General features: G+C 40.3%; 2 protein-coding genes across 6 annotated transcripts; one reads left to right on the top strand and one right to left on the bottom strand.

Annotated features, from left to right (window-relative positions):
- Positions 1–27,531: 27,531 nt before the first annotated feature.
- On the bottom strand, positions 27,532–88,797 carry OPA1 (OPA1 mitochondrial dynamin like GTPase). Of its 5 annotated transcripts, XR_012043266.1 has the most exons (32): positions 88,605–88,797; positions 84,917–85,235; positions 84,510–84,606; positions 83,217–83,324; positions 81,924–81,977; positions 81,174–81,241; positions 75,937–76,047; positions 71,186–71,239; positions 68,342–68,446; positions 67,259–67,345; positions 66,229–66,342; positions 65,818–65,898; positions 65,327–65,401; positions 64,927–64,998; positions 64,689–64,788; positions 64,044–64,174; positions 63,431–63,503; positions 63,247–63,319; positions 62,390–62,505; positions 61,737–61,801; positions 61,028–61,104; positions 58,019–58,184; positions 57,336–57,488; positions 56,600–56,708; positions 55,886–55,965; positions 54,567–54,707; positions 53,083–53,199; positions 51,664–51,757; positions 50,240–50,350; positions 32,103–32,180; positions 31,300–31,567; positions 27,532–27,596 (listed from the first exon to the last, which is right to left on the bottom strand). XR_012043266.1 is itself a non-coding variant. In XM_072866611.1 (31 exons), the coding sequence occupies exons 1-30, from the start codon at positions 88,631–88,633 to the stop codon at positions 32,116–32,118; spliced, it is 3,045 nt and encodes a 1,014-aa protein (XP_072722712.1). In that variant the 5' UTR covers positions 88,634–88,797; the 3' UTR covers positions 29,493–31,567; positions 32,103–32,115. The 5 variants fall into 5 exon arrangements, 1 of the variants encoding a protein (XP_072722712.1); XR_012043267.1 differs by lacking the exon at positions 81,924–81,977; XR_012043268.1 differs by lacking the exon at positions 75,937–76,047.
- Positions 88,798–92,464: 3,667 nt separating this feature from the next.
- LOC140654112 (probable cation-transporting ATPase 13A4) lies at positions 92,465–136,888 on the top strand. Its single transcript, XM_072867130.1, has 30 exons — positions 92,465–92,527; positions 100,351–100,524; positions 105,011–105,148; positions 107,435–107,505; positions 107,598–107,678; positions 108,552–108,621; positions 109,455–109,589; positions 110,012–110,084; positions 110,735–110,866; positions 112,080–112,250; positions 112,688–112,845; positions 116,104–116,292; positions 116,614–116,675; positions 117,376–117,526; positions 118,923–119,009; positions 119,705–119,858; positions 120,455–120,566; positions 122,446–122,570; positions 123,575–123,738; positions 124,825–124,947; positions 125,596–125,675; positions 127,013–127,055; positions 127,974–128,083; positions 128,898–128,994; positions 129,729–129,801; positions 131,050–131,224; positions 131,665–131,879; positions 133,795–133,883; positions 136,032–136,112; positions 136,574–136,888. The coding sequence occupies exons 1-30, from the start codon at positions 92,465–92,467 to the stop codon at positions 136,793–136,795; spliced, it is 3,618 nt and encodes a 1,205-aa protein (XP_072723231.1). The 3' UTR covers positions 136,796–136,888.
- Positions 136,889–144,179: the final 7,291 nt, after the last annotated feature.

Consider the following 144,179-nt stretch of genomic DNA (forward strand, 5'->3'; position numbering starts at 1 on the left):
TGAGAACAGGGTTCAGCCCCTGCTGCCCAGCTCAGTGAAAAGCTGCCAATTCACACATCGCTTTCCACAATGCAAAACACCAGCATGTTCCAGCACCGGCTGCTCTGAGCATTTCCCTGGGCTGGGCCCAGGATCATACTGAGTACTTGCAGGGGCTGTAAGTGCTGCTAGCAGGGAACCTCACCCACAGTCCTGGGTGCTACTCTGTCCCCTCCCACTATAGAGACAGGCAGCACTTTCCTGGCTGGCTGTGGCATTTCAGAGTGCCTTCCTGGTCACCCACATCTCAGTGCACTTGTTCACCATCAGCTGAAGCTGGTCCACCATCTGCTGGGTGAGGCTGCAGCAGGGAGAGAGAGAGACTGGCAGGCAAATCAGGTTTGAGGTGATGGGGCCAAGTCTGAGCCAGCTACTCAAAAAGCAGAGCCTCTTTTTGTCAAAGGAACTGAAATCTCCAACACAGGTGGCTACAAGGGGGAGAATGTGCCTAGAAAACCTCATCCTAAATACGTGGCTTGTGATTTTCTTACGGTCCTGGTCCAGAGACCCACAGTTTGGGCTCTGCAGCCTGTGGCCCCAAAATACATGTCTGACAATCCCGCTTACAGCACAACTTCCCTCCATCCTCTCGAGTGGCAGCATGCCTCGCACCAGTCTCCAAGCAACAGCAGAGCCCTGGGCATCGCTCAAGCACAAGGTTTTGGGCTCCATGAAGCTGGGTTGCCAGCCTCCCACCCCATTCCCAGGTAGAGCATGGAGCTTGCATTCCTTCCTCACTAACAGGGGCCCAGCCCTGCTGAACAGACATCCATGTGTCTTGGAGGGTCCTCAGGCTCAGACGCATTTCAAGGCTTGCAGATATGATGATACAGCCATCACCTTAAAAATTAATATATGAAAACACAGTCTTAACTGGAGTAGACAGATTTGACTCTGTTCAGAGCAGAACAGACATCAGTAAGCATTGGCTGGTTTCCGCCTCCACAGCAATGGTCAGCTGTAATTTGTGTGCACATCACAAGGCAGCACTAGTTAATTACTAATTTAATACTAATTTATTTAGCACCTATCACAAAAAACCTCCTTATAGTCTATAAATGTTTGTGTAATTAAGTCTTAACATCAATTGTTATTGGTGATGAAAGAAAAAATGCTGCTTGGTCAACTCAGTATAAATGTTACTCTTTGTGAATTATCTCTGGAGAGATGCAATTTCTCCATATTTGTTATTAAAAATATCTGCAACAATTGCAACCTTTGATTGCTTGTTAACTTCTTGCTAACAATGCATCTCAGGATTTTCAGATGTAGCAATTATGTGCTGTATTTCTGCAGTTTGGGAATGGTATTAACGACATACAGGAAATCTCTCCTAAAAATTGCATTGCTTCCTTCAAACCCCACAAACACTCCTGCCTCCAAAGACCTCATCCTGAATATCTGGGGGAATTCAGGCTAAGGAGCGACAGGCACAGCTGGGGCAACTCACCAAACCCTGAGAACGAGTATCAATCAGATGCTGGGCAGTGCTGTGCCTTGAGCACAGATGACCCTCCCTAGAAGTCAGAGTCTTATCTGAGAGGGCAACAGGACTCAGTTTTTCACCAAAGGCAAGTTTTTCACACAGGTTGCCTTGAATTCTGCATCATTGCTCGAGCATTCAGTCACACAGCAGAAATGCAAGCTAATACAGCGATCTGGCCTGTTCTCTGGGTTCTCACCAGAATAACAGAGAGCAGACCTTACCCTTGTCATGCCAGCTGCTAGACTGGACCCCAGCCCTGCAAGGTGCTCCCTGCAGACAGAGCCTCTCCGTGCGGGCGGCACTGCTTGCGGCGGAGGCGAGCACCATCAGCCTGCACAGCCTGCCTTGGGAACTCCTAGATCAGCACAGTCTATTTTATTTAACAATCCCATTTCCTTTTCCTGAATTTCTGGAAAGAGCCTGGCATGGCTCCAGGTTTTTCTCTCTGAAGCGCAGCCTACACATGGAAATAAAAACATTTAGAAAGGGATTGGCCATGCTAATTGGCTGAACACCTCCAGCAGTGCCGAGACGCTCAAGGAACAGAAAGAAGTGTGGAGCTTCACACCTTCTCCTGTAACCGCAAAGACAGTCTGTTTCCAGTGCGAGGTATGTTTGCTTGCGTGCTGTCTCACCCAGATGCCTCTATCAGTCTGTATCGATCCCCTGCGGGGCTGCGGGCAGGGGCTGCACACATGCAGAGGGATAACGAGGTTTAGGAAGGATCGGTTTCATGACAAACCCCATGTAGGAGCACAGCACGCGCAGTGCTCTGCCTGCCGTAGACCACACAGGTATGCAGAACTCCTTGCAGTGGACCCAATATCATTTAGACCAAGTAAATGCTAATATAATAAATAACAAGTAGTTTAATTGCAGTGTGGAAATAGAGGGTCTGATCTTGTAACAAAATCCTCGTGGACACCCCATGCATCTGCGTAAACCAGGTAGGACCAGGCAAACTGCTACAAGGACCCTGTTGTGGTGTTACAATAACATCTTCAGGATGTTTTTGGCTCCGTCTGGATCCACATCCCTGAAAGTGCATTGGAAATGTCCCCTCCAAAGGGCTCATCCATTGCAGTCATTTACAGAGGGGAGATGACAGAGGAGAGCAAAACCCTGGCTAGAACAGTGCAAAGAAGGACCCAAAGTTGCTCTTTCATGGTCAAGGTTGCTCTCTGTGGTTCGTTTGAACTTTCAGGGTCTGAGGGAGCTGGGACTGTTCAGCCTGGGAAAGAGAAGGCTCAGGGAGATCTTATCAATGTGTATAAATATCTGCTGTGAGGCTGTAAAGAAGATGGAGTCAGGCTCTTCTTAGTGATGCCCAGTAAAATGACAAGAGGCAGTTGCACAAATTGAAACACAGGTTCCACTTAAACATAAGAAAATACGTTTTTCAATGTATATTTCAAATACATATTCAAAACTCAACTGGACACAATACTGGGCAACCTGCCCTAGCTGACCATGCTTTGAGCAGGGGGTTGGAATAGACAATCTCCAGGAGTACCTCCAACCTCGACCATCCTGTGATTCTATAAGTAAAGGTTAAAATTAGACTTAATAGAAAACAAAAATATCACAAACAATTGGAAGTAGCTGTTGAATGAGGCATGCCACAGGTACTTCAATGGATGCTTAAGTGAAATGTTCTTGGCTTACAGATGTTACAAGATAACTGTGCTGTGCTTTTCTGTGTCCCAAAAGCCAAACAGGGACCAAAAGGAAGCCAGGAAAAGGAAGCTGGTAGTCATCTAGTCAGCAGAGTGCTTTCACCTCTCAGGCTGCTTTCCTTCTGAATGGGGCAGTCAGGCCAAGCCATTGCTAAACATACATTTTGAGGATGATGATCTTGAAAATTGTATTTTTCAAAATAAAATTTCATTTTGCCTGGAATATTTATCGTGTGCTTCTTTCAAAGTAATATGGTAAATATAGCTTTTGGCCAGTGTAGTTTATTATGTTTGACCCTGTATTTCGCCTGGAAAGCAGGGTTTATACACAACCTCAACATTTTCGTGGGCTTTTAGATTCACAGGTTAAACACACAGTAAAACCAGATATCTCCCTGTTGCAGCTAGAGAAAAGCACAGAATTCTTGGCATTTTAATAACCCCATGAAGATCAATGGATGATTTTATGCTTTTTTGTGGAGAAGGACAGACAGGGGAAAAAAAATCACATATATTGATTCCCAGGCATCAGTGAAATGAATAATAGGGTGAAAAGTCCTACGTAAGTTCTTTGCAGGTCTTGTGAAAGCTGCCTGCCAAGGAAATGTAGCTGTGCATGTAGGTTGTGATTATGCTAAAGAGGCACTAAATTAGTACATTACATGCCCCATTTAGCACTACTGTGCAAAATCTGAGAGTGCTAATACATTTTGTTTCTAGGGTCAAGAATCATTAAAGAATGGATTCATGGTCATTCATTAGCCAGGAAATTAAAGTTTGACAGCTGCTTTTCAGTTCTGATTTCTCTTAAATGGCAGTATTATATGAGAAGGCTTTTTTTTTTTTTTTTAAACCTTCCAGGCTGTAGAATGGCGAGTGTCATCCCGAAAGCATAGTATCCCCAAGTCATCCAGCCAGACTTACTTTGTAAGAGTGCTGTATGGCTTTAGGGATTATTTACAGGGGCTGAAAATGTTGCTATGTGCTATTGAGAGTGGTTTCTTGCTTAGCTACATGGTTGTAAATGATCTAGGTTTGGAGTTGTAACTCTGCTTCTGCCAGGTTTGTATTACAAAGGAATCATACATTGTGCAAGAAGAAACAAGTCCCTGCGGTCCTCTGTGGGCCACCAGTCCCAGGAGAGCAAATAGAAGTTATGCATGTGTATTTAGAGAGAATGAACCCTTTCATTAAAACAAAAGGAGCAAGTAAACCAACGGTCCTCTCAACTCTCAGCAGGGGTCAAGGTAGGAGAAACCCTGCTTGCCCACTAAGGTAGGCACGTAACATGAGGCTCAGGGAAAGTCCTTAGTAACCCTGTCAAAATTCCTTGGATTAGGGTCTCCATTCTGCAAAAGCCTCTGCACGTGAGAAGCCTCCCTGAGCTCAGTGGTACAACTCACGTGAATACACGCCACGTCGCAGACACAAGTGTTTGTCGAACTGCCGTCCAGCTGACAAAACACATAGTTCAAGGGAGAGATTAGCTGACACTCGAGATGGCTTTGTTCCCCACTCTGCATCAGCAGCCACTGCAAATATATAAGCAGAGACATTCCCCTTTTCTGTTTTCCAGTTTGCTCCTACTAAATTTATATCAACAATAGGAAGGGTCTTGCTTGCCCCACACAACAGCCATCCTACTGAGAGCCATGTTTTACACCTTCATAGCAATGTTCTTTCTGACATGCCTCAAAGCATTTTGTACCCTACAGCCAACATTTGAGCATCCTAACTGTCCTACAGAGCTAACCCTGATTTCCTGTGTGAATACAGCTAGTTACGTGCTCATCTCTCTGAAGAACTGGTACCTCTCTCTGTAAAAAAGCAGCACTGAAATGGCAGCTTTGCATGGGAGAAAAGCTTAAGGAGGGAGGGGGAAAAAAAGATACTCTCAGGGAAAAAAAAAAAAAAAAAGAAAAAAGAGAAAACCCAGCAGCGTGGAGCCTTCTATTGATCAGAGTCCATGGGCTGCCTTTGAGTAATAATCTCTACATCAATACCACAACTGATGTAATACTCAAATATGTTTCATTAAAAATGCCAACATCCAATTGGATTGATCTGGTTATTTGTACTACAAGAGACACTCAGTCCCGGTCAGAAGAATAGTGATATCACTGACTGTATTGCTAAATAGGAATACTTAGAAAAAAGTTATTTCACATTCCACTCGCCACAAAACACTGTCCCTCGCAGACAGGCTAACAAATAACCCCCAAAACTTGCAAAGTACATCTGAAAAACTAGGACACTTACAGAGAAACAGACTAAATCCAATAATTTATTCATTAGAAATTATTTCCTCTCTTATAAATTGGTAGAATTGAAAGGCCATATTTTATATTGATAAAGCATTGCTCAGTTCTAAAGATCCTGTGCTCTCTGATAAATTTATGCTGAATGCATTTCCCTTTTGCTGAAATGTTGCTGTCTCCAGAGAGCAGAGCAGCAGACATGGAGCACTACCAGCCTGACTTCGGGTTTAAGTGCTTTACCCAGTCCTGTCTTGGAGGCCTTCTGTACAAGAACAACCTGCCTCTACCCTTGAGGATTATTCAGCGGCCCTAATACACATTGCTGTTACTGTGCTCCCAGCCCCAAGGGTGACAAGATGCAGAAGCTGGGCCTCAAGGATGGTCTGGTTAGAAGGAGCTCAGTGGGGATCCTGCCTTTGCATGATGTGATCCCAGGGTACCTTCAGTGGGCACCTCAGAGCCTTCATGGTGTGCAATGTTTCTTGGACTCCATGGATATATTTCCACAAAATGCAGCTGATGGTCTGTCATAACCAAGTGACTCCAGAAGCTGCAGCCCTCCTGAGGACACATGTGTACCCAGAAAATGCACAAATATCCAGATCCTCAAATAAAACCACAGAGAGCTGCTGACATGCAGCTTTGCTGCTGGCAGCCCGGACACTGCTTTTTCAGTCCCTGCTCAACTCCCAGTTGTATTTGTGGTACAGTCACAGCTGAGCAGAGATGGGGACCCAGACAGCCCTGCTGGGCTGAGACCAGCCCGCACAGCCCCATGGTTGGGTAAGGGGATGTTGTGCCCTTTCCGTTGCTGCTTTCTGCTGCCAGCCCCAGCACAGCCATCCCACTCTGACAGCATCTCTGGGCCATGTCTCACAATGCTGGCAATTATTCTCTTGCCAAGCTGTGAAAAACCAACTCTAATTAATGTCTTCTGGAGAAATCCCCTCCCTGCCACCCTAGAAAAGATGCTGCAGGAGGCAGATGTGCAAGCCCAAGGTGGCGGGGCTGAGAGGAGGGTGCTTGAAAAATGCTCGATGAGTCTCCTGGGCCGAGAGTTATCTCCCATTTCCTTTGAGAGCCCACAAGAGACGGCCTTCCCAAAGCAACCTCTGAGGTGGCCCGTTCGGCTTTTGTCTCCCTCAGCAAAAAAATTTCTGCCCCAGCAGCTCCGAACAAGGCTTCCATTAACTCCGTCCCCGCGAGGGCAGCACGTGGGACAAAAAGCCCAACACTGCGTCCCGGCCCTCAGACAAGCCTGGAAACAAATGTTGCAGGAATTTGTCAGAATAAAATCACCCGCTCGGTGTCACCGCATACATTTACCTACCTCAGCGCCTATTCAGGGCCCTTCCAAAAGGGCAATATTAACAGAGAGAGATCGGACACCATCTCTATAGCAACACCACCCCAGAAAAATTACGGTTGCCCCAGCAAAGGGAATCCCTGTTTTAGGAGCCCCACCAAGTCTAGGGGTTAGTCCTGATTTTAAAAACAATTCCCCTTCGACTTGCTTTTGTTCCTTGCAATAAAAACATTTAAGCAACAAGAGAGCGGCAACCTGAGCGGAAGGAGGGCAATCAGAGGATGCCCGGCGCGGAAGGGATGTAGCAGAGCTGCGGCGTGCAGCACTGCAACACGCACGCCTGTCAACAAAGTAAATCACCAGCCTGCTGCTGCGGGGACCTTGCAGGCAGGGAGAGCTTTGCTGGTGCTATTAGACTCGCAGCAAATCCCACGGCACAAAAGTTATCTGGATGCCACACCTGAAAACTAGGATGAAAAGCATAGGTAAGAGTTTCAGTTTTCATTGAATCTATAATCACCTCTTTCCCCTCCAAAAAAGTTCTTGAAATGAAATAAAGTGCCTTTAAATTGTGGGGAAAAGAAAGGCGAGAAGAGCAAAGAAAGCTGTTAAGAGAGCATGAACTGCAGGAGGAAAGTGGGACTTACTGAAATGAGAGCTTGGTACTGCAGAGGATATTAAAGCCAATCTAGCCAAAAATCCTTTAACTCTTTAAATCAAGGGGGCAGGCCTGCTGTATGTGGGGTAGAAAAGAATAAGAACTTAAGTATTACCCAAACTAGATGAGCACAATGCCCCAGTTTATGCATACAGAGATGTGAGCCTGAGAGCAGTGACTGGGTGACTAATGGGAACAAGCATGGGAAACAGTGCCATTTGGGGAAATCAGCCCACGCAGCCTCCACGCAGGGTTTATACATTGCAGAGCCAGCAGCAACTCCATCTGCATGCTTTTTATGCTAGTGGCATGATCCAACCTTTAGCCTCTGGTAATGTTTTCAGTGTTGGAAAGCATTCCAAACACTTGGAAGTTTGGGTCTCAGGTGATGAATTTCTAAATTTAGTATGCAAGAAGCAGTTCTGGAAGGCAGGTGGTCCAGCAGCCTCGCAGACACTTTCACTTCATGATTCTTGGCAATTTACGACATTGATCTGCATTAAAACCAAAGGAGAAAGCTTGAAATAGCCCCATAATTATGCTGCAGAGAAGCCTTAGATGACCTTCCATTAACACCTGCTCTGCACTAAATGCTGAACATCAACTCACACTAAGATGAAAACTGGGCTTGTAGCTATGTTTAATATGACAGTGTGCTCAGCACCCCGCTGCTACCCTGGCTGCAGATTTGTCCACCTGCACACCAATATCCTAGTGAAGGTATCCTGAATGATAGGAATGGCTCAACAAGCTCTGCTAGCGGGGTGTTTGGGTGGACATCTGGAGGAACGACCCTGAAGTGCACATCTGAGCTGTGGCTTCACACAATTACTTTCTCCCACTGAAGTAAAGACTTCCAGATCTGGAACTATCATAACCTACTTGGGGCTAATCTGCCTGTCCAGGCTCCAGCTGGAAAGTAAACTTGTCTAGCTGAAATACTGCTGGAATGCTTAATGCTTAGCAAATGCATTTAAGTCCTGGGAAGGCAGGAGCTAAGTCAGTTCAGATAAGGGGAAGTCTACTTCTAAGATACATTTGTACAGTTATATTTCAAGTATGCTTGCAAATAATATGTACTGTGGGATGGCTTCAACAAGTAGAAAAGATAAATTGTAATATATTTGCACCTGGTGGTTTCACTAGGGACAGCATGCAGAGGTGCCTTCTCTTCTCCGTGGCTCCTTACTCCCACAGATACAACAGATTACTCCCTCTGCTTGCTCCTCCACCTTTCCCAGGGCACTGGGCCCAGAATCAGCAAGCTCCTTGCCTGGAGCTCTGGGATCCCCCCAGGAGAGAGAGTGGAACAGGTAGAGAAACACTCCAGTAGAAAACCCCACTGCATGGCTCCTAAGATCTCACATCCATGGTCAATACACAATCACAGTTCATAATAGCAAACAGCCCCCTCCAGATACCTTCCAAAAGCTTTTAGGGACCAGTATGGTCCCAAGACATGCTCCCTTCTTGGTCTCTGTTTCTGCCCTGCCAGATTTACTGGATAACTTTCTCTGCAAAGTGATTCTCTCAGTCCCAATGGTAAGAAATATTTAGAGGCTGATGCTGCGTGTGATAAACAGCACAACCCTTGGCAGCAGTAAGCCAGACCCTTCCCCTCAGCTGTGACCACAGCTTCTCCTTATTAAGCTCTTTATGTCATTAAGTGGCCCCACTGGGAACAGCAGAAAGCACAACTGGGAACATTAATGAAGATCTACACCATTACAAGAAAAAGCTCAATGAATCAATGCCTCGTGCCTTATTCCCATGGCTGTGACCTGTCCCCATTAGTAACAGGAGAGAGTTTGAAATGGGAGAGACCTCCCCTTCTCCTCTTTCTCCCTTGAGAGATCTGTACTGCTCAGCACTGATAGCTGCTTGCAGGCAACAAAGGTGACTCTGGCTGACTTGTTGCCCTCACACATCCCTTGTATCAGTCCTCACCCAAATGGTGCAGACACCGGCAGCTGGGACCAACACTGGCTCTGTCACACATCTCTTCTGTCAGCTGGCGGCAGCTATGTTCACTCCGAAAGCAAACACCACCTTCTCTCATGATGAAAATGAGCCGTCAGTGGGCACCAGGGCTCAGGAGTGCAACCAGCAGGAAATATGAGGCAGAAAGGGAGGATTAGGAGATTTTAGGCTGCTTTAGGAAAACCCAAAAAGCCTGCATAAGACACAGGCTTGCACAGATGAGAAGCAGCTCTTACCTCCCGAAATGAAGATCTGAGGCACATGTTCAAAGCGTACCATAGGAACCCAGGTGCATGGCCAGGGGATTAGGAAAGGGCTTTACACCTGCCCACATTCACTCACAGCTGGGTTCATACACTGATCAAATAGCTCACAGCAGCAGGAGGGATTGGGTGAAGGAAAGGATCAGGGGGATGAAGCTTTGTGGCCATTGCAAGGTGATTAAGACAGACCCACATCACACACAGCCACGAGCGGTTGTGCTCTGCAACTGCCACCCGCGTCTCTCACCCAGGTCCCCTCTCCTGCTGCATAGCCCTGGGGAACGAGGACTGCGTGAGAGGTTCTCGCACCAATACTCTGAGGGCAAGGACTGTCTGCGGGAACAGACCTATGCTTTTCTGCACTGGGTCACGCCATAGGGACATATGGGTTTCTATCTGCAGGAATAAAGATTGGTGAAAAACTTGGAAACTTGATCACATTTTGCCCATATTTCATGTACATGCTTGGCAAATAAACCAGCAACCCTCAATTGCTCAGTTATGTTAAATTCTATACTTAGGGTCAGTCAGCCACAGGGTAGGGAGGTATATGCATGCACCTATCCATGGCACAAAAGCAGCTCCAAGGCTGTCTGCAGGGAGTTATCCTGCTACACAGGCCCTGGTTTTCCTCTTGTTCTTTTTAGTACCTAGTACAGTATTTTTCCCCTGAGAGTAGTGGAAAGGACTATATAAAATGAAATAATTTTGCATTTCTTTGCAAGGGACTTTTTTTGTAGAGATAAGAGTCCCCTCTCCAGCAATGGTAATATGAGAGCTCAGTGTTCATGTAGGACAGCACTGAGGGGACACAGCAGTAATAAGGCTTATACAGAGGGTAGATCAAAGGGGCTGTGGACCTTTAGAGCTTTCTAGCAGGCTTGGCAGGAATATTTATGGCACACTTGACACAGGTCCCAGGACATTGGTAATGATGCTCATGCTGGTACCAATCAATTCCATCCACCTTTCCCTGAGATCCTGCTTTCTTGCAGAAAGGATTACCAACAACAATTGCCTGTGGCAAGGAAGAAACAAAAATTATGGATTTGTCTGAGCTCCCTATGAATGTATGTCAGGCAGCCACCCTCTCCTAGGCCTGCTATGCTTTTGATAGCAAAAAAAAAAAAAGGGGGGGGAGTTGGGCTATGTGGTTGCCTTGTGAGCCTGCTTACCCCCCCCCCCCCAGCAAGGTAACAATTTACCTGTGAAAACACTTAGCACTTCCCCACCTTGCCTTTCCTTAGGCACAAACCACAGCTCCTGCTCTCTCCAAACCCTTCTCCTCCCCAGCCCATCAGTGCCCCTTGGTCCTGCAGGCTTCTCCTCCTGGCTCCCATGGCTGACCAGCACCACGGAGTCAGCCTTGATATGGGCAGGATGTGCTCCTGCCACTTGACCCAGTGTTACTGTCATGGTGGCTATGTTTGTTCCCACAAGAGAGCTTTCCCCAGGTAACCTGTCTGGTGACTTGCACAGCCGGTATCAGGGAGCTGCAGCTAGGGACTGTCTGGTACCACACAAACATTTATCCAAGTGTCTGTGATGGGCTTGTCCTGGCCTTGCCACCAGGCAACTGAACCTCAGGGGTTTAAAACCTTAGAGAGTGTCAGCCTGACAGTACCTTCCCCTCAGATGGAAAATCCCAGAACAAGACAGTGCAAAGCAACCTCCTTCAGCAGCCAGCAGCTCCCAGTCCAGGAGGGCCACAAATCTCCCTAGAAGGGGAGGACAGAGCAGGCACTTAATCTGTTTTGGCCTCTCTGCTGAAAAGCACAATTAAAGAGCATGTTAGCAACAGCTCACGCCAAAATCTGCGTTTAACACCACTACAGTGACCAGTGCAGTTAGCAGTGGTCCCCCTGCCCCTTCACAAACACCTCGAGAACAAAGTGCCATGCCGGGTCCAGGAGCCCAGCTCCAGCTCTTGCTGCCTCATTATCTTCTCAGCCTTGTTTCGCCTTTGTCTCTAATGTAGATGGTAAACTCTCCGGGGCAGTGACCATGACTTAGTTCACCGAGTGCCAGACAACTGCTGGAGCTCAGTTAATGATGAGACAACTCCCATAGACCCATTTTGGCTAAGTGAAGACTTCAGGGATTTGCCCAATAATAAGGCAGGAATTCAGGATGCACTTAAAGACACATTCAATGTGCCTTTGCAGCAACATCCTTGGGAAGTGAGCATTTGTACTCCAGAGCACAACAGTGAGGAAGTCTAATATTAATTAGGAAGCAAACTCAAGGGCCCTGAATAGGCCCTTATAACAAAAGATCTTTTATTGAATAACTGTAGAGGAGTGCAATGCCAAAGTTTTCATGCCAAGGTAACAATAAATGAACTGCAATTAATGCCTTTAAGACCAGTCTGTAAATTCAATCTTAGCTTAAACAAACAAGGAGCTTCTAAAAACATCTTTTAAAAACTGTAAGAGCAAAAAAGAATGAATATAAACTTAAATAAAATACACAGGTTGATTCAACCTGTTTCAGCTGATAAACGGCGTGGTACTTGTTCTGTGCCAAAGTGACACTTGACCTCTATATATCTTCTTAATGAAGTCAGCAGAGAAAGACACCCAGTGAGCCTTTGTAACACTGCAAGCGAGTTGCAAGCTGGGCTTCACTAATGGGAGCTGTCACTTGGTTTTTTCCAGGTCACAAACTAAGAAGAGCAATTAAATCAAATTGGAGGCTGTACAGATTGGAGCAAGCCTCAATAGACCAGGTACCTAAATCATTAAAGACATAGTTCTTTTCCATGATAAATTGTTGAGGAGAGTGAAACATGCTGCTGGTCATTAATCTAGGCTAATCAGCTTGAAAGCTGGGTTGTTTTATTTAGTAATTAACTGGTTATTTGAAAAAAATGATACAAGGCCTATAGAGCTGCCATCCAGCAGATAATAATGCAGAGCAGTGGGGAATCTCTTGAGGGCAATTCATGCCTTTTCAATTATAGCCATTGGCAAACTCTGAAAAATGGCTCTAGGTTTGTATTGACACGTAGTAAAGAAACACACTCCAATGAACATAGCAGGCATCTTGTTGCATGCTGGTAATTGCTCTGGCCTGCCCCTTATACAAACTGCACTAAAACAAACCAAACATTTTGGAGATGCCCTTCTTCCCATCCCTTGGATTTAGGGTTAGTGTTTGTCAGACCCTTCTGCTGGAATTGGGGGAAAAGAGCTGCTGCGTGTCAATGGTCAGGTCTGCAATAAAGGGGCCCCAGCATACTCTTTCACAGGTAGGGGCTGCATCTCCCCACGCCAATGCACAGTAAACAGCTTGGACCTCTCCAGAAGTGCTCCATGGGATGCCCAACTGGCTGAGACCAAATGCAGTCTAAGCAAAGAAGGTGAAGCCTATTTCCTGGGGACCTGCTGAGCAGGGACACCAGTCGACCAATCCCTGCTGTCCCACATGTTTCTTGATGGACAAAATACCCAGCACTGGCTGTCTCTCTTTGTGCTGCAGCAAAATCAGAGTGAGAAAGTCTCTTTGCAAGAACATACAGTAGGAACAGTGTGGTAATCCTCTAACTGGAGGAACTAGCCAGTCCCATCTGCCACATCAGTGAAAGGTCAGTGTTTCCCAGACCCAGCCACAGCTATGACAGGTTTTTTTTCACACTCAGCCCTTCCAGTCATTTTGCACTGGGGCACTTAACTCCTTTGCTCTGGGCATGGATGTATAAACAAACAGCCTTCCTTTGGTGACTGAGACAGGTCTTTTAGCCTCACCAACAATTGCTTCCAGGTGTCCACAAAAAGCCACTCAAATGCAGGGATCATGTAAGTGAACCACGTGTCCCAGAATGGATTTTTGTCCTTTGTTAAATACAAAGGACAGGAGAAAGGTTAAAATTCTGCTGGAAAAAAGCCTCTGGACATAGAATAAAACTCCATTAAATTAAAGGGAATACATAGACAACAGCTCTGGCTCAAAAAGCTCCTGAACCACGAGTTGCTGGCAGACCACACCGCAGTATCATGCACACTTGTCCTGTTTTTCACTCTACCCTAGGCATGTGGTGCTGGCAAATGTTGGAGACAGGATACTGGGCTACCCGGACCAGTGATCTGGTGCAGCATGACTGCTCTTTTGTTAGGTATGTTCTCTCTCTTAAGATTCAGAGGAAAAGAAATGTATGGCTGACACAGCAGCAATAGGAATCCAGGCTGGAGGGAAGGGCAGTACCATTAGCAGGTGGGTAAGCGCAGTGCAGATGGATGGGCTTGTTGCTCAGTCACAGTATCTAACTAACTGTACTTCAGAAAATATTTCCTCTTTTGAGAGCCTTTGATGGAGATTTTGGAGGCAGGAGGAGAAAAGAAAGAGCCTGTTCAATGGGCCAGGAAGCAGCATCCACTGTGCAGAAGCAGCATCCACCATGCACACAAAGCTTGCAAATACAGGCCATGCAGGGTTATTAAACCTGGTTGTGGGGTCAGGAGAGCCCCAGAGCCAGCAGCACCCCACAGAGCAAGCAAAGCAAGCTCCAGCCAGCTTAAAAAAGCACCCGTTAATGAAAAACTTTACCAGGAAAGCAGATCACATCAAGGCCACACAGAAGCTTCAGATCCTTTAAGCTGCACTTTGAAGACCAGTGGTGACAGACCGACAGATAAAGGCAAGGTCATGGGCCATCAAGACCCCCTCCAACATACCGTGCAGCTGAGTTGGAAAAAAGAAGAAAAATCATTGTTGCTATTTGACTAAACATTATAAACTAAAAATAGCTGAATATCTCTGATTAGGAGAATTCCAAGGGCTTACAATCCTTGCCACTTGGGGTCCAATTTTTCTCTCTTTTATTATGGGCATTAGGGTTTGGACAATACCAGGGCTACAGAAGGCATATGTTAAGTTAGTCTAAGCCTGCACCACGCGAACCTTTGCACCCTGTAGGCTACTTTGTCGAATATTTCTGTCTCCAAATGAGCTGTAAAGGTTGCAGTTTTTCTGGCAGCAGCCAGCACAGCTCCCATTAACACATGTTTCATGAGTATAATTTTCAACAGTATTAATAATTGTCCTCATAAAAGTCCATGAGAGGAACTTAATGGACTAGACTGTTTTTACTTCCATGAAATTCCTGCTCTTTTAAAAGCTCTCCATGCCTGGATTTAATATTTTCTACTTTCAGACCTCAACCAACTGTTTCCAGGCATAAACTTTTTTACTTCAAGTGTGCTAATGCCAAATGAAAAGCAAGGTGATCTAAAGTTCTGCCAGACCCCGCAAGTTGGGTTGAAAAAGTCAAAGATGAAAGGGGTGCACCTGCCAGTCACCCTCAGATGACCAGGGTGGGACTCTGGGGAATCATTAGCTCTAAGCAAGGATTTTTTGACCGCACCAAAGACCCCATCAGCCTTTGGGAATGCTCATTGCAAGGTCGATCCCACAAGGGATGGCAACCAGCCGGATATGGCCAGATGTAATACCATGATCCAGTTCCAGACCAGGATCTTGGGCCTGGGGTCAGGTAGTGGAGGGGCAGCAGCCAGGATTGCTGAGCTGCATTTGCATCTTTGGCCCATTCATCCACTCTTAGTTTCCATCAGCAAAGCAGGGTACCATCTCTGCGGGCACAGAATACTCTGATCATCGAAAAGCAACAGCACAAAGTATTCTGGCTGAAGCTGGGAGAGTCTGCTTAGAAAGCCAGCTTCAATACCTTTGCTTAGGCAAGGAGGGAACAGAATTACTAACCTCTAAGTTCAACATTCAGTCATAATTAACACTCTGGGGAAACACATCCAATTCAAGACAGCTCCTAATTCAGCAGATAAAAGGCAGAATGAGATCTCAGTGCTGGAAGCTACAGCACAAAAACTTAGTCAAAGGAGGGTGGTAATGTTTATCAATGACTGTAATAAGCTTAGCAAACTTACCTGGTGACAAGATCTGTCACAGAGGATTGTTAAATCAGCCTTCAATGTTTTGTTATTGCAGGTCTCTTTTAGCCCAGCCAGAAGTTAGAAATTTGGTGCAGATGATCACAGTGACCCATTCTGGTCTTACCACCTAGAAATACCAAGCAGTAGGAATTGAAACACTTGTAACAACTGCCTACAAGCAGGTAATGGATTTTTATTTGTTCCCTGATGTCTCTAAATTGCCCAAGACAATCTGTTATAAGAAAATAAGGAAGAAATCTAAGATGTAAAAATACTTTTCTTTATGAAGTATTTATCTTGCACTGGAAAATGGCCTTGTAAAAACAAACAATCAAACAAGAAAAAGCACAAAAACTGGGACTGGCTCAAATACTTCACACCAAGGATCACTGAACTCCTTTGGTTTCCAGTGTCAGTGGAAACAAACAGCAGGAAAAACTTCACTTAAGTCAGAGGACCCCCACCCAAGCAATATCAAGCAACCTTGAAAATCCAAGATTAATGGTGACAGAAAAAAACAAGATGATCATCGGTGTGCATTATACCTGAGAATCTCTATCCTGTTGACCAAGCGAACACCTTATCTCAGATGTATCTTAGAACAGGTCTGTTTTCAGCTTATTATAAATGAAACCAATGTGTGTTATCTTGAAAATGTCTGCTTGAAAAGTTATACAGCTAGCTGGCCAACCCTTTTCTCTTTATTATCACCCAAACCCCTCAGTTTTGCATGTGGGTGTTTGACTGGGACAATTTTTCTGAGTTAATTCTGCCCCTGTTCTTCATTAGAGTAATTGCAAGCAAACTTCACAGCTCTGTGGAGTCAGAGTGATGACCGAGCAAAACATCACTAACAGGAATGACATTCTGGGGGACCTGAAAACCCGAATACTGGCAAAATTACTGAAAAGAGGAGGAATTCCACAAACACTTGGGAATTTACGCCATAGTTCTCCCAAAAGGTTTTAGACTTTGCACAGCCTCTCAGTCCTCTATCATCTAACCTGATGCGATTCCAAGGGGATCCTTTTGTCTCTTGACTCTAAATTAAGCTTTCCTGTATGTAAGGCTATTTCCAGAAGGACTCTGAGAAAGGGGATTTCAGACACAGCATACTTAAACAGTGAGGCATTTCCAGAGAAAATGGCCATACCAAAGCACTGGTTTTAGCATTCTAATAAGCAAAAAAAGCCACCCTTGTATTTCTCATCAGCCACGTGGGCTTGCACAATTAAAACACAATAGTTTCTTCCAGGGCTTTGTTGAGGTCCGGAATAGCCCTATGTAAGTGTGCAGCGTGGCATACCATTCCTATTCTCTTCTCTCTGCAGGTCTGTCTGCCCAAGGCAGCTCCTCTGCTCCGTGCAAACCTGTTTCTCCCTGGCTGTTGGAAAGGAGTTGTGGTTGTTCTTTGCTGCGCTTGAGTAGTGTTTCTGATAATGTCTAGGATCAGGTGTTGGTAAACTTCAGGAAACAGTTAGTTCAGGTCACACTGAAGCCTTTGTTCAGTATTTCCTTAAAGCAGAAGGCAATTTTCACATTAGCATTTATTGTAAAACTAGGCGGAAGTTTTCTTCTGCCGAAAAGAAAAAAAGGCCCAAGAAACCTGACAAATTCTGGAAAAACCCTCCTGACATACATTTTGGAGGTCCGTGAACGAACATTTTTGATAGAGAAAAGGCCTTATTCAGGGATTTCTAGCTACTTCTCATCCTAAAATCAACTGTGCAGGTAACAAACAGTGCAGCCAACAGTTCCAAGCTGAATGCTTACAATACACTCTGAATATGGCTTAACGCACATTTCCACTTTCTCTGAGATGGCGTTGATGGAGGCTACTTACAGTAAAGACTGCTTGGTTCTTCTCCATTATAAATTCCTGATTATCACTGGCTGAAAAAACATTAGCAACATGTTACTGTTCATGATAAAATTTCTTATGCTAGTTGGCTGATCCCAGATGATTTCATTGTTGCTGTTGAATATAGAGTGAAAATGCTGAGAATCTCTAGAGCTTCTTCACTTAGGAACTGGACTTCAGATTTATTAGGAGAAAAGTCTAGTTCTCAAATATTTTCTTAACAAAAAATTGGCCTTTTGGCGGTTAAGATACAGTTTTCGATTATTTTGAAGACTGCATTTGAAGCCAACAGTTTCTGAAGGACCAGAGATAATGAAGTGACGCTAGTCAATACAGGTAGTCCCAAGTTGTCATACACATATATGCAGTGCCTGAGGAGGCCGCACATCAAACCTTTTAAATAAATAGACTAGTATTTTAAATAGCAATATAAAATGTTCTCGACTTTGTTTTATAACAGCACCCAGCTGTCTGTCTGTACAGGATCGGTAGTTTGTTACCATGCAAAAAGTCCTACTCCAAAGCCTCGCCAGGGTGGAGGGCTGCTGCCAGCTGCGTCTGGCCTGCTGAGCTCCTGCTGGCAGGGAAGCTGGAAGATGCTGCCTCACACAGAGTCCAACTTGTTCATTAGGAGTCTGCCTTTCCCTTGCCCCCAGGAACTCACTCCTGTCTCCTGCTGAAGCACCAGGCTGCCCTTTCCCTCCCTGCTTCCTTCACCTGAATAGCCCGCAAGCTCTGGCTGAGCCTTTCTGGGAACTGCTTCCTTCAGAAGGGAAGCCAGGATCTGAAAGTTACTTGCAAGCCTCTTTCCTAGCATACAGTGCATTGGGATGTAGGTCTAAAAGCAAAAATCACATGAGCTGAGCTTACTGTATAAAAAGGGATAGTATCAGCTTTGAACATGTGAAGAACCCAGACACCTGAACTGGGTAGCGGCTGGGAAATCAGCTTCTGCTGTACACAGCTTTGGCTGGCTCAGCCAGAACAACAGCCACTTTGCCATCCACATTTGCAGGTGGATGCAAAACTACTGCAGCTTTACAGGATGGACAGGCTCTTCTCTCTCAGAGGGCTGATAGCTGCTAACTTTCTTTGTCCATTTCACAGCTATTGCTGGAGGGGAAAACAAAACCAAAAAAAAAGGAAAAAAAAAAAAGGAAAGAAAATGCTTGCTTTTGGAAAAGCAAGAAACAGGTCTGACTTCTCCCTCCTGGCTGGGATTTCAGTCAAGGCCAGCACAGTGAAGGCCTTGTTCTCCCCTGGAAGTTCAAGACAGTTTTGTTTAGGGGAAATAGAGGCTTCAGCAGCTGCTTTTTGGTAAAAGGAACCTTATAGACAATAGGTGAATCATCCCCAAAAGCAGTCACTTGACACCAGCCACAAAAGCTTCCAGCCTCATGATCAACGAGTCCCTCTGAACTAATATAGGAAGAATTACGGCGGTATTTGCCTGAAGTGTGGAGCTTCACCTCTCCCTTTTTGCTGGGAACACAATTAGAATCCCATCTCCCACTCCCCTCAGCTCTGAATGACCCAAGACAAGTTTGCAACATGGCAAAATGTGAACAGTAGATCATAGGACTTGTCCCATCTCAGCACCTGGTGGTGAAATACATGTTGGCCTCTTCCTTTTTCTGTGACCTTAGACTTCTTTTTAGCATGTGACTGTGTTAACCTCAAAGGCAAAGCTGTTGTTTTTTTCTGAAACACAAAAGGAAAAGGAAGCACCATTAGTTCAACCCAAAAAGGCAATAAACAGCACATGCTATACCTATTTGTGTGTTCACAGAGGGTAAAAAATGCTGTGGATTAATTTTGAGTACATCTGTGGAGGGGACCAATCCTGCAAGCTGGTGGGCACTAGTCTAGAAAACCAGGGTCCAACTGTCTGCAAAGGCTCTCTTTCTTGCAGTATCACCTCCTAACAGTGTTTGGGTTAATGTTTATATGTAATATCGTAACTGCAGATGTGCAGCTAGACACTTTTCAAACAGATTCATTGTGATTTAGGTTCTCTACCGTTTTAGCTTGCAAACTGGCCTCAATAAAGATTCCATGCAGTTCACATGCAAACAAACTGTAGGTGAAAGCGGACATGTGAAGCAAAGGAAAGGCAGATCTGCTTTAATCTTCACCCTTGAAATAAATAACAAAGCTGTGGTGACCAAAGGTAGCATGGAAAAAAAATATCTTTGTTAATGACACCATTCTTCTGGGGCATGTTCCCACTGAATCGCACACAGCTGAATTACTCCAGTCTGATCCAGAGGGAGACTCACATTAGCAAACGAGTGAGCCAGAGATGCTAGTGAAGCCAAGGGAGAGACCATGAATTGAAACTATGGAGGCTGGGACTCAAATGACCCTGGACCTTCACAGAAGTCATGGGGAGGTTTAATTTTGGAGAGGACAAGGAAGAGGCAAGGAGCAGTGCTCTGCTCAGGTAACAGGATGTATGTGATGGAATTGTTTGTCAGCTGCGTTTTGGCTCATTACCATGTTGTCTCTTCCAACATGCTGTCATGGAAAAGAAACAACTTACAGTGGGCTTGCAACATAGCATTTCCTTTCCAGAGGGACTAGCGTTAACTGTACTAATCCACAGTGATTTTTTTCTGCCAAGTATTATTCTTCACTTTCAGACTTTTGAAGCCTCATCTGGACTCCTCAACATAGACCTGCAGCATAACAAGGAGGGTGGTACAGATAGCTTTCCAAAAGGGAAGAGAGCTCCTTCAACAGCAGCCATGCCACTGCCCTCCAGTGTCTTCAGGAAGAGAGTGGCTTGTTTCAATATCAGTTTGAAGTAACCATGGCAGAGACAGGATGTTTGGTTTCAGAGAGCAGGCAGTAAGTTTATATTGTCAGAGCAAACACTTGGGAGTCCAGATCACAACATCCCTTGTTGTTTACCGAGTGTGTTATGCCAGAATCGGACGCGAAGATGCACTTCACGGTAACAAAAGAGGACAATGCCATTATCCTGCAATTGTCAACAGTGTTACAGTGCTGAAGACTTTAGTTCAATATTTGCCAAGCAGTAAAATGAGCAATGCCTGTCAGTTTGTTGACCTAGATGCATCAGTTACTAGAAAAACTATATTGAGCAGACAGCACTTTAGTGTCAATTGTTGGGGACCAAATTCCATCCACAGAACTAAGTGCTAACGAGTTACATTCAGATTAACAAGAAAACTGTTGAAATCTTGTTCGGATACTGTCACCAGGATACAACAAACAAGCATCCTTATGTTGAGACATTTCCAAACCAAGTGTAACAACAGTATTGTCAGAGCCAGGCACTACAACTCTTGCAGACTGAAATTCCAAGGGGGATTTAAAATGCTGTAAACATCCTTCCTGGAAAGGCTGAAAACATTAAAAAAAAAGTTACCTTCACCTTAATGCAGAATGATTGCTGTGACTTTGTCATGCAATGACAACGACATTGACAGACGTTCTGCAAGCTTTAGGCTACCGCAAATGTTGGCACAGTGGTACATTTGTACCAAACCACACTTTTGTTCAGTCACCTGTGTCTCAGCTCAGCCAGAAAGGCTTCAGCTGGCTATCCCTGCTGGAAAGGCTGATGGACCTGGAAAAACACCTGCCCTTGCCTTACACCAGGGCAGATATAGGGAAGATTAGTACTCCAGTTGCGCCCAGTCCTGGGTAAGTGGCACAGACCCTAGACTGACAGCAGCCCAAACGTCCTTCCCTTGCATTCAGTGTGACACCTCCTACTCCCAAATCACTTTATTTCTGATCTGCAGCTGCAATCTGTGTACAGCAGAATGACAAGCCAGTAGAATGGGCTTGTGCTAGATCACGAGACAGAGCAAACAGTAGGGACACTAACATTTCTGCAAAGAAAAAGCATGCAACAATACTGAGTTAAAGCAAAAATCAAGCATGTTCTCCTCTGTTTACTGCAGCCACTGTTTCAGGCCTCAAAGGGCTGACAACACTCAGGCTTCAGCTAAAGAGCTGACATTCATCCCTACCCCACCACGCTGAACATGCAACTTCATGCCTGCAGGTAAAGTTTGTCAGAATCAGGACAGGATCAGCATTCACGAGAATCCCTCTTCGCCCACACCACAGTGAAAGAGTGAGACAATTTTGCAAAAGCTTGATTGGTGAAACCTGCTATAGACTGTGCCTTTGTGCTTTACATGGGAAAAGCTGGCAAAATACTTTTCCCCATCTTGCCCAAGGAATTCACCCTTCACAGAGCATCCCCTGCCACTCGCTCTCCTGTAACAGCGTCCTGCATCAGTCACATACTGTGACTGCTTCTAACTGCATGGACTCTACATACTGGGTGCTTACTAACTAGCAAGCACACCAAAACAGGCATGACAAATACCCAATATATTAAAGGCAGAGGCCCACCAGTTGGCTTCAACCCATGCTTTCCTAAAATGACGCGCATATGTCACAGAGATTCCTCTCCAGCTTATCCAAGCTCTCAGAAGGGCTTTTCTTTACGTTTTAAAAGAGGCCTCGGATGCTAAGATACCATTCTGCTTTCTTAAGTAATGTCACAAGACTTCTGGTTTGGCCACACAGTTGCTCTTTAGATATGAAAAGGAGAGACGGTGCTTCTGCTTGGTACAAGTGGCAAAAACGCTGCAATCTTTTTTATAAAGAATGGAGGGGAAAAAAGAGGAGAAAAAAAAGAAGATCAGGAACTGAGTTCAGTCACTCTGGGAACCCAGCCTTTATGTACTGTTTACCAAAAGGATGAGCTGGGGAAAGGGGTGAGGGGCAAATGTGTGCATTAGGTCTCACCTGCTGATTCTCAGGAGTCATGAATATTCTTATAATCCCCATCTCTTGGCCCAACAGGCTACAAGCCTTTTCATCACAAAGCTTGATTTCAGCAAGGACTGGGGAGTTGCTCTAAGCTTCAGCAAGTGATATAATATTCCCTTGTTTCCACAAGCCTCTTGCCACTAACCACTCTCCAACATTTCTTCTCTGTTACTCATCTACTAATAGCATTTGTCTTTCAGACTAGATTAGATACTTAAATAAATTCTGTCCTGAGCTATGCAGAGACCAGTCAGCAAGTCACGATTTCTGAGGTAGTCAGCATGTTTTTTTCATTGCATACATACACATACATAGTATGTACGTTGAGATACAGGTATCTTTATAAAATGTGCTACATGCTTGTAGCTAAAACCAAGACACCAGAAACTAAAATGAAAGGGAAAAGAACAGTAGTGTGAATTATACCGTATATTTTTCAAGCCAGACGGCACTATTGTAAGCATCTAATCTGACCTTCAGCACATCACAGGCCAGAGGACGTCACCTGGTGTGGGCGTAATTTACATGCGAATAGGGCAGAGGAGGACAGGGAAGGAGATGGTGCTGGCAGGAAAAGCAAACAGGGTGTGGAAAAACATGTAACAAAGCAGTGTACAGAGATAAACCCTCACGAGATAACCTATGGCTAGCTGTACTCCCATAAGCCTTCTTGAATTCTAGTTTTCAGGCACCAGGCAATGGAAAATTATTTTCTTTTACTGCAAAGGGAAGTATTATCTCCTCCAGCTGAAGGGACGGACTATGCATAAACTGACAGGAGGGAAAAAGGCTTTTTTAAAGGGGAAGCTCTTATTTTCCTTATGGCAATAGTATCCAGTGGCAACCAATCTTGGGCCATGAAAAAAGAATTTAATACCTTAAAAAAAAGCTTCCTTGCAAAAAGATCTAATTGATCAGAGCTGTCAGATAAAAGTCAAGATAAAAATTAATCTTTTGTCTACTGGTTAGAGCAGAGGTACTACATGATAAGAACAAAAAGGGATAGCATTGCCTTCCTGGTTATTGGTGGAAGATTTTTTAAAATTTGTAGTTATTTTTACATATATTTTAAAAGGGCCTTATACAGTTAATATTCATGCTGGTTTTGCTTGTGAGAAAGCAGACAAGGCCTCACACAAAGCTATATATCAGCAGTACTGGAACCCTATACTGTGAAAGTATAAAGTGTTTTAGCAAGAAATCTGGGGGGTGGGGCAGAGAAACTATTCTATTTGGATGAAATATTTAGTCCACAGTTAGTCCTAAACTACAAAATTTGCACACGCAAATAGCTTTCAGGTTAGGTGGATTTGAGATTACAACTGTTAGATGAACTCATCTTCCACCTGAGATATACAAACATACCACAGAGGAATCACAAACGAAGCATAAGCAGAGTTGGTTTTGGGGATGCCTTGAATCTGTGCAGGACGTGGAAGTTTGCTTTTCAAGCTTAATACTACTTATTTCATAACATGTCATTATCATGTAGTTCCAGAAGCGCATGCAGAAAATATGTTAATATGCATAGGCATAAATATGATAGACAATATCCCTTATGCCTGTACATTCAAGCTACAGTCCACCAACATAAAATCATTAACATATCTACATTTTTTAAGGCAACACCCTTACTTGGGGTATGACCATTCTCTTTCATCCCCTTTATGTCTGTGTCTTTCATACCAACTCTGGGGCCTGATGTTCTTGCAGATTTGTCCCAATATCTGCTTTGGCTTGTGGAAGCCTTCTGTAAAGCATACATGCAACATGAAGTGATGAGCCCAAATGATAAACAGGCCTCTCACTAGAGTTCTACTGGGCTAAGTAGATGGAGGCTGTTGTGCATCTCCCATTTTCCTCCCAGACCTATGCTGCAGAGGCAGTTCAAGTTACCCAGAACATTTCTCTTCAGCAGGACACCTCCATGAATACTGAGAGTGAAATAATGTAGATTGGTTCCTGTTGTGGTTTGCTTATGATTTTACACTTCAGATACTGCAAACTTACTGCTATGTACACTTAAGACTTGGAGGGAGTAATATTTTTGTGTTATGGTTGATACCTTAGGAATCCATTACTTCGGAGGTAAGAACAACCCTCCAAACATCATGGCATTGACAGTGCAGAGGGCAAACTTATGACTATGCAGGATAGCTATGGTGGTATTCCCACCTCACATTTTGCTCCTGGTCACATTCCTCCAGTCTCCCTTCTACAAAAGTATCTTCAAGGATGCACAGCCCTGGCAACTCTGGTATGAAAGGCCTCATTGCTCCCACAATTCAGTCCTGGTATGCGGGAAACCATTGCTTTCCTTACTGTCAAACACATGATCCAAGATCAATCTCTAAACAAACCAGCATGACTCTCTTTCAAACCTAAGAAGTGCTCTACCAATTTCAGACATAGGTCTGAAATACTCCTTTGCAATCCATATTGTTGTTTAGTGTATGCTGTACTCAGCTTTTGCCTCAGCCTCAACTTCTTCCCAACTAAAACACGTAACACTGGGCTGTTCAAAGGTTGTTCTTTGTTGCTTCTTGTCTGCTCTTAAGACAGATGTTTCAGGGCATGAGAGAGGATATAAACACATACACACTGGGGGTGGGGGGTGTGGGGGGGGAAGGGTGTCCAGGTGTTTAAGCAATGCCAAATGTGAAAGAATTCCAATTCACTGCTTTCTCCTTTAATCTGGCAATGCCAAGAGACCAAGCGTGTCACGACTTGTACCCAGAACACTTTCCGCTCGGGTGAGTTCAGACAAGGTCTGCATTAACTCCCCAACCTGCAAGAAAATTATTTGAAACAAAAGGTTCAGATATGTCCCTTTCCCTCCAACAAGCCTGGAAACAAATGGTACAGGAATGAGGTCAGAAAGGAATCATCCGCCTACCATACCGCTGAATTCATTTACCTACCTCAGAGCCCATTCAAGGAAAGGGGTGGGATGGGGAACAAGGGATGATATAAAGCAGAATGAAGCTCTGGGGTCGCTCGCTACATTACAAGATTTGACAGGCCTTTGCCAGCCTTCAGCTTCTTTGTGTCTTTCACATAATAGAGAAACACAAACTGAGCAGCCTGTGATCTGGGGGTTGTGCTATTAGACAGAGCAAACCCTTTGCAAATGCTAATAGTATTGTAGCATCCTGTCAGGCAGCAACACAAAAAAGGATGTTGATTTTCACATGAACCAGAACAGACTCATTGTAAGAAAGGTTGCAATGAATGTTCCATCTCTAAACATCAAAAGCCATAGGCAATTGGCTTGTGAAGATGAGGCAAAATACTGCCTCAAATGTTCTTAAATATAGGAGGCATACCGTTACCTTAACACTTATTTCATGAGGCTAGCAAAGAAAGAACAGTTGCTTGAAATGGAAGTGAAAATGATCTTTGGTTATGATTTCTGTAGTGAAATAATTTCTAGATTCTAAAGAGGCTTTTGTTGTGCAATCTACTGTATTCCAGCAGTCTGGAAGAGATGCTCCTTTATGAAACATGAATGTGCAGATTCAGTGAAGGGTAGAGTTTGTGTCATTTCCAAATGGTAAGGTTGACAGTAGTATAGCACAAATAGAATGTGCTTGTCCTTTGCAGTTCTAAGGATGTGGCAGCTGTCAGTCTTGTCCAGTGATGCCCAGCTCTTTCCTGTAAAAAAGCCTCTAAAATGTTAAAGAGGATACAATACTTAAGCTATTTCTGTTATAAAACTTATTATAAAATACCTTTTTAATTCAAACATCACATCTTCCCCTGTATTAGGAATGGTATAATCCAAGGTGTTAATAAATGCACCACTCTGATTAACCTTCAGAAAGTTCACTGTCGTCCTTTGGGTGAAAAACTTGAACAAAGCTCATCTTTTGGTTGTCACTACCAAGAATAGTTCAGAAATCCATTTTAAAGTCAGAATGTGAAATCACCACACAGGTTAGGACACGCTGCTCTGGAAGCCCTCTTAGACCCTACAGACTTACAACAGCAGCAAGTAAACAGCCTTCTATCAGTGTTCTGAAACACAAACACACAACCTTTGTAGCTATGCACAGTAAACAGCTTTTCAGCAGAAATGGCTAGAAATACTTTGGAATTGGCTCTAGAACAGCACCTAGAACCAATTCCAGAATGTCCCACAGCCAACGGCGGGCTCATTTCTGGATTAATCTCCAGAACCATGCCTAGAACCCCATCAAGAATCAATTCAAGAAACACTACATTAGCTGCTAGACAACTCTCAGCCTTATTGCCAGTCACTTCTAGAGCCACTTCTTGAAACGCTTCCCCACTGACTGATGGGACCAATCCAAGAAACTTATCTAGAGTCAGTTTCAGAAAGGTTTCTAGAACAAAGGTTTCTTGTTTCACATGCCGCTCCAGAAGCACTTTCAGAACTATTTCCTTAATCAATTCTATAGTAAAAACTAAAATGCCTGTGATTTTTAGCATTTCTTACAGAACAACAGCTTAGATAACTTCGCGTTCTGATGTGCTACAGCACTGAGGTGATGGCAGATGCAAGCCAGACTTGCGTACACAGAAATCTGCATGGGTTTTCCATTCCAGCACTGCAGCATAAACAATCATTACAATCTCTACATCCTTTCAGCTTCTTCCCTTTGTTTCTGTATAGTATTTTATACTGAAAAATTCTTGACAACAGCCTTGTTCTGTAAAAGGTCTATGATCACAGCCATATAGAACATATAACACTTTTGACAAACTACAACTGTAAGAGTTACCTGACTACATAGGACCTATCTTCCAAGGGCTTTACAATGCATTTCATTTATCTTACTGAATAAAAAGTAGCAAGTGACTGATCATGGCCTGTAAAGATTTCTGTAAGGGAAGATGGATTACTGAACTAGATTACAAAATAGATTACTGAACTAGATTACAAAATAGAACGGGATCCAATAGCTCTAAACTGACACAAAAAAATAAAATAAAATAAACAAGTGCCTTGGAGATGGTAAGTCACTTATGGGTAAGTCACAGATGGGCATCCTATCAAGTAAAGTGATAGAATCCTTCAAGATTACTTGCAATCTTCATGCCAAGAAGAAAGTAGTTTTTTTTTAATTTAAGCCAATTATTAAGCTCTATAGAAAAATATATTTATTTCCATTATGCAGGTGATCAGAGAGCGTTCATAGAATATCTCCTAGCCTGGAAATCAAGCATCAAGAATCATGTCTGTACACAAGACAGCAGAAACTGGAAATACAGTAGTTCAGCCTAGCATGGTAGTTGTAATCAGAACTGTAGTCAAACCTCTTTCTCTCCAGGCTTTGGAAATGGGCAGGTTTCTACTTCGCAGTCAACGGAGTTCATGCTTCCTGAGGAAATGAAAGTAAAAGGAAAATATGGGAAGCTAGTTTATTAGCTGCTGTTTTTTCAGATAGCCATACATGCTAAGTTCTTGTGAGGTACCCCAGTATCTGAGTAATCTTCACCACTGTACATCCCATCCACATGAGGAAGCATGCAGAACATTTCCTGAAGCACCTCAAGACCTAGAAACACATTCCAAATAGTCAAAGAAAACTCAGGCTGCAACTCTGCAAAAACACAGAGGTATCATCACAGACTGAGTTCATATGGCAACACCTTCACTGACATAAAAATATCCCACAGACATCGCCAGGACCAAATCCCACCAAGAACAAAGAGTTCTAACTGACTCAAGGGGCTCTGAAATATGTTGACATATTTCAACATTTCTCAACTGAAATGATGAAATCTCTTGCATCGTTTTTAATACAATTGTTAAGAGTTACTAAGTTACATTTAAGATATAAAAAAATTAAATTCTCTAAACTTTAGCTTTGGAAACACATCATAACTCCATTTAGGTTCAAAATATACTCAAGACAAAAAATTGATCAATGTATCCTTGATGGGGAAATAGAGCATACCAGTACGTTTGTAATAACTAAGTACTTCACTTGACATTTTCACCCTCTAACTTAACTATGCTTGCTTTTGACACTTTTACACATTTCCAAGTTTTTTCTTCTCTCTTATGGTCTGATAACTTAGGATGAGGTTACTAGTAACCACTCAGAAGAATAATTCTTGACATTTGAAAAAGCACCATTTTTCATGAAGCATACCTTTTTCATGAAGAAGCAACAGAAAAACCCTTGGCCATTAATATTTAAACCTTGGCTCATAAATGTCTCATTTCATGAAAACCAGAAATATCTTACCACATCTACATGACAGTAAAGAACATGCTTTGGAAATGACATATCCATTTATAGAATAATTATATTTGCATTTGCTGATCCCCTCCTTAATCTCAAAAAGCCACAGAAATTGCAGATTAGTCTTTGCTCCTTACAATAAATCGCTTTATGCAGAACCTGAAGGTAGTATATGTAATACAGAAAAATATCCTGAACTTATGCAAAACAGTTTGGAACAACATACTTTTCAGTATCACATGAATTTTAGAGACAGTTTAAATAGTTGTGTTTACTATCTAAAAATTGTTGTAATAGTCAGCACATCCTTCTTATGCTGCTTAACATAACTACAGCTAACTATCTAAAGATACGCCTTATAAGGAGCAATTTTGAAGTGGCCAACCAGTAGCACCTATTAAGTCCACTTTTACTTTTGTTAAGTGATGTTAACTTACTAGTGAGATAAGCACAACTTGCCATAACTCTTCTTTCCTCTAACCTTAACATAAAATCCTATAAAAACCAGCATAAAATTACCTGTTGCTTATTTGTTAAGACCATTTTTGGTTAGTTTAAGAATGGAAATCAAGTTAACGTAGAGTTATAATCCTTCACTGATCCTAACATGCCCCTCTCTGCAATTTAAGCTTTGTGGAGCAAATATGCAGCACTGTCAATATCACAGTTTTACAGTAAGGGGTTTTTTTTTCCCCCAATTGATTTAGTAAAATTTTTCTTCATCTAAAAGAAAAAAAAAAGAAAAAGATATATTCCTGAATTCATGGGTTGGTAAGCTGACTGCTCTATAATTCTCAAACCCATTGTCCCAGTAAGCATGTTTATTTTAAATGTACCTGAAACTAACACTCTAGAACCAGTCTTCATTTATGCTTTGAATATCAGTTCATTATCTAAACTTCCAGAGAGATAACCTTTCAACATAATGATTTTTCATAGGACATCTTTGTCTAAATGTATTACATAAATGGTAAGGTAATCATTAATTTATATAGTAAGAGATAACAGTACAGTTGCCACTAACTTGGTGCTGACACAACACTTGCGAATCAGATGTTTCAATATCATTAACAGTATACTTTTTCACAATTTAACAAATGAGAAAAAGAAGGCCAAAGTGACTTCTGAATTAGGTGCAATAGGACTGTGTTCAAAACCCACATTTTATTATTCCTTCAGTTACATTTTTATTCAATAAATACCTAGTTTTCATGGAATACATCATGCTAAGTCTTAGATGAGCAGCACAGAGAAGTCAGAACTAAAACTACAGGAACTTCACACTAAAAAAGATGAATGCTGGGCCACTGGATGCGACATTTTGCAACATTTACATTACACAGAAGTTTCAAACAGTGATCTCTAGGTAAATGCAAAAGTTTTTGTTGTTGTTTTGGTTTTTTTGTTTGTTTTTTACAAAGAGGGATTTAACACAAGTACAGACTTATTTCACTTGCTATACAACCTAAGGACTCTGCCTTCAGAATTGTGCAAACTTACATTTCTGAAGTTATCTTCAGAGACGATGATGACACAAGCCATTTTTTCATTTTTCTGTTCTCAAACACTCATTTTCAGGAAGTAATTTTAAACAGAAAATCCCAAAACATTCAGTTAGATTACCTTGAAATATTTAAACTTTCAACGCCATTTTATGAATAGCTCTATGTTAACTTTTTGTCCACTTGACTAAATATTTTATGTCTGAACATTTGTGGAATATCTTACCAAATTTTGTATTGTTTCCTCTGAGAGCAAACAGAAACAGTATCTGTTGGACAATGTTCACATTCCTCTCTTTTAATTGCCACACATCAAAATCAATAGCCTTTTCAAAAGGGAAAAACAAACCTAGGTCAATTTTTCCATGTACATAATCAGACAACTGCAAAACAAACTGTTTCAGGCCTAATATCATCTTCCACAGAAGTATTCAGAAGTGTATCCAGATCATTTGTGGCAAAGTGTGGGCAGAAAAATATGGTGGTGATTAATCACCAGGCACCTGTGATACAGAGCCTATATCATGCTTAAATTTGTCAGAAGTGACATTTCTATGACAAAACTGAAAGGCAGTAAAAGAAAGACTACTTACTATTTTTACTGTACTGAATGATAGAAATCAAGTAGGCGTGGAAGGTCCTTGTGCATAACATTCTTATAAAAGCAATTTTGGTCTTACAGTAGCTATTAGAAAAATGAAATTAATTACATTTTTCCTTTTTTAGTTAAGGAGGTTGGACAAGTTGGAATTGTATGGAGTATCTTTCTACATTTCACATGTATTCGATCAGGTTACTTTGTACCTATGGTGAAGGGAGGAGTTAACAAGGAAATCAGAGTCTGTACAATCCCAGAAATGAAATGTAATCGGCTATGATTCAAGAGTAACAACACGTATTAGGAAAGAACAGGTAAAAGGAGCAGCTGTTGACATTATTTCCTGAGCCAAACCTTTTAAGGTGTCAGTGAATACCAGTCTGTACTTTACTTGAAAGGACTACAAGAATTGCTTGGATGATGCCTCTCAAGAGTTTAGGAGTCTAACAAAATCCACAACTTCCTCTCAAGATCTCAATATCATGCTTTTAAATCTGTACCAGAGTGATCAGAGAATGCTTCAACAGAGAGCATAACAAATACAAATGACATTACTTAGAAGGGCGTTTTAATGTACATACAAATACTAAAACTTTATGTCAAACTCCCAGGATCATTTGCAGGCAGGAAAATGACAACAGATAATATCATTTTATGAATCTGATCCAGCTCTACCATACAAGACAGATGCCAAAAATAAAAGCTTTTTTTCCTTTCAGGAAAAAAAACCAACCTTAAATGTACAACTTCAGCAAGCTCCCAAGTTATCTCATTGACACACGAGTCAGATTCTTCTGTCATGTGTGTTAACTTCAAAAATTAAAAGAGCAGGTGGATTTTAACTGAACTTCTCAATCCCATGAAACATTATTTTCTTTCTCCTCCAACATTTCAGGATGCTCCCCAAAAGGCAGGAAAGAGAATGCGACACAAAAGCCATGTCTATTCAGTCTTCTTTGTGCAAGGTATCCTGGAAAAGGCTGCGCTCTTGTGTAAAATTGCTGTTGAAACAGAAATGAGATTATTTGAAAATGTGTGCACATATATGACAGCACTTAGGCTTACGTTTTTGAGAATTAATATAGAAGAAAGAAATTTGGAAATTGCCGGCATGTAAATATTTTTGCTAACAACACAGTGCCTTTAAGGAAAAAAAAGAATCAAAATGCTTTTCTAGACAGGAAAAGTGTTCCCCTAATTTTGATTCCAGCTAGTTATGCCTTCTTTCTCTTAACACAGATAAAAATAATGAACTGAGAGTAATTGAATAGCCTACAGTGTTTCACCATATCTGAATAACTAGCCAGTAATTGTATTTCTACTAAGTTTTATATCTGCTTGTAGCGTAAAAGCTGAAAGTATAGTTCTGCAGATTAAAAGCAAGAAGCAGCAGCAGCAGCCAGGCACTAGAATAAAACAAAAAGGAATTTTCACAAATTCTGCATGAAAACATGTGCATTTAAAGAGATGGATAATCACTTTATACTGAACAATGAGAGAAAAGTAGCAATCTTGTTATGATCTAAACATGATTACCTGCTTGAACAATCTACTTTTCTTGATGGAGGGCTTCTATGAAGGCTTCAAGTTTTTCCTGGATTTCCCGAACTTTTTCTGGAGGAATTTAAAAGATCACCATTCAAATACCTACTACTTAATAGAGGACATGCCCAGAAAGAAAAAACAAACAAACAAAAACTACTGCACTGAACCCCCCCCCGCCCCCCAAACCTGCAAACATGAACAAAAACTAATGCTGTCGTCAATATTACCCTATGCATTGAGCTTATTAATGACTAAGATTTAGAACATTTTTCTACATCAGAAGAAATGAAACCCTGTCCCATTTGAAGAACTTCTACAAACATATTTTATGATTCTCATGCTAATTTAATAATTCAAAAATGTACCAAAGCAATCCAATACTAGAAATGTTGTATTTCAGAAAACGGAAATTTCCATTAGGTGATGCACAGCAGAACTACTGTACACTTGTTACATGTAGGGAGTTGTTATCTTTTAAATAATGCCTACTAATCCCTTTCTCTTTTAACCAAATTTCCTTATTCTCCACAGCAAGTGTCACAAACACTACTAATCATTCTAAAGAGAGTTGAAAGCTAGTGCCCTTTCAGCAGGGAGAATTTCAGGGAACGAAACGTCAGTATTCAGGACACCTATTCAAAAGGGCATGCACAATGTTAAGAATGTTTAAAACTTGCACTTGATTTCCTTGCATTTCAGTAGTAACCAGATGGATGTGGGCAGAATCTTATTTTATATAAACACTAAAGCTGGGATTTTATTTCTCTATAAAAACACGACTTGAACACAACTACAAATAGTTACTAAGAATAAAAAGGCAACATTGATTTGGAAAAATTCAGGGGTTTAGGCATTTTTCCACTCTTTTCTCAATTCCATACAACACTTGTCATCATATAACCTATTTGATTTATTAAATTGCTTATGAAGCAAGATTTAGAACGTAGCTGGAATCCAAAGCCTGTGAGATTTCCTGCTTCTCTCTCACCACATCCTCATTTGAAGCTCCTTCTGTGTGTGATTATAGTCATGAAAAACACACACACTTCAGAAATATGAAGGAAAAGGGGGAGAGCAGTAGGACAGGCAAAAATAAGTTAGATGAGCATAAACACAGACAAGATTTTTTTTCCAAGCTAAAAATACTATTGGATTAAAGCCGTATGTTCTCTTGTATGAGATACAAGGTTTGAGCTTAGCTTTTTTAAAAAATCTTTTATTAATGTTTTCATCTCTTTAGCAATACCATATGTTATAAACTTGCTTTGCTGAGCTGAAATAACAGCAAAACAGAAAGAAAAATAAACCAATAAGCTTTAAATGGGTACATAAGCATGAGTAGAAAAAAAAAATTACCTCCAAAGAGAATGCTCTAAGAATGTAGCTAAGGGAGATAAAAGTTTCTTCCAGTAACAAAGTGACAATCCCACAGACAGTTATTAAATCAATTTTAGAGTAATTATAATAATAATGATAATAATAAAACCTCAAAAATACCTTGTAGTCCTGTTCTAACAGAAGTAGAGAATTTTAGTTAGCATTTGAAATAAAATATAGAAAATAGCCTGCATGAGGATGATGAAATCTCAAACTTATATCTTTATCATGCAATTCTTAGGTGACGAAGGGCAAGCCACTTATACTTTCAACACTTCAGTGCCCCCTTCCCCAATGGTGCTTATCTGCAAACACAGATGTACAGTGAGGCTGAATCACACTCTGGGTCCTAAAGAAAACACCAAAGAACTTTCTTGAATTTCAGCTGATTTTGTTTTTGTAACGTACTTTGATATTAAATGAAGATTACAGTCAGTGTGAGGGCAAAAGCTGTATCTTGGAAGTTAAAAACCAGCAGTAGCTGATTTTTAGCGGGGGGGGGGGGGTAATAATAATAATAAATAAAATCCTCGATTCAGTTCAGCAGAGAGAATCTTTGAAAGCTGCCAGTGAAAAAAAAGTAGTCCCATGATCACTTCTCCTTACTAAGCACATTCAAAGTGTTTTCATTACTATCTTTGTAAATAAAAAAAGAATATGTATTGTTTGCATGTCAGTATATAAACCTCTTGTGTAATGAAAACATTAATTCTATGGCATTTATTTAGGCAACTACTTAGCTCGGCTTCCAATACTGATGCTCTATATACGTTTACAAAATTAGCCTTTGAAATAATGTCCTATTATCTTGGACGGAGTTGACGTATTTTTGGAAGTTATTAATCCTGGACCCCACTCTCCCAAATGAGCAGCAGTTGCCAGTGATAACTGGAGATTAGATCTCATGACCCAGAAGATCTCTTCATGTTGTGCTTTCAATAGCTTTATTTTTGATGTGGATTTTTTTTTCTTAATTGCTACATGCTTTCCCCAAGTATGTTCTTTATATTGATCAAGCCATTAGATTCAGTGAAAGCAGGCAGATTTAGCAGTATTAAATGCAAATATTTTCCCTTCTCAACCTCTTGCTAATGAAATATTCCAGTCCTGAAAATTAACAGCATCAGCAAAAATCTGTAATTACTACTTCACCCTTAAAAAAAGGTTCGTGCCAACAAAATCTATTTTAATTTTCTGATTAGGGCATATTAAAATAACAGGATAGCAAATATGTATTCCACCAGAATATACTGAATCAGCTGTGTTTGCGCAGAGAACAGACATACTAAAATTGCCTCCCTATTATGAGCACTTTATTAGTTTTTATACTTGGACTGAATTGAAATGATTGCTTAACTGTTATAATTATGAGGTCTTTAGGTAATTTAATACTTTGAAAAAACATGCTGGCTATTCTTAAAAAAGAACAGTTACAATGACTGCCAAATAGCTGCAATTATTCATGCTATGCCCTGTATTCTTAGCAGTAGTAAAGCCTTTTGCAGCAGCAGACCCCAGCCAACCTGTACCATTTTCCCACAAGTCCATTCTGTAGCACAGAGAAGCAGTCTACCAAATTGGTTTACTTTTTAAATAGGCTAATAGCAGAGTTATGCATTTACACAACACACATCTTAATAAACCAGTAAATATAAATGCTCAGGCAGAACTCTTCTAATGAGTGCAAGTGCAGGGTCTGCAATTCTGGGATAACTGCCCATAGTTTCATCAGCGCCATGTGACAGTGCATTTGGAACAACAATTAATTGTTACAATTCAAGAGTCAGATGTTACCCATCTTTACTTGGGGAAGTTCTCTACTCTGTGAAATGCACAAGCTGTGTACCCACTTTTACAGGGTTTTGATTGACATCTAGATCAAAATATTAGTGACTTACACTTGTAAATTATAGTACATTTTGTTTTGAGGAAGGTTTATCAACATGCCAAACCCAGAACCTCATTTGGGTTTTAGGTAAGAATACTTACTATATAAGTAAATTAAGGGATAGACAAAGGTGACCTGTTGCTCTTTCTAGGTTTTGTGATACCGCGTTTTTCCATGTACAAGTAAACCACAGATTAAAAGCATTCAGCTTGCTAGCAAATTATTTTTGTAACAGACTGAACTACCCCTGCACTGTTATACAATGCTCCAGTATCACAGAAGGCTGTTGAAGTACTACATTCTTATTATACGGTACTGCAGAAATTTAAATATATACTATCGCTTACACTGGATTCTAGAAAGACGACATAGTCTTTGGTAGTTTTAATGCAGACCTGAAGTTACAAATACAGTTCTTCTAGCACCTGTTAAACAGTGATCAAAAAATCAAATTAAATCAATGAAAAATAACTGTAACTAAGCCCTTGTTTCCATCTTTAGAACAGTAAAATTCACAGGCCGAGGCGCAATGAATGGCTATTCTACTTCCCATTTACCCCGTGTTTACCTAAAAGATAAGCTGGTTCATACATCAACTCGTTATGCCTCTTGATCTAGTCATGAATATTCCCATAATCCTCCCTCCATATCCCATAAAACTTCACTGACAGAATGAGGAAATTCTTTATTCAGACGTCTTGAGATCCTCATTCATGCTCAGTCTCTCCTTATCTCCATATGAAATGATACTGCTACCCACTTATTTTCTTTTCATTAATCCTGTGATCCTAAATCTAAAAGGCTCAAAACCAGACTAATTGATCTGTAATGAGGATCTGGATACACTGTGAACACAGAAAGACGCAGCCACAGATAAAGTTTGCTTTTCCTAATATCATAAGCTGGTCAGAAGGGAAACCCCTGAAATATCCAGTCTTTCAAGGAGTGCTTGCTTACTGATTGCTGCCTTAGATAGCTGAGCTTATCTACTAATTAAAAGTGCAGAGGCTGGGGAATCACTGCTAAAAATGAAACAGCTAAAGTAAGTTATCAAACAAATCTCCTGAGGTAAGGCCAAATAATCTCAAAATAATATTAAATACAAATTTACAAAAGCAAAGGACATTACTGATTTATTTCAACCATGCCCTAAGTAGCAAGCAAAAGTTTTCTAGATATTTTCCAACTGCATTAATTGGTTTAATAAAAGACGTGGCCTCTGCCCACAAAACCTGTCCTGCTTATGCTTCTGAAGATCAATGAATTTTGAGACATTCAAATCATACATACTTACCTGTAAAAAAACAATGGTTTTAGCACAGAATTTTAAAGATGTTCATGTTTGTCTGTGCCACAACAGGGAGAAAACTGCACGAGTATTTTAGGCAAATCAAAAAGCTTTCCCTTCCCTTGTTTACAAGTTTGCCCATATGACATCAATTTTCAGTTGCAGCATCAAGAAAAATTGTAAAACTTTCTGGACACAGATCCATCTTTATTTTGTACTTTGATGAAACTTATAGCATGAAACAACCAAGATAAAAATGTGTTAATACATCATAATAAATCCTCCTGTTCTACATTAAAGTGATTTCTACCTCCAACTAATGTTTACATGGCTTTGATATTTGAAAGCTCATGGTTGTTACTCCTTTTGCTCTGGATTCTGCCTAGACTTTAGTGTCGCCCCCCCCCCCCTTTTTTTTTTTTTAAATCTTTCTTCCTTTCTTAATCCCTTCCTTGCCTATAAACATTCGCACTGCTTGCTGTGCTACTTCTATGTTATGGTTAATTAACCATAGAGGCAGAAATGTTGAATTTACTGCTGTGAATGCATCATCTTTCCTCTAGTAAAAAGGAAAGCCCAGTCTGTAGTCAGATTTCATCAGAATGCCCAGAAGCACACCATTAAAAACTGGAAATGTCGATCCACAGTTTCCTATTGAAAGCTGAATTTTAGCTTAGGGCTACCTAAGACACAAACCCCACAGTAGTATACAACCCCCTATGAACAGCCAGGTGGAGAAGTGGGGGGCGGGGGGGGGCAGAATCATCATTTCGGAGTTCAGCCTTTTGTACCACATTTCTGGACTTTCTAAGGACCATGCAAAAGCTTTACTTCTTGTTGAAATAGTATCACGGCAGCACGCTCACAGCCACGCCAAATAACGCCCCAGAAAGCAGACTTTTCCAGCCACAGTTACAAGACCTGAATCAACATGCTTTCTCGTGTCTCGCACAACCACAGCCTAACAGCTACTATAATTTACTGATCGTTGCAGGGTCACGTCCTGCTGAATTTTAGAAAATCCTGTGAAACTACCCATCACATTTTTTGCCAGTTTCCTCTTGTTCACATACCATATTTTCCTCTGGATGAGGCCAAGAGGAAACCTAAAGTTTTGGTGTGGTTTTTTTTGTTTTTTTTTTTTTTGGGGGGGGGGGGGGGGGGCGCGGGGGAAGGCAAAACCACCCAGGCTGCCCTTAAAGAGACAGAACATCATTTATCAGCTGCAAAGACAGATTTATAAGTAGAGGGCCTCCTCTGTTCCTTTAAGGCTGCAAAACAGATGGGAAGTGAATGGACAGTCAAAGGGTCAAGAAAACACATGGGAGGTGCTGCTTGTCTGCTCTGTGTATGTTCCCAGCGTAAGAAAGAGGTCAAGATTGTAACTGCATGGCTGGGTGCAGGAAAGGCCTTTTCTTTAAGCTGTTACAAAGACAAACGCTGTTCCTCATCCTGCTGTCAAACTGCTATAAATATTGGTTTGTCAAGAGAGTTTCAGCAGCTAAAAGATTTTGAAAAAAGGCTGAGCAGGAGGATGAATCATGTGAATGATTATTAAACAATTAGCTCATTAGTGTAATAAAAGCACTGCAGAACCCTGAAAAGTTTAAATGGAATTTGTAATAGTTCGTGTAGTAAATCCATGAATCATTAAAAATATACAGCCTTTAAAATGCAAGCTTGCAGAAAATAGCGAGCATGCTCTTCAGTTACTAGTAGTTTGAATGAAGATGCTAACTGATGCTACACCGTAGTAGCTTTCCTCTATTGTTACAAAATGTTTCTTATATGTATTGCAATCTATAATCAGATTTGAATTTGCGGCCAGTTTAATTGAGTTCTTTCTATAAATTCTGACTTCAAAATATGCTCACTGGAATGAGATAATTATGATACAAAAATGTTGTAAATACATTTATAAATCAGGCTTCCCCTCTCAGACATATAAAGCTAGACATCCACCATTATATTCACCAGCGTTACTGACAACTTTTCTACTTGCCTTAAATCCCTTTGCTATCCTGAGATAAAAGGTATTTTAATCTGAGCAACATCTAGAATACCTGTACTCCAGTTATCAGTTCCAGAAAGACAATGAGAAGGACAGGGACATGCTCTAACCATCTAAGTACATCAGGTGAGATGCTTTCATTATTAAATAGAGGAAGATGTTTGTATCCTCTCAGAAATATTATTTTAAACCCTAGAACAAGACAAGGTGCTAAACACATTATTTTAATATCACTATTAAAATCTCCAAGGGTCAGTCAACATATCAATTTCATGGATATGAGTTCATCAACAACTGCCTGCTAGTGACCTGGTTGAAAATCTCCTTTTGCATGGCATTAACGGGAGAAAACATGAAGGAATGTGCTTCCTACAAAGACATATACATAGCGTACATTTTTTCTTTTCCTTGTTGTAGGTGAATCCTACAACAGGAAAAGATCACCTCCAGACTGTATGTTTAGCCTGCTGTAGAAACATAATAAAAGCTGAGTCTTAAGTAGTCATTTTAGACAGGGGGAGAAAAAAAAAAAATAAATAAAAGTCACAGCTGCCATCACTGAAGTCACTTTTGTTGCAAGTATTAATATCACATTAATTATTAATCCTTGCATATCATATCTGAGCAAAGCTATCAGCTGACTGTACAAAACAGTATCACCTTTATTTCAGACTAAAGATAACCAGGCAGCAGTAGAAAAGAGCTTGTCTGAAAACACTTCAACTATTTTTACAAGGTATTGAGCATTGGAACATTATTTTAACATTACTACTAATGCTTTTTAGCACCAGAAACAGGAATTGTGCATTGTGCTGATGAAATTGTAGATTACTAATCAATCAATGTCTTGACCTACACCTGCCCCAGATGCACAAGCGAGACCTCTGCAGCTTAATGAAACTGCTTTGGCAACACATTTCCCCCCTCCTCAGTCGAACAGAACAGAAGCTGACTGTATTTCTTGGAGCGGTCCCTGGGGCTCCTAGGGCTGGCAAGCACGAAGTCTTTCTGTCTCTGACAGAGCATGTGAGAACTGAGGTATGGGGCTGAAGCAAAACTGACAACTATGATGACTACTGACTTTATACAAGATATGTTTCTACGGGCTATTACACATCTGTCCCGCTTGTCTACAGAAAAGAAACTAAATATTACCAAATCGTGATGTGAGGTCACAAACTAGTATACATTTCTATACTGTCATTAAGGTTAGCTTAATGTACAAATGATTATTAATCTATATTAAGGGGCAAGTTTATGAGAATCATGATGTCTGCAGTAGCAAGGTAGTACTTGGGCAACTTTCAGTCCTCTGTCTCTACCTTAGATTTTTAATTAAAACTGCTTTAATAACTCAATCTTTCAAAAGAATTTAGCTGTGCTGCTTACTGGACAGCTAGAAGGAGGTTAGTAGCAGAATGACAAGGCAACCTAATAAAACAGACTCACATCTTGAATCAGACTTATGGACACAGAAAGATTTAATTTCAAAATCAAAACTGTTAAACTAGAATAAATCAGAACATGATAATGCTCATTATTTTGGGTGGAAATAATGAAAATTATAAAGGCAAACAAGAAATATTACCCAATGATTCATCTAGTGATGTAAAAAAAAAAAAAATTAACTTTTTCTTATGCAGAAAGGACATATACAACTATAAAGGTAAATTACTTACGTAAAGGCTGCTGTTACCTTAAGGCTATAAAACTGTAAAGAGACTTTAACATAAGAAATAACTGATATATGTTGGTTCTCCACCCAAAATAAAGCATATTCAGTAGTTAGCTAGATAATAAAATAAAATAATATGCTATCAGGGCTATTTACATGAAAGTCTCTCTAAAATGTGATGTTGGTAAATGAAATGGTGATGAGATAAATTTTTAGATCATAATAATAAACTTCATTTTTGATAGTCAGAAACTTAAGTCATCATGCCCTGAAGAAAAAAAGGTTGTTCTATTATTTCTTCTTAGTTTGTTATCATTCCTAGCTGAAAATATTTCCTTCCCTTTTGTTTTTATATAGATTTCCAAATTAGAAGCAAAGTGTAGTGTGTCCACTACAACATTAACAACGTGCAACATACACGACACTGACTTCTCCAGCTTTTGAAATGTGAACCTTACACTCCACAGTTGCATACTAGTTCAAAACAAATGCGTACATTGGTCAGTTTAAAAATTTGCATTTATACAAATAGTAATCTCTCCATGATAAGTACCTATTTAACTTTTGATTAATAGGTACCCTCATAAGCAACAGTACTAAAAAGAAAACAGCATCCAATTAGATGTTTTGATCCTTGCATCATTAAGGAAATTTTAGGAAAAAAACAAATTTGGCAGACAACACCAGAATGACCCTCAAGTACAAGAGACATGGGTCTAGGGTAAGATTAACAGGCATTAAATACGTCATTACTCATGTAGCAGTTTATCATCATTTTTCAAAGTCAACTTTAAGTGATAGGCTTCGCTTAGTCAGTGACAAATGTGCTGAACTTTGTAAAGATCCGTTTTAGAACCTGGACATCAGTGCCTAACTCTTCATCAATAACTTTAAGAAATCACAGCAGACAGACTTTGGTCATCTGGGATTCTTAAGTTAAGTAAACCATCACTCCATCACAGGAGGTTTACAAGTGATGTATGTTCTCCCTTGAGGATTACTTCCCTCTCAGAGAAGATGCAGCTTTTTAAAGCACTTTCTGCCATGACACAAAGCAGGAACTACCTTATCTGCACTTTGACACAGACCGTCCTACACATTCTTCTGGTTTTAATTCATTAGTTTTGTGCAGCTGCCCCAAAACTCAGAGGAGAAAAAAAAAAAACAAACCAAAAAAACCCCCGAACTCAACTAGTGTCTTTCATGTCAAAGCACACTTGCTTGGGTTAATTTCATAAATTATCTACATGGAATTAAAAACATGATAATCATGCAAAAACAATTAATTTGCATTCTAACAGAGTACCAGAAAGTTAGCCAATCTACTAAAAATAATGGGATGCATTGTTGTTGGCTTGCTTGTGTTCAAATGTAGGGGAAATTGAAGACACGACCACACAGACTGATTCCAAGCATGTTGCCCTCTGACTTCCTGTGCCACGGAGCACCAGAACCTCTACAGAGCTCAAAGGGAGCACAGGAGTCATACTACCACCAGCACACTGGTGACACCAGCACAAGCTGAAACTCGTGAGACGCAGACGGCCCGCGAGTACTTTGTGCTCTAAATGACAGCCAGTCTCTGATAAGATGCAGGCCATATTAATGTCCTGGGGGAAGCTGCTGGCAGGGGACTGTGAAGATAGCAGCGACCCTGCACATGCTTATCAGAAGTTGGAGATCTGTTTGGTGATTCCCAGAGGGAAATGACAACCCTGCTTTTGTCTGGTTAGAAGGCCACAACATCTCCTTGTGTAACTTTCTGCCAACCCAGGATCAGACTATAACTGAGTGCTCCTCACTGCTATGACCAGCTGAAAGGAGCAAAGCAAGACTGCTGCCACTTCCGTGAATTGTCTTACAGCTATGAAGTGACCATGTTTCGACTTACGTAGCTTCTAAAACACCAATATTTAGGCCTTGTGGAAGAAATGAGAGCACAAAATAACCATAATTCTGCATATTCTAAAAAAATTACTCCTCCATTTGGATTTCCTAGGATGCTTTCCTCTTTCTCATGTCTGTCTTTGAGCAGCAGGGGCGACATCTGGGCTCTACATTTAAATATCTTCAAAATTATACCTTTTTTTTTCCTGTATCTTGTAAACACCAAAACCCACGTTGGTTCTGAACAAGCACATTAAGCATTGATTTAAGGACTACTAACCAATGTCTTTTGAGCTGTTTTGTCTGCCTCTGGTTTCTGGGGGAAAATTACATAAGATCTGTTTATTTGAGAGAAGATCTTTTCCGCTACTGCTGAGCTTTGCCCCCTACGAAATGCTGTGACCTTTTAAAAAAGTTGAAGCTCATAATAGAAGAGAAAATGGAAGCAAAGGCTTTAGAAAGCCAAGTCAAAGAATGATTTTAAGGAGCAAATGTAATCAACAATGTCATGTAGGACAGAAGTCAAATCAAAATAGTGTTGACAGTCATCTCAATGGACTGAAATTTAATTAGGCTATAGTAATGACCACATATAGGATTAGTTTCACACAACATTTTTATTCTGCAGCTAACAAATAAAAGAAAAAAAATGTAATCACAGAGCAAGTAATTATCTGCAAAATACTGCTCACAGACTTTATCCCCAGCTTTGCATAAATGCATAACAGAAAAGGAGACTTGCTTGGATTTAAGTCAGTTTGTTACAACAGACACCACAGAGCCCACTCAGCTTAGCCAAATACATCACAGGAATTCCAGATCCTGAGTCAGCAACTTGCATATGGAAGTACCAACCTTAGCTAACATTAGCTTTCTAACTCCATTAAAACAGCAAGTTTGTTATATTCATATATGGTATTAAATCATTCATGCTCAAAGTTTGCAAAAGGTTTACATTCAACACTAATGGATTCAACACAAGAGTGAAAGTAAGTTAAGAATTTAATGCACTGACTTTAAAGCAATGACTTTAAATATAAAACTTGAAAGTATTTTACTGTAACACTGGTTTATTTAATTTTTATAAGTTTTAGTCTTTACAAGAAAATAATTAAGTTCTGCAAACTGTTATATTTCATAGCTTACAAATGTATGACAATTTAAACAAATGGCCCTAAGCTATCTTTTCTTCATGTGAGGGCTCACTCCTCAAAAGTTTCAAAAAGCTTTTGTGCAGAATGAAGTCTCAGCTAGCCCGTGACACCTGTACAGGTGTCAGTATTACTGACAAATGAACTTAGAGGCTGACCCCTTCACATTCATACCTAGTAATTTCAGGATCAAGTTTCCACAGGCATACCGCAAGTCCCTTCCCACCTCCTACCAATGACTCTCCCTGTGTAAATGCACATGGTTTTACTTATAATTTGGTGGAGTTCTGGGTTTTCTTTTCCTTTTTTAACTTGTGAGGAAACGGGATATTGGATGAATAGTATGCTGACCTAGGAAAGATGCTTTGCGTGTACTATCCTTATCCTGTGCACATAAAAGATGCCTTTTCAACATTCATAGTTTAGCTGTTTAAAAGGAATAAAGCAGAAGAAATAAGTGAAGATAGAGCATGTGTATTTCTTTGGGGTCTGCGAAATTTCATCTCTAGTGAAGTCAAAGGCAAAGCTCCTGCTGACTGCCTGAAGCTAGGATTCACCTTAAGTATTCAATGTACATGTGCACCACCTAGCATGTTTTAAATGCCACTGCAATGTGAATATATGTAGCTTAGGTTTAGGATAAGACACTAGAAGATCCCATTTCCTTTCTGAAATGATGAAAGCATTCAGTTCATAACAGTTTTTTAGTAACAAAACTTAATAAACAATACTTTCCATGCAGTTGCTAATAAGAAATGCATAACCGAGAAAAAATGACCATTCCTTACAATCTTCATAAATTATATGTCATACAAACAAACAAAAAGCCAGAGAGTGGAAAACAAGAGGGCAAGCCTAGGCAGGCGCATCTTCCTCCCAGAGGAAAAAAGCTAACATCCAAGAAACCAGTGCCCACTGCCTAAGCCATGCTCATGCATCAAAAAGCAAGAAAAAGTAACTAGAGACGGGACACTTGGCACCAGCTCTGCTGCACGCTCATCCTCCTCACTCCTCCTATAAAGGCCAGTCATTGCCATCTTATGTTGGGAAGTTGTATGGCAACTTAATTACTGTACAAAGTTCACACTATTGAGGAAGTTTGCTTTGGCCCTTTATACAAAAAGAGCAAGTCCAGCAGAGTGGAGTTCTGGAAACAATTAGGTAGTTCTGGGAAGCCTTTCACTGGGAGCTCAACATTAAAAAAACCCTGCCATGTTAAAAAGTAGTCTACAGAAAGTTAAGGTTTATCCACATGCTATCAATTTTGCATAGAACTAAAAAGTATTTCTGCTGAAATTATTACTCTATCATTTGTGTTAAAAATAAGACAGCAGAAAAGATATTTACCTGGAAATCCAATTATTTCACCTATGTATTCATTTCTTTTCCAGGGGAAAAAAAAAAGTATTACCCAATACTGAAAAACATAATTAAAAAGATATAGTTCTAGGGAAGGTGTGACTTCAAAGAATTGTCTTTTATAAATAACCAACCCACTTTAGCATTGCCATCAAAAAGATCCTGAAACTCAGCAAATGCCAGCAGTTTTACTGTTTTAACAATTTTTGCAGAAAAAGATTAAAATACATATAAAATTAAAAGACTTGCAGTAAGTTCAGAGGCAGCCTGCATGAATGTTCAATGTCAGTCACTTTGGAAAAGTTAAACAAGAATACAGGAGAAAACAGTATGAACTAGTACATACTAGAAAAGATTATTGATAGAATCAAAAGATATATATACTGACTGATCCATCTTCTAAGGTATTGTAGAAACAAAGAGTAATCAATATTTAAAAAAAGGAGAAAATGGAAAAAGCTTTGTGTACAAGTACACACACTTGTGCGTAACACAGTCATAGGCATTTGAAGGGACTGACTTGCCACCATTAGATACTAGATTTTTCCTCCGGCCACAAGCAGTGCCTTAAAACCTGCAATAAAAACAGGGCAGTCCTGACGAGGCATTTTTATGAGTGGAAATTCTCCTTTTAAAAGATTAATGTTTACCATTATACTTTTAGCTCCCTCTACCCCATTTTACTTCTTACAGGACCTAGCACATGGTACATTTAAGATACTGATTTAACTAAGCATATAGTAAAAAAACTAAGTTGTGTGGAATATAAGTTTCAAATCAAAATATTTTGTCCTTCAGCAATGAGCACAATCAAGATGCACGTGCCAAATGGAAAGTAAATGTAATTCTTCCTGTTGCTGATGAGGCTATCCAAGATAGGGTGAAAGATCTGAGTACATTCTTCAACTGACAGACAACTTTGGTGAAGAACTTCTCGATATAAATAATCCACCAGAGTTGTGAGGGAGGTTGTACACAACTGCATTAAAATAGGTTCCTAGCTATTGCTGAATATGCCTTAAGTACCCAGATAGACATGCAAGAGACAGACAGCAACTTCCTCTTGTTTCTGTGTCCTCAGCAAAACAATCAACATATCTCAACTGTCCCTACAGTTTAAAAAACATGGCCTGGAAAATGACTAGGCCGACGGGCTCTGGACTGGCTGTTACTTCTCACAAAAGAACTTGGAGTTGTAGCAGATAGTCCAGTGCAGCCATCAGCTCATTGCTCAGCAGCAGGCAAAAAAGGAAATGGACTACAAGGAATTACTGTAAAAAGACCAGATGAAAAACCAGAATGTATCATAATGCAACTGTATAAATCTATAATGCAGATACATTTCCAATATTCTGTGCAGTTCTACTCTTTCATCTCAAAAAGGGTTTAGTAGAACTAAAAAAGGAGAAAAGAGTGGCAAGGCTGATTGAAGCTATGAAACAATGTCCACGCAAGGAGCAACTACACAGACGAGAACTTTTCAAGCCAGGAAAAAGAAGAGCAAGTGCGGGTAGCGTAAACATCTATGAAGTCATGAGTGGCAAAAAAAATGAATAGAGAAAGATTACTGAATGCTTTTCACAGTGCAAGAATTAAGAAGAACCAAATGAAACTGGCAGGAGGCTCAAAAACAAACAAAAGGAAGTCCTTTTTCACACAATGTGTAGTTAAACTCTGGAACTAATTGCCACAGGATGTTGCAGATGCCAAAGTTTACATGAGTTCAAAAAGCAATTACAGAAATTCACAGAAGGAAAAAAAAAATATTAATGGTGTGGCTATTAATCACAAAGATATTACCTCAGGATTAGGGAATCTTGGAAGCACAGATTGTTAGATGCTGAGAGAGCATACCAGGCAAGTACTACTGTATGCTTAATTTGTTCTTATGCTGTTCCCTAAGTACCCACACCTGCTCGTTCCCAGGGACAGGACACTGGGATACACCGACCATGGGCCTCTTTCAGTACAGGTATTCTTATGAGTTGATTGCATTTTAGGACATTTTTAAAGTCACTTTTTCCAATGCAGCTATTCATCACCTGCTCTGCCCCTTTTCGTATCTTACGATTCTTTCTTCCAGATGGTCTCTAGTCCTAGGGTTTCTTTATTTCTGTAAACTTAGTAATTGTTCACTGGTACAAGTATCATGATGATACTTATGATAAGGAGTACATTTATGTTACATTTAAAGCCTGGTTTTGAAGAAAAAGTAACCTTCAGTACATTATAAAATACATAATTTATTAGAAACCGTTCGAAAGATCTGTTTACACTCTAAAATACCTAGAATAAAACCTGAGAAGTAAACATTGAGAAGCATCAAGACTCAGGGCCTAAAGGTCATCAAGGAACATTCATATATAGGCTTAAAATACCATTCAACGGTGTAGAACACAGACAACAAAACCTGCTCAAATAAGTTTTGAGTCTTATATGAGCTTTCATTACAAGACTGGGTCACCCATGTGAGAAACAGTTTGACATTAACCAGTATCCTGAACAAACAATAAAACACTTCCAGTGCTTCAGCATTAAAAGACAGAAGTATCTTTTAATGTAACAGAAGTGAGACAGTGTTGCCATATCATCAGCATCAAGAGGAAGCGTCCCAACCTCAGGTATATAAGTAATTTAGATTTGCAAGTACCGTTTCCAATCAGGAAGCAAATCCCAGCCTCATATTTACAAATTTAGACTGGAAATTAAAAGACCGTTTGTAACCATCAGAGGAATGACATCCTGGAACATGTTTCCAGTATGAATAGTGAGCCCGAACAAGTTAACTGATTTAAAGATGGAGCTCAAGATATGTGAATGAGCTGAGTTATATAAACACAGCTGCCTTGAACAGAGGGAGACTGGACTTCGTGATTCAGGAGATCCTTTCCATTCCATTCCTAATTAAAATACAAATACTTTATGAATGTGTGTTGTGGGAGTCAGGATTTTCTTTCCTTAAGTGGAGTCCTGATTATTACTAAATGCTGTAAGAAGGAAATTACTTGTATAGCCACCTGAGTTCAATGCTCTATGCTATCAAAGTCTGTCTCAGGAGTATTAAAAAAAACCCAAAAAACAAACCCAACCAAAAAACCCCTGCACCACAGAAAAGCACTCTGTTCACTAAGGGAAAGGCAAAGAAATCCCTTTTTCCTGTCATTTCCCCATAAAAATTATAACCACTTTGCAATAAAAGCATGCAGAAAGTAGAGAGAACACTGCCGATTTGACTACAGAGCTGAGCAGTGGTGGTTTTAAAATCTTCCCATAGGTACAATAAAACAGAACATGTCATCATACATCGTTTTGTACTGAATAATGCTTATTTCCTTAGAAAAATGTGTGTGGGATCTGTGACCTCCTGAATCTAAAGAAATACAGTGCAGTGACGGTGTTTTAGCTACACAGTAATTTATGAAATGCATAGTAAAAACTTGAAGCATATATACTAATACACAGATACCTAGGATTATAAACATGCAGGCAGGCTGCTCTTACAGGTCTAGTCTGAGTTTACAAAATAACGACCCCAGCTGTTCCTGCTTTGAAATGGGAGGTTATTCCAGATGCTGGTGAGAATCAAAATTGACAATGCAAAAATACCAAGTCGATTTTGGTGCAAAAGAAAGATGGATTAACTTAAACATGGTGTATTTTCTAGTGCTCCTTTACTTTGTTTTGAAACACGGAATAGTTAAGGATAAATCAAAATCACCAAGTGTCACTTTATGCCAGTATTTGCTCAGGAAGAAAATTAACATCCAGCGTCAAAGCAAGAAAGCAAGCAGCACTGCTCGCTAATAAAAGGAGGTAACTTCCTCATTAAATATCTGTGTCCCACTATGCAGGTTACCATTAGTTTTACCTCAACATATATATATGGAGAGAGGAAAAAGCCTTATTTTGTAAAACACATTCCACCTACTCTAAAAGAATGGCTACGTTAAGGTTAATACAGGGTTTCAAAAACACAGGATGTTTGGAGAGAATTATAAACCTATAATTAAAATTGTATAGTCACACCAGCTGTTTCAGAGACCAGTCAAAAAACCCAGACAATTTACCCTAGATTCACTGAAACTCCCACTCACAATTCCAAAATATTATAGCAACACTTATATATAGCAACACTTATTATAGCAACTGACTGGGATTTTAATAACAGTACTTCCAATAATAAGATAAAACTTCCAATGTAACCAAACCATCATTATCAAAAAGAAATCCTGAGATTTTGATTTCATTGTAAACAAAACATTTGTTTTATATGAAGTTTTGGATGTACAAAAATGGAAGACACAATTCATACTTAGGAACCTAACAGCAATTGAAGGCTTCTCTGTCCCACTGAACCCTGGATTATCAGAATATTGCTAAATAAAAGAAGAAGCACTGACCACAGCATTCATTTATTCTGAATTAAATATCCACAGTCATATTTTAAGAGAAAATTAGTTGCTACATCAAACATAAAATAAAGGTATAAGAAGAAAGGTCACCTGTGATCTCAAGATGCAAATATTTATATATCTACATGAACTTTATTTATCACAAGCTTTTTGTCTTTTGCCTTTTGCACAGCATTGTTTTTTCCCCCTACCAGTCCAGGTGTACAGCTGGGGTTTAAGTGGAAGTCTCACAGAATAACAGAAGAATGAGCCAAAACCCCAACAATATATGGGCAAGAGCAAGCCCCATCAGCTAAAAGTCACTCTAAACCTTATTGGATGTGCAGATAGACAACAGGAGTATCACCTCAGCCTGGATTGTCCCCTTAAAAACTTTCACTGTTTAAAATCTTACTATATTAACCATATAACCCCTTAACATGTTCTGAGTGACTCAAAGCATTAAACTACTGTAATCCTTCTGGAAGGTTAAATCTGCTAGATTTTCTTCCTTGTCAAATCTCTTAATATAATGGTCATCTCAGCTTAATAAGTACAACATATCAGATCTTCATGTCTGACAGGTTTTGTTTCTGTGTACATGGCCTAAAGCAAGCTGGCCGTAAGTCATCAGCATTTCCAGCTAATCCGTATTAAAAGTCAGTATTATCTGTGGGAAGCCTGTGTACTTCACCCAATAATTAAAAAAAGATGGGATGAAAACCTCCTTACACAGTGCAGACTGAATCACCCAGAGGCAGGTCTGTGAGGTATGGATTAACCACGTTGTACTAGAAAAACAAGAACTTCCCTTTACAATATTACTCTGTTTTACGTACATTTTTCAATGTACTGATGCAATATACTTGTATCAGTGAATTTACATCTAGTGTAAATGATGTTGTGTTTTATCACGCTATACTACCCATGTCCACCTTTGAATCAGTAAGATCTGACCGTATTTAAGAAAAATTCCATTTGTGATATTAATTAAATGCCAGCATAGGAACAACCCATTTTGCATTAAGTGTTCTCAAGGTCAGTGGTCAGAATTTGCTTCATTTCAAGCTAGTTCCAAAACACTATAGAGTAGGTACTTACTGAGATCCTCTGCGAGCTGGACCCTTTTGCCAGTTAAGAGCTTCACCTTTTTTTCATTGTCCTCAGCAAAATCTTCAAGCACTTCCTTTACATTCTTTTCCAAGCGTCTTACTGTAATAAACCAAAACAACAAACCAACAACAAAAAGTGAGTGGTAACACTTTTGCACCTGTAATGACCTAAGGACAAAATTTTGGGAAGTTCTGTGGGAGACATAGTACATGTTATCAGACTAACTAATCTGGTTGGAGAAAAGGCAAACCTTCTGAACACATAAGCCCCTTATTTGGGCCATTAAGACAGGAAATTCTTTGAGAAAGATGTTTCAATTTCAAAGGATATTTTCTCCTGAATTAAATTATTATTGGATGACTTTTTTAGGAGATAAAAATATTTGTAGACTGCTTTGCTGTCTATTAAATTCAGCAGTTTCTTCTTCGAGACTGAGGGTCCAACAAATCTTTTATTGTAAGCATCCTTGCTGCCTCCTTCTTAACAGTTACACTTTCGCTCTCAACAGAACCCTATCAGATAATCAAGACCAAGTCAATTAAAAGTGAAAGATGGAAAAATAAGTTAACGATGACAGCAGAGTGTGGTATTGAAGGACTAATGACACACAGAGGGGTGTTGCTGTATATACAAGGCTAAGAGGAATCAAAAGCTCTTTAAAGCAGTATTATGTCCATCTTAACACTCATATCCTTGTCTTTCATATATAGAGGGAATACCTGCTAATGAAACTTCCTAATTTTCAGCCCAGCAGTTGTCAATGAGGTAGGCAGTTTGAAAAGACAGGACCTAGCTTTCTACATTTAGGGGCAATTTCTTCTCCATGGAGGGTAACTTGCATCACATGACAAGGTTCAAACGTTTTACTTGCACCTTCTTCAAGAAGCAGGTTGAAAACTATTTTACAGACCAAAGATCATTAGTAGTAGTTGTACCAAGGCACCACCAGATTGCTACATAAATGATGCTTTATACAGAAGCTGCTGTTGTATAAGCTTGTCTAGATACTACATGGCATATTTTGCATGGCTTAAAAAAATCTATTAGAATTGGGTTTTTTATATCAACATTTTTAAATTAAAATCTACAGCCGGATTGACCTGAGAAAAAAATAATATAGTCACTATTTATTGAAATTCTGCTTGGAAAGAGATATTGACAATTGGCATAACGTAAGCTGAAAATATTTTAAACAGGAGAGTTTCTTAATTATTTGACACTCTATTTACACTAAATCATTTAATGTAAATAGAATGTCAAATTCTATTTACTCTACAACTTTTAATTACCTAATCAGGATACAAAAATCAGCCAGCCATGCTAAGCATGAAAGGAACACATAGCTAGAGGAACACTTGAAGATTTCTAAACAATTTTTTGTTTCAAACACCTCAACTCACTATGAGCCTTACCTTCAGTGTTAGTAAGCTGCTGCCTCAGTGTATTTGCTGTAATTGCCAGCATTCGCTGTATTCGCCAGAAGAGGACAATATCATTACATTCAAGCTGAAATGAGGGAAGTTGTAGTGTCAGACCTCTGATGTCCAGTGAACATCCTACACTTACAAGAATCTCTTGACACTTTTAGCGGCAACTGTAAACTCATGTATATATATCCTGATCTTGCACAAAAATCCCTCAGAATAACTCCTGTAAGTAACAAGGAAACACACCAGAAATACTTCAAGAACCGTGTCAGCCCTATTTAATACACTGCATCCGTTTTACACCTACTGTTTTCAACAGAAAGGGCCGTATCAAGCGGTATCGCGGAAAAACAATTTGCACACACTATATGCAGACTGGTGAGTATAACCTAATGCTCACTGAAACACCACACTTGTTCATAGCAAACACATTCAAAGACAACAGCTGAACTCCACATTGTGACTCCCTCTCTGATAAATGCTTCTGATGACAGTGTTGGGTGAAGGTCTATATTTGTTAACAACAGAACAGTTTCTACACCTGCAAGGATGGCAGGAGGGAGCACTAACTTCACATTAGGATGCCTTAAAAAGACAGTAACAGGAATAGGAGGTTAAGCGTCACAGAGAGGCAGCTCTCCACTCTATGACCTCATTCTCTTGTCTCTCACAGGCAAAGGTACTTCTGCATTAGCAAAGATTTCTGGCTCCATGGGGATCATTGTTTCTCATTAAAAAGAAAAAGAAAACTCCACAGAAAGTGAGGAGCTCTACCTCTCCAGTAATTTCTTTTTGATTTAAAATATAATAGTAAGAAAACTGTGTATTCTTTTCTTCCTGTGACTTTGAGCATACTGTCATTTATTGCACAAGGTTGGGTTTACAAAACTGGAAAGTCATTTAAATGGTCTGTTTGTAAGCTCCATAGCTGGTTGTGGGTTGGTTTTTTTTTTTTCTGTTGATCACACGTGGTTCCAAGTACTAACTCGAAACACTTATTTATCATACTTATCCCATAAAAATCCCTTACTTAATACGTTTTCTGAATTTTTCATATCAGTGAGGTAAATAAATATCAATGGGAAAGTGGGAGAAATGGATAGCAACAAGATATCAATAGCTGTACAATACTGCTTTTATCAGTGTATTTTCAATACACATTGGTAAGTAACAGATGTTTAGGTCATGGCTGATACCTAGTGGTCATTTTTTATAATTACCAGCAGGATGGAATTTTATCAATTACAAGCCTCCTGTAAAACATATCCAAGATCACCGGCTATCTCAAGGTAAAGGATATAGAAGAAAGGTTAGGCTAGTTTGAAGTATTTGTAGAATTTTTTTTGTCAACTGAGACGGAAACATTAAGGGAAAACACCAGTATATATCTGTTCTTCAATTTACCTCTGAGTCCACAAAATGCCTCTGATAATAATAGAAGCCTCTTCGACACAGATTGCAGTGGTTCAAAGCAGTCTTCAGGAAATATCTTCTATAAATTTGGTGCCATGTGTCTTTAATCTAGGAAAACAGTACTTAAGTTTGACTAAATAAATACATACACTATCGTGCATAGTTTAATGATTGCATTTAATTTTAAAATATAACTCCAAATTCCACTATTGCTGTCATGTAATATATGTTTAAATATTTCTCAGCAATTTGTCTGCAACTGGGACATGATTAATGTGTTAGTTACATTTGGCAAACATTACAGATGATTGTCAATTTAAAAATCTACTCTTCCATGCCTGTAACATAACTGAATGCTTAAAAGTATTGTCTGCAGCCAAAATACATTTAAATTATATACTACAAAACAGGACAAATTGTTCTGCTCTTGGCATGATGTAATCTTCACATTGACACTGAGAATACATTTTTGAGTGTTACCCATTAATTTATCAATTAAACCAGATTAAAGCATAGAGAAATATTTAATGGGTCTTATGTAAACAAACATTTGTAACTTTTCTTGATTAGGTTTATTTATGTTCTAGTTCTTCAAAATTAAATACATATATAGATATGGCTCTTCAAAAAACCCATAAAATAAAATTAAGTCAGTCAGTTGCTTAGCTAGAAAGGAAACTCAATTTGCACTCAGTCTCCTCACGTAGAGGATGTGGATCACTACTCTGACCTTTACAAAAAGGTATGGTAAGTGGTGTATAGCAAAGGGGCAGCAGGTATTTAAATAACTCTTCCACCTTGAATAAGTACATGTATTAATCTTGAAAAGGTAGCCAAAGCTACTGCAGAAAATAAATCACTGTTAAAGGAAATCTACATCTATTACTTATTAATGTTTGAATTCTCATTTATTTAAAATCTTACATTTAATTAGATAAAAGGTCTAATTATGGTTAAGAGCCTCACACTGCAATAAGATAAATAATTTTCCAGAACATTTTAAACGTACAATACATTCCCTCAGGGCACTCTAAACAAACTCTGCCTTTCTCCAAGTATTTTTACTTCTCTCTCTTCAATGTACCTATGAACTTCAAACTGCACATACAACCACACCAAAAGCCTAGGAATGCACAATATGTTTTTATCGTATCTTGTTCACAAAGGCCTTGATTCCACTGTATAACATCTGAACAATAATTTTAAACAAGCCTTGTCATAATGCAGGCGAGAAAATCTGCTCAGCAGATTCAGATTTCAGTCTAAACTGACAGATTCCAAAGCATTGTACTGCGTTTGTCTGACAGCCAACAGAAGTGTGTGAATTGCGTGCAAGCAGTCATTTAGTAACTCATTTGGAAACATCTGGATTACAAATTCAGTATTTAGATGGAGTCTTTTGTATGCTATCTAGAAAGAACATTCAAATGTTCACAGGGGGCTTCCATATGTTTTGTTACAATTCTGCATCTTACCAGACATGGGTCCACTGTTATTCCTCTTGCTTCAAGATTCTTTCTGACAGTTGTGACTTCATCATTTGCCAGATAAGCTGCATGTTCTTCATTGCATTTGATTAATTTCTCAAGTTCATTTTTTGTTTCATTACGAATATTCTAGGATAAGAATGATCAGTTAGAATTAATTATTACAGACTCAGAGATCATCCTCAATAAACAGTCTACCTGCTTAATAAGCCAGAACAGAGAATATGTTTGACACTATTAACTATTACATTTAAATGACTCAAAAGGGTATTTGTGCAAAGACATCTCAAATATAATATTTTAAAATGGATAATTCACTGTCAATTTTTCATATTTTTTTCTTTTCATTATGCACAGAAATGCAGGAGAGGAAGAGAAGGGGGGGGAATCACAGGTGTTAGCCTCCTTTCCCCTCCGTGAACAACCGCTAGTGGGGTTCACACTCACATATCACCTGTGACACTGATGAGAATTGTAATTTTTGCTTAACAGCTAGCAAGAACTCTCCATGGATTCATACCTTTAAGTTTCTGTTCTTTAAATTTAAGTAAGATAGGTTGAAGTCACTGCCTTTCTCCCATACCTGGCTGCACACAGTTGACTGTAAAACACCTTCCCCTGAAACAATTACTTTCTACTGTATTCTTTTAAACTCTATTTACTTCTTTAAAGTATGACTCAGTTTGAGAAATATTAGAAAAAGTAATATAAAAAGCCCATCATCTCTGGGCATTGAACAGAAGATGCTATTTAAATTCAAAAGAAATTTCCAAAAGCTATGAGCAAATGAGAAGAGAGGTTATGACGAAAACAGTCAATCAGAAGATACCACTGTGACCAGAATGGTAGTGATAATGCTATCACATACTAATTAAATCCAAATGGAGCATGATAGGAAACTGCATGCGACTTCTGCTTAAAAGGCATGCTTGGAAAGTATAGAAGAGAATAGCCCAGTTTCCACCCTGTTTTCATCAATTTCTTTCTACTGGAAGAACTTTAATATTCAGGTCAATGGCATAATAGTAAAGATGTAATTCAGCTGCAGAGTGGAAAACAGTTTACAAACCACTATGTATCTGCAATATGAAAAAAGTATATGGAATTGTCTGTAGTTTACTATTCATTGTTTTAAATATTACAAGTAATGGTATTTTTTGTATTTAAAAGTAATTTTTTTTTTTTTTGCAATCATTTAAATAGTATGAAGAACGTTGGTATTTTTGAAAATTTACTGAGTAATAATCAAAGTTTTCTAAAGGTAGGGAACCACAAATTCTTTTTTTTTTTTCCTTCCTTCCTCTTACCTGTTCTTTGGTGCGGCCTATCCAGTATAACCACCTTTTTTTCCAGTCTGGACCCACCATATCTTCAATAACAGATTCAGCTAAAAAAGGAAACATGATGTTAAGTGTCACTCAAAATATATGTAACCAGCCAAATTTATAGTTCTAAAATTAGGTACAAGATCAAGAATACACATTTTATGCCTAAGAACGTAAGATATGCCATACTGAGTCAAGTCAGATGTCTTTTATTTAAAGCAACAGTTGATATCTTTTACTACAATTTAAAAGTGACTGTGAACCGGTAGATCAAGGAAGCATATAAAAAAAAACCATAGCATCCCTCCACTGAGACAGCCCTCTACGTTCCACATCAGGTGTTTAAAAATCTTACCTTGTTGCAACTTGCATCAAAATTAATTATGATTGGAAACCATAAATGGACCAACTACTTTCCCTGAATTTATCCTATTCTTCTACCTGTGTGTCTGTACCATTTTTTGACTCTACAGATCTCTATTACTCACCTTTCAGTTGCCTCATTGCAAGAGCAAGAGCACTACCTTTGAGGCTGTATTTTGCTAAACATTTCTATCAGTATCGGTACCATCTTAAACTGTCACCACTGTCTCAATTGTGCTGATAGAAAAGCTTGCACACCAGTGAAGTGAACTAGATCCGGAAATTGGCCCAGATTAAAAAGCACACAAGAGTGGAATGCATCACACAACTCACTGTCTTTGAGACGACTTTGGAGCGTCTCTTCCATAAAATGAATAGCTGCATCCCACTGCTGTTTATCAGATATTGACCGATCTTCTAAGGCATTATGCTGGATCACTCGCTGCAATACAAAACATTGTTTTAGCATACAATAAATCATTTATTCAGGATTTAGTAAAAAAGAGATTTCTGACATTCTCTTCATTTTTTGATATCTATAAAACCAGCATTTATTGGGCACACAGGATTTATTCAAGAGGCACATTTTCAAAGTGCTGCCAAAAATATTTTCTTGTGCCTTTAATTTGACTCTCTTCTATAGCCTAGCATAAATAATGTAAAAAATACAGCAAACAATACGAAATCCTTCTGGATTACAGAATCTATAAAGACGGTAATGAAATGCTGTTATTTTATGTGGCTATACTTTATGTGGCTAAACAATTCTCAAACGGCTGTCCTTGGGCACCCAGTGGATTATGGAGGACTTTTTCCTGAACCAACCAAAAGAGTTTTATTAGATCTTATTTAGGGCAATAATTAGCAAAAGGTTATAAAATAAATAATAAAAATAATAAAATGAATTGAGAAACACTGAATTAAAACTTTATATAGAAAAGGAGAGATGGACACATCTCCCTATCATTTTATGATTACACTAAAATAATTCAAAAATACTGAATATGCAACTTCAGTAAAAAGATTTCAACAGCACCTAGTCAATGCAAAAAAACCCACTACATTGTACCAGGCTATCCTCTGCTCTCTCATTCCATTTATGTCGTTTAATACTTTCTTCTTTGACAGCTTGTTTCAGTTTATCAAAGATATCATCATGCTCTTTTCCTTTTTGTTCTGTCATGAAACGGGAAAATTCTTCTTGCAAAGTCTCCCATGCCACCTAGAAAGTCAGCGAACAACATCTATTGAAATGGACCATTATACCATGCACCAGCTGGTAAAGGAACATTTGTGACAATTCTTCCAAGTATGAAAATTTGCATACTTTCTGAAAACAATGTACAAGCATAAGAGTAAGTAATTGACTTTTCCTTTGCTGCCTTATCCATTACTAATAAAGTCAACACTAAACTTTGCTTTGCTACGTTGTAGCAAGTAGAATTCTATTAAACTTGCATAAATCTATTAAATATGAATATACCTAGCTTGAAGGGTTTGTTTTAATGTTTTAAAAGGAAGGTTTTTTTGGTCTTTAATAGGGAAAATTCACCAGAAGAGCAAAATACAATGTTCCTGCTGTACATGCTTCTCAACATCAAGATCTGGCTAGCCTCTTCTGACATGTAAGCTGGTTAGAAGAACTGTAGTCAGCCCTTCAAACCACCACCTTACTTCTCTGGAGCTATGCTTTCATTTCAACAGGCTTTGCCTTTTTTTTTTTTTAAGTTTTTAAAATAACTGAATTCTCACCTCTACTGCTTTATTAGGCAGTTGCTTGTCAGTCCACTGCTTCAGTTTGATGTCCACAGTGGTGTTAAACGTCCCTGAGTTCATAGTCTGTGCTGCTGGAAGGTAGATATTCTCAATCACATGAGTCGATACCCTCTCCCATAAGGTTTTCTGAAGAATCTCCTCCCTAAAATAGAAAAAGTTGTAACACATATGATGGCTTCCAATACAAAAGTGTCTAACAAGTATGCATTCAATTTGTTAGAAACACTGAGAAAACAAGACTACAGAACAGAGGAAATACTCCTTAAAATCAGGACACAAGTTCAATCAAAATCTGCTTGGAACTAAGGACACAAATACACAATGTTTTCAGCAGCAAAGACAGCTTCAGAAGTTGGCCTCTATGACTCTTATGGCTGCCACTGCACTTCACAACAGTTCCTTGCAGCCTTTAATTATACCAATATAACCATGCAGAGTTGTGTGTGCGTATGCATGGCAGGTGGGGGAACGACAAGGGGGCAGACTGTAAAGTATTGAAATGATTTGACTAAAACATCCACACTCCCAAAAAAGCATGTGGGTTTTGTTTCTGTAGTATTCTGATTTGTTTGTTGGAACATGCTGTAGTTTTCCATCTGGGATTTTCACTGATTGTTCCCAGATTTGATAAACAATGAAGCAAGTTGAGAAGTCCAACCTTTCACCAAAACGTATATTGACATTCATTTATAAACGTGCCTCACATCACTATAAAACTAAGCACCACTTTCCTATTTATGATGCGTTTCAAGAAGTAACAACGGAAACAATCTAACTTTAACCTTTCTAAATGACAATAAACTTACTCAGGAAACTCAGTGAGACAACTCAGCTGAGCCAGTGTAACACAGAGCGGGTACCAACAGAGGCAGTCATGCTCCTTCTGCTCCTGCCACAGTCTCCAGTACAGGTTGTGGGTTTCTTGCAGGTTAATTTTATGCTAGCTCAGCATGCTAAATCAGCTTACCAACAGGTTGTATGAATGCCAGATTTGGTAGAATGCTGAGAGCTAAGAGCCGTAGAATAAAAACTGCCTTTTTTTGGTGGTACAGGACTATCAGATTCACTCAAGCCCTTTTCTTCCAAATGGGCTGAATTTCAGGACACAAGCCTCATCCCTGATAATGCCCCTACTCTAACTAGGCCATCTGTGGACAAAGACTGAAGAACTTCTCATAAATATCACTCTTCCCCCCATTTCAACAATGGCATAATTGAAAGCTTCTCTTTTGTGTTTGAAGCATCCTTCTTTGAGATTTAAAAATTTTGAAGCTGTCCTTCCGACATACCAGTATAAATGGGAATCAAAGCCACTAGTTTTTTTACTGTTGGAACAGATCTTTGGCATATTTAGGGTAGTAAAAGTATTTATACAAAATTAAAAGGAACTCAAGCATTTAAATGTTGAAAGAATTCACTATAAATAAAAATTAATATTGCCACCAGTAAAAAATGTTTTCCTTAAAAAGCTTTTGTTCAAAATAGGATTATTTGGATAGAGTTCAAACAAAGACCAATTATTGATCATTCTTGATCGCCATTAAAAGAACTGGAGATGTGGCAAATTAATTTCACTTACAGGGTGTGTTGGAAACCGTCTGTTATGGATTTTACCACTTACAAATGCACTGTAGGAGAAGGGCAGCCCTCTGATTAAGAACAAATGCAATCTCATTCCTTCTTTACTGACGTGTCAATAAAAATACACTTTTGCTTTGCTTAATTCAATCAAACTTAATTAGAAGGAACAGAAATCTTAACAAAATAGAAACATTTGCATTCATCAAATCCACTGCTGTCTTTAGGCTGCATATAATGGCTAACAGAAGCATTTTTTCATGACTTAGGTTTAAAGTTCTACTTTAAAGCTCATGAAGTATTATAAAACTAGAATCATCACTACATTTTAACTTTCAAAAGAAATGCACAGAAACATTTGTGTTATGCACCCACCCAATCCACAACATAAAACGAAGCAGGCTAGATATGGGACAGGGTACTTCTGCATCTATTACACAGCAAACAGCAGCAAACACCAAAATGGCAAACCTGCATTACATTTGGACTAGAACATAACTTCAAACTAATACACTGCCTACAACACTTTCTCTGAACACATCCACATGCCCAGAATTATTCTAATGTCATTGAGCCAGATATTTTATCTTGGTTTTTAATCTATGACCAAGTAATAGTTCAATTCAGGTCGCTGAAGGCAAAGGCATTAAAGAAATCTTTTTTTCATGGTTCTCAGTTGTGGTACAGGCTGTCAAAGTAATCCTTTACATTGGCTATTCTCCTCTCAGCCTGCATCTACAGTGGCTTTAGTATGCAGTGATGCTACACTGTTAAAATATTTAGGCTAAGCTCTCTCTCTCACACCTATGTCTGCCTTACAAAGAAGTAGGGCAGTGTAGTATCGTGCTACTTGGTGGAGGCTACCAAGGAGATCCACATGTAGGATGAAGTTCTCAAACATCCAGATCTGCTTTTTTTACAGCCAGGAATTACACAATCTTTAAAATTCCAAATCTCCAATTCACAGATACACAAAACTTCCTTTTTTTCCAAGGTCATATATATTATTTTTATATGCGGAATGATAATCCCCAAACATCAAGTTAAGAGGAATTACTGATTCACACTTCAAATGAACATCTGAAAACATCTTTATTATGACTGTTCCTTTTCATTTTTGAGGAATATCTATTATTCATTATACTGTATAAAACCAGAACAAAACACAAACTGACATATAATTTTTCTCAAGGGATTATACAAGTATTTGCTGATTCAGAATAATAAACAAACATAGACTACTTCTACAGGGACAAAGGACAAAATAATACATTGCCCTAAGAAAAACAGTTCCTTATTTATATTTGAGAATTTTGTTTACTAAAACTCTTTATATTTTAAAGGTAAACTTCTGCTAGTTAATAAAAAATAAAAAATGAAAAAGGAAAAAAGAAAAAGTTACCATACCAGTGCTTTGGTGTGACCTGAGTCAAACTTATGACTTCATCAAGAATCTCATTCTTTGCTTTTTCAAACAGTTCATTCTATGCAAAAGGACAAATATGAAATAATAAGATTTTAAGTATAATTTGATTATGTTTCCATACAAAGAGTAAAAAAACAAAACCTTTTTCTTATGGCCTTTAAGCCTAAAATGATACCTTCTGGTCATGTTCTGGACAATGTATGTGCTTGTCATAAGCTACTCTAGTTTACCATACATCTTCCCACCCATCTCTTGCATGCCTCTGGCTAGGCATGGCATTTGAATATTCAGGATCTCTATAAAAGAATTAGAGAATGGGATTGTAATTGTTTTGTTACTCTGTCTGTCTGAAAGACTAGGCAATGTGACTTCTCCTTGCCAGTTCTGTCATGACCACAACGAAACACTGACCCATTCCTGTGGGCAAGTTAGGTCAGTTAACTGTATACTAGAAGAGTGAAGGACTTGTTAATCATTGAAGTATCACAATTTTGAAGCACACTATTTCATAAAACAGAGAGCTCAGTATTTCCTTCCCCTAGAATAATTTACACTGTCCTCACATTTTAAAATGTCAGTACTTTATGTTAACTTTAAGAAACCTTTACAAATGAGATTAAATGGCATAAATTTTAATCCATAATCTTCAACACTTTGTAGCACACAAATTAAAGCAGTAGTGTAATTTACCCTGTCAAGCTCTCGCAACCGGGGGTAATTGTTCTTCCATTCAGTCTCAAGATTGAAACGTGTGGCTGCAAAAATCAGAAACAAGGCCTTAATTTTTTTGTCTATATGCACTTCATGACTGTCTTAAAAGTTTAGCAGCTCCAAAAATTGCCACAAATCTTGCTTATGACAAACCCTCCAAGAACTTTAAGGGCCTCTGCAAATGAGCAAAGTTTTTTGCTGTCTCTGCTTAGATATTATGCCTGCAAATTCAACTGTAGTGGAAAGCCATTCAACTTCCAGCTCTGTACAAGTCAGTCCTGCCCTGGCTGATCAGATGGTATCTTTATATAGGAAGCCATTTAAAATAACACCTGAATCCAGTGGAAGAACTGTGTTTTGCCCATAAAACTCCCCCCGAATGTTTTTCTTCATACTTATTTACTCCTTTGGCTTTTAGAGCAAGTGGGTCCTTCATACCATGAATTATTTTTTAATGTATTTTTGTAAAGATTAACTGGGGCAATTACCAATTCATGAGAAGTGGTGATCACATAAAACATATAAAACATAATTGCCCAAGCATGCTGGCAAAACAGTATTATATGTATGTGGAAGAACTAACTGTTTAACAGCAAGTTGCTATTTCACTTGGTTTTTGAAAAGACGTTTACCTTTAAAAGCATCTGCTTGCTGCTCCACAGACTCTCTCACCATTTTCCAAAAGCAATCTGACACAGCAAGACTTAAGTTCTTTGTTGTTACCTGGTGTGCCTTCAGCATACATGTCCTGTAAAGAAAGATAGCTAGAGAAAATTCTTCTATGCATACCCATGCTTTCTGGCCCCCATTTTCTCCTCACAAGAATAAAGCTTTGCTTTTTATAGCAGAGAACAACATGTCAATGTGCACCTAACCCAAATTCCAGTCTCTTCCTCCAGAATATTCAGTGCAGATAATCAAAGCTGGGGGGGGACACGGGACGGGACACACCACCACAACAAAAAAAAAAACCCACCACAAATCAATTTTTATTCTAGAGGTTGCAGTGCAGGGACTGCAGTCCCAAAGATGATGCAGCTTACTTTGCTCAATGAACTTCCAGCAGAACGCACAAGCTAACCCTTTGAATACAACATTGTTGTCACGCCAAGACAAATTATATTTAGAGGCACTACAACTCATATTTGGGCTGGATTCACTCCTCCCAGCTGTATCAAGTGCCTAGACATAGGCTAGGAACTTAGTTCTTGTAGAGCCAATGGAGAGACACAGAAACCTCTGAAGAGGCTCAGAACTGCAGTGGAATCAATTGCTGCCTGAAGATGCCCGTCTCTCTCCATTGACTTACAGCAAGCATTAGGAAACCAGGCTACCTTGGTCACCTCAACAAGATACTTAATTTAGGCAGATTAAATCTCAAATAGTGTTTTCACGCTGCAATCTTTTTTTTAAGTTCAACAAGAAAAACTGATGCTAGCATTTACCAACACAGGCTCATTTTAGTAAAAGGAATTAAACAGCAACATACTTTAACAGCTTTGAATTTTGAAAAAATTCCTCTTCATATTCTTTAATAGATTCAATGCTTTCACTGCTGTTTCCTGCAGGAAGAAAAAAAAAAAAAAAAAAAAAAAAAGGTGCTGCAACAGTTCCATTTAGACAATTTTGTCTGCTATCAGGGAGAAAATAAGCAGAGCCAGAGCTCTCTTTACCTTTTCCAGTAACAACTGCAAAATAACCCAAAGCTTTCATTGGGAAGAGTTTGCCTTCAATTATTTGCTGGATCTGTGAAAATAAAGGATTAAAAAAAAAAAAATGGTTAACTTGCACAGAGACATTCTTTCCTTCAGCGCAGTTTTAAAGCCAGATTTAGTTGTATCTATGCATAGACTACTATAAGAAGCAGTTTGTCATGGGACTATGAGTTCTACTGATATTTAGAAGAAAAAAAAAAAATATGTAAAGGCATAAAACAAATACGGCATAACATAGCAAACCACAAAATAAAGTGAAAAAGCCTATCCTAGAATATCCTAAAGCCTTCTCAGGAGATGGAACTTGCTCAAGTCACCTGCACGAAAGGAATCAGTATTAAAGCCAGCCGTAGCCAAGCTGTGACTGAAGTCATGCAGCTGATCACTAAAAGCAAAGCCTGGGAGAGATTAAAACGACCACCACCCCAAAAAAATCATACTGAATACAGAAACAAGCACTCAAGAACATCTAGAACAGGTAGGTGAGGTCCAATATTTCTGACAGCTTCTCAAGTATTTTTCCATATGTAACTTTAGCCATCACAATATGAGAAAAATAGTTGCAACTCACCCTGCTTGGGCTAGCCACGTTTTTCTCAGCAAGATCAACTTTAGTCAACACAAAAATTGTCCTTTTTCCTTGGGGATCCATTTGGCTTACTAAGTCTGTGACAATACTGCGTTCTGCATCCACTGATCCATCTAAAATAAACAAAAACAAATTTATATTTTAGGGACAATGTAATCTAACATGCAGTACTGAAGACAGAATTGGCATCAAACAAGTTTCATGTTACAACTTAAAAACAGTAAAATTACACCTATATTTCATTTTTGGGTACAGTGAAAATTTGCTTTGTTCCCAGTATCATAAAAAAAATAAGTTTGTTGCAGTTGTAAAAGTTTTGAACAACTACCAGCTTGCTCAAAATACTAAACTCTATTATTGTCTGTTGCCTCCAAAAACACTTCTGAAGAAATCTTGAATTTTATTTTAATGATAAAAAACTCTTATCAAAAAGTTGTTTTCTGACACAGATAGCAAAGGTGCCTTAATTTATAAATAGACATTCCACAGCATGCTGTTTTGCACACTATACAAATTACCACAAATGGTAAAAAAATACAATCAATCGAGTCCCCAGAGTCACATAAGAATCAGAATTAAAAAATAAAAAAATCCTGCCAGTTGGATAACCATCTAGACTCTTATTACCTTGAATACAAAGGATGATGGCATTAGGATTCTGCATGTAGGCCTTGCTGATGCTAAAGATAGTTTCCTTCGTATCTGGAGCCATACCTGATGTCACAGTCTTTAATACGTATATGGATATATATTTAAAGGAAAAAAGAAAACAGAAAGATGTAAAAAAGAAAAACAACGACTAATATTCTCACCAATAACACTACCTCACTTACATGCCTTAAAGATTTTTTAATTGCATACTTACACTAATGACTCCAGGTAAATCAACCAATACCATTCTCTGCAAACCAGGACCTTTCACACTTAATGAGATGGTCTGTGAAGTAAAATTGAAATTAAAGGTTTATACACACACCTACTTTGTATGTAATTACATAGACAAACACACATATATAAAATTATATAAACACGTATTTACACACACATATGCTTTAAACCAGCAACAAGCTGTAATTTTAAATAGGAAGTCCAATTTTATGTGCATGTAATTGTGATATAAAACTGAATTTAACTGTCCAAATACACTTTGTGTAGTGCAAAATATTACGTATACACAAATGGGATCCACCAGTCTCCTATTTGAAGAATACTTACAAAAATATACATGTACAGATATTTGCCACTAAATATTTGACAAGTCTTACCTCAGTGCTAACAGTGCACCCTTCCTTCACACTATTTCTCATTCTGATTTCTATTTCATTTCTCAAAGCTGCAAGCTGTTTTGAGAAAAGCAAAATATCAAATATAAAACTCCTTATAATCATGATAGAAGAAAAATCAGCAACATAAGTAAAAAAAGTTTACTTAGGGATTAAGACCATTGTTTATAAATACTGTCTCAAATGCGTGTTGAATAACTAAGTCTGGTAAATGGGGTGCTAAATGAAAGATTACCTGCACACCCCTGAATACTCCAAAAAATGTCTTGGCACAAGGGCTCCTCCTACATTTTACCCACTTCAGTGCCAGACAAAAAACATACTAAGAGATAATTTAATAACTAATATAATGCCTTGCCCCACTAAACATATTTCACTCAAATTAAACAGAGGCTAACAGCCCACAAAGACACAACATTTTTCAGAGAATTAACAAAAGTCACATTAACTTCCAGTCACTTCTCTGTACTTACATCCTCTTCCTTGGTCAGATCAAACTCCCGAGAGCTGTCTTTGAATAAAGCCACATGGTGGGGACCTTCACTAAGAGTGACCTAAATGGTAAAAGCCTTATATGAGAGAGTATGGTAAATCTAACAGAGAGAAACATGAGAAGTACATAGCATATGTATACTTCCCACCGCAGGCATACAACTACATGTAATGCTTATTTAGCACTGGACTACTTATAGTAGGAACCACTACTACTCTGATAGTATATATGGATCATGTATAGGCCTGCAGAATTTTTGTCATTGACTGCAACAACTCACTTGCTTAGAGGCCATTTTATAAATGAATGTTCACATATACTTCAATTAATGGCATAATCAGAGGGAGAACAACACAGCAAATGCTGATTCAGAGATTATGATGTTTCTTACCTTAACAGGGGAACGTGTCATCATCTCCCCAGACCCTCGAGGAAATATGCGGGCTTGGGCGATCATTTCTAACACACTGGTTTTTCCTGCACTTTGATCTCCAACCACCACCACCTTAAGAGAAAGTTTAAACAGCCATTGGCTTTCAGCAGGACATTTTGGAAGCTTAGAGAAAAGGTGACTAAAAAGATGTTAATCTGTATCAACGCTGGCTGTATTATGTTTGACAATAAATGCATTGGTTTAAATACAGAATCCTTGAATAAATGCTAACTTTTAGTCGTGCAAAAAAAAATTGACTTGTGCTTAAGACAGCACACTCCACAAGGCACCCTACGGGCCTAACCTGCCAGGCCACCTAATGAAGAGTGCAAGGGCTTGCTGGTCTCGTGGTAGGCAGTTCTCTCCTTGCACAAAATCCTTTCAGCAGGCGAAACACTGGAGACTACTCATCTGGTAGATGCTGCTTCTGCCTGGAGAAGGCTGAATTCTGATGTAGTTGCTGTCACTTCCCCATCTTACTGGCTTCCTATAGAAGCCGCCAGTGCTACAGGTGGTCATGCAAGCAGGAAGCATTCCTGGCTCTCCCCTACCCCAGCAGTCAGGCTAGCCAGACCCCTTCTCACACTCCCCCCTCCGACAGCAGCACTACTGCGGGAAGTTAGCCGGGGCACCTTACCTTCTCAGCTCCGCTGGTACACACCAGGAAACAACAGTCATTTTACACTGCTGAGAAGGCTGGGGTGCTCTCACTGAAACCATTTACAATGAAAGCTGAGCATAGCAGCAATATCTGGATCTAGATAGGGTTTTATCTACGAGCCAAGGCAGACTTAACATAGTTACATTGGTTATTCTCAAAATTCTCTTGTTGCATTTAAAATGGAGAACATGTCGTAAGCAAAAACCCTGGTGTTACAAGAAAATAGCCTAGCACTAGCTCTTGATTATTCTGGAATATAATTAAATGTTCTAGTCAATTATAAGACTGGTGTTTCAGTAAAAAGCCTTGAATTCTTTATCTACTTACTCGAGGCAGGTGGTCTTGAGTGTTATAACTGGCATCATAATCAGACAGGATGTCGAGTACTTCAGAATACATATCAATCAAGGATTTCTACAAAAAAAAGTACAGGGAGAAAACACAGCCAATTAGCAGAACAAAGACTGGGTTTCAGACTACTTCATCCGTATACTCTGTAAACTCATCTGTAAAAATGCATTTATTCTCTCCTGATGGTTTGAAACCTAAACTGTCTATACCACATCACAGATCTATTTTATGAAGTACAATACCAAAGTAAAGTCATCCCTTGCCTTCTGTGGATGAAAATACTACAGCTGCAGATGCACCTTGCTGAAAGAGCAAAATGAGAGCTCTTACATACATCACAAGAGAACAGCACTCAGACTTCACAGTTTCCAAGTTAAGAAGCTGAATTAAGTTTCTTCGATTAAACATCTAGACTTACATTTTCAGCTTGATGAACAGTAAGCGTTAAGAAGGGTATAGAGCTATCAACCTCATTCTGTAAAAATAGGAACTCCTTATCTTCCAGTTCCCAGAGGAAAGAGGAAGATCCATACTGGTCAGCAAGTGACACAGAGAGAGGCAGAAAACATCCATTTTTAGAAGGCTCAGGATGTTGGCGGACAAAAGCAAAAGCACACTTAGTTCAATCTCTGTGGATTCATACAAAGCCGTTAAAAGATGTTTCCTGACCCCATAACTATATTCCTACCAAACTCAGTAAGACCCATGACAAAGCACAAAATACCAGACTGTGTGTGTAAGAAGAGTTGGAAGCATATTTATTAGCAAACACAGTGAAGCTACATCAAAGAAGCCAATCCACATTTCCCACTTACTTAGGTAAGTGATTTAGTTAGGCCTGGTAACCCCTTTGTGCTCTTCAACTGAAGCTATTTTCAAAAGTTATATAGTTAAAAAAAAAAAAAAAGGAGATGTATAAGAGCCTTAACATGTCAAAAATTAGCATAGATATAACAAATGTTAAAAGTTCATATATGATATAACAAATACAATTCAGAATAGCATCATGGAAAATATGGCATAATTACATTTCTATGCTGATTTGTAACACATAAGTACCTTTAACTTCCTCTGATGAATTCCCTTGTCATCTCTTTGCAGTACCAATTTTCTTAATTCTTTGTTCTCCTTCTCTAATCGCTCAAGCATTCTTTGGTATTTGAGCTACAAAACAGTGGTACAAATATACTCTTGAAATTACAGAAATAGTACACTCACATGAGTGAAGTTTTACCTATGAAAAATACATTATCCTTCAGGTAAGTCTTTCAAAAATATAGAAACCTTTGTAATCACTACAGTTTATTAAAACACAAAGCCATCAAGAGAAGACTGTTAGAATTTTTTTTTGGCAACACATCTTTGCATCAAAATTTTTAATAAGACCACAATGTTCAAACTTGGGGATACATAAATCAATCTTTAAGCATCTTAAGCAAGCATAATTTTCAAAGGAGCTACACATATGCAGTCAGACAGAAATTAGCAGCAGTGGGAATTGGCTGTTCAATCAAAAAGATCACAGGGCTTAAATGTGAATTTGCAAGCCTAGTTTAGACCCGTTCTTCAGTATACAACCTCAGTTCAAGAAACAACTGTACCAGCTCAGTCCTGTTTAGAAGGAGATTACGATAGTCCTTTGAAGATGAGACATTAATATAGTTTTGATACCTACTCTGAAAACTGTTTTCTATGACATGGAAATGTATGTGGCCTGAGTGTACTTTTAAGAACAAATCAAATTTCAAGCTGTTATAAAAAAAGGTAAGTAATAAATGCTTTCAAAACTAGTAAATATATAAAGAGGTTACAAACCCCCATACCAAAATAATTTGTCTGAGCCAAAGAGCCAATCAACTTAGAAGCCTACAGATACAACAAAAGATTAATTATACATTAACTTAAGAAAAGTAGGCAAGCAAACCAAAGTAATGACTAATATGACTGATATGCATCAACCCTGAAAAAAAGTCTAGCTTAAAAATAACTAGTTCTGCCTTGCTAATTAAGGAGATTAAAACTTTGTTGAATTAGATTTGGTGAAGTTCCAGTCAATTAATGAGACAGGAAGGACTCCGACCTTATACCACATTTGCACTGAAAAGTCCCATTAAGGTATAATCTATGAAACCCTTATAAGTTTGTTGTAAGGCAACACACCTAGGAGGAAAAAGTGCTGCTGTCTAAACAAGAACTGTAAATCATATAGCTGAGGAATCATGGTTCCTGCTCTGTAAGGACTGCCTAGGGGATGAAATATTTCTTTGTAAACCAGATCTGTAGCTGCACGCTGTATTGCCCAATATTATGAAAGCTACCCCCCAGAAGGGCTGGAAATGTTCCTCAGTTGAGCTGATGCAGGGAATTCTTAAATTAGCTACTGAATGCAAGACCAGATTTCAGAGAATATGAAAATGGTTTTATTTTTTTGACTTTGTTCTTAAATAATTAATGGTCCTATATCTTCTATCAAGGATGCAAGGGTATTAGATTTATTACTATTTTAACCTTTTCAGGTTGTAAGTATAAGTTTTATGTAAGGGGAACAAAGTAACATGTATGCACCTTCACTATATACAGAAATTCATGTTAAAAAATGGGTTTTACAGATGTCTATTATTGAACTCCTAGGCCCTCTGAAGTTAGGCCATGCACTTTTTAAAAGGCCAGTTTGAAAAGCAGTGATCCTAAAGCTGATCTCTGTAGATCTTTTCCTTTTCTGCCAGCTAATGAAGCAGGCTTCTCTTTAACAGAAGTAACAGAGGAAATACTGAAAACAGCATTTCACTTGCAAAAGCATATCTTGTCTCAGACCGTATTAAATTATAACAACTGAACTCAATGGAAGACTTTCAGAAATTGAAAGTGGCTTGGGTTTTGTGAAGCAGTGTTTTTTAGAAACGTATATTGAGAAATCCTACCAACAGCTGTCATTATTGTTCAAATTTAATTTTTGATAATTTTTTTTTTAAAGGACATCACTCTGAACAGCACCATCCTCTTCAGTTTCTTAAAGGGATTAAATGTTCTTTTAAATCCCAAACAGGGGGCAGAGAAAAAGCTTTTAATCTGCCCACAGCAATTTTTATACCAAATAGTCCAATCATAGAAACAGCTTTAATTGAAAGAACTGCTTACTGCTTCACAAAACATATTCTGATGAACACTGCATGGCTTATATACAACTCCAGCATTATAACTGCAATTATTTTTCTTGATGGAAGAAAACAAAAAAGATACTTTGGTTCTCCTGAATGCCACTGTACTAGAATCGGAATGTCTCACCCCACATGCCATATGATGTCTATTTTTCCTCTTGGACCTCTGATATTTGGTCAGCAAATGCACTTAAAAGCTTCTTTACTTTACTAGAAATGATGTTTCCTAGATTAAGGGATTAAAATGTAACTCCCTAATAAGTAAACTTATTTCCTTTCTGCTACAAATGTGCCATTTAAACATACAAGACATCACAGATATATTTAGTAGCACTGAAGTTATAAAAGAGAACTGTAGAATGTTAGGAGTAAAGTTAGCATGCATAACAAGTTAAAAACTGGAATATCACCATTGTATTTATGGAACACTCTTGGGCTAACTTTACATTTCAGGAATATACAGCATTGAAGGCAAGGAAAGTATTTTGGGAAAGTATGATTACACATTTGCCCTATTCTCACACTCCCCTCTTGCATTCTGTCAGTCACTGTCAGAGAATGACCAGACTAGACTGACCTTTGGTCTGTGCCAACACAGTCAACTCTGTATTGATAAGCTCAAAGATTGAAATAAGCACTGCATTTTTCCCAAATATCTTATATTTCAGGTGCGCTGTTGTCTAGTAAATCTGAGTCTGCTGCACATAAATCTCTACTTAAAACATCAGTAACTCAGAAAAGTTACCTGAGTGCGCAAAAGTTCTTCTTGAAGTTGATCAATCTTCTCTTTGTCAGAAACCTACAAAGAAAAATAATCATGGCTACTAACACATTGTTTAGTTTATCCACTGCAAGTAACCAAATCACAAACTGAAAGCTTCATCCCAGATAAGAAAATTGACTTTACATGCATTTAAAAGCAAGTAAAATTCTTCAGTTAGCATTTGAGATTTAATGCTGATGGAAAGTTCCATCTGCAACAGGAGATTCACATCAAAAAAATGTCTAAATTCCAGTACATGCAAATGCAAAAATTAACCCTTCAAGACTTAATACTAGGAAAGTGGGCTTAGGGAAAAGCAAAACTCTATATGGTGCTTAGAGTTTTCTGGCCACTGCCTCAAATGTAGTTTTAGTGATCAAACTCTCAGGATCTCCTATGTTCATTTCCTGAATTAGCATGATCTTAATGGGATACAATCACTGAAACACCTGCTTGCTACAGAATCTACTTTCAGGTGAGTATTCACTCTTTCTGAAGCTTCAAGGGGATTCTTATTTCATATTTGTTTTTCAGAATAATAATCCTAAACATGCATGCACAATTTCATAAATTGTAGTTAGTCAGGACAGTCTTGAAGGGTTATTTTAGAATTATTTAAATTACATTAAAAACTGGAAAAATTAAGATATAATAATACAAAACATTTTGAAGTTCAAGGCATAAAAGTAATAAGATCGGGCAATTAGAGCCATTCTTACTCAAATATTCTTAAAATAGGTTCATCAAGATGTAATAAAGTTGTTCAAAACAATCCCTTTTTAAATAACACAAAAACAAGACAAAAGCATAAACGATGCAATACAAATTAATATGATGTAAAAGTTTACAAACAACAAAATCTAATGGTTCACTGATGAAATATTAAATTTAGAAAAAAATTATAATCTAAAATAATTACGGAAGGAATGATATAGGTAAAAGCTTCAATATTTAAATAAAGCTCATGTAATAAAGCTCGTGACATTTACAACTCAAGTTAGTTTCATATCAGAAAGAGCATATTATCTAACATGCAGAGGACAGCTGTCATTTAGACACAAATCAATTTAGTTACTATAATTTCACACCAGTTGTTACAGATTAAACAAGAAAAAAATCCAGTAATTCATAGTGACTGATATTATTTAGCTATTAAACCTGTAATATACAAGGTCGGGCCTGCACTTTATAGAAAAAGCAATCCAAGCTGACACTTCCATCTATATACAATTATTTTCTTATTCATAAACAGCAAAGAGGAAGTCCTGTAAACTGACTTCCTTTTCATTTCTCTTAATTAGTTCACTGATAGCAAAATGGCATCAGAAACAGGGTTAGTTTAGCACACTGTCAACCTGATGCATGCAGCCACAGGGTGGTATATGTAAATAAACATTTACATATATGCACACTTTAAACACCTCAGAGACATGAGGGGAAAATAAAAATAGAAGGGCAAAGCGAATGGTGTGGAGACTCAGAAGCAAGAAAATGAAAGAAAAGGAAAACAAAGTGTTTCCACACAGTGCAGATTTTCAAAGCAGTTAAGATTTTCCTGCTCTCTGCTCTTAAGCAAGCTGTTCCTGAAAGTACTTCTGGGGCCTTGATGCATCTTTAAAGTACATACTTATACACAGATTACCTCTAACCACATGAGCACTGTCTTTTATGTACAGTATACTTACATTAAACACAGTAAGCAAAAATATTGCACACTGTTACATGTTGCAAGATCTGAAGCAAAGAATTATCTAGCACTGGATGATTCATTCTAACAAGGACAATTAGGTAAGTTATGTCAAAACCAACAACCAGCTCTAGAATGATGTATATGCTTCAGCATTTGGTTCAGGTGTGCTTTGAACGTTTAGCTGCAGTTAGTACATACAATATTTTGAACATGCAATTCATAATATTGCTAAAAATGTTTAAGTTGCCAGTAAAAGCTAAAACTATCATAACAATCTGAAGTACTACGTTACATATGACTAATCTATGATCTATGATTTCTACTCACAAAAAAAAATCAACTATGAAAATATCTCTGTATAGACATATCAATATTTGTTTAATCCAGTTCAGCATGGTTTGCACATCAAGATGCCTCCTTCTTTCCCCATTGCCACCATAAAGAGTTATGAGAAAACTGTAGGGCCATTTTTAATCAAGGGTTTCTGCGCACAAAGATGCAGACACATGCTTACTAAGACCACCAGAAGCTCCTTATAGAGTTACTCATTTTGCACAGTGGTTGCTTTCCAGCAACCTTTGTCACACATTGTATAAAATAAGTACGTGCCTCTGAAAATTCTGTACCTTTGAAACCACGGTTATTGGTTTTGTATATTCTCTAACCAGACTATAAATAATTATAAATTGATCATCTACAGAAGAACTATAATGATTTCCAGTAATATAAATGAAAACAAAGGCCCAGACAAAATGCATATAAGAAGCAGCCATGCACAGCACAGCTATACAAGACTAATCAATTATACTGCTAAATATTTATCAAAAGGCTGACAAAAAAATTCAACAGGAAACAATTACATTTTTGTTTTTAATACCCTCTCCTGCTTGTGAGACAGTTCTTACTGTTACTCAATTTACAACTGAAGCAGATTTAATATTGAGTAATTAAATTAAAATGGACAATGTGCAAGTAAATCGGGCAACACAACTTCCAAGAATGGAAATTAAATGATCATGTTCTCCAGCAGACAGGCAAGCAAGCCAACTGCGTTAAAAAGTAAACAAGGTTAGTTTATGCCCTGTCAAAAGGGCATGCAATGACTTATTTCAATGACAGTAATAATTTCTTCTTCCAAAGGAGAATCTGGATCAATGATTGGAATCTTTAAGTTATATCTTCATATCAAGATATTAAACAAAACAGTTTACCATCTCTTTCAATTTGTTTCAAGCAAAAAGATTAGTGTGACAAACAAGACACATTCCTTGTCATCAGGCATGTATGCCAAACAGCACACTTGCATGCTAAATTAAAACTTTTTATATGCAAGGTCAGTTAGACTTTCAACACTCAGAAAACACAGAGCACCTGCCTTGGAGGTCAGGATAACATTTGCAAAGATGGCCCTTACAGCAATTTCACAGCTTGGGAATTGTAGAATTAGTTGCAAGAAAGTACTGACAAGGTAGAATTGCAATCAGAAACAAATCTAAAATCAAGTTCATTTTTTTTCCCTGATTGTGTCTATTAGGCTGATACATTTTTATATATCAACTATTCTATTGCCTTTCCAGTAACTTTTACATCTTCATATATTTTATTATAAACTTCAAGCTACTATTCCATACTTCAGCTCTCTCAATAAACTGTATACAATCTGACAGAGGCTGAAGGAGTTCTCTTTATCAAAAAGAAGTAACTGAACAAATAGAGAATATTTAGACCACTGAAGACATCTTTACTCTTCTATTAAAATATACATCTGGAAGGGAATGAATGCGAGGACATTTGTAGGACAGCTTTTGAGATAAAATAATCTCAAATAATTGCATTTCCATTATATTTAGTTATACAATGCCTAGATTCATAACTGAGGACAGAATACATCAGTGTTATTTTAAATCCAGGGAGAATATTAACTAAAAAAATGTGAAAAATGAAATACGAGGAAAAATTGCCAGTCACAATCTTTTTTTTTTAAATTAAAGGAAGATTAGCACTGTAGAGTGGCCAGGGGTTGTAACTTTAAACCATAAAAAAATAATATGGCAAGAAAGTAAAATATTTAAATTTAAAACGCTACTTTAGTTTCAGAGAACAAAGTGATTTACTCTGTTGACGGACTAAAAAGCATTACAATTGCAGCTATGCAATTATGTCTAAAAGTTTAATTCACATTTACTGGGTTCCTCTTTCTGTGGGAGTTATCTTCAGATGTAAAGAAGATTAAGTTCTGTATCCAGTGCTCAATTCCAAAGCTGTTGAGAAACATGAGTAATCAGAAAGATTTTTTGAGGACACAGAAGCAACCAACCACACAATGTGGTTAAGAATTATGGGTTGTAACACATTAGACAAACTAAAATATCCCAATTTAGGAAGCATTTCCAATTCATCTCAGCCATATAATAATGAATAAAATGATGAGAGCTTAAATTAAGTAAGTAAAGTGATGTGCAGGTGTTCAACAACCACAACATATCACTATAAACTGTGCTTTAAGAGGAAAAATAGACAAAGGAATACCTTTGATGAATATACAGTAGAGACTGTTATTAACAGCAGCATTTAATTGTCTATGCAAAATTGTTTCTAAGGACTTGCTGTCATTTTCAGATTGGTAACAGTATAAAGCAGGAAAAAATGTTCCCAGAGATATAGTGCCTGTAAAAAGCTATACTCTTACAAGATAGGGCTACAGTGAGCAAGCAACAGTAGAGAAAACAGACTTGACATTTATTCAACATACTTTCCTTAAATGCATTTTTAATGTATGAACTTTAAATAACAGTTTTTATAGAGGCAGAGAACATACAATTTCAAAGTGACACAAAGTACCTGTTCAGCTTTTAACACTACGCTTTAAATGCAACTTGGTTAAACTGAGAGAGGACTACTATGAAAGAGGACTGCAATGAAGTTGGCTGTAATAATTATTTAGGCCCATGATTTAATTAGTTAAATTTTTCTAGGTCGAATGCAGAAGGCTGAAGTATTTGATTAGTGTGAATACAGTACATATTGTCCCTTAAGCCATCACCTTTCGTTTCTGCTGGGAAGAGCCCATGTTATATTGGCCAGCGGCTTTGCGTGCTTCCTCTTCATGCTGCTGGATTTGTTGTTGTAACAGAATGAGTTCACCAAGTAGGCCCTGCCATGAGTTTATAATAAAAAGGAGAGGAAAAATTTGGGGTGTAAGGAGAACAAAGTTAAACCAAAGGGCATGACAAAGACAGATGAAAAACAGGTATGAATGGGTCAGTTCAAACAAAAGTGAAATTTCATTAGCAAGATCTCTTGCTAGCTAGCTGGGAGTGGATATAGCCAGCAAAACCATGCATTTTGCAAATCCAGGTAGAACAAAACAATAAACATTTAGCTAAATTTTATAATTACATTCAACTTTAACTAAGCATCTAAATCTTAAAAAAATTCAACTACCCTGGCTTTAAAATATTCTCAAAAGTTTCAGGATTTAATTTCAATTATTCACACCAGAAGTTCTTAAGTATCAGCAATTTTTCACAACCATGCATGTATTTAAAGAGAGTGTTTTGGATGTTCTACACAAAAGCTGTGCACAACAGCTAATAGGCTCAACTTTGTCAGTAATATGAAAGTTCTCATTGTCTTCTTATTCTCAGCAACGCACACAGTTTATAGAAAGATAATTTTGCCTGCTACTTAACTTTCAAACTAGGAGAAGCAAAATAGTTTCTAGAGCATAAAGAAAGAAAAAGCCCCCTCTCCACTCCTGTAACACACTGTAGTTTAAATTCATGCTGTCATTATCCTCCCTGATCACTTCAAAATCCCTGCAATTTGATGCTTATTCCTTTACTTATTCAGCATTTCCACAAAGCTTAGTTTTCTTCTCTTCTCCCTCCACACCAAATATTCTTGTAATGGTAGGCTGTCTTTCAAAATCAGTTTAGAGATACTATGCCAGCATCTACTGGAACTTTATGTACAATTTATTTCAGAGAACGCAGACAGAAGTATTAACAAACTATTTAAATAAAGATCTTTAAAAAATATTAGATCTTCTTCTAAGAAAACATTCAGTGAAATGAAAGGTTTCAAAAATGCACTACAGGAATAAAAAAAAATCTTGAAATAGAAGTTTGGTGTAAGAATTCAAGATATCTATCATCAAGTTATACATTTGTTGCACGAAATACACACACAGGCATGTACACATAAGGATAAGCAATATAGGAGAGAATGGATAAAAGGAGAGACAATCAAATGACCAAATATAAACATTTGGTAAATAGTGATTTGTACAACATTTCAAGAATATACAAATGTTAAGATTTTTCTATTACTGAACCATTTTAAAATTTAAAAAATTTCTGTATTGCCAGACTAGCAAACGCATTAGAACTGTGCCAAGAAATCAGACAAAACAAAAGATTTCATTTCTATACAGCAGCAAGGAGAGATGGCCTCACGGCTACACTTTGTATTTGAGGAACAATAATAATATTTTGCCATTTCACAAACAAGGAAACTCTCAATATGACCTGACACAGTCCCTTTAAAAATTATGCTATGGGTCAAGAAAATACAAGAAAGAACACTTGAACAGAACCTGCCATGAAGGCCTTTTAACATTTAAACAGGCACTGTAACAGATGTTTGAAGTCACCCAATTTAACTATTTAATGTGCAATTACTTTCTAAGACATCTGGTCCATGTGACCCTTAATCCATAGTAAAGTATGAAAAGCCCTTTTCAAATAGTTACCCCATTTAATAAAATATTCAAGTAAAAAATACAGTGATTTAAAAAGCTTCTCAATAACACTTTCTTCTTTGTGTATGTCAGTCAATCTTATTTCCTTTATTTTCTATTTCTTACTTTATAGGTTTATTTTCTATTTCTTACTTTATAGGTTTGAGTAAAAAAAATTAAATTAAAAAAATATCAAGAACCTTACATAGCACAGAACTATACACCAACACCCAAGCTGGCATGAACCAGGACACAAACAAAAATGTTTACATCTGTCATTGGACACTACCACTGTTTCCTCCCACCTCCCCAATAAATCATTCCAGTGTAAAACTGTATTTATTTTAAAGAATATTATCTAGAAAAATCAACATTGATCAATTAATGGATTTCAAAAACCTAATTGTTTACAATCATTATATTATTATTATCATTATCAAAGAAACAACATAAAGGGGAATAACACTAGTTGACAAAAACTCAGTGGCACAAACCCTGCAAAGTCATCATGAGAATATAGGTACAACAAATAAAAAAGGCACAATAAATAAAATAAGGCAAAATAAGTGCTGACATTGTTAGTGCATACGCTTTAAAAAATATACATAATTTTACATTAAAAGTTAATATGTTGTACTTCAGTTGAGTATGACTATCTCTTTAATTTAAAAGTTCCTCATGACTAAAGTATTTGTGTCACATTTTCACGAGCAACCAAAGCCCTGTCTTTTTGCATGCCTCGACTCCTTCCACTACTTCCCACTGACTTCAGCGTGACTGTTCATGAGAAAAGCTGAGCCACAATAATTAATAATTGCTGAGGGATGTAAAGGGGTGAAAACGATGAGGAAGGTAAAGAGATCAATTTCTAAGAATGTGAATAAATGTCACAATTTTATCCAGAGTACCTATAACATGAAACTGGGAATTAAGTTGGGAATATAATGGTGCTATGAATAGAAAAGAGAAAATTATGGAAACTTTATTGCATAACTTGCAAGAAAGAATGAAATGAGAATGTTAAAAAAAAGAAAATATCAGAGTCAAGCGATATTCCTTACTAAGGCCTCCTTTTCACTCTCCAGCAGTAGCTATAGTGAAGAGCTGTAGAATTACTGTGCCACTCCTTACACTGACTGAAGGTGACCCTGTGATGGCTGAGCGAGGCAGTCTATGTGCTGCCAAATCCTCAACAGTGCATCAGGTTCTTCAAGGCATGAGATTTTATCAAGGTACCAAAGGCAGAGAAAGGACTGTGTGGTTAGTTTTGAATTACTTCTTTATCTGGATTCTAAGCCCCAAATCAATACTTGAGTCACATTTTTCACACCCACTTCATCGCAGCTATAACCACTATAAATTTTCTTTAGAAATTGGGCTAAGCTTTGGAATTCACTTGCTTTAATAGGAAGCTGAAACTCCTTAGGAAATTTTTTTGGAGACAGACAATAGTGCAAGATAATTTTCTAAGAAGGTAACACTGCCATTTCAAGTGCAAGCCTGAACTAGTCCCATGCGTACAATACAATAAAATATTTTACTACACTATAGCTTTTGTAACTATCTTCTCTCCTCTTTCTCCAAGAACAAAATTTCTTATTTAATCCAAGTAGAAACAGATTTAAACTCCATTTATTTAAATTACTTATCTGCACACTCCAGTAATTTTAATTTTGTTTTCTTTTCAAAAAGTTGTACCTTTTGTATTAAATGAGAGATTATGAGATAAACACCACATTAGCTGGCAAGAAGCAGTACAGCCTGATTCGGTGTTCGGGACAACGTTCACTCTCTCAAAGTTGTCTTCTAAACTAACTAGTTTCTCACTCATTCTACAGGAAGTTTTTAGAGACCTGTCTGAAGACCATGCTCAGTAATGGTTCTACAGAACACTCCTCCAAATGAGGAATTCCTAGATCTTTACCAGTTACTTATCTTTTCACAAGGAAACAAAGAAAACCAGCTCATCAGCCATCAGACACATTTAATACTATGCTACAACACTTTATGCATCCATACAATTCTTAAACTAGCATTGATTGGCAGTGGAAAGCATTGAATGAAAAAAGGCCATCTAACCCATTGTCTAGAAAATACTAATTCTGCTTGCCAATAAACCAAGTGATTATGCTATGTTAGCTATTCATATGTGCCTTGTTTGAAATATTACGACGAAAATTGATCATATAAATTAGCAAAACAACAGTTTCTAAGCATAACATATCAGATGTAACTGGAGCAACAAAAATTAGTACACCAGACTACATTTTATAAATTGTACTGGTTTAATATGGGCTGATATTTTCTGTACCACAGACAAAGTTTTGTTGGCAACATTAAAATGCAGTTGTCACTGCATCTGAAAAAACAGAATAAGTATTAGTGATATTACTGGCACTCAGTAAAAATCTCAGTTAATTTAGTTATCAAAGACAATAAATTAAGATGGCCATTTCCCCACAAATCAATAGTAAAGTATTTATTATGTTTTAAACAGTGAAACCTGTGCTAAGCAATCACTCAAGAGAAAGTAAAACAATACATAATAAATAGACAGTTTACTGACAAAGAGAAAACAAAAAGCTAAATTTTTCTCATGTAGAAATCCATCACTGTTCCAAAGGGAAGAAAGAAATTGTAAAAAGTGAGCTTTGTACAGGTTCCACTATGTATTGCCATGCAGAACTAATGTAGAATAAATGTATACATGCCTGCATATACCGAAATATCTTTTATGTAAAAGCCCCAGTTATAGTTCAGACACTAAGAAGTTTTCAGTTGCAAAAATGAATACTTAATAATTTACAAATTCCTGATACTTATTTTTTCCTTCAATTTTTTAAAGAAAATTTTGAAATATACACAGGAAAAATTAAAAGCTTTTAAAGAATGAGCAACATTACAATTTAGGTATTTAATAGAAATGAGATCTACTATTCATGAAAGCAAAAAATTAAAGTTCACTTTCTTTACTTCAAGGAAAAATGCTAAAATTTTCAGTTATCAAAATACAGTAACATGTTTTTCCAGAAGGCAGTAACAAAAATGTGATGTATACTTTCTAAATAAAGAGAGTAAAAAGACAGACTGCTTTAAGAAATAGAAGTTTTTTATTAAGGCAGAGATCCTTAAGTAAGAATCACAACTGTGAAAATGTCAACAGAAATGAGGTTGCAAGCAGAAATACTTGAAAATAACTATAAAAGCCTAAACCAACTTCAGTAATAAGCTATAAGCTCAGGTGCCACTGAGAACATGCCCAGAAAAATTGCAAATGCACAAAAAACCCCCTAAAATTACACTCTTATTACAAACCAAGTTTCTTAAGAATGCAATTCCTAAAGACTTTTATGACTGCCTTGTATTTTCCTTACACCAAAATATTTATTATCATTGTACTGTGTAAATATTAAAAACAGGAGTGCATATTCAAGTCATTTCAAGGTGTTTCAAATAAACATCTACAACTAGCTATTGAAGCACTTTTAAAAAAATTACCTGTTGTCAAGACATTTTTAGGTTTGCAAGAGAGTAATTACCTTCTTGTACTGTTTGTCATTGTCATATCCCTGGTCAGTAGCTCTGAATGCTGTTTCTCCTGGAGAACCTAGGACATAATTAAAGAAACTCATTATAACATGCAAAAGGCACTTAAAAATTCTCAAATAACATAATTTTAATTCATAAATAACATAATTTAACCTAATATAAAATTAAAGTTTCAATGCCTATGAATTATTAATGCAATAATCTTTGAAGTTGCTATCATCCAAAAAAGATTCGCCATAAGAAACTGAAAAAGAAATTCAGTTTAAAACTCATCTGAAAATTTTATGTCTAGTTTGTGACTCAAATTAGTTATATCGTAAAGGAATAGGCAGCTTCAATTAGACTATTAAAGTTCTGAAAACTTTTTAAAAATTAATTATTTCTGACAGACATGAAAGGATAATACAAATTCCATTCGTGGTACTGTAACAAGAAAAAAAAATATGATACTCTTTCCTATTGTAATGACATAGGTTTTCAAAACAAGCTTCTGGAAAATGCCTGAAATAAAAAGCATCTGATAAGAACTCTGGCAGAGAAATATCAACTATTAATCTATTCATTCTCACAGGGGTGGTTCTAAGTATTTTTTAAATAATTGGAAGGTATTTGTAATTCAATATTAAATTGATGTAAATAGTTGTTTTTACATTGATATTCACTCCTCTTAGTATAGTAGTGTTTTTAAGAGTTCACTTTAAAGAGGCAGGTTAAGGGCAGTAAAAAGGGCTTTTACACACCTAACAACAGAAGTAGATCAGAAGCTCCTATGACTTCACTAACCAAATTGTAACCTGTGAAAAATCAGCAGAAGAGGGGAAATAAAAATTATAAATACAAAACAAAATGCAAAACAAAGATGAGGGATCTTTGTCTTATTTGGAGGACCACACAACCATAAATGTCAACTATGTCCATGTGAGTATGATAACAAATAATAGGCGACATCTCACAATACCAGTCACTAACACCACAATTTTAAACAGCCAAAATCTTTAACAGCCAAAATACATAGGAGATTGTAATCTACTTGTCACTTTGTTGAATTTCATCCCTACTTAGTTGCTTGCTCGGTTTATAAGATGAATAAACTCATTCACCATTAACAGTATTTTAAGAAAATTAAAAATGCTTCTTATGCACACTGATATGGAAATATTTTCAAACACACTTAAGAGCAATGACTATGACACCTCACAGGTATAATCTTTCACGAATACAAATGTATGTAGTTTGATAATTAAGGTATATAATAGGAAGAATCTTTCACTCTATTACAAGAATCACTGGGTGAAGTTTTGAGCTGTGCTAAAGAGCAAGTCAGATATAACGATCAAATCAATCATTTTTTAGTTTTAAAAAGGCCACCAATTAGAAATGTCTTATTTAAAGCTCCCAAAACCTGAAAACCACTAAGCCTACTACTGCCTAGGCACACTGAATCAAAAAACCATTCCCCTGCTTTCTGTGAAGCATTTAGAACTCCTACCTACTCCTTTGAAATGTAGCCCCTACCAAAGCTAAATCTTCAAGCAAGTCCTTCTGGAGCTATGTCCAGATGAAAAATATCACTCAATCCAAAAGAATACCTTCGTCACAAATCTCTTACTTCACATGCTTGCAACATTAAGAATCATCATTCTTAATAATCCAACTCTTTTCTCCTGTAACAGCTGTGGTACTGTTACTGTCCAGTGCCATTCTCACCTTCTCCAAATTGCAGCTGGATACGTCCAGCTTTTATGACTCACTGAGGCAATCTAGCTTTCAATCTGTTTGTTTAGAGTTGTACAAGAATTCTAGTTTTCTATTCAATTTCACATTTTGGTTCTCATTACTTGCTACTAGAATGCTTGCTTTTAAAAATACATTACACTTACCTGTGTCCATAACACTTTCAGACGAGATATTCAATGAAAAGGCATGCGTTTTCAGGATCCGCTTTCTTTTAGTGTCTAAGGTCATACCTGTAACCTCATCTTGTAATAGCCTATGTTTTCAAAATTAAAACTAAGCTGAAAAATTGTTCTCACCAGGAGAAAAAAATCCTTTCAGCGAAGTGAAGCTCTCTCCAATCTTGTCAAAGTCAGGCACAAGTTTGGCAAGGTCATCTGCATCAGGAAGGGCTTTGATAAGTTTTTCTAGGAAAACAGTACAACAGCTAATGAGTATTTTTTCTTTCCTGTTATTTGCGTGAATAAAAATGGCTCAGGCTGTAAAACCTAGAAACTGTTTCAGGACATGGCTTTTTTCTTTTTTTTTTTTTTTTTAAAATAAAGAATTAAAAAGTTTCTTTCCACATGCACCTCCCCCCATTAGTGTTGGGAAAGATTATCAGATCCGAAAAAGCAATAGCGTTTTTAGACTTTGAACTTCCTGTTAAGTTGGTTGCCTCAAGTACTTTAAAATACTCTAAAACTTATTGCTGCATTTCACCACGTTTCAGACACTATTCTCTCACAGAATTTGTAGAGGATGTTTTAAAATTACATGACACTGTAAGTATGCCCACCTCTTGTACATTTTAAGAAAATATTATTTTTCATATTAATAAATAAGCCAATTTTATAATCCTTTTAAAAAAAACTTATTAGCTTTAGAGTACTATAAAAATGTAGTGTCCACTAGCAATAAAAACAAGAAAACATGCCTCAGTTATTCAGTCTCTCCATTTATCTATGCAATACTCATACATGTAGTGAAATCTTCATAAACTTTTTTTTAAAAAAAGAACACCACCTTACTACACTGCACATATAAGAAGTAACTCAGTGCTTGTTTTTAGATTTCTATCTTTCATCTGAAAATATACCTACTGTAACCAGAAGATTCAGGAAAACAGAATCTATATTTTTCATTTTCTTTTTTCTGTACCTTCAAGATAATTTTGTAGATAGGTAGATCCACTATTCTGCATTTTCAATTGGCCTTTTAACATACATACCTTTCACTTATCTATTTGTATTTATATAGAAAGAACTTTATGCATAATACTGTGAAAACCTGTGTAAGCCCCCTTGATCATGTTGCAAGTCTCCTTTCAATAATGGGATTACATGGCCATATAAAAGGACCAAGAACATTCTCAAATGAAAGGATGAATTATGGAATATCAATGTTAAACGATGCTTAATTTCTTCCTACAAACACACTGATACAAACACCTTGGTAAGACATACACCAAACTCTAACAATACAAGTTCACTCAAATTACAGCTATACAGATACTACTGCAGTGGGGAGAGGCACTGAGGACCTACAGCCTTATGTTTAAGTTGTACATATGCTAGTCTTTAGATAGAGTAGCATTTTAGTTTTTGTGATACCGAAGTCAATATGTTCATCAAGCTCCCAAATGAAGTCAGGAACAATCCACTTATATTCATCGAGATCTGGCATCATGTCCTTCCACTGATCATACGTCTAATACAAAAAGGAAAAAAATACAGTAGAAATAGAAAAAGAAATGTATGGAGAGAAGCATATGAGCAATCTACTGAAAAGTAATACCTACATATAAAACATACTAACCCACCATCTTTTTGATATGAATAATACTACTTGGATCTTTTAAACTAGTTCTCTAAACAATCTATTTTCCATTTTCACTCATCTTTATTGTCATCCTGTAATGATATCCTGTAATTTTTTTGGATACTCCAAGAACTATTGTTTTGAAACATATAATAACAACAAAGACAAAATGCATAAAATAGCTTCCACAGATAAATACCTTCTTAGCTGTATAACCACCACCTACAGCAGATCCTAATATAAGATAGCGAAGTTTGAGAAGTCTTGATGCTAGTCTAGCTAGCCAAAAGTTCCTGTGGGACTGGTATCCATATTTTACATCTAAAAGTTTTGTTTTACGTAGGGGAAGACGATTAAGAGATGAGAACAGCTGAATGGATATCCTTAAAGGAGGTCTTTGAAATTTTGAACTTGGGTAGTAGGGATGACGTATACTTCGGGAAACAAGATGCAAGTTTTGCAGTGGTGATTTTCTCTTTATTCCACAGCTGCTATTTGCTAGACTCCGGCAGATGACACTAAAAGAAAGAAATAAAAATTCTAAGTAACAGATTTCCTCAACACATCATTAACTCAATAACCTCTTCAGAAGCAAATCACATTACATTTTATCTGGTTACAGATAAATTAGAGCATCACTCTGAATGTACAATTTCCAGCTATCATTGTTATGCTACCAGGAAGATAAAAAGCTGTAAACATCGTTAATGGGTATAGCATTTCTAGTGATTACCGAAATGAAACCTTAAATACCATTTATGAAGTCTGTTATGAATTAAATTTAACTTCCATACTGGATTAAGGTAAGTAACATGTCTGTGGTAAAACACAGTTTGGGCAAACAGGAGCTAAGAGTCCACAGAAGACTACGATCAACTTGCAACATGAAAGAAAACTTGACAGTTTGGCCTATTTTGTTATTCAAAACAAACTTTTAGAGAACATTAAGTTTGTAGAGGATTTTCAAACTTCAAAAAAACAATACACAGACAAAATTCCTTTGCAAAATACATTTGTCCTTTTTTGTCAAAGCAGATTCTCCTTTGGAGTTGAAGCATATACTTAATGACGTCTTTCAGTTCCTTTCATTTAATATTCTGCGGTTCTAGGATTACAGCATTATTGCTTTATCTTAGGTCATGCGTAGACAAGATTACGTCTGGAGATGGCTGCACCATGTTTGTTGAAGACTTCAATAAAGTAATTCAGATTTATGCAAGAGGGAAAATTTCAGTCTGAAAGATTTGACTCTGAAAACAGAGCTCAGCCATGAAAAGCACATGTTAAAACACAGGAAACTTATCAATCCTGCCTAAGTTAAAACAAATGCATAGGTTGGAATAAAGCTCCTTGTATACTTTCAATTACACTATCTGCATGCGTCAACATTTTGGGGTAGCTTTGTTAGTTTAGGGAAAAGACAACTGCTCTGGAAAAAGCAATTTCTTCTGTAACTTTTTAGCCTCACCATCATATCAGAATGGTTAATATTAAATAATTTACTGGATGCAAAATATGAGTGCAGTTACAGTTCTTGAAATTAATGCTTGTTCCTTGATGTTTTTTTCAGGGTTTTCAATATTATCAAGTGCACTTACTTACAAAGGGGACAAATACAAAAGAAGAAAGTGCTTCACACTATTGAGAAAGCAAATTATTCATCCCATAATTCTAAATCTTTTAAAATTAACAGATCTTAAAGAGAATAAGTGAATCATATGAAATGGAAAAATATTACAGCATTTTCTAACAACATGCTCTATAATTATACAGTTCTTTGCCTTGAGATTTTCCATGTACTAGAGATGACATTGTCTATGACAAGCATATTTTTAATGTCCAAAGAAGTAGAAGACTTTGTTATAAAAGCACTTCTGACCCAGAAATTGAGCTTTTGGAATATAAGTTTAAAATCATAATTATGTGAATTGAGACATTTTCCTCTCTTAAAAGACCAATTCTCCTGATGATCTATGTTTAGAAATTTCCTTTAATGTAATAGAAAGCTTAAAAAAAGGAAACTCCACTGACTGTTATGAAAGTCCTAATTCATAAAAGTCACTATGATTTTGAAGGATATTCTCTTGCTGCTATACTAAACTATCCAGAAGGCTGTGCCTTTGCAATAACAAACTTAGTATCTAGAAAGAGCATAATAAGCAGGAGCAGAATAATCCCTGAAGTAGTAACAAGTTTCTCCTCTTTGACAAGGAATTAGAAGAGGCTCAGAAATTAACCACAGATAGTAGCAATACAAAAGTAGCTACATAATAAAAAATGAAAGTGCTCCACACTAGAAACGTTTCATTTCCCACTTTTGAAGACAATTTTTTAAATCAGGGTGAGGTAAGTCTGTACGAAGCAAGCTGATGACTGGGCCGTTATTTCTTTCATTTTGTAGTCACTATCATTACACAGATATTTAATATTTTCAGCAGAGATCAAGTGGTAGTACATACTATGGCAGCCACTTCTCATTGTTAGTCTTCACCTAGGTTAAAGGCATTTTGTAATATTATGTAATTTTCTTCTCCATGATTGTTCTTTTAAAATACAGAATGAATGCTGTAAAACACAGTGATTGTTGAAACTGAAGGAAAAATTGAGTTCCCCCACAAATTGTTATGGCAAGAACTTGATGAACAACTGCCTTTTGAGTGCTATTGCATATTTCAAACCCTACCTGCTTTAATTGCACATATAAAATCTTACAATTCATTTAAAAAACCCACTACTCCATCATTATACCAAAACTTCAATTTTTTCCTTTCTTCTCTCCTTTCTTCTCTCCTCCCACTGCTAAAACGTCCTGATGAATATTGCCCAAAAAAATCACCTTAAGATCTTCACTGAAAAGTGCAGTTAGACTGAAAAGGGTGCCAAAACAATGCTATTAAATGAAGTATTTAATGAGTTCCAAATTTAAAGCCTCTGGAAAGCTGTTTTTAACAACAGTAACAAAAGTTAGCCTTCCAGACATGAGTAGCTCTGCCATTAGAATCTGCCTGATTACAGGCCTGCAACCTGAGTACTCTTGCATTGCACTGAGATTATAGATGCCTTGTAAAACAAGAAAAAGTGGCCTGTTACTATTGATAGCCAAGCATTCCACCTGGAAGTTATACCTAACATTTTACACATATTGCTCCAGTTTAAGAGGTCCAAAAATCCCCACCTCAGCTGGGACAAATTTTCTGTAAAGATAGGTTATATACACTTTTAATAGCTATGACTGCAAAGCAGTCTTTCAAATGTAACCCACCAAAAAGCACTGTGGTATTTTCTTTCTCATTCAGCACTAGATAACACTTATTTTCCTACTGCTGCTCCCAAATCTGCCAAGGAACATTGTGACATTACCGGCCATTCAGTTTCACTGCTCCTGTCTGGAATCGTGTAGCAGAACGGTGAAAAACAAGAGGAATATAGGGTAGCTGCCGGGGAGGGCCAACATCTGGACGCTAAGGCGGCCCGAACTCCCTAGGGCGGGAATGCGGGAGACGCAGCTCCCTTCCACATCGCACCCCCAGGTGCCGGGGGACCTGAAGGATGGGAAATTTCCCCGCCGGGGAGCAGCAGCCCCCTCCCAGCAGGCCACAGGCCCCCTCCGCCATTCACACACACACACCGCGCACCACCACCCGCTGTGCGGCTTCGGCCTCCCCCGTGGGCAATCCCGTTCCCACGGGTGCCCGGGGCCTGCTCAGCCGGGACGCGTGTGGCAACCGCCACCGCGCCCGGAGCAGAGGCCCCAGCGTCGGAAGAGGCGGGAGAGGGTCGCGGCTACGGCGGCCGCTCCCTCCGCACAGCCGCCGTGCCCCAGGGGCCAGGCCCGCCGGAGGCCCGCAGCGCCCGCCCTGACCCCTGCCACGGCCCGCCCCGCTCACCAAGCCGCCGCCGCCCGCGTCCGCCACATCCTAACGGCCGGGAGGGGCCCAGGGGGAGCCGCACGCACCGCGGCCGCCAGCCGAGGCTCCACCGCCGCGCCTGGCGCCCCGGGCTGCCGCGAGCAAGGGCAGGTGGAGCGGCCGCGGCCGCGGCTTGACAGGACTGCCGCCGCTTCCGGGCACCGCGGTCCGTTGCGGCTGGCCCGGCTGGAAACCGTGCCTCCCTGCGCAAAGATTCCGGGCGCGGCGACGGCGAGGGAGGGTTTTGCGGGAGCACCGCTGGGGAGTTGCCCGGCCAGGAGGAGCGGGGGGCTTACGGCTGCTCCGCGGCCGGGCCTTGTGCTCCCCCTCAGACCCCGGGGACGGCCGGGCGAGGGCGAGCCTCAGCGCCTCGCCCCTGTGCGCCTGGGCTGGCCCAGGGCACCCCCGGCTGTTGTCAGCGAGGCTGGAGGCAGCCAGGGCGGCGTGGGCTCGCCTCCACGGCCTGGCCTGGCAGGTCGGGGCTGGAGAGGGCGGTGAGGCCCATCCCCGGGTGGAGGCCTGTGGTTGTACCAGGGTCTTCCACGGTGCTTAAATAAGATTCCCAGATTAGTTCCGAGCTGCTGTTGTGCTGAAGAAGTGCGTGAAATGGGTGGCAGCGCTGCCTTGAAAGCTGGAAAACAAGGCACGTCCAAATGGGCTTCTCCGAGTTGGTTGTTGGCGGGTTTTTGCCTTCAGGACCACATGGGAGTGGGAGGCAGAGGAGGAACCAGGAAAGTTCAGCAGATCTGTCCATCTGCCCTCCGACGGAATCACCTCCAGTTACATCATTTCTGAGAGGTGCACGCCTCACCTGTCCGTAACGTCCTCAGGTGTTGTAGTGTTCACCTGGCAATGCCAGTGCTCGCTAACGTTCATAGAAAGTTTTCCCTCATGCCTGATTTGAATCTTTCTTGCAGCAAGTTAACTCTATCCACAGTGGACATGGAGAATATTATTTTCTCCATTTAGATGTTTGAAAACTGTTGTCATGACTTGTCTCAGTCTCCTTTTCTTTCGATTAAACAACCCTAAGTCCCACTTGCATGTTTTCTGACTCCTTTGTCATTCTTCTCTGTGCTGTCCTGTGGACTGTCACCAGTTGGTTCACAGCTTCCGTTCTGTAATAAGCCCAGAACTGGGTATCATGTGCTGAGCTAAACAGAAAAAGAGATTGGTGGTGTTTTATAGGCCAGGCTTCTATTTATACAGTGGGATTTTTCACAGCAAAATAAGTTGCACAAGGATGACATAATACATACATGTATTTTCAGGACTGAGAGAAAAGTTGTAGGCATGAGGTGAGGCACATGTTTTTGTCTCTTGCTTGCTTGCTTTTAGATTTATTTATTTATAAATTTAAGGGACCATCTTTATTTTAAACCTGACCTTTGCTTTTGTATTTTAACTTGACCAGTTATTTTTGTGACTTATATCTGGTTTTTTAGGCAAATTTCAATTTAAAAATAAGAATGATGATACTCCACAAGACATAATAATGTTTTTATAACTTAATTTATAAACTAATATGTTATTCTTATTTTGAACAGTAGAGGGCATTATATAACTAAAGGTTCCAATTTAGGATGCTTTAAAGGTGATTTCCCCAGGAGAAAGTGAACCTGCTTAAGAAAATGAACAAATTCCACCATCTTCATTGGTTCTGGATTAACAGATTTTGCTGGAATATTATGACAGGTTGCCAAACTATGGAAATGATGAATGTTTTACACCTTTAATCTGTTTTTTCTTTATTTTCAATTGTGAAGATATAAATCTCCCTAATAAGGGTGTTCTGTAGGAGCAGAAATTGTCAATAGCAGCTGGACTAAGCCTATGAATAATGAATAGATTGGGTGAGCCTTGATTCTTCCCTGGAGACCCAGGTTTGGTGGGATACTCTGCGTGCAGCTCATGTCTCTTCCCTGTGAAAGGGCAGCCAAGGACCCCTACTGCACCCTGGTCTTCTACAGATACTAGAAAGAGCAAGGCTGACATTTGGGGAAGCAGCAAAAGCTGACCAGGCAGAAAAAGCATGTGTGGCATTTTCCACCCCTGGCACCTCCCGAAATAATGAGTCCATTCCCAAAATCATCAGCCTGCCTTGGAAAAAGTACCTTTGCAGTTGTTTCCTGTCCTTTATAGCTTCTAGATAGCACTGCTTAGTTTTCCTGTATAATCAGGTTTATCAGAAATGGACTTTATTGCATTCTTTCTTTTTAATTTTTGTTTGAAAATTGTGATTCTTGTGTAATAACTGGAGTTCCTGTCGCTGGGTCTCAGAAGAACAAAATGAAAAGCGGAAAGGCTCAAAGCTAGCCTCAGAGTTGCAGTGGGGGGAACGAAGGCGTAACACTGAAGCTGGGGTATGGCGAGCACCTTGTTCCCCCTTAACCTTGTCGCAACAAATCACTCTTAACACAGCTTAGTACAGTTTTATCCTTTTCTGTCCAGCCTCTGGTCTGGGTTCCTTTTGAAAGTGCGCTAGGTATCAAGACCAAACAACTTAGCTCCAACACAAACTGCTCGTCACCGGCATTTTACAAACATATCTGTCCCTGTGCTGTGCATACATGCACATCAGGTTTGCAGGTCTATGCTTGGCCCACATTATTAGCAATGTGCAACTTTTATTGTATTAATTGACCTAGCTCCCTCATTTTCTCTTGTCTGTTCCCTGCATTTCTCCCATTTCAGTTTCTCTGAGCCTGCCCACTGCAGGATAGGCAGTGGTCTTTCCTGGTGCCTGAGATGTCTGGGACTTGTACAAGTCCATGCCACATTGAAGTAAAATGCTAATGAATAGGAACTAACTTGGCACCTGTTGATCTGTTTCAGTCACCCTAGAAATAATATTTTAGTTTCCTTAACATATTTGCTGGAAAAACAGGTTTGCCTTTTCTGACCTCATTCCTAAAATATTTGGTGTGTGACTTCTTAAAAAGTAGCAAAGGACAAGGAAATAGTAATGAGAATGAATCACAAGACTAATAAACAAATGCAGCCCAACAATAGCAAAAGAAGGAGGTGGTAAAACCCTCAGTGCTTTTTTTTCTGCCAGCTTCCTTTAGGCCCTGATTTGGAGGTCAGAGATATTTGTATCCAGCTCATTGACATCAGTGGGAACTCCAGTTTCCCCCAGGAGTGAGTAAATAACCTCAATGACGTTTCCCAAAGCTATATGGTGAGGTCAGAAGACATTCTCTGATGATATTCTTAATAATGAATAAAAATACTGGTTACAGATCCTACATGGCTGAATCCTGACACACAGTCAGTGCATAAATCCACCTGCACAAACTGGGCCCCCTGTTTGCAATGCCAGAGCTTGAATTTTTCTCCAAGGCATATGTGGGGATCACAGCTGGACACTTAGTTCAGGCTGGTTGCTAAGAGTCTAACAACAGCAGTGCCTATTTTCCTTCTCATTTGGACACATGTCTGGTCTCCAGTGATTCCATAATCTCTCGAAAAAAAATATTCCCCTCTTGCCTTCCCCTGAAAGTTGCATGCCAACAGCACTTGCGTGCACCTATCAGAGTTATGACCCGGAGTAATATTGTGGCAAACACTTGTAAGATCTAACTTTTTCTTTCTTGCAGTGTCTTTGAGTGAATTTTGCATGTCCCTCGCAGTCGCAAAACTCCAACAACAAAATGAAGGGAGGAGGGATGAATGTTACCTGCTAACCCCACAGAGAGGGAGGAGCTCCACTTTTCAAACATCAGCAGAGTTATAAGGAAGGTGTGTACTTAGAGCACTTCCTCAGTGTGGAAGTTCAAGCACACAACGCTGAAGACCTGTCCTGAGGGTACTCTAGAAAGTCTCCAGAGGCTCATTTCATGGGGGAAGATCCTGCCAAGAACCATTATGCACAGCTTAACCAGGGAGAAGAGAATGAGATGGTGAGTCGTATCTCTGTGTAGGTCTTTCTCAACTTGAAGCAGCAGATGGCACATGTTCTGCAATAAAATGCTGCAGTCTGTAATTTAGTTTTGGATGGTGGGGGTGTTCCCATAGCAGAAACATACAGTTAGAAAGGGATATAATTTTTTTTAGGAGAAAGAAGATAAAATTGTATGTGTCCACTGGATTTAATTGGTTATCCCCTCCAAGAGGGGATGTCCCACAGATTATTGATGTGGCATTATAAATCTAGGTGGAGGTGGTCTTATATGAGCTTGAGGGATGGGCCGGAATGGTGTTCCTAACCATTTGACAGCTGAGTCTCTAGGGTCAGATCCAGTTAGATGAGGACTGGGAACCTTGAGTTTCTCTGGAACATAAAAACACATGTGTTATATTTGCATAAATTATTAGCAAATGCAGTCTGTTGAATTGACAACACTATTCCAGCCTGAGCGCCTGCATAAAGCTGGCTTTCTAAATAGAGAACTACCATTTCTTTCCAGAGTGTCCCAGGGAGGAGTACGTTTACATGTATTCATTAACATGTGGAAATAAGTCCTATGTTTACACGAAATATCTGATCTACTGCATGGTGCTTCTCTTAAATAGGAAGCCCAGTACATGATTGTAGTAAATTCAGTGCTGCTTAGCTGCTTTGGCATTACTGCATGTTACAGATCAGCTATTCGTCACATATGCATTCTGTCTGTCTAACAGATTCTGCTGGAGATATCAGGCCCATGATGCAGCTGTACAGCAACAATTCTCATGTGTGTCTGGTAAATGCAGTGCTTCTCAAAATTCCTGTGCTGCAGAGTCACTGTAGCTCTGCTATGAGTGCGTGTAGGATTTCTGGGTGTACAACAGCCCCAGCAAAGCTAGTGAAACACAGCACTTACAAGCTGACGTGACTGTCCACTTCCAGAAATCCTGGAGAAATCTTCAAAATCTACTCACTGAGAATTCTATTTTAGTGAAAAAGAGACCATGTCATGGAAAAATGTGGACATTTGTTATCCCTAGATACAAACGTAGATTTTCGGTCACCTCTCTGCCATGCAGGGAAGGGGAGATGTCATATTTGCGTAATGCCAAGCTGGGTAATCTGGGATGTGCTGGAGAATGCAGTACAGAGTCATCCAGCAGCATGAACTGAGCACTGCAGGAAGCGCAAGGCACTGGCTCTGAGGGTGGGGACTAATTAGCTCGGTGCAATGCAGAACCCAACTGGCTGTGCTGCTGAGTTACTAAACCTGCTCGCAGCACCCCACTCCTGGCTCTAGCCCTGGTGCTGATGTGCCACTGCTCCCCAGCTCCAAATGGCTGCAGGTTTTGTGTCTGTGCTCCACCCTGCCCCTGTCCTTCTAGGACCGTAAACACCCTGTCATTCTCTTCCCACTACTGGCACTGTCACTAGCAATGCCAGAATTGAGCCTGAGCTAATTAGGTTTAAGTGGACTGTCTGGTGCTGTGTAGAGCCACACCACTGTACCCTGCATGCCCAATGCCAGCTGTGCACTACTGGGACACGCAAGTTGCGCTTGCACAAATCCAGCTATCCCAGTAATGTTCATGCTTCTCAACAGTATCATACTGAGCACATGTGCCATGAGTCCAGTGCTCGGGGATCTGCGCTGTGAATCTGAGGTTTTCCAGGCACAGCTGGTGTGTGTGCACAGTGTTGAGTCAATCTGCACTGTGAATCCAGGGTGTCTGGCAGTTGCCACGCTCTCTCTGCCTGCAATGAGTATGAGCAGTGCTCATTCACCTGGGGTTCCCAAATGAAAATCACAGGAAGAAGACTGATAAAGCAGTTAAGTAGTAGGTGCAATTAAAGCCATAGCCAAATTGTGCTAGATGTGGCAGGTATGTATGTGTCTTTGTTACATATGCGTAAGAGAGAGAGGAAGATACCTGTGAAGGTGTCTGAGGTACTGTAGGAGGACGAGGAAAAAAACAACGTGTATATAGAAAGAACAGCTAGTGTACATATTTGTGTGAAAGAGAAAAGAAAGTAATATGTAGGTGAGAGAAGTTGTGAAGAAAGACACAAAGAAGTCTGTGTTTAAGCAGAGGAGAGAAGGCGAGTACATGGGGTAAAAGAGAATTATGTGCAGACATTCTTTGTTAAAGTCATATATTTTAAATTATTGGCAGCCACAGCAAGTGGCACTGGCACATAATGGTCTTAGTGACCCTGCAACATTTTTTAAAAATTCTAAGCCATGAAAAATATTTTTCAACATTATTTTTAACAGTCAGTTTAGTCCACCTGAACCAAATTATTAACAAGCAGTTCTTCACTCCTCAAACAAGATTGTATCAGTTGGTGTAATAATGTAACAGCTGACATTGTGCAGGTGCCAGTTCTTCCAGAGTGAAATAGTTCAAGTAATTTTGAAAGCATGCAAGTAGTTCATTTGGACTCTGGACATGCAATGCTTTCCTGTGTTGAACTAGCTGTCCATTTTGCTGAGGAAAGTTGGGGAGCTCTAATGAGAAGAAATAGTTCTATGTTTTCTTCAGTGTTTCCTTTTCTTGGTACAGCTGAGATGCTAGATAGTCCTGAATTTAAGAATAATCACTCTGACTTAGGAAATCTACCCTATATATCCTTGTGCACATCTTTGGGATTACTTTACGTGGCTGGAGCACATTTGCTTGAATGAGAGTCACTCTCCTGGTACCCAGCTAAAACTTAGCAGTGTATATTCAGAGCATGAGATAATCTCTCTCTCTCTTCATAACCATTTGTAGTACCGGAAAGATCTCAGTAGTGTGAGAGCACTCTGGACACAGCAGCTTGCTTCAGAGAAGGCTAATAGGTATGGTAATAGGAAGGGATTTATTTTAGGAATTAGCTTGCTTTTTTTTTTTTTCCCCTTCCCTTCAGAAAGGTCTGCTTAAAGGTGTTTTTGAGAAGAAGTAATTGTTGGTGGAATAGGAAGAGGGAGGAAAACCACAGCTTTATGCCCTCTGCCAATTTGATGCTCCTCTCTGTACAGCTTGGGACTAATCATTCCCTTTGCACAAACCCTAAAGGGCAAAGCGTAAGTCCTGCAGTGCAAAAGATTGTGAGACACTTTGACAGGCTGCTGCTTCAGGAAGAATTTGCCAGAAGCCTGTCTTAAGCACGTGTTCCCCAGTTGCTTATGTCTGAAGGAATGGGAAAACTGCAGTCAGTCAGCTGGTGAACCCCAGTTTGCTGCTGCATATGGGCAGCTGTCTGCCTCCTTTGGGATGCCGAAATTCTGACAGGAATCTGATCCAGGAATTTTATACACTTTGAGTTTGAAAAATTTAACTCTTAACATTAAGATAGAATCTGAAAGGCACAACCTTGTTCCTAATGGAACAATAGTGAATGTTGCTACTGGCTTCAGAGGGAATAGAAACAAACCTCTGATGAAACAGTTCCAGTTGGTAAGAGTGAGATTCAGTTATTAAATTCCTTGTGAATCTTAACCAGTCTTTCAACTCTAATCCTATTATCTGTTGTTATAGCAACAGGTTGTTTGTAATAGGGTACCTGGTGATTGGGTTGCCAGAAATATGATAGTACACAGCCACTGTTTAGGCTCCTTGCTGATAGCTACGGGCCTTGTTTTCACCAAAGAAAAAGGTACCTGAACTTGTTTGACTTTTGCATTTAAATTCTGTTGTGCAGATGACCTGGCAGTTGCAGGGAATTTTTCTTTTAAACATAAGTAACGAAGACTTGCTGGACACTAGAGTGATAAGCGCTTGAGTGCTGGCTTTGTACGATTGTAAAAGCAGCTAAGAACCTGTCTTGGAACAGGCACATTTTCTGCCAACAGAGCAGGTCTGGCAGTTTTTTTGTCCAATAATCCATGGCTCCTCCCTAGATCCTAGACTCACAAGTTAAACCATTTTGTTTTAGTCACTCTTCTGACTGTTGGGAGTCTCAAGAGAAAGGGGATGTTAACACATGAGGAAACAAAGTTTTACAATACACTACAATTTATTAAAAATTATTCTACAGAGGTGAGATGAGCCCTGCATACCAGCCTTTTTGTAGACAGTGCTACCTCCTGTGAGATAACGAGAAGCCCTTTGAGTTTCACAGATAGCTGATCTTAGCTTTGTTTTCCACCATCTCTTAGTCTGGTGCCCTCAAGAGCTCAGGTTATTTGGCTGTGTGATGCTATATAGGCCAAAGGCACACATTGAGCCCTAAAAACCTGCTCACATAATAGAAAAGTTGTCAAGGTGCAAATCTGTATTCATCAGACCCATCTTCAAAAGAAGCGTGTCTGCATCAGCACAGCCTCTTTGTGCAATGAAATACAACGCAGCAAAAGTTATTCTCTTTTCCTTAACAACATAAAACCAACCTGACAGACATGTTCTTACTGGTGACATCAACACCAGGATTTCTGCCAGCCCTGGAAGTATTGTTTGCCATAGTGGACATGCATTTGCTTGGAGATCTTTGTAGTATAGGCCTAGTGAATCCTGAATAAGCTTGAAGAATTTCCAAACCCTAATTACTGTAAGGCATTCACGTGGCTAGATAAACCTGCTGAGAAACCTGTATCATGTGTGTGCCTGTTCCCCCCTTCTTCATGCACATTGTGGATACCTCTGTTGTGGGTCTCATATTCACCTTTTTTTTTGAGAAGATAATGGTTTTGAGAATTCTTCTGAAGAATTCCACTGTTGACTTATTTGACAAGTGAGAAGTGTTTGTACTAGTACTGTTTCTGTTTCAACAAGGAGTTACTTACGTACTAAATGTTTTTTTATGAATGCAGCATTCATTGCTGTAGTCCTTCCAGCTGAAGGCACAGGGTCAGGAAAAACACCTCAACCTAACAGAACATTTTATTCTGAAGTTAAGTATTGAAAGGTTCCGGCCCAGGGAACTTTGGCACAAGTTAGGTTTGGAGCTCAGTCTATTTCCCTGCGTAGCTTTACTTCTGAATGATGTGGCTCAGGTAACCTGCTCCAGACATTTCCAAACTATGGGAAATGCTTTGCTTTGACTTTAGATTCCTGCATGGACATCCAGATACAAAACAGCAGTTAACATCTGATGTTTATTCTTTCCCAGCTTACTCCTTGTAGAGCTCCTGAACACCTATATTCAGAAATGTCATGTTCATCAAGACACAAACCAACAAACCTGAACCAACACCTGAGTTCATAGGGCAGAATGTGCACTGGTTCAGAACAGCTCGAGGGTATCTATCTATCTATCTATCTATCTATCTACCTATCTATCTATCTATCTATCTCAGGAAAGTCCCTTGTGAGAAGCAACAAGATCCAGCAGGTAGCATAGTGGATGTCTTAAGAGCATGGCCTTTTTTTCCCAGCTGAGCTGTTTTCCTTGTCTTCCTCTCTCCTAGTTTTCAAGATGAGGAATACTGATTCATGCTTGGTTTTGGGAAGTGTCTTGAGATCTAAGGGATCAAACCATTTTTTGAGGGGAAACTATTCTGGAAAACAGAGCCTGGAAACATATGCAGACTCAGATACATATTTTGATATATAGGTGCATGGTTTCCTAGGCAGAGAAAGACAGAGTCTGCCCTAGCTCTATGCTTATGTTATATCAGGCTTGAGGGATCATTCAGCATTTCAGTGGAGAAGAACACTGCCAGCAGAAGATGATCCCAAATGACTGCCAATCACATGCCGAATGCCCACCCTCTCCCTTCTTAATTGCATTAACTACAGCCTTACTGACTTCTCAGACTTTGGGTGTAAGGCACAAAAGCTGGAAATTAAAGGAATGATTCACTGGCAGAAGCAAGATGCACATGGCAGCAATCTCATTCTTCCCCACCCTGATATTCATGCCCCTCCCAATTTGAAAATATTATTCCAGTTATTCCAGGTCCAGCCATTTGCTGGAGAAAGTCCGAAGGGATGTTCTTTTAACAGTTCTTCCCTTAGGCATCTCTGTCTCCTTGGGAGTTCCTTTGCCTTGCTGACAAGCTGTAAAGTCTGGATCCAAGCATCTGGATCTTGCTAGTAAGCCATTGCTGTGAACAGTAAGTTCACATTGTTCTATGTACTATTCTGTATGCTGGTGCTGACACTAATTTTGTAACCTTTTTGTTAAGGATACAAGTAGACAGAGGTGAATGGAGAGCCCTTTACCTGTTTGTAGGAGCATGTAAATATTAATAGCACATGACTGCCACACCAACTACCTTCTAGCAGCCTTGCCTATCTGCTGTCCTCCATGAGTTTCCTTCTATCTGCTGCAGAGTTGCCTTATTCTCTTGGGCTGCTCAGAGATTATAGAAGCCTTTGAAAATGCTGAGTGTGTGCATCTCAAGGTGGTATAACCAGGTCCTGTGCAATGCAGGCCACTTCCCTGTATAGTTTACCATACTTTTTCCCCACAGTTGCCAATTTCTTCCCTTTAGAAACCCCATGGAGATTACCTAGGAAGATAAAGTCTGTCTTTTGGAGAATGACATAGAGCAGGTAGGCCGAGGCAGTGTGTGGAGCCACTGGGTAGGGCCTGTGTTTCGCATAACAAGCAAAGACACCAGCACAGAACCAGGAATTATGCATTACTCATCCTTCCAATTACATTGCCTTTTCTTCTCACCTTATGAATGGATCTTGCAATATCTGTGGCTGCAGATATCTGATCTTCAGAAGCAGATTGCACAATTGCTGCAGATATACTAGGACGAAGGAGATTGAGGAACCTTAACCTTATGTTAGCAAATTCTCCTGGTCACCCGATGCAATTGCAGCCTTGCAATCTCCCATCTTAGATCAGGGCTGGGCCTCCTCTATAAATTCACTGTAGACGTTTCATTTCACCTTTACCAAGTCCCTGCTAGCACTACTGAGAGGGAATTTGGCCATGGTAGCAAGACCTGGCAGCTCTTAAACTGTAATGCTGACATTCATCCCTTTGAAATTTTGGGCAAGTCACCTTGCCTCACTGTAACAATTTCCCGAGCTTTAAAAATGGAATAATAATACCTACTCATATAGCTACAGTGAGTAGCTTCCTTTGGCCCTCTGAACATGTAAAGCATTCTGCAAGTGTTCATTAGTTGTTCTTACTAACAGTTATTATTATTTTTGTTTTGGGATGTTAGGACAATGGCACATTGGCAAGGTCCAAAATCTCCATACTGGAGCGATCACAGAAGACGGTAACAGCCCTACAAAGGCTGTGTCTGTGCCGAGTTGTGCAAAGCAGCTCCAGCTGGTGCAGCCACTCGGCACCAGTGTCATTCGGCACCATGCAGAGACACTAGCTGAGTCTCTGAAGTGTAGGTGCATTAATGCAGACCCACTGCTATGGCAGGACAGCAGTAGTGCTTCTGATTCTGAAGCAGGCACTGTCTCAGCTGCTGCAGTGGGTCTGCACCACTCTCTATCCCCTAGTGCAGACGTACTCCAGTTCTTCAACTGTCTCACCCAGGGACCTTAAAAAAGCTGACCAGGCACATCTGTGTTCCTGACTTGGGGCCTAAAGGTTAGGGCCTCTATATTTTGGTATCATTCCAACTCATCCACACACATAACAGTGTCTCATGCTGAGTTTTACAACTACATAAAACTATTTTAGAGATTTGGTCAGGCTACAGCAATCCAGATTTTGTGAAGGTGGATGAAAACTTCTGTGGAACATGCAAAATTTTTTTTCTAGTCATGTTTAAGACGCAAAGAAGCCAAAAACAAGTTCTACGACTTGTTTTTTCACAGTACCATACCAAACAGTACCTATAGGAGAGCAGTGGATGATGGGAAAGTGTAGTATTCCAGGTGTTTCTTTAAGAGAAATAGTAATGATTTTTTCCTTGTCTTTGCTGTACAGGAGATTTTTGGCTACAAAACCCAAGGCTGGCGGAGGGTATTGTGCATTGCTGGATACATCTTGTCCTGTGGGGCTCTGCTGCTGCTGTTTTACTGGAAACCTGAGTGGGATGTGTGGGCAAACTGCATCCGCTGCAGCTTGGAAGAAGCGGACGTTGTTCTGCTTAGAACAACAGTAGGTGCCTACTTTAACCTTTAAATTAGTCCCTTGTATGTTGTTAATTGGAAGATGAGTTAATTGGATGGAATCCAGTTAGCTGAAATCTCTTACATTGCTGATTTCCTGCAGTAGTATCTTATGTTTACCATCATTGATCTAAAGAACTCTCAAGTATTCCACAAATTATGTGTAAGATCATGATTGGAATGGAGGGTAACAGCTGATCAGATAACAAGCTGAAAGAAATCATGGTGAAAAAAACGGTAATATCTGTGGTTTCAAGACTGTGTTATTTGCTCTCAATCCTTCCCTTCCACTATCCCTGTGCTTTCTACACTGCAGATCTGTGCTCCAGATTGTAAAGCATCTGTTTGATTGGCAGTGTCCAGCAGATCCTTTTTCCCTCACTTGGCTGTCCTGGTGAAGCTGCCCCTCTCTGCCAAAATTTAGCCAGTGGGCCAAACCAAAGATTTGTCTGGCTCTGTCCCCAGCAGTGTCCAACATTGTGTGATGAGGGATCAGTATAAGGAAGAGGGCAAGCTTAGACTGCTTGTTTTCTTGGGTGTATGTTTCCATTTTCATGGAAACTCAGGAAAAAAAGGAGAGGTTACCACTTTTGGAAGAAGGGGCAGGCAACTCAAGAAGAGTACAGGGATCTCGTCAAGTCATGCAGAGAGAAGATTAGAAAGGCAAAAGCCCAGCTAGAACTCAATCTGGCCACTGCTGTAAGAGATAATAAAAATGTTTTTATAAATACATTAACAACAAAAAGAGAGCCAAGGAGAATCTCCCTCCTTTATTGGATGGGGGGGCAGAACATTGCCACCAAGGATGAGGAAAAGGCTGAGGTACTTAATGCCTTCTTTGCCTCAGTCTTTAATAGTCAGACCAGTTATCCCCAGGGCATTCAGCCCCCTGAGCTGGAAGACAGGGATGGAGAGCAGAATAAACCCCCCATAATCCAGGAGGAAGCTGTAAATGACCTGCTACGCCACCTGGACACTCACAAGTCTATGGGGCCAGATGGGATCCACCTGAGAGTACTGAGGGAGCTGGCAGAGGAGCTTGCCAAGCCACTCTCCATCATTTACCAGCAGTCCTGGTTAACAGGGGAGGTCCCAGACGACTGGAGGCTTGCCAGTGTGACGCCCATCTACAAGAAGGGCTGGAAGGAGGATCCGGGAACTACAGGCCTGTCAGCCTGACCTCAGTACCAGGGAAAATTATGGAGCGGTTCATCTTGAGTGCGCTTAACAGGCATGTGCAGGCCAACCAGGGGATCAGGCCCAGCCAGCATGGGTTCATGAAAGGCAGGTCCTGCTTGACCAGCCTGATCTCCTTCTACGACCAGGTGACCTGCCTAGTGGATGAGGGAAAGGCTGTAGATGTTATCTACCTGGACTTTAGTAAAGCCTTTGACACTGTCTCCCACAGCATTCTCCTAGAGAAGCTGGCGGCTCATGGCTTAGGCGAGTGTACTCTTCACTGGGTAAAAAACTGGCTGGATGGCCGAGCCCAGAGAGTTGTGGTGAACGGAGTTAAATCCAATTGGTGGCTGGTCACAAGTGGTGTTCCCCAGGGCTCAGTTTTGGGGACAGTCTTGTTTAATATCTTTATCAATGATCTGGATGAGGGGATTGAGTGCGCCCTCAGTAAGTTTGCAGATGACACCAAACTGGGCGGGAGTGTTGATCTGCTGGAGGGTAGGAAGGCTCTGCAGAGGGATGTGGACAGGCTGGATCGATGGGCCAAGGCCAATTGTATGAAGTTTAACAAGGCCAAGTGCTGGGTCCTGCACTTGGGTCACAACAACCCCATGCAACGCTACAGGCTTGGGGAAGAGTGGCTGGAAAGCTGCCTGGCGGAAAAGGACCTGGGGGTGTTGGTTGACAGCCAGCTGAATATGAGCCAGCAGTGTGCCCAGGTGGCCAAGAAAGCCAACAGCATCCTGGCTGGTATCAGGAATAGTGTGGCCAGCAGGAGTAGGGAAGTGATTGTCCCCTCGTACTCGGCACTGGTGAAGCCATACCTCAAATACTGTGCCCAGTTTTGGGCCCCTCACTACAAGAAAGACATTGAGGGGCTGGAGCGTGTCCAGAGATGGGCAACGAAGCTGGTGAAGGGTCTGGAGAACAAGTCTTATGAGGAGTGGCTGAGGGAACTGGGATTGTTTAGTCTGGAGAAAAGGAGGCTGAGGGGAGACCTTATCACTCTCTACAACTACCTGAAAGGAGGTTGTAGAGAGGTGGGGGTCGGTCTCTTCTCCCAAGTAACAAGCAATAGGACAAGAGGAAATGGCCTCAAGTTGTACCAGGGGAGGTTTAGATTGGATATTAGGAAAAATTTCTTTACTGAAAGGGTTATCAAGCATTGGAACAGGCTGCCCAGAGAGGTGGTGGAGTCACCATCCCTGAAAGAGTTCAAAATACGTGTAGATGTGGCACTTTGGGACATAGTTTAGTAGGTATGGAGGTGTTGGGTTGATGGTTGGACTAGATGATCTTAGAGGTCTTTTCCAACCTTAATGATTCTATGATTCTATGATTTTCCATCAGCCCTTCCCCATGTCCAGTAAGCCCACAATCCTGCAGTTAATGCTTTCAGGGCTGTTATGCTTTGCTAGTAGTTTCCTAATACAGATTTCTATCTGTTGAGGACTGTACAGAAGCACTGCAACATACACAAACCCTGATTTCATTTCATGCAAACTACTGCAATACTAAAAGAAGCAAACTGAGACTTGACTCTGAATCCCAGCTGAGCTTGAATACTCCAGGAGCTGGCAGGGTTGATTTACTTCCAGAAGTTTGATTTGTTCTGCTTCAAAGATTCCTGAACAATGGCATTTGCAAAATGTGCAATTGCGAAATGGATCACTTGCTACCACTGTACTTGAGTGGCCTTCTTAAATGAGCAGAGCAGCATGCAGTTAAAATCTTGGGTTTTGAAAATCACAGATCTGCCTGCTGAATATTTTATATTGAAACAATCTGCATCCTAATAGGTTGGGTGTATGTGTTTTTTTTTTTAAAGAAGCATATTAGGTTTAATCTCCCTTTTTAATCTTCAGTTCAGTTTGCATTTTTAATTACCTATTCTTGTGTGTCATTTTAAATGGATGTGCCATGCCAAGCACTTTTCAAATAAGTAAGTTTTTAAATGATCCTTTATGTAATTAAACAAGAATTGAATCATATTGTACGTTCTTGTTATCAGGAACCTCTCTTAAAGTATGCTCTGGGCATTTGACAATTTCAGATTTCCTTTGTGGTTCTCTATATTAAAATGACATTTTTGTTTTTTTCCCTACATTCTGTTTATGTCAGTTTTCAAGTGTGATGGCTACTGCTAATGAGGATACAAGTAATCCCATCAGCTTGATCCTTGGAATTCTCTTTTGCTTCACATAAAACCTTCATAATTCATCATCATCTCTGCAATTGCAATATAAGAGCCTATTAACTCACTTTTGTTATTGAATTTTGACTCACTTTAGTTCAAATAATGAGCACCTGTGTTATTCAGTGCTTCCCATCTCAATCTGCATCCCAATGTCTATTAATTCTGAAATTTAAATTAAAGATCAGTATCAGAAAATGTTATTCTACTCAAAATACCAGTTTAAGAACAAAAGTGGACAAAGAAATAAGATGTATAAACATTATTAAAGTTCCTTTTTAAATCCTTAAATTATTTAAAAGGACTCATGTTTGGTACAGTATCTTTTTTTTCTGTTGTAATTTCCAAGTGAAGTTCAATAACTGTGCTTTCAGAACCTGGCTGGCTGAGGTAATCAGCTTTTTCCATCTGCCAAACTGTTCACGCACTGAATATGATATATAAGTCACTCTCATAGATGGCTTTAATGCATGCAGTTCAGTGTTTGGGACTGAAACTTAACATGAGGGTAATTATTACAGTAGTTGCTCTAATCTCTAAGACTGTACTACTAATGCTAGTTATCAGGCAGTTCCAATGTTGAACTTATTTTAATAAAAAATAGCAAGATCATGAACTCAGTTTGTGTCAAAAGCTTGTCTCAGGTACCATAAGGGAGGCATGGTGCTAACATACTTGTTCAATGAAGTGTTAACACAGGAATGACTGTGAAAAGGTATTGGCACTAAACATCCATTTTGCAGTACAGCACTATGTTCCTTTTGATTTTCCCTTTACAGTATGGTCACTGCATCTCAGATTGTCCTGTTCTGTTTGCCTGTCCTAGATCATGACCTGGGTGTTCACATTCTATCCTTATCAGCCAAGCACCAGACCCGCAGTCAGTAAATTATTTGCAGTAGTCACATTTTGAGTGGTTCCACTCCCATTCTGCTGATTTATCTATCAGTCACAGGTGCTGGGAGGCCCCTGTTGGTTAGTTCTTTAAAAAAGCTGGAGCTGTGCTCTAGAAAGGCCTACTGTAATCATTCACTCCAAGGTGATAGTGAGTTTGGTCTGATTTTGAGGGAAATTGTGACACTTCTCTTCTATATTGATTTAGGATGAATTTCGGATTTATTCTCGTAAGACTGTGACATGGATCTCTGTGTCTGCACTTATCAAAAGTAGATTGGATTATCCAGCCACTGCTGAGGAAGACTCAATCTTCAGCAAAGCCATAATGAAGCCAAGTTTGCAAGTAAGTAAAGTATTCCCTGCAGCATCTGGGAGATGATAGCGAATCTCAGCCACACTTCATATAGTGAAAGTGAGCTGTGAAACATATCCAGATAAGAAACTTATCTGAACACAGTGAATGAACACAGTGAGCTGTGGAAAAAACAAGTTAGAGATTTTGGAGAACTGTACTCACCTCTGTAAAAATCCTCTCTTACTCCAAGGTGGGTTATGAAAAAAGAATCCTCACTACTTCTGAGAGAAGACCTACATTATAAGTAGGAGAGCTTCAAGACATTGCGGATGGTAGTGAAGAATCAGAGTTCCAAATCAAAAACTCATTCCTGGCATAGGAATCAAGGAATTTAGGGGTGGCTGTGTGTCTGAGGGGAAACTGTGAGGAACTGAACATCACAGCTCCCACAGTAACATGAAAACAGGGATGAATGCAGCTGAAGGGGAATAGAACAGAAAAGTGCCTAGGCAGAGCTGCATCAGTATTTCCAGAAATGTGTCATTAAGGAGGGTCTGAAACACATTTTGCTTTCTTGCCTTTGTATGCACCAATTTGTGCTTTAAATTACATTTGCTGGAGTCAGGTCTTGCACTGTTGACTGTTCCTGCAAAAATGTATCCTGGTCTCTGCCAGTTCCATAGCTTTGAGATCCCAATGAGGCACTGGAGAGAAGGTAGACGATTAATTGATCCAAGCAGATCACAAGGTCCCTCATGAGTTGAGTAAATATAATTATCCCCATTTTAGAACAAGTACCAGACAGTTCAGTTATATGTCTTGCTTAGCATTACATGTTAAACTGGTGTAAGCAATAGGAATGCAGTGGTACATTTGCTAGTATCTGGCTCTTGATTATAGATACTAGATCACTGCACTGGGGAACCCATAAAAGAGCTATATTCCCTTCCAGGAAATAGATTTCTAACTTGCTAGCATTTATTTTTGTATCTACAGCAATTTTTAGTAGATATTTTCATTATAAACCTAACTTTAGCTGAGCAAAGCTGTTGCTGTTACTGCTGTTTTGTGTGAGCATATATTAATGTACATAAGAAAGTTTAGTGCCAGCTAGTTTAATCAACTGGCACAGTATGAAAGTGAAGACTGGTTTGTAACATTCTTCAGAGGATCGAATTAGTAACATAAAAAAGCCCAATACAGCCCTCAAATAATAGGCCCTTTGAACAACACTTTCATATCAGTCAAAACATCTGGATAGAAAAGAACAGATTTCAAAGCAGCAAAGAACAAACAGTTTAATCCTTCACTAGCAATTCAAAAGCCCCTACTTATATGTCAGTTATAAAACCTGTTTGCTATTTAAGCTACCTAAGTCCACAGAGTAATGTGTAGTGCCCAAGAGCTGTCCAAGGACCTGTTCCAGCAGCGGGTTGAGTCCCTCATTTCCCACTCCGGCTTTTAGCATTGCAAATATTGCAGCTCCTATTGCATGAAATCCTAACTACAGACCTCTTGTTAGGATAATGACTGTGGTTATAGCTTCATTTTGAGTCAGTGTATGAGTTGAGTATAGATTTCATTGGCCTATAATAACACTTATTGCACTGGGTAGGGAGAGTCCCCTAGAGCTCATTTCTTTATTACTTATGTGTATAGGTGCATAGCCTTGTCTTCTTTCAGCTGATATGAAGCACCATTATCTCTAATAGGCTTTGTTATTGTTGCGCAGGACAGGACAGACTCCTTTTGCAAGTTATAAATGGCAGCGTGTGTTCCTAATGGGTAACTGCTCTGCAAGGACTTCACATTAGCAGTGACTCAGGAAGTATCCTGGGATGGCCTTTTTTGTCTGTTGGCATATCTGTTCAGCTGAAGGACTTGGCACCATGCCTGCAAACTGCTCAAAGCCCCCTGCTTTCCTCAAAGCCAGACAGAAGATAAGGGAGTTGTGGACTGAAGACAGGCTTTGACAACTGCCTGCGCACCCACCACTGCATCAGTGATCTCTTCCCTTTGTTCTGTGAAATGAGAGTGAGGACTGTATTCCTTGCTTCACAAAATGGGGAGAGAGGAATGCTGCTTTGTACTTGCTTGACCTAAAGATCTGTAAAGCTTACTGGAACCTGCACTGAGTTGGGGATCCCACTCTATAACATAACTAGGGAGTTAGTATATGCAATCCTGTCTTCTCTCCCTCCCTGCTCCCCATATAATTTGCTTTATCTGTGCTTGACCCCAGTGAGGATGCCTAGCTGAGATCTGTGAGCGGGCCTGGGAGTACTTTTGTTTGCTGTGTTGCATATATATTGTTGTCCCTGTTTTGTTTTGCAGGTGAAAAGTATCCAAGTACAAAAAATCCGCTATGTCTGGAATATCTATGCAAAACAGTTCCAGAAAGTTGGGTGAGTTCAATGCCCTGGTTACACAAGTCTCTGAGGAAGTCAAGCTTCTTTGTGAATAATGTCCTAAGGAAAACACTCCCTTTATATTTTAGAGCCCTAGAAGACCACCACACTTGCTCAGCTATACATGCCAAATTTGGTTCTGGTCTCACCTGCAATGAACAGAATGTCAGGTACACATTTTAAAACACAAGTACTCAACATATGGATTTTAAAGAGATGTAAATTCACTGCTGTTGGTGCACTTTCCTTGAGTTTCTTGTGTATCCATTAATATGCACATAATTTTAGATGAAATGGCCATGCATGAAAAATTGAATGAAAAGGGCCAGAGAGTGCTGTGTATTGCTTGTCAAAGTTTTTGAAATGTCTCAGTATTCATCACTGTTACTGTTCTCAATCAGGAAATAACTATGTCCTGTAACTAACTCTAAGCAGTTCTTATTTGGAGTAAGAGAAAGTCTCCATGAGACAGCGCAGATAAGTTGTGTGTGTGCTTCTTCAGTGGGGCTCCATGTAATTGTATTGAACTTCTAAATCAATTAGTCCTAGTCATTGAATTTATTCTCACAAACTACTGTATCATTAGACAATTTACAGAATAGGTATTCCTGAAACTGCTAAATAAAGAAATGATCTTCAGTTGATTGAATACTGAAAATCCAGCTCCTGACCTGAGCTCATGTTGAATCTTACATTCAAATCACCCTTAACTTTATGCAAAATTATTTGGGTTTAGATAATTTAGTTTTAGGTGCAGAACTCCTTTGTTTATGGTGCTTCAAAGGAATTTTTGCATGATGGAAACGTTTGCCTAAAAGACTGTCTTACTTGTCTGTTTAAGTAGATTTCACTGGTATAGTCATCTTTTCTGACATAAGCACTGTAGGGGCATTTAATTTTTTATCTTTTTCTTGGAGAACGGTCCTCACAGCCTTTAAACTGGGATCGATACAAGCTCTCAGGACTATTGAAAGCTGCAGCTTCTTGAGTGAGCTACATTGTCACTATTTTATATGTAAGTGATGTATCTTTATCCCATACAGGAGAATTATATGTGGCCCAAATACTATTGATGTTCCAGTGATCCCTATTTGGAAACTACTCATCAAAGAGGTTAAGCATTTCTGTTGCCTTTATTCTAGGCTACCTGGGGAGGCAGAGTGTGCATATAGAATATAATGGAGTCTATGTCTGAATTAGCTTCCCAGGACTCACTCATGAAGCACACTCCTTTTTCAAATCCTGTTTAAAGCTGTTCCATGAAATCACGATAAATTCATTTATCCTCCGTTGTTGCCTATCCTCCATCCCCATGCCTGTATGGCTGCTTGGTATTTGTATGTATCTGTGTCCTGGGAGCTCATTCTGTTGGCCTTACAAGGGTCAGTGAATGTTTACAAGCTGCACTGGAAATAAAACCTTCCAGGCAAAGGCTGTCTCTTAATCAGCAGAGATTAAGTGAACAGCAGTAGCTGGTATATGCCTACAGCTGCAAAGAGATCCAATGAGCTCATGACTCTGGGCACAGCACCATGTAAAGCACTGATACCTTTTTCAGACAGGAACTGGCTATATGTGGCCTAAACAGAGTGTTTGTGGAGATGTGCCTATAGTATGTGAGCTTTATCCTCACAGCACAACCTGCTCTTCTCTCACGTTTGTTACATTTCTTGTAAAGAAGCAATCAAAACAAGGCTTGGGCTGAGCCATTCACATACCAAATAACATCGTATTGGTCCAGATTATTTGGCCCTTCTGTCAGATGGAGATCGTCCAATCTGATTAGACTGAAGCCACTGCTAACAAAATTAGAAAGGGGGTCGGGAGACACAACACTTAACTCAATAGCTTTCATTCCAGCCCATTTCTAACAGGATGGACTGGCTGGGTATACTGGAGCCATTTAAACGTGGCCAGCTCTTGAGTATTTCTCTCTCTCCAAACAGGTCTTAAATCCATTTTACGTGTTCCAGCTGTTCAGTGTGTGTCTGTGGTTTGCTGAAGATTACATGGAGTATGCCACTGCAATCATAATCATGTCTCTCCTCTCGATTTTTTTGACTGTATATGATCTTAGACAGGTGAGACACCTCACCTTTTTCCACAAGGAGGATTTATTTCTAATGTCTGGGAAAGGCCAGGATGTTACAACATGCACACGTACAGTGCTATGAGAGTTACTCAGAGGTTTGGTCTTGTGACATTGCGTAGTAGCAGGTGCAATGGCCGGGCCTCCTAGTCATCATAAACTCTGTGTGGTTCTTTACTCAGATCCTCCCTTCCCCATTCCAGTGCTTCACTTTGTAACCTTTTGTTACACCTTCTCCATAAGTAGGGTGGGGAATTTCTTTCTCTGTGTGATTGTATAGTTCCTAGCAGGGCCAGACCCCAGTTTATAAGGGCTCTCATAACCACAAATAACAAAAGGGAATAATTGTTAGTGGATGAATTGCATCATGTAAGTAAGATGTAACACTTTTGTGTGTTCTCCTTTAATTTATAGCAATCGGTTAAACTGCACAGACTGGTTGAGTCTCATAACAACATCATGGTCACTGTCTGCAGAAATAAGGAAGGTGACTCCTGTACACTTCTTTCTTCAATGTGTTTCATTTCTATAGCAATTTATATCAAACCCAAGAATGTGTAGTATCAAATTCCTTCTAGAGCAGTTTCCTCTTCTGTCTCCTCAGCTCAATTAACTAGCTTCTGCAGATTGGGTTAATTTGACCTAGAAGTATGTGGTGGCACATCACATCATATTCATAAGTGTTTGAGAGCAGCCTTAGCAAAATTTATCAGGAAAATGATGACATTTTTCTTAAAGCAGTGCTGACAAAGCCAACCACATAGCCATTAAATTGCTGTGAGTCCACCTAATTGCTCCATGCAAAGTCTGTTCATTGCCATGGTATTTAGAGCACAACCCAAAAAGACGGAGTCAAACTGAGAAACGTGATCCAACCTTCTTCAGTTAGGTCAGTGCATTGGAACAATAACCATTGGTTGGGCTCCTGGGAAGATAAGAAGGAATTCTGCAGTTCGAACTGATGCCTAGGCTTTTCTAAATATTGGAGGCTGTATTCTTAGGTCCTACTTGTGGTCCTTTGTTTATCAGCCATTATAAAGAAGTAACAATCTATTCAGCAGGTAGTTCCTTGTATTTTTGACCCTTACCACAGAGAAATATATGAAGCACAAAGTTTGCATTACATGTCACCTACAGGTTTCCAAGAGCTGGAATCACACCATCTTGTTCCTGGAGATATGCTGGTTTTGAAAGAGGACAAAACCCTTTTGCCTTGTGATGCCATCCTGATCAGCGGGCAGTGCATTGTAAATGAAAGCATGCTGACAGGTACAGCTCGTCCCTCCCAGGTTTACCATCAAAACATCATCATAGCCTTATGGCTTCAGCCAGTGACACAGGACATACAGTGTTATAATGTATCACCCTTATTAGGAGATAGTCTATAGCTAGCCTAGAAGGGGATTCTTTTGGGTGTTTGCTATAATAAAGACTGAATTGTAGTTAGCCTCAGCTTATCTAAATAGACAACATGGACTTTAGGAAGGGCAGTTCATCCTTTTCTTCCTTTCTGGAGTGCAGACTTTAGGAAGGGATCCTCTGATTAGAAAGGAAAGAGTGGACAGTGAAGAGGAGTAAGCAGGACAGGAGAAAAAACAGTAGATAAGAGCAAAGCTGTTCCCACACAGGGCCTGCAGTCTGCTCAGGCTGTAGGGGTTTCTCTAGGTCACTGAATGTCTGGTCGGTGATTGCTGCAACATCTCCAGCCTGCTAGAGTGTCTGTCTAACCCTCCAGATGCTTAGCCCCACGTTCATGTGATAGCAGTGGAGGACACACCAGGTGAGAGAGTTCACTGCAAAGCAGGATTTTTGGTGCAGGAGATGTTCATAGTTCTGTTTCTTGTCTTTAAATTTGGTCTTGGTCTGAATCAAACTGAAACCCACAGTTCTGAAATTTCATGTAAATTAGAAATTCCAGAAACCCCTTTCATTTAGAAAGCTTCAGCTGTCAGAAAATATTTCTTCTGCTTCACTTTAGTGTATCTGCTCTGACATAAATAGGATATTTGTCAGCTGTCAAGCATTGAGCTAAAGGCTCTCCTTTTTACTAGGAAGGGGAAATAGGGAATGTCATGTTTAATCTGCCTAAGGGAATAGTGTAGTGACCTGCACATGAGGTTCAAACTAAGTAAACAACTTGTGGCCATCAAGTGGAGTCATGCAACACCAGTTCAGTTCTCTTTTCAAGACTGTATATCTACAGCCAGGGTTTGGAGTCCCTGGACTGCTTTCAGTTTTCAGACTTACATGAAGCTGTTGTACTGATGCAAAGGAGAGCTTTTCTCTGTCAGTCTGCTTGCTTGCTAGGCTTTAAACTCTTACTCAGTCTGAAGATGTCACAATGTAAAAGTAACATTTCTCTAAACTGGTTTGTCGAGTAAATACCTTTAACTTACCGTCTAGATACTGTACTTATTTGAAAGTCAGCAGGCTGATTTTAAGGTCTACTGCAGTTTTCCTCATCTGAGCTAATCTTCCCTAGGGGAAAGTATTCCAGTAACAAAGACCCACTTACCCCAAGCTGATAACTTCAAGCCCTGGAGAATGCACTGTGCAGAGGATTACAAAAAACACGTCCTCTTCTGTGGAACAGAGGTTGTACAGACCAAGGCAGATGACAGAGGAGTAGTGAAAGCTGTGGTGCTGCGGACTGGTCAGTCAACACTTCAGTTTGCTTTTCCTTTCATGCTTTATCTTACTGGAACAGTCTGACTCAATGTGCCCAGTCATATTAAGTTAAAGACGTTAATCCAAATTCACAACAGTCAGATGGAGAATTGATATCCTGGGCTGGGCTAAGCTGTTATGCATTGTTTCAGTTTGCTTGGCAGAACTTTTACAAAAACTACTAGCATATGATTACAAAGAAGAATTTTGCTTTGCTTCTGAGACATTAAAAAAATCCTCCTCCTTAAGACAAAAATAACTTTTTTCTATATTCTGCAGAGTAGGTCATGTACACTGAAATGAAAGATCTGGGCCTTCTTTCTTAAGTTACAAAAATTATGAGTCATTTTAAAGCCTTCCATTCTTTGTAGAGAACTTTTGGAAATGTTTTCCCCTTTGAATGATTTTAGTCTGTCTTTCCAGGTTTCAATACAGCCAAAGGGGACCTGGTGAGGTCCATTCTCTACCCTAAACCTATGAACTTCAAGCTATACAGAGATGCCCTCCGGTTCCTGATGTGCCTCGTAGCATTTGCAGCCATTGGAATGATCTACACAGTGTGTGTATTTGCACTTAACGGGGTGAGTTATTAAATGCAGGAGGAATGGTCACACCCAGTTTCAAGAGGCTTGAAACTTGAGTGGCTTCACATACTTTTATATATAAAAGTATGGTCCTTGGCACTCTCCTTTTTGCCTTAGTATATGAGGCCATTTTACAATGTAATTGAATTTGTGACAGTACACAAGCTCTCATACATTCAATTCCAAGGTGCCAAGACCCACTGTTTCCCAATAGTAATTTCTTCTGAGGTCTTAGCCAATCCTATGCAAACACTGCTTGTCTTATGAGCAGCCTTCTGTACATGGACTGCCTCTGTTTGTGTGTTGCCTGCCCTGTGCTTGCTGATACATGTAATTATCAATGCATGTAATTAGCGTAATGCTTTCTAGAGCGCTGAAAATGGGAGATCCCAAGAGCTTAGTACTCTGCAAGTAGCTTTTACAGAGTTTTTGTGGCATTTTTTGTACATTCCTAGAAAAATCACAAGTGAGTCATGGGTAAATTGGACATAGACTGATGTGTCATTGTTAAAAGGCAGCTTTCCAAAAACTTCAGTTTAGATCAAAGACCCATCTATCCCTGTCCACTGTCTCTGAAAGTAACTGGTATCAAATGCTTATGGAAACTGGTTAGGAAGTAGGGCAAGTATAGAACAATTCTTCCCTGGTATAGTCTTCTAACTTCTTGAGTAAGCTGTCTTTTGTATCTAGATCATCTAGCTGTAATAGCCACTGAAAATCTCCCAGAGTGTGGTTTAATATATTTCTGAATGCATTTATGCCTTGGAGTTGACAGCACCTGTGGCAATGATTCCTACAGTTTCATTATGTACTGCGTTAAAATGTTTTTAAAGCTGCTGTCTAAATCACTGAAGGCACTGTAGATTTTTGTTTTAGAGAAGTAACAAATAGCTGCTTTCTATTTGATGTTTCCTGTACTATTTATGATTTAGAGATCATTGGCCACCCCTTCAGCCACCTTTCTTCCATGTTACAGAGCCCTGAACAGTAGAAGTGTAAACACAGATCCCTGAAATTTACTGATGTTACAAAGAACTCCCTGCTTTCTTCTGCCTTTTTTTTCATATCTTTGTCTAGTCATTGCGGGGGGGGGGGGGGGGGTAGAACGGAGATAACCTTCACTTATTTATCACTCGGCTTAATATCATTGAGAGCTTTTGGGAAATAACTTTTGCAAAGCCAACTATCCTGTATCAGTTGAGTCACCCACATCTCCACTGATTTTTTCCAGAGTTCTCCAGGAGGTTTATGGGGTATTAATTCCCTCTGTGAAGACTGTGATAGCTCTTCTCTAATGTGCCCTATACATCAAGGGTCAATTAATTCTGTATTATAATTTTAATCAAGTTTCTCAATGTAGAACTAAGACTTACTGTGTCAGGAAGCAGCAAAGGCCAGCTATTCCATAGGGGAAGGCAAACCAGGAGCCAAGGGTGACCAGAGTACAGGTCGTGCCTCACCGACCAGGGCACAGTCACACAGTATCTGAACATGGTGGGGAGAGCTGGGTGCTGGTAACAGCCAGTCCCGGGCAAGGCAAAGTGGTAAATAATCCAGGCAGACCAGTCAGAAGCAGAAGGAGATGAGGACAAGAGACAAGGCTGTAACACACGTCTATAGGTGTCCATCCAGGAGACAGTGCTAGAGTCAGGTACACCTACAACATGGCTCAAGACAGGGACTGAAGGCCCCAACCTGAGCTTAAATGGAGCTCCTGAACCTGTGAGCAGAGGGTGTGGGTGGAGGTGAGGCTAGTGAGGGTAATTAAGGCCTATTAGTGCACCTAGGGCCCTGCCATGTTGGTCTCTAAATCTCTGGAGGATTCGCCTGAAACCCTTTTCAGAACAGTTCACTCATTCTCATGCATCAAGGTCAATGTAAGAAATAGTTGTACACTGTAAACAGTAGTTCTGCAGTTTTTAAAGCCTAATTGTTTTAGAACTTCTTCAAAAACTTTCAAGAAATCATTTCATGCCTTGATAATTATCTGCCAATGTGAAGTCCAAGTCCTGAGTTGCAAGTTTGATTCTGCAATTCAGCTTTTGAATCATTTTTCTCCTTTGGAATAATCTACAATCAGTTGGCTCAGAAGATTAATTCCCCTCGGGATTTCAAAGAAAGTGTGTTTAAGAACATATCCTGGTGTCTGCTTTGCAGTTTTTCCTTTTTTTTTTTTGTTTAACTTCCCCCTTGTAATATGTGAAGTACATGCTGATGTTATCACAGCAGCTGAAACTGTCTTGTCAGACTGGTGTAAGATTCAGTCACATGATATACTAAATGCTTTCTCTTCTGTGAGTGTGTTTATCTAAAGGTGGTAAGTGCTTCATTCTAACATGAAATAGATACAAAATATTATCAAACTGGTGTCTTCTGTGGTCTGAAACAATATCAATGAAGGGAGAATGAGAACACAATGGAAATTCAGCACATCAAATGCAACATGATTTATGGTCAAAGTCTCAAGCTCAGAAGCAGTAATAATAGAACTATGATGGTTTGCAGATCCTTCTGAACTGCAAATTGGCTTTAGTTTGCAGTTTCTCAGTTCTGGGACCCCAATTTGAAATGCATTCAATCCTTTAGCAGTGATATCAACTGCCAAGAATAACCATGCCAACATTCAGCATACTGGCAGTCAGTTTTACACCGACCTCTAAGCTCCCAAATTAGAGATGGCTTTTAGAAATGTAACTTTTACTTCCATGTCTCTTCCTGCAGGTAAAAGCAATTTCCTTTCACAACTCCTAGAACATAAGGTCAGAAGAAATCATTAGCTCATGCATTCTGCCCTCCTTTTCAGCACCATCCCATATGTCTCACCTGTCACCCTAACATGGAGTCCAGAGCTATGCCTGTAGGCAGTTGGATGAATGCCCATATGAATGGCAGATTCTTGTGTGCTGTATCATGGGAAACTGGGCTTGACTGAGGGTGCAATAACCTAGCTGGCATGTTTGAACTCATGTGCTTTGGAGGAGACTGTGAGCTCTACCTGGCAGGTTTATTGGCATGGAGAATGAAGGAAGGCCTGGAGGTTGCTCTTTAGCAGTGGTGTAGCCTTAAAACCTTTGGTTAAATGAAAGCAATTAATTTCTTAGGGAGATGAATAGGTGATAGACCATGGGCAGAAGACAGCACAGCCTGCAGCACCTGCAGTGGAGGGGAGAAGGGATGAAGAGGGCTACACTCAGATAATCCAAGCAGCACTCCTTGCCACCCTCTTGCTGATAACTGCCTTTGGTTTTATGTCAGGAGGAGGCAGGAGAAGTGGTGAAGAAGGCTTTGGATGTTATCACTATTGCTGTCCCCCCAGCTCTGCCAGCTGCCCTGACAACAGGGATCATTTATACTCAGCGGAGGCTGAAGAAAAAGGGCATCTTCTGCATCAGCCCACAGAGGATCAACATGTGTGGACAGCTGAACCTCATCTGCTTTGACAAAGTAACTGCTATGTGGTGGTTACTCTCTTACTAGTAATGGGAGCCATGCTAGGGGTGGGAGAGTATGGGTTTTGATCTAAAATACATTTCCATTGTATTTTAGAAACACACTAACCAATCTTGCATACTTAAGTTTGTGTTGTCTGAACAGACACTGTTGCAAATTGTTGGTTTTCTTGGAATCTAGGCATTGGCGGGTAGCAATTTTGCTCTGCACTGTGCTGGCATTTTCTGGACAGTAACTTCTTAAAATAAGTCTTGCTTTTTATTCCTCTTGGAGCTCTCATGTGGGAAGTTAATTTAAATGTACATTTTAACTTAGACTGGCACCTTAACAGAAGATGGCCTGGATCTTTGGGGCTTGCTGCCCTCTGAAAGAAACCGGTAAGGCTCCTTGACACACCAACGGCATTTAAATTTGGTGGGGTAGTGACTGGATTCTCCTCCTAGACATATGAACAAATCTGAAAGACAATTAATGTCAAACAGCAGTTTGAAGTTCCCCATGTTTAGATTTCCAATATTATTTCTATAGCCTCTGGCAAATGAGTTTTTTGCCTCATCCCAGGGGTCCTGCTCCACATGAAAAGATGGAGCCACTGTCGTCATCATTCGGCACAGCATGCCCAGGCAGGGTAGTCTGCAGTAGACATGCTAGGTTAGATCTCAAAGCTGCAGCGGTGCCCCAACCCTTTATGACAGGAGGTCACTGTTACCCACGAGATTGCCGCTCATTTCCTTCAGTGCCCATGTTTTTGCCCATTTACATTTCCAGAAGTGTGCATGGAAGTGTTACATTTCCAGAAATGTGCAAAAGGAAGATTTTGTAATAATCTGTTCCCCTGTCCATCCCAATGGACTCTTTAAGGATGCAAAATACACCTATTCTGAGCATGTGTATCCCAGCCTTTAACAGGTGCATGAGAAATAGCTCATGGGGGAGGACAAGTCCCCAGAAACATGCTTATGGTCTGACCACAGGATAGGACTTTAACAGCCCCCTGACTTAGGATTTTTTTTTTCTGTTAGTCATATGTTGTTTGGTGTTTTCTGATGATAATTTTTATGTTCTCTTTTGCGTTAGCTTCCAGGACTTTCACAGCTTCCCTGTGGACCACAGCCTGCCTTGGGGCCCAGTGTTCAGAGCAATGGTGGTTTGTCATTCACTAATTGTTTGGGAGGGCAAGATCCAAGGAGACCCACTGGATGTGAAAATGTTTGAGGCCACTAACTGGGTAAAGCTGTGCTTTGTTGTTATGCAAATAGCGGTGGGGAGTTTTGGTGTTCTTGCAAAGGAGAAATGTCCCAAGCCCTCCCACGCAAAGAGCCACTTCCCACACAGAAGTAAAACAGCTAAAACCCAGAAGAGATACCACATGCTCAGGCTTTTGGAGAAATGTTCCTTGTTTCTGCCTAGAGCTTTCAGCTAGGGATACTTTGAGTACATAGCTCATTTGACTGGAAGTGGTGGATATCATGCAAACCCCACTGGGGTATTAACTCTGACTGTGGCTGCTGCCAGATAACAGGAAGTCCCAGATGTGACTTATATGCAGATTAAGACTGCTTTTACAGAGCAGGTAACAGACTTTCTGTGAGCTTTGAACTAGATACAAGATTTTGACCTTTGTTAGAGCTCTATCAATGTGGAGATATTTCTACCATCTTCAGGTTTGAAATCCTATGCCGCTACGAAAGGACTGCTTTCAGTCTCTGTCCCATTACCTACAAACAGCCATCAGTGTTGCCATTTATTCTCTGATCAGTTGTGGGGGTGGGGGGTGGGGAGGAAATAAGCATTTATGAAAACTAAAAGGCCGCAAATCTGAGATGGATAAGAGGAAAACAGCCCATAATTACCTGGTGGAAGGTATAGCAACAAGCCATTACTGATGCAAGGTAAGAGATTCAGGGCAGGATTAGCTAGTTATGTGGGTGACAGCATTCATGCTTAACACCTGTCTGTTTTGTACCTGCAAAATATGTAAAACAGCCAAGTTTCAAGGAATAAACTATCCACTAATGACAGGAATTAGAGGTGTTTTTCCCCAAGGGCATCACCTTTGCCATCTCAGCCTTAGCCTATAACATCTCATCAAAGTTATAAATTAAAAAGGAATAATCCTGTTAAATAATTCCTGTGAAACATGAATAATTGTGTGCCCTTTGACACCATAAAATATTTTTGTTCCTCACAGTCATGTTGTGATGATGAAAGAACCGAGTTGATTTGTGAAGTACTTCAAGAGCAGAGGATGGTGCTTTCTACATTAATACAAACTCTTATTTATTATTTTCCCATTGGGTCTATGTTATATCTAAAGATTTTTGCATATTTAAGTGGGTCATAATGAATAAAGGATTTATTGTCACTGAGAGGACATAATCTATTTGCTGTGCAAGAGTACAGCAGGATCTTAGTGAAGCTGGTGAAGCTCTGGATTTGATTGCCAAGGGAGGCAGTGGGTTTTCCATTACTGGAGCTTTTTAGTGTGAGATCAGACAAACACCCTTCAAAAATGAGTAAGATACCTTGTTTTGAGGGAAGGAAAAGCTCTAAATGATTCCTTGAGGTTCCTTTCGGCTCTGCTGGTGCTATGATCTGAAAGATTTTTGTCTTTCAATACACAGGTGATAGATGATTCCAGTGGACACCAGATTGAAGGTCAAGGATCCACACATGCCACAGTTGTTAGACCTGGGCCTAAAGCCAGCAGTGTAAGCTCTTTGCAAGATTCACATTCATGATCAAGTTAAACTGTCGATGTAAGAGTTATATTTCATTAGAGAAACACTTGGTTGTCCTAGTCCAAGACAGCTATTCCACACTCCGTCTTTCTTGTACTGCCTGCAGAGAGATTGCCTTGCTCTCTCTGTGGAACTCTGCCTTGGGGAGCTTGCTGCTTACACCAGAAGCAGGGGGATGCTGGATGACAGATTGTCCAGCTCAGGAATTTGCCTGTCCTGGTGGCTCAAGACTCAATCCAAACTCAGCTGAGTGGTGAAGACATCTAAAAGCACTTGGGACTGCAGTGGAGTCTGGTAGCTGATGTCAGACTGTTACTGGTGACATACACCAAGGGGGGTGCTTTCAGGCATCCATTTTCCCTGTGCAAGACCAATGTAAGACCTAGCAGAGTCTGGTTAAAGAAAGAGGACTAGTGAGTTCCTTTCAGTAAATTACATCTAATAGTCTGCTAAAACTGTCAGTGAACACTTCCCACTGCTTAAGCTAAATATTTCTGTACAAATTTCCCCTCTTCTTTACATACCAGTCCTTTCTGTCCCACTGTGACAAATCAGCCCATTATACATGGTTAGCTTCTTACCATGGCCCAAAGGACAGACCTAAAATCCTTTGCCTGAGTTTAAAATCCTTACTGCAGTATCTAATGCACTTGCTTTTCTCCTAGGCCCCAGTGGAAGGAGTTACCATTTTACATCAGTTTCCATTTTCTTCAGCCTTGCAGAGAATGTCTGTTATTGCTCAGGAAATTGGTGGGGAACAACAGGTCTTCACAAAAGGGGCTCCAGAAATGGTAGCCATGTTATGTAGAGCAGAAACAGGTAACTAACATTTATAAATGCTTCCTAGAAACACTTATGTATAAGTGAGTTTTGATGGTGCAATGAAGTGGAAGGTCCAAATGAGATTTCTGGGTCTAAGACGTTACACTTCAGTCTGAAAAGTTAGAGTGTCTCTGTTGTGCTCCAAGTCTAAGGCTAAGCTCTCATACAGCCCTTCTCAGCAAAGAAAGACTGCTAAGAGATCAAAGCAAGTACCAGCTTGTACAAGGCGTACAGTCTCTGCCAGAATAGATATTTGAAAAAGTTGTCTGCTGGTCCAGTATACACCAAAAAAAGTTTTCTTTTTTTCTCCAAGCCTTGGGAGGGCAGCTAGAAGAGCACAGCTCCTTCATAACACACTGGAAGAAGGTAAGTCTTTGCTGAATAGTTTAGGATCCTAAGTGCAAAATGACAGAGGAGAGGCAATGATTTTCTTATTGAGCAAAGTTCAGTTCAGCAGCTTTCCTTGATGTCCTTGGCCTATTGGTAGACTCCAGTGTGCCTGCCCCCTGGGACAGGAACCTTCCCTGCTCCAAGGCTTCCTTTTATTAGAAAGCAATCAACCTGATGGACTGTCTTTTCCTCTTTTTGCACAGTCCCATCGAACTTTGAAAGCAAGCTTCTGCTCTACACAGCGCAGGGCTTTAGGGTCATCGGACTGGCATGTAAATCTCTACAAGCAGGGAAGCAATCTACTGATCTACCAAGGTAAGCCATAGACTGCTTCTTATCAGCCACATTCAGCTATGGGCTAGTGGTGCCTTGCATAGTACCATTACCACAACGCCCCTGCCAAAAGCAGAGCTGTAGTACAGAGTTTTGTTAGATTTAGGCCAGAGGGAATTGATTTAAATCTGTATATAGGTCTGTCTGAGAATGGGTAGAGGGCACTTCACTACCCCATCCTTACAGCATGTGCCCGGAATCCCTACCCATTTCTTAACAGTGGATCAACATAGGAAGTATAACTCTAGTACACTCTGAAGTCTAGTACACCCCTCCCTCAGTCCATCATTTCTACCAATTTTCTTGCAGATTTATCCAGGCTTTCAGTTGAAGAGAAGTCTCTTTCTTTTTTTTGTTATCCTGGCTCCTTGATTAAGCAAAGGCAGCTTATGACCCCCATTACACTGTCTATTCTCTAGGCCAGTCAAAGTCAGCAGACTATCTTCTGCTGCTGTCTTGGTCCAATCCTTTAGCTTTCTAGCTTTAGCTTTCTTTAGTTTCTAGAGAAGCCAGCAAACTCTTCTGCTATGCTCATGGTATTAGTTTTCTACAAGCCTCACACAAGAACACTTACACATGAATCCATATGCTTTTACCCAAATCCCCCTAGCTTTTGCCTGATACTCCAGAAACATCACTGCTGAAACATTTGCCATTACTTAGCGTCTGCTGTCCTCTCTGTTTACTAGCTGCAGGTCCTAATCCAGATGAGGCTCACTTGCTCTTTCACAGAGCTTTTTGCTTTGCTGAAAGGGCCAGTGACGCTGAGGCAAAGTGCAAGTGGTTTGTTTAATTCTTGTGACAGGTGTCATAACAGACCTATCCAACCCAATGAGCAAATGTGTGTGATATGGCCCAGGTTTTGCAGTTGTGTGTGCAGTTATAGCATGCGTGATGTATATGCTGCCAGGAGAAAAAAGAAAACTGGAGGTCAAACACAAGATCCACTGTGAAATCAGTGACTATTCAGGCACCACCTAACTCAGCTACTCTGACTGCCATGCCATCACCTCCTCCTTACTGGCTCCTTAGTTGGCATCACCTCCTCCTTACTACAATGGCTAAAATAAGTGTTTGAAAGCTTTTCTTTTTTTCAGACTTCAGAGTCAACCCGTCTCCCTGAGAGAGCTCTAGTTTATGACTCGGGGATGGGATTGTTTACCAAATTCTGTTCTCAACTGCATGTGTTAAACTGTAAAAGAAGCAATAGCACAGGTGTAAAGAAAAGAGTAGGAGAGAACAGAAACAGAGTTTCCACTGAGCTGTTTGCTGAGGTCCTACTGTCAAGAGTAGCAGATACCTATACTAAGGTGTGTTTCTTTGTTGTACAGTCCTCAAATGAGAAGGACTAGTGTGCATGAACTTTCCAAATCAGACCACCACAGTTTGGGAATCCTGCAGGAAATTCAGGGTGCTTTTTCATGCTGGCTAAGGATGCTGCATGAATGGAAAACAGTCCCACTTATCCATCAGGCTTCCTGTTGGTATGTGGAGCAGGTAGGTCAAAATTGGCTCTTTTTTGATTTGGTAGTTAAGCAAACATGAGCTGGAAGCTGGCTATATACTGAACTCATTCTTCAGAACAAGGGAAGAAGAGAATAGAAGGATGAAAAACCAAGTGAAGATCCTCCATACACAACCAGCACCACTTGCTGCCAGTGGGAAGCAAGCCCTGCTGGTGATGAAATAGCACCACAAAAGAGAGACAGCCTGGGACTGCTGAAAACTAGCAGGTTATTTTAATTGTTTTGAGTTAGGTGGGATGGTTAACAGTTATAACTGTCTATCAGCAAATTCAGTGCAACAACAGGCCAAAGGCAAAAAGAAGAATTAAATCTCTCTCTCTGTTATTCACTCTTAGGGAGGAGGTAGAATCTGATCTGACATTCCTGGGTCTGCTGATAATGGAGAATCGATTAAAGAGGGAGACAAAGTCTGTCCTGGAAGAGCTCAGTGCTGCCCGCATCAGGAGCGTTATGGTCACAGGTATCTAAAAAGGGTGGACTATTTATGCGGCCACTGGCCCAGATAGGGAGTTCAACGATGTTTGAGTGAACAGTCTGCTGCTTTGTCACCACCACTGGTAGAAAGGCACAGACATTTGTATCTTTCAGACAATTATAGTCCAAGAAGCATCTGTGTTGTAGTAATAATGTGAGCTGAACCATGCAGGCTTATATCCCTGACAATTTCACCAGGCTGTGTCAGATACCTAACTCTTAATCTGTCCCACTTTCACCACAGATCAGAACCTTCCTGTTCCTCTGATGCTTTCCAGTGAGTCCATTTGTTCTCCCTAGTAAGGTTATCAGATGACAGGCACAAAGACATGTCATGCAAGATCCCCTCTTTATAGGGCCTCATGAAATCCCGTTGTCATAAATGAGCAGAGATGGAGCATGGATGCCAGGACAAATCACTGAACTTTATGATGTCTGGTAACTCATGCCTACCAGTCCCTATTTATCCCATTTTTCTCTTGAAGGGCTGGCTTGGATTTGGATAGGATAACCCCCAGTTTTTCCATGGTCCAAAGACATTTTTCCAGGAGTCACACAGATCTTGTCTTCTTGGGCTTCACCCCTTCCAGCACGCATCCTACACCAAAGCCATCTAAGGCCAAATGATGAGAATCAGTGATACTAGCAGCAACTTAGCAGTGGATCTCTTAATGTTTTCTGTCTAAAACACATAATCTAGGAGCACATTACCCATCTGGATTTCTTCAAGCTGAAGATGAAAATATTTCATCTCCAGATGAAAATGAAAATATTTCATTTCCAGATGAAAATATGTTTAATTATTGAGACAGACATCATCTGCAAAGTTTTGATCTTTATCAAAAACTTTCTTAGGCACAGACACTGAAATCTTACTGATTCTTGCAGATATATTTGAAAACTTGGAATTCAGGAAAAGGCTAATATTTCCTCCATAAATAATTCCTCATTGCAGAAATTTTTAGATAACACTCCCCTTGATTTTTCTAGGTGACAACATTCAGACAGCTGTAACTGTTGCCAAAAACGCTGGGATGATTTCTCCAACGAACAGAGTGATTCTTGTGGAAGCAAACAAAATACCTGGATCTTTTTCAGCATCTATAACTTGGAAACCACTAGAAGGAAACAAACCTGAAGATTATGGAAGCCTGGTAAGCATATAAGAAGCAGGTGGTGTGCAGCAGGAAAACAAACTAAGCTGGAATGCTTTAAATAATGCAGTGAGATTATGCTAGTATAACAGACACCAGTCATTCACCATCATCTGCATGTCAATGTTATGTTCTAGAGAAGTGTTTTAAAAGAAGGGATCTTTATAAAAATGAAGAACTTCGTTCCGTAGAGCTTCTTTCCCTAGAGCTTCCTTCCTAGCATATTATCTTGTGAACACGTTTTTGCTAACTGCCTACTAGGTTTGAGAACAGCTTTGCAGAAACCCAGGAAAGATTTGTCTCTAGCCCTCAAGCTTAGTTGATGCCAGTTTAAAGCATGTTTCCTTTCCCTGCAAGGTAAACTTCATAGTATAGATGTGGACTTTGTGGAACTGCACTGAATGAACCAGCCCTGTTCAAGCAGGTAGAGAGTTAGCATACCTGCATACCCCATACCTGCAGAACTAAAACACAGATTAACTGTTGAGAAATTGCAATATACACAGTGAAACATAGACTAGCTATGCTAAGAAATTGTATTTCATCAAGCATCTCCACAAAGAAACTGAGACAAAGACCAGTTACTCTCCCTGAAGAGTATATCTGAAGGTGCTGACCCTCCTCTGAGAAGTAGTGGAGTCAGGCAGATGGTAGGGAATCTCTGCAGGGTCTGTTGAGGGGCTCCTTTCTACCAAAGCTCAGCCTGAGCAGCATTTTCACTGTATTTCACTGCAAAAAGGCATGCATAGCTATGGTGCTCATATGCTTTCTCTAGCCCCTCTCACTCACAGTGCAGGCCACCAGCCTGGCACTGTTGCATAAATTCTATCAAATGTGGCAATGCTGAGGGCCAGCTTTTAAGATATATGAAAGACTCAGTTCACACTGAAATTAATGGCATTATATGCCTAAATCCCTTTACAAATCCAGGCTAAGGCAATGGGCCTTGAACCCAGGTCTCCCAGAGTCTTCACAAGTGCCCTCCCCATGGTATGTCCTTTTCTTTGTCTGTAGTAGTACTTGTGTAAATGCACATAGTAGCTTTTGAGGGCCTGGGAGCAGCACTCATTCTGTCTTGTTTTATAGGAGAACGACAGTCAGACTGAACGAAGAATCAGGCTGGCATTGGGATCAGGCCAGTATCATTTTGCCATGAGTGGAAAATCTTATCAAATTATAGCACAGCATTTCAGGCACTTACTTCCAAAGGTAAGATCTGGATTATTTAACTGGAGTAGGCTTGCTATTCAGTAGATTTGGATTGTCCTGATATAATTAGCTGAAGAGATCTGTACCAGGACATCTTTTGGGAACAATTCTGACCCTAAAATACTTATGGGCTGGATGAATCTCTGATATTAACGTATGGGGAAGGATCTGAAAATCCCTGGATTTTTTCTGCATGTGAGAGGAGCAGACCTGCCTCATAGTGTGAGGACATGACTTAAAACATTTGTGCCCATATGCCTGGCCCTTGCACAGCACTGATTCTGTCATGTTTTGGACAACAGGAGAAAACATGGTATTACACAGCATGCAATTCAGTATGACTTGTCTGTTTTATGGAAAGGATAGTCTCATGAATTCTCTTCTAGTAAATCCCTGCCTGGTAATCTGTGTTCATCAGGTAACTCGAATGACACACCAGGCCTCTTGTCCTTATTGGGATTGTTATTTTTTCAAAATATCAATTAAGATACCTTTTATCTTTGATCATCAGCCTTTCCTGCTTTGGAGTCTAGCATCAGCTGTTTGGAAATGTGAATTTTTGGTGGTTTCTATTCGAGATTATCACTGAAATCACTGTGATTCTTACCTCAAGTGCTTAAAAAATCACTTCCTTTTTTCTCCTTACAGCTCCTACTGAATGGAACAGTTTTTGCTAGAATGTCTCCTGGTCAGAAATCCAGCCTTGTAGAAGAGTTTCAAAAGCTGGAGTAAGTTCATAATGAGCACTAAGAGTTAGGAAGTGTTTGATGAATTTCCAGGCTTGAAAAGAGTCTAGTAAGAGCTAGCTTTTGTTTAACATAGTGCTTCCTGGAAGTGCACAAAACTGAAACTTCCACAGGCATACAGCTTGTCAATTAAATTCCAAAAGCCTGTTAAAGAAGAGATACTGAAGTCCATGTTGGTTTGGCAACCCATCAAAGACCTAACACTCCCATGATTCTGGGTTTCGTTTGTTCACATCATCCTTCATTCTTACTTCTCTTTCTGGGCCTGAAGGAGGGGCACTTGTCTACCCAAGATTTTTGGGAATATCTCCCAGCACTGAAGCTTCTCTGATGCTAGCAGTCTTTTTACTGAGTCTATTGCTGACTCAGTGTGGTGTGTTAGAAAACATGGCAGGGCAGTCTGGATTGGTCTGCCGCGTGCTGCTCACAGTCATAGAGGTGTATATATATTCCTGAGTCCCAAGTGTCTTGTTGCCTGTTACTCAGCTGTTTCCCAAGTCTTTTGAACACCCCCACCCTCACCTCAACTAGCTAGCCTCTGGTCTTGCCCTAAAGCAGGGTACGCTTTAGGCTGTATCAGCTTGGTGTGAGCAGTTGTGAGCACCCCACTGTCTGGCCTCCCTGGACCAGCATCAATGCCGCCCAGTGAGAACCTCCCCTGCACTGAAATCCAGGACGCAGTAGTGAAAGACACAAGTGAGTCAGCTCGTGAAGCACTAGGCTAATTTTACTTGGATGCTGCAGATACAAGGATTTACTTTTAGGGCTCATCATTTCACAAGGTTATTTCAGCCTCAGGGTGGGGAGCTGTCTCCAGATATCCTTTTAAGCCCATGTTCTCCTTCTCTCTCTACTCCAGCTGCCTCTGTCACTTTCTGTCTGCCCCAGCAGATTCTGGCAGGACTGGACCCCAAAGCAGAGTCCCCATTCATGTCCATTCCCAGTGAACATGAGGTACCAGTGCCTGCAATCCTTTTTATGAGCAGGGCTGTCACCATTAGCCCTTTCCTCTGTTATGATTGACCTTAAACCCAGTGAGGGTGGGAGTCCGTTGTAGCATAAAACTTCATGCTAATGTATTCTTCAGTCTGTCACAGCAGAAACTCTTTACTGTAGGCACACCTGAGGTGCAAGCCCAAGGTTCATGCACAGTCCAGAGTCCTGGGCTTCTATTTCAGTCTTTCAGCTTTTCAGAAAGGCTTTTAACAAAAAGCTCACCTGACTTGCATAAATGACTCACACGGAGGAGGCTCTGATTCCCTCCTGTTTATAGGTCTCACTTTCCCCGGAACTGAACTGTAGGTCACTTTATTTTTTAGTTACTTTGTGGGCATGTGTGGAGATGGAGCCAATGACTGTGGGGTAAGTGAAAATTCTTTACAATATATTTATTTAAAAAATTAAAAATGAATGCAATGCCAGTAGAATATCCCAAACTGAGCACGTGTGGGAGATGGGAGTGTTCTGCTTATTCACAGAGCAGCTGTACTGGCACCAGTACTGATTCAGGCCTGATCCCACAGTGTGGTCCTTACCATGCAAGAGCTGTCTTAGGCAGAGATTGTTGCAGTTTGTGGTCTCAAGGACTGATTCATTTCCTTCACAAAAACCACCAGAGGATTCTCCAAATCCTCCACTGGGGTTTCTGTCAACATCTTCACTGTCTGGGGGTGGAGAAGACTAGGGTGAGAAGGAGTTTCCATGGGGAACAGCTGTAGCCCTACAAGTTTTTTGTAAATGTGCATTTTAGAAGTGCAAGAAAGTTTTTTTTTTTTTTTTTCCAAAAGGAAGGGTCTGTGTTCAGGAGGGACCCATAACTCCCTTCTAGGCAGGTTCAGTTCACTCCATGACTTCACACATCCTTATGGCAGTGAGAGCAATGCCACGTAGACAGTGAAGCACTCACTTGCCCTAACACAAAGTCCCAAGGATTCTCCTGGGGGAAGCAAGCAGAGAGCCTAGGCTGTCTACATAAGGGGTGACTGCAAATAAGTGCTGACAAAAGAGACAGAGCCAAACCTGTCTTCTGCAGCTGGTAGTGGATGGCTTTGGGGTCTGTGGAAAATTGATTTTCCCATGCTGTCATCCCCATTCTTCTTCTGGACCCGATGCCTCAACCACATCCCACTGGAGGAACCTTTTGGGTGGGGCACACCCAGGGAGTGAAGAGGGACTGCTGTTCACAGGATGTATCCTGTAATAAGGGGTCACTTCTTGGCTGACATGTCAGTTGTTGTGTCTTCCTGATTTGTGAGTGCTGAAGAAGAATGTGACTTTCAGGCTTTGAAAGTGGCGCATGCAGGGATATCACTGTCGGAGCAGGAGGCATCTGTGGCTTCACCTTTCACATCCCGAACCCCCAGCATAGCATGTGTGCCAGAGCTAATCAGGTAAGCATGGATTTTTGTTTCCTATTTCATAAAGGAGACAGTTCCCACTCCTCTCAAATATTAGTGTTGGGTGTTCCCACCAGGCCAGAATGTACATATCTAGAGAAAAATAAATGTCTTTGACCTTGAAATTGCCATTTGCCTAGTTCCTATCTAAAATTCCTTTAAGATATATTAATTCCCTCAAAAGTACAGGAGGAGGGCATCTACAGCTGAGCTTTATGTCATTAGCAGTATTTTAAATGCAAAAGAAATAGCAAAATGAACAATGCTCCATAAAGCTGAATCAAATGTCCGCAAATCAACCTGTACACTACTGTTAGGCCCTGCCTCTGATACCTTATGCAAGCAAAACATTAGCATCTGTTATGCCAGGGTCTTGATTTTGCTTACTGGGGCAGATGAATAACCAGGGACAGTGCGTTACCCTTGTTGGATACTATATGTTCACTGCAGGAGGAGAGGACTTGTTAGTTTGAACTCGCTGAGCAGCTGCTTGGCTTTGTATATTTTTCCTCACATGGAGTTGTCACCTGCACTATGAATGTCAGCAGGAAAACTCACTGGGGTAAATTGTAGTCTTGGGAACATAGATGACTGGGATCAAGCCCTTTTGCTTGCAGCAAGATTTCTGCAAGGGAAGATTTTACTTTCATTCAGGCCAGATTTTATTTATTTCACCTCCCAGCAAGATATTTGCAGACACTTCTCTACTTGTGACACATGCCTTGTTTTTCAACAGCGTTTTGAGAGGACTGGCAACAGGAGCAGACCCATCACCTAATTGCTGTCCTTTATTCATGTCTTCACACAGGGAAGGCCGGGCTGCCCTCGTCACTTCCTTCTGCATGTTCAAGTACATGGCACTGTACAGCACCATTCAGTACCTTGGTGTTCTCCTGCTGTACTGGGTATGTCTTGGGAACGTGTTGGCTAGAACTGGATGAGCTACTACTCCCTTGTAGGAGAAACATGGCATAAAAGCCACAATAAAACTAGGGTATGGAGCCTTACCTTTATCTGAGCTGCAAACTTCTGCGGCGTGATCATATGGTCCTGCTGTACCCTCAGCTGAAAACTGGAAAGATTCTTCCCATTAACTTCAGCCAGTGGGCTCAAGATCCAAGCTGGGCAAAAAGAAGGCTGAGATACTGAACTGTATTTTGGATGAGGGCATATGTCTGTGAAAAGGGAGAATCTGGCATAAGCATATGCTGTTGCAATTTATTCAGCATTTAAAGCATGACTTAACTTGACAGTAAGCAAAATCCCCTGGAGAGCCTTAAACCACTTTTGCATGGCTTCTTCCCAAATAGATGGGAGGGCTTTGCCTTCAGAAGTCACCCAGCATTGAGAAAGCACGTCTCTTCAAATAGCCTTCTTTTTAATTGCATTGAGTGAACTGGAAGCGTCGTTAGTCTGAACAATACACAAAATGAGAGTATTAACTGCAGGCCCAATGATGACGAATCTATTGGCAGGGTGGTGGATTGTGTGGTCCCCTTATCTGCTGAGTAGCGTTTCAGAACAAACAGCAGAGCATTAGCTCCATGAAAATAATACAGCTTTCTGGAGATGATATAAACAAGCCCATGGCAAATGTCTGATTTGTGATTTTTTTTTTTCTTTGTGTTCCTCTTTTCAGCAACTAAACTCCTTTGGGAATTACCAATTTTTGTTCCAAGATCTGGCTATTACCACTGTAATTGGTGTGACAAGTAAGCCCCTTAGTCATCCTCTATATTAATAAGAGAATGATCTCAAATATTTTTCACCTCCTTGGAAATGCATAATTCTATGTACAGAAAGGAAGAAAAGAGAGACTACATAGAGTACAGGATGTTTAGATTAGTAGAGGAGGCATCTTGTTTGAGAAAAGCTCTGAAATAAGATGGGTAATTCTTAGTGGTGCATTTGCTGAGCATGTAGGTTGTTAACTTGGATGTTTTTTCTAGAAGAAGTAAAAACAGACTTAATGCAGTGGAAAGTCTATTCAGGCTTTTTCCTGTTGACTTAGGAAGGCAGATTAAGAAGATACTTAAGGATGCATGCCCAATTGAAAAAGTGTAGGGATCGACTATTTGGAGTCCAACAGTTTGCAGCTGTGTAGGCAGGAGACATGAGAGGAAAGAGAAATGAAAATAGAGAAGAAAGAAATGACAGATGTCGGACACTACAGAGCAGGAAGTTGTAAGACAAGAATAAGAGAGGAAACCAGTGCTGGAGGGGAAAGAGAAAGAAGGGGTTGTTGAGATAGAGTAAATGGAGGGAGAGGTTTAGAAGCAGGAATGGCAAGGGCAGGGGCATGAAAAGCATATAGCAAAACCATATAGCTGTCGTCCATCCCTGCTGGAACATGGACAACTGGAAAAGGCCTTGATTAAATCAAGTCTAAAAAGGTCGGCCACAATACCAGGTGCCAAAAGCTACCTTGCTGTAAGTAGCCCATTTGGAACACTGCATCAAGGCTTTCTGTATAGCTCTTTTACTCAAAGTCTGGATAACTTTCTTAAACCTAAGAACAGAGGAAAACCTGTTGGGTCAGATAATGCAGTCCTCTACCAGCTGAAATAGCCAGGCACTAGGTGCTTAGTCCAGGAGGATGCACAGAACATGGGCAACAGAAAATCCCAAGCCACAGTTGACAAGTGACAGAAAGAGAATAGGAGAGCTTGAGCATATCCTTATATCCTTGGGCCTGACAGTAGCCAAATAAAATAAAAAGTCCAACATTTTGTTTTCCAAAAATGCCTCATGATAGTCAGATGGCATTAATTAACCTCTTCTGTGGCCAATAAGATTTTGTAAGAAAACAACTCTGTGTTTTGTACTTGATATAGTATTTGTATGTATTATAAAGAACATTATAGACTGTAAAAGTGCTGGCCATTGGTAACAGTCAGTAATATACAGCAGCACTGCTTGTATTTTGGACACACTAGTAAACATCTCTGTGCATGTTTCAGTGAGTTTCACAGGTGCCTATCCAAAGCTGGTTCCCTACAGGCCTCCTAGCCAACTCATCTCACCCCCGTTGCTGCTCTCTGTTGTACTTAACATCCTCTTCAGCCTCAGCATGCAGATCTTTGGGTTTGTGGTGGTCCAGGAGCAGCCTTGGTACTCCAAGACCAATATACATAGGTAGGTCTCCTTCTTGGGACTCTGGGTGACACAGGGCAGACCTAGTGGGACGGGTCTGCATGATACTATTGATCAACTTAACTACAGGCCTGGTCAGCAGCTGCAGCCAGACCCTGTGCTTCCCCACAGGGTGCAAACACATTAACCAGTGTTGTCTGCAGGTCCCTAAGCTCTCCAGCAAGTCTGCTGTGCAGCACAGTGCATGTGGTAAGAATGCTTCTGTTGAGCACAAAGAGGAGTATTTGATTGCAGGGAAGACCAGGGTATCCAGCAAGCTCAACCCAGTGGGTAAGACTGAGGACATTGCCAATAACCTCCATCCTTGTGACAGCAGGAGCAAATCATAGCTGTGAGGGAGGATTCCTGATAGTGGTAGTGGAAGCTGGGGGAAATAATCAGGACAGTGACCATTTGCTGACCAGTGTGACACTCTTTTTCAGTGCCTGCCTCTCAATGAACAACCACATCGAGAATTCGTCCTCTATTTCCAGCCTGGGGCTCCATGGGATGAGAGATGGAGCCCATGGGCAAATGGACAATGGCTACAAGAGCTATGAAAACACCACAGTGTGGCTGCTAAGTACCATCAACTGCCTCATCGTAGCACTAGTGTTTTCCAAGGGAAAGCCTTTCAGGCAACCCATCTACACAAACTGTAAGCATGGGCAGTGTCCTGGTTTCGGCTGGGATAGAGTTAATTTTCTTTCTAGTAGCTGATATAGTGCTGTTTTGGATTTAGTATGAGAATAATATTGATAACACACTGATGTTTTAGTTGTTGCTAAGTAGTGCTTACACTAGTCAAGGACTTTTCAGCTTCCCATGCTCTGCCAGGTGCACAAGAAGCTGGGAGGGGGCACAGCCAAGACAGCTGATCCAAACTGGCCAAAGGGCTATTCCATACCATATGACGTCATATGGTCCCAGTTATTAAACTGTTCTTATCTCAACCCATGAGTTTTCTTACTTTTGCTCTTCCGATTCTCTCCCGCATCCCACCGGGGGGGAGGGTGAGCAAGTGGCTGTGCGGTGCTTGGTTGCCAACTATGGCTAAACCACGACAGGGAGAGAGGGAGGGATCTGTGAGTAAGTCAGCTCAGGAGGTCAGTTCACTAGAGAAAAATTAAAACTTGACCAAAGTGATGACAGCCAAAAAAGCAGGAGCCCAATATTAGATTTCTAAATGGCTAAAGGCCACCTTTTCAGAAGTTTTAGTGCCAGTGGCATCCTGTAACCAGCAGCTCTCTGAGCTGGACCCACACTTTATGCTTCTGTACTGTTAAAAACCTGCCCCTGGCATTTAGATTTCTGAAACAGACAACTGGAGTTTGGTAAAAACTTTTAAGGAGTAGCAGGAAGGTGCTGTTGGCTGGCAGAAGTATCATGTTACTTAAGGCAGCCTGAATGAGACATCTCAAGAAGAGCCAGAATTAGGTGGTCTCACTTTGCTTTAGTCTTTAGAATAACTCTGGAAGAGCCCTATGCCTGTCTCCCTAAAGCATGCTGGTTGGGCAGTATTTCAGAGAACTCATGTTCAGGGCATTCTTTTGGGCCCATCTCAGAAGAAAACATACAATGAAATCTGCGCATTTGCAGAGGCCCTGTTTCCTATTCCAGAACCAGAGACGTTTAGCATTTGCTAACTCTGTGACCAGTAACTTCTTTAAAGAGGGAACATCAAAGGAGGCAATAACTTGAAGGGGCTGTAGTGAAGTCTAGTAGGTCTGTTCTGCCTCTGAAAGACTGTCATGTGAAGGGAATATGAGCACATGTGATTGTGGCAGTTCTGGAAGTTGCAGTGAGGTATAGGAGAGCCGTTCTTTTTCTCTGTGGGACAAATCCTGCAGCTGTGTCTCAGGCAAATCTCTGTTCAGTTCTTTTTTGGCTGAAGAGTTAAATTAATGCTGCAGGTTTCATGGCTTTGCTGTTTTGGTATAGTAATAGTGAGGAGGGGACGTTCCTCCCAGATAGCAGAAGAGTGGGTCATCAGTCTCCCAGAACCAGGCAAAACCAGAGTGAGTGGCTGGGGGTGTGAAGTTTGGTGCATGTCAGCTGAAAAGAAAATGAATTTACTCATCATTGGAACATTTGCCTACGGATGGGGAGGGCAAGAGATTCTCCATTACTTAGACTCTTTAGATCCTGATCTAGAGCAAAGTCTTGATATCACTGAAATTGAGAGCAGAGTTCCTAATCATATCAACAAGAGCAAGACTACATCCTGGACATTTTTCTGAATGACAGGAGACACTGAGCTCAGAGTGAGACTCACTGGAAGGCTTGAAGGCTTCTCAGATGTGAGAGGTCAGATCGAATGTTCAAAATACTTTTTTGGCATTTTAAATCTGTGGCTACAAGGCGTGTCCCAGCCTCACAAATATCTGCTTGACTGAGTAAAGCTGGGGGTTTAGTCTGTTCATTTTTCTTTTGCTGAAAGTTCCTTCCTATCTCATGGATTTTTTTTTTTGCCTGTTTGACAGAGAAAATGATTACAATCTTCTGTAGTAAAGGCAAGCAGCTGAGATTGCTCATAAACCTGTGGGTTTATTTGCCTGTTCTTGTCCCTTCAGATGTGTTCTTACTGGTGCTCATAGGGCAGCTGGGCATTTGCCTCTTCTTGGTGTTTGCTGATATTGATGATCTCTACTCTAAGATGGATGTGAGTATTGTTCAAAGGTGGATTTCCTTCCTACTGCCAGTCCTGTTATAAGTGCACTGGGACTGTTTTTAACAAAAGGCACAGACTTTTGCAGGGATATGTGGCACCTCTAAAGACAAATAAAATTTAAAGAGATGGATTTTAGATGATGGGATTGAAGAACCTTTTGGAGATATGGTAGCTCCAAACTAAGATCGGTGCATTCTGATACCTGGACAGCTACACATGTATGTTTGATTGTTTTAGAGCATTGTCCATGCAACAGAAGATGATATCGCTAAGCTTACCATGCTTGGTATGTTGGTGGCTTGATAGTTGTGAAGCCAGGAGAAGAAAGGGGCTAGGCCCTGCAAGTTTAAACTAAAGCACCATGCACTTGTGTTTCTCAGGCTGTGCTACTCTGCACACAGCTCCTCTTGCAAAGAAGATCTGCCAGTTGGCACTCACAGCAGCTCTCAGTTCTCAGTCCCCAATATTTTCAGGCTCCCTGTTTAAATTTCAGACAGCCTGCAGTTTCCTAAAGCAGCATTTGGGTTTAGAACAGCTGTAGAGAAATACTAGTGGGGCTGTAACGGCAACAGAAGATCTATCTTGATCCTTGATTAATAAATACCAATAGGACTTGGCTTATTTAGTCTGGCAGAACGCAAGCTGGGAGTTGCTTTGTACAAATCCATCCTCGGGGAAATGTAAGGGAAGGATAAGATCCACATCAGCTGTAGGACAGGGTTGTCAGTGGACCTGGCAATTAGTATGTTGAGGCTGGGAGATGTTAACCTCCTCCACTGTGACAATCTCACAACCTTGTGGTAGGAGTCACAGGAACAAAACAACAAAAGCAACACACAGCTATTTTTTCAGTACATTTATAATCAGAACAATGAAGTGTGGTGGCTTTGGATAACAAGTACTGAGCATGATGTTGCTTCCAGTCCTGTATCTTTGCATGACAGTTAGCAAGTGGATTTAGAAATGGAAATAATGAAACATGGGAAGAGAAACATAGACAAGGGGAACGGACCTGGATTTTGAATACCAAGCAGCCTAGCTAAAGCTGCCTCACCGTGTAACTCTTTCCAGAGCAGCGGCTCAGCGAGCAGACCCAGTTAAAGAATCTGCCACGAGGTGGCACTTTAAAGCAAGTCTTAGTCTTGTTGTGGACTGTGGTGACACAGGACATTGTCAGCACTGCAGCTGTGAGGGGCTAAAATACCTTTGGGGAGAACTGCAAAACTCACAGGCTGTCTGGAGGGAATACACTGGATTTGCTGAGAAGAGAAAAGGAGGGAGTGGCAATAAGAAACTCTGCTATAGCCTAGCCCCGGCGAAACTGCTGATCCAAATTTTGGATCTGAGCTGCATCTCCAAAATAAGTTGAGCTACAGCCAGAAAGCCAGTGCTGCCAGCTGTGGGAAGCTGAAGCTGGGTTTGGAGCTGAAATACTCGGACTTCAAACTATTTCCTATATTAGAAAGAAAGGAAGCATTTAGATTTCCTGTTGCAGTTCTGGAGTATGGTTTGCTCTGCTGCATCATAAGTTTAAAAGCACCTTTATCGATAATTCCTCAAGACAAGTAGCAATATTGGCTCATCAGCAGTGTATAGCCAGTGTGGGATCCTGGCTTTTGATGACACAAAGCTGGTGAAGGGTCTGGAGAACAAGTCCTATGAGGAGCGGCTGAGGGAACTGGGATTGTTCAGCCTGGAGAAAAGGAGGCTGAGGGGAGACCTTATCGCTCTCTACAACTACCTGAAAGGAGGTTGTAGAGAGGTGGGTGTCAGTCTCTTCTCCCAGGTAGCAAGTGATAGGACAAGAGGAAATGGCCTCAAGTTGTGCCAGAGGAGGTTTAGACTGGATATTAGGAAAAATGTCTTCACCAAAAGGGTTGTCAAGCATTAGAACAGGCTGCCCAGGGAAGTGGTTGAGTCACCACCCCTGGGGGTATTTAAAAGATGTGTAGATGTGGTGCTTAGGGACATGGTTTAGTGGTGGACTTGGCCATGCTAGGTTTACGGTTGGACTCAATGATCTTAAGGGTCTTTTCCAACCTAAATGATTCTATGATTTTATGATTCTATGACACAAGCTCCCACCAGTGTCTAGTGTGCACACATGTTGTTGAACAGCTTCTCCTGCTTTTTTCCCAGCTTGTTTGCACCCCTACCATGTGGCGGATCTCCATGGTGATAATGCTTGCAGTCACACTTGCTGTGTCCTTCCTTGTCGAGGTGAGCATGCTTCATTGAATGTACCGGTCAGCACTAATTGGAGAGACGAAAGGGTCAGGTCTCACTCTTTCTCCCTCCTCCTCAGCCCAGCCTGGGAATATCTAGTAAAACAGGAGCCATTTCTGCTACCTTGCCCTTACTCTCTTTCCTCAAAGCCCCACATCTGAATCATCAGATATAAGGGAATGCAAGGCCTAGCCACCTTTTCTTTCCTCTGGTGAGTGGGATGTATCAGGCCCTGCCCCAGGCTAGAGAAATATGGGCAGTCTTTGGTGTTTTCTACTCAGATCCTGAGGACTGCCAGGAGGAGCTGGTCCCAGTTTTCTGGTGGAGAGCTCTGGTGGAGCTAATACGAGAAGTGGTCAGTAAAAGGCTATTTAAGGGTTGTGGATGAGCAGGTTGAAGAGGGAAATCTGCTGTTCAGGTTCTCCAGAATCTTCCTTTTGCTCTTGCTTTTACAGGAGGCTGTCATCGAGAACAGACCGTTATGGCTGCTACTGAAAAAGACCTTCCGGTACCACTCAAAGAGCCATTACAAGAGGCTGCAGCGAGTGTTGGAGCAGGACTCAGCCTGGCCACCTCTGAATGAAACCTTCTTCTCAGATTCTGTGGCAATATCAGTAGAGGGAAATATGGGAGGCCATAGCAATCCAACATTTGACAGCAATGAGGACACACTCTGAAGGAAACTGCAGAGGACATGTGTCCAGGACAGTTGGCTGTAGAAGGACTGTCTCAGAGATACAAGAAAAGAGGAAGGACCGATCCATCACTGCCTCCCCATTCTGAGACTAACCAGCTCTGGCTTATTTTTAAATTCACTGGAAGCAGAAAAGCTGGCTGCAATAGCATAAAGCCACAACAGTGTTTCTCCTGTCCTCTTGCCCATGTATGAATGGCTGCCAGCTGTTAAATGGAACAGCTTGCTGAATATTGGCAAAGTATTCACAGTTGAAACACCCCATTGCTGCATCTCTCTCTTGAACTGCATTACGCGGTCCATAAAGGTGGGGGCTTCTCCAGATGAGAAGTAGCTAATTTAGATACCAGCACCCCTCTGGGGAAATCCCCTTTGAGAAAACAAGTAGAACTTACTCCTGATAGAGGCTGCTGAACACAGGCAGATCCTGGGATTCCTATAGCTCTTGGGGTTTCAGATACTGCTACCTGGTGTCTGGCATTTGTTGGGTTTTTTTCCCCTTCTGGCAATCCTTGGCTTTCTGGAGCTGGAAGGAGCTGCAAATAGCCAAAGCCTTCTAGAAGCATCCACTCCCAGCACCATTATGCTCTTCCCATGATGGGAACAATGCAGAGCTCTATTGCTAGCTCACTGCTGCCCGGCAACGTGTTTGCCGCCTTCTCAGTTTAAAACATGTGCTACTTGCAATTTCTGGGTGAAAAATCTATTGAGATACAGAGCAGAATTATTTCATTGTTTAACAATTCTTTATTGAGGGAGGTATTTGTTTGGGATATCAATTTTAAAATATTAGAATGAAACACGTGATAATTGCAAATTATGATCTCATCCTGTGGGTCTACAAGGACACACTGTCCCTTGTGGTGTGAGCTTGCTCTACTAGAGCTTATGCTGCACAGCTGGGCTGCCACCTGGCATCAGCTCCTGGTTTACCAGTGCCAAAAGAAGCAGACATTGAAGGCGTTACTACCCCCAAGGGCCTAAGGCCTGAATTAAAAGACAGGGAGCCAGCTAGGTCTCAGAATAATTTTATTAAATTCTGTGGTGTGCTCTTAAGTTGAACCATCTGAGGTTTTGGCTCTTGTTTACAACCATAATTGCACATGCTACACACCATGTGTCATTCATCAACTCATATCCCTCACCTGTTAACCTTTGATGGTGACTTCTACTTGCTCTGCTGTGCTGCTTCTGCCGTACATAAATGCGATAGCACTGCACATTTCTGCAGGTTTTACGTACTCAAAAAAAAGCAGCTTCTACCAGCGCATATTCTCTTAGCCCTTTGATGCTAGGCTGACTTCCTCCTCACCCTATTTTGCAGTCTTGGTCCCCAGCTCAGTAAAACAACAAGATATCAGTCAGGGAGGCTTTGGACCAAGAGGAACACCTCCTTCTTTGGATAAGGTGTGCAGGGGAGTTGTCCTTTTGTGGTTTAACCCTGGACAGGAACTAAGCACCACACAGCCTCTCACTCTCTCTCCCCCAGTGGGATGGGAGAGAGCATCAGAAGGGTAAAAATGAGAAAACTTGTGGGTTGAGATAAGACAGTTTAATAGGTAAAGCAAAAGCCACGCACACAAGCAAAGCAAAACAAGGAATTCATTCACTCCTTCCCATGGGCAGGCAGGTGTTCAGCCATCTCCAGGAAAGCAGGGCTCCATCATATGTTATCGGTTACTTGGGAAGACAAACGCCATCACTCTGAACATCCCCCCCTTCCTTCTTCTTCCCCAGCTTTACATGCTGAGCATGACGTCATATGGTATGGAATAGCCCTTTGGCCAGTTGGGGTCAGCTGTCCCGGCTGTGTCCCCTCCCAACCTCTTGTGCACCCCCAGCCTCCTCGCTGGTGGGGTGGGGTGAGAAGCAGACAAGGCCTTGGCTCTGTGTAAGCACTGCACAGCTGTAACTAAAACGTCCCTGTGTTACCAACACTGTTTTCAGCACAAATCCAAAACATAGCCCCGTACTAGCTAGTATGAAGAAAATGGACTCTATCCCAGCCCAAACCAGCACGTCCCCTCTGCACTGATGGCACAATTTGTTTTTCACAGCTGGAGCTTGCCCATGCTTTTCCTGGGTGGGGCTGAGGAACACTTTGGGAGCACTTGAGCGCTGGGCACTGTATGTTCCTACTATTCGATGCTAAAGCACTCTTGCATTGCCACAGAAACCCAGAGAATCAGGCGGGTTGGGAGTCATGGTAAAGATTCCTTTGATCTTTCACAGTAAAGAGTAGCTCTGGAAAACCAAGAGCAAATCAGAAGATATTATGGATTGTTTTGATTCAATGTGTCTGTACCAGAACAATGTTTGAAAGGAATTTAGCTTGAATCAAAAAATAACTAATACTATTTTTCTAAAAACAAAAAAAACACCCAAAAGTGTTTCAACTTGAATAAAACATTTATTTGACTCAAAGCAAATTTTTCCCCATTTTAGACAAGTTTGACATGAGCAAATGGAGTAAATACCTTCCTACCTACTGCAGTTTACCTAACAGTAAATACCTGCCACAAAGCCACACAACTTGACACAAACCAGAAATGGTTCACATTTATTCATAAAAGTGTCTCCAAAGTTAGGATGAGTTCCCAGTTTGCAGCAAAATCCATTGGAAAGTGAAGGCTAGATGCTCTATGCACTCCTTGCAGCTTAAGGAGACACCAAACAGCAGGTTAGCGGAGTTATTCCTGCCATCCTCTGAGATACAGTAACGTTTTCCTTGGAGACAGAATTCACTGTCCTATATATGAACTCCTGCACACAAGAAATATGTTGCTGCATGAGATAAACTGGCAGCTGCAGAGGCATTGCAGACTGGGCATGTAATTTATGTTTATGTCATAATTGACAGTATAAAAGTATCAACTTGTGGCAAACCTGTGGTGCTTGTAGGGTCGACAAGATAAAGACCTGCTTGCCTGCTGCTGAAATACAGCCTCACCTGCAAGAGAACAGAATTCAGATGGTAGGTGATACTTAACCTCTGCCACTCTTTAAGATGTCAGTCTTGTGTTCCATCTTCCTGTGCAAGTCCAATGTCTCCAGCCATACCAGGGCATATTTTATAATCTTTCCTCAGTGGCATCAGCCACAGTTCAATCAGCAGAGCTATGCAGTGTCCCCCAGCTGCGTTGAACTGTTTATATAGCGTAACTCTTGCCATCGGGAGACAAGCGATATGTTATGCGCATCCTTGCTGCAGAAACCAGCTTGTATGCACACATCAAAGCCCCTGTGTTCTGCTCCCTCACCTCTGGTGTTCCACCAGAGGTCCCAGTCTACATCCCAGTGCTGGGCTGGTCCCCTAAAACTTGGACTGGGAATGTGTTTAGGGTCAGGATGAGGAATAAGCAAAAATGAAAGCTTCAAGTGTGTTTAGGATTCACATCTGCATTTTGCATTTTGAGGGTCTCTCTAATTTGAAAGGATCTTATCCTTCTGGAAATCAGGATGGCAACAAGCAGCTTCCTGCCTGCACGGTCTGTCTGCCAGGCATCTGCCATGCTCCTTTTGCTCATCCTCACTTGTGCATGCAAGAGAGGAAGGTCCAACGTAGGCACTCAGTTCTGTCTGAGTGGCTGAACTTGCTGCTTGGCACTCCCAGCTTGTAACACTGACAGAACAGTAGAGAAACAGAAATAAAACCTAGCCACTTAATGAAAAGAGTTGTTTTGTAGGGGTATTATAGGGGTGTTTTGCAAATTCCAAGGCTGCATAAGGGCAGAGACAGATTGACATCCCTGGATGTGGCTTCCACAGCCCCTGTCTGCAGTCCCAGCTATCCAAACACCTGAAGAATGCCCTAGAGGACCGAAGCTCCAGGCTCACTTTCTCCTTTTGTGACTGACAGTGGACACCGGTTGGAAAGACCCTCAGTGATCTTTGCCAACAGACACTGTCCATCCTGGTTAGCTTTCTACAAATAAATCAAATGGGCAAGCCCTGGAGCACAGCCAATCCACATGCAGCCACTCTGAACAGCTGATTTCGAAATTTGATTTTCCTTGTGAAATACACTTCTAGTTAATGAAAAAAGACAATCACTTTTATTTTTGTCCTTCCCATTTATTTATTACTTGTTTACCTTGATACAGTCATCACAGTTTTTGTCTACTCATCGGCACACTAGAGCTCAGCCTGCTTGGCAGCACACATAGCAAAAAGAGGAAGAAATGCAGACCCTCGCCAATAATAGCTGTAGGTGTACAATAATATTAACAAGCCAGAATCTTTTACAAGACATACCAGGTTTCCATTCACATAGCACCTTTTGTCTAAGGAACTTGATGCACAACAGAGCTCTTCAGAGAGAATTAAAGAGCAGGCTGCAGAGACAAAGTACCTGCCAAGGATCGACCAGGAAAGGAAAGCACAAATAGCTGGTACCTGGACCACCCAGTTCAAGGAAAGGAAACAGAGAATTCAGTTATCATATATTGCGGGTGTCTGGTGCCAACAACTGAATTTAGAGGACTCATTACTTGCTCTTATGGCCTCTAAAGCCTTAATGTTGGAAAAATAGTCCTGGAGCATTCTGCACTAATATCCCCCAGCAGACAGTGCTTAACCCCTCTACAGCCTTTGTCTAGTTTGTGGGTAGATGGCACGCAGCCCCCAAGCTAGAGGGTCATGCTTTGCTGCATGATGCTTCAGTGCACCATGGGCTAATTGCCAAATGCGTACAAGAAGTGGCAACACTCAAACACACCGTCAGCCAAGCCAGGCTGTGTAAATTTTCTTCCTGGTTGGCTGTCAACAGTGGGGACACAATTCCTATTCTAAGAAAGTAACCAACTGTCCTGTGTGTCTGAAGTACACAGCATATTTGTCCCTGCTCTGGAGTGCCCTGTTTTCACAGTGTCCCTCGTGGCCAGTGACCACTGGAGGTGCTTGTCACTGACATAGCTTTGATTACTCGGTATAGGTCACTGTAGGTAAAAGGGAGTCAAGAAACATCCATTTGTATGTCTTTTTAAAATCTAATTAATAAATCTCTTTGGTACTTCCTAGATGATTAGCAGACAGGGTCAGAATACAAACTTCCCACTTTACTGGGTAATTGTCCCAGCCTTTCACCTAGGCCACATGACAGATCACTCCAGGTAAAAAGAGCATCCTATTTCAAGAAGAGAGTGAGGTTGGAGAGAGAAAGAGGACATCAGGGGATCATAACAGGCTCTTTCTCCTGAACCTACAGATTACTTGGGAGGTGCTGGAAGAAGAGCTTTTGGACCTGGGAAGTGGTTCAGAGAACAAGAGACATGTTTAATTTTTGTCTTACTCCCCTCTCGCACCACACCCAGGTAAATCTTGATTCAATAGCTCCAAGCTACGAAAACCAGCAATGCTCCCTCAGCCATTCTTCAATGAACAAAGTTTTACTACTGCATGCAATCACCACGCAGATGCCAGCCAGTGTCTAACAGCTACTCTGAGCAGAACTGCCTGTTGCTGTAAAGCAGCAGAGCTCTGCAGAGCTCACAGGAACTGCACCCCTGGGAACTGCCAGCTGCCTTCTGTTCCTTGCACTGAACCTCCAGCCTGCCACTCCGTTCCTCCTTGTGATCACCCTTACACAGAGCTCACTGCCCCCTCACTGCTGACCTACATGACAGCCTCAAGCTGCCTCGCACGATGCTCTGCTACTGCTCCTGTTAAATCTTTACAGCCTTTCAGAGCACAAGTTGTACAGGAGTATCCCATCCTTTCAATATAGACAGTAGAGCAGGAATGTGGACATGCCCGCCTATGGCTTGAGTCCAAGGCTCTAAGCAAGACAGGCATTCATCAACCGGACCAGGCTTTCTGCCCGAGTGACTGGGTTGTTGTGAGGTTAGGCAAGCATACAATTCAGGGAAGAACATGAGGACATGTGGAACTACCCGTGCAAGGCTTGGTGGCCGTGTCCTGGTGATAGAGGGTAGCTCTGGAGGGCTGAAGGCATCATGGTACTGTCTCCAAAGTTTGGGGGTGTTGGTATAGCACATGCCATGGGCTGATGATTGTCCTCCTCTGCCTGGAAATTGTGCCACAGGGAAAGGGCCCTGGACGCTGACAGGATCCTCAGGAGAAATGGAGAACATCTCCAGGAACAGAACAGAACAGAAACGACGGATGGCACATATGCACCCCTATGCCCTGGAGGGCAGCTGGGACGAGTGGCTGATGACCAGCCCGTGGTCTGTTGTGTGGGCTGTGAACACTGGAGAACATGTTGTGTTGTTACATACCAGGGATACTAAATGCTTATTGTAGCTGCCTTTTAAACTTCTAGGGATAGGAGATTGCTCATTTGTATGGACCATGTTGTGCCTGATTAACTGTATACATTACACTGAATACAGCCTGACTTATTTGCTGAAATAAATATAAATTTAATTATAAATATCTTTTTGCTTCTTTGGGGACAGAGGGTGCTATTTTACTGCTTTCTGTATATTACCTGCTGGTTTCTTTATACTTCAAAAGAACCTTCTGGCATGGCCACAGCTAAATGGCATGGCTACATTTCCTTACAGCTGAATGGACACCTGGTACTTGAGCAAAAATAGAGCTTTATTAAGTGCACAAAGAAGGAAAAGGACCTGAAGAGCAGTAAGGTGGGACATGCTGTGCACCAATAAGGAGGAGAGTTCAAATCGTGAAGAGTGAGAGGATGAAAAAGGCAGCCAGCCCCAGCAGGTCCCTCTCCTGTCTCTGTGCCTCCTCCTGCCGTGGCTCTGGGCAGGGAGCTCTTTGCCCTCCGGATTTGGGCCACTCAGAATCTGCCAAGATCCCCCGTTCTTGAGTAAGCAGCTGAAGAGGGACTGGAGCCGTGTGTCTCCAGCAGCTATTCAGAGATGGAGTTGAATGGAAGAGGTTTGGATTGCCCTATGGAAGGGTTTCCTCTCCATAGCAGTCCAGCGAAGCTGGGTACGCAGCCTTCTGGTTTGACTTGTCAGCTAGGAAGGCTGCAAATGCCTCTTGGCATAACCCCCTATGCAAAATCAGGGGCCTTGCCTGGCATCTCAGGAAAACGGTGACAAAGGCAGAGCTCTGAACAAGCTCTCCAGGGCTCTCACCTTACCCTCGCTGCCCTTCTCTTGCTCTCTGAAATATCTGACTCTGCAATGCATCTTTAGTGCCTGCAAAAGCCAAGGCAGAGATCCAACAGACCCAAGCTGCCTTCCTCACACTACACTGCAGCCTCTCTCCTCCACTTAAGTCAGCGAGGTAGTCAGGTGAGGGATGTAGATAAGATAACTAAGAGAAATATACAGCCAAGGTACCCAGCATGTGTTTTGGCTCCAGCTGCAGGAATCGCACACAAAATGCCCAGAGTTCCTTGAGGAGCCCTTCAGTGATGCTGCCTTGGATGT

The sequence above is a fragment of the Ciconia boyciana genome, chromosome 7 (genome assembly GCF_034638445.1).
Source record: "Ciconia boyciana chromosome 7, ASM3463844v1, whole genome shotgun sequence".
NCBI lineage: Eukaryota > Metazoa > Chordata > Aves > Ciconiiformes > Ciconiidae > Ciconia > Ciconia boyciana.

What these genes read in the sequence shown, in the direction of transcription:
- OPA1 (XM_072866611.1), bottom strand. Translation starts at nt 88,633, where the DNA reads ATGTGGCGGACGCGGGCGGCGGCGGCTTG. An exon ending in ACGCGGGCGGCGGCGGCTTG is followed by an intron (nt 85,236 to 88,604) that starts GTGAGCGGGGCG and finishes TCTTTCTTTTAG; the next exon opens with TGTCATCTGCCGGAGTCTAG. An exon ending in GCAAGCAGATGCTTTTAAAG is followed by an intron (nt 61,802 to 62,389) that starts GTAAACGTCTTT and finishes TGATTTTTGCAG; the next exon opens with CCACACGTTTCAATCTTGAG.
- LOC140654112 (XM_072867130.1), top strand. Translation starts at nt 92,465, where the DNA reads ATGGGGGAAGATCCTGCCAAGAACCATTATGCACAGCTTAACCAGGGA. An exon ending in TAATGAAGCCAAGTTTGCAA is followed by an intron (nt 105,149 to 107,434) that starts GTAAGTAAAGTA and finishes TTTGTTTTGCAG; the next exon opens with GTGAAAAGTATCCAAGTACA. An exon ending in ATGGAGCCAATGACTGTGGG is followed by an intron (nt 127,056 to 127,973) that starts GTAAGTGAAAAT and finishes TGTGACTTTCAG; the next exon opens with GCTTTGAAAGTGGCGCATGC.